This window comes from Lynx canadensis, chromosome A3, assembly GCF_007474595.2.
Source record: "Lynx canadensis isolate LIC74 chromosome A3, mLynCan4.pri.v2, whole genome shotgun sequence".
Taxonomy (NCBI): Eukaryota; Metazoa; Chordata; class Mammalia; order Carnivora; family Felidae; genus Lynx; species Lynx canadensis.
The window spans coordinates 27,277,067-27,385,482 of NC_044305.1; the positions used below are offsets into that span (position 1 = coordinate 27,277,067).

The 108,416-nt window shown below is 44.5% G+C and overlaps 2 protein-coding genes across 2 annotated transcripts; both read right to left on the bottom strand.

The window, feature by feature from the left end:
- Positions 1 to 2,392: 2,392 nt before the first annotated feature.
- On the bottom strand, positions 2,393 to 20,759 carry TBC1D20 (TBC1 domain family member 20). The gene is made up of 8 exons (XM_030309876.1): positions 20,596 to 20,759; positions 12,771 to 12,956; positions 11,026 to 11,106; positions 7,355 to 7,541; positions 7,063 to 7,164; positions 5,996 to 6,137; positions 4,997 to 5,184; positions 2,393 to 4,725 (listed from the first exon to the last, which is right to left on the bottom strand). The coding sequence occupies exons 1-8, from the start codon at positions 20,663 to 20,665 to the stop codon at positions 4,470 to 4,472; spliced, it is 1,212 nt and encodes a 403-aa protein (XP_030165736.1). The 5' UTR covers positions 20,666 to 20,759; the 3' UTR covers positions 2,393 to 4,469.
- Positions 20,760 to 31,928: 11,169 nt separating this feature from the next.
- Positions 31,929 to 86,829, bottom strand: CSNK2A1 (casein kinase 2 alpha 1). The gene is given in 14 exon segments (XM_030309878.1): positions 31,929 to 33,321; positions 35,788 to 35,874; positions 36,956 to 37,104; positions 37,873 to 37,973; positions 39,601 to 39,702; positions 40,618 to 40,728; positions 45,458 to 45,541; positions 47,026 to 47,085; positions 48,437 to 48,487; positions 49,001 to 49,102; positions 55,346 to 55,457; positions 57,458 to 57,522; positions 57,525 to 57,669; positions 86,741 to 86,829. Coding segments are annotated over 13 exon segments (1,176 nt in total). The 5' UTR covers positions 57,561 to 57,669; positions 86,741 to 86,829; the 3' UTR covers positions 31,929 to 33,205.
- Between the last annotated feature and the right edge of the window lie 21,587 nt (positions 86,830 to 108,416).

Genomic DNA, 108,416 nt, shown 5'->3' on the forward strand with positions numbered 1-108,416 from the left:
TCTCTCCCAGAGCAGGGGAAGACAAGAGGAAGCCCGCTGCTAAGAGCAGCTGCTGCTGGTATGGGCAGGAAGCGGAGGATGGGCTTCACAGCCCCTGCCGGAGGCGACACATCTTCCTTGAGGGTCTGGGGCGGGCATCAAAGCCACTCGCTTAAAAGGCAGGAAGCTGGAGGCAAGCCCACAGGCCTGCTGGCTCACAAAGGCTGCTGGGCAGATCCCAGCACATGGAAGTGTGGAGAAAAGACTCCGAGCAACTGGAGGGCCTTTGTAAGGACAGGAATGAAGGCTGCAGGAGAAGGCGGGGCAGGGAAAGAAGATAAAGCCAGGCTGAGCCTCAGGCCCCATGGTCTCTTGGTCGGATTTGGCAAAAGCCTCCGGCCTGTTCTTCCCTGCAGGCACCGCCCGCTCCCTGGGTGAACTTGGGGGTCCTAGCTCCGGGCTGGCTAAAGGCGTTTATGGATCAATAAACGTTCACCCCCACCGAATTAAAACACTCCCAGCGCCTCACAGTTTGTACATTTCCACAAAGCTCGTCTCATTAAACCGCCCATGTGGGATGGGACTATCCCTATTTTACTGTTCTTGACATTGAGTCTCAGGGACGGTGCAACTCAGAGCAGCTCACACTGCCAGGAAGTGACACACCAGCCATCATGCCACCATTAGCTCTCTCACACCCAGTCCCAGCTCCCTTCTCTAGGGCTCAGAGCTGTCCCTGGCCTGAACCCCAAGTCCCCTTCCACTGGCATGACCTACTTCATCTCTATAAAACCACCACACTTTTTCCCAGTAAGCTCTACACCCGATGTGGGGCTCCAACTCACGACCCCTGAGATCAAGGACGCACGTCCTCCAGCGGAGTCAGCCAGGCACCCCCCACCCACACTTTAGTCGGCTGTTGTTTTTACACTATTTCCCCCTCTACTCGCCTATCACGTGGCATTTTCTGACACCGCTTCTCCAGTTCCCCAACACCAACTGGCCCAACGATACAACTCAATTCTGACACTACCTGGAGACCTCACAGGTTAACTCGGTCCCACTTCAGATGCAGCCGCAAATGGGGTGCCCAGGCTGCCCACACTTCTCTCCGGTCAACCACAAATTCAAGGGTTTCTACAACACCCCCTCGGGTTCAATACTTTGCTAGAAGGGCTCACAGAACACTTTACTTACATTTACCGACTATAAAGGATACAACTCCCCAAACTAAAATGGAAGAGACGCAGGGGGCAAGGCTTAGGGGAGGGAGGTGCATCGCCTCCTGGCACTGTGAGGTGTTCATCCAGAAGTTTTCCGAATCTCTGAATCCGGAGCTGGTATAGCCATGGCTCCCCAGCTACCGCCCCCTCCTTCCCCCCCCCCCCCCCCGCCAGTCCCTTCGCCTCCTTGGAAGTCAGTGGGAAGGGTAAAAGTCCCACCCTCCACACCTGTCCATTCTGGAAACTCCAGTGATCCCACCTCATCTCCTCATTAGCAGAAACTCGCAGGGAATCAAATGGAATCACTGTGAACAAAAGACGCTCCTATCGGGAAATTCTAAGGCTTTTAGGGAACAAAACGCAGTTATTTCTTCTTATGCCACACATACGCTTCCTTCAATGTTGGAAGGACCAAAATTCTCCTCTTTATATTTAACCATCAACTCTGATGAAACGGACGCCAAATCTGCCTCTCAAAACAAGCTGCTTGTTCAATGTAGCGGTCTGGTGCATGAGCTCCCGTGGGCGGGGCGGTTCCCAGCCAGCCCCGTGCTCCACATCGCGTCCGGTCAAGGTCCAAGAGCTGAGCGGTGCCTGCTCGTCTCGGGTGCCCCTCCCCTCTGGGCCAGGGAAACGCTAACGAGCATCCCAGACAACTCAGATGCTTCCTCCAGGATGGCCCCATCCTCAAGGTGGAGGCCACAGGCACCTGGCACTGCCCTGGGCCCCCACTACCCAACGGCTGGGAGTGTTGAGGATGTTGGAGGAGCTTGGCAAGAATAGCTCTCGATGGCTCCTCTGTGGCTGGAAATCACATGTGGAAATAAAGTTACATTCACATCAGACTCCAATGAAGGTCCCAAACCAAATGTCAGCCTTGCCTTTAGAGCCAAAGGCATCTCCAGAAATATGTGGAGAATAGGCAAGACGACCCCAGACTAATACCCCACGTGGCCTGCGCTGCTCAGTGGTGACCAGTGCCCCCAGGCAGCACCTGGTGTGCGGCTGAAAGAGAACCGGCGGCAGGTAATCCCCAAGCTCCCCAGGCAAGTCAAGGCCAACCAAGAGTCTGCAGACTACAGCGCAGTCCCAGGCCCGAGGTGGAAGAAGGGGGCGCCCCAAGGCCAGGTGCGTAAGGCCAGAGTCTACTCCCCACAAGTGGTATGCAGGACACCATGTCAGGAGACTGATTAGTAACCACGTATGGCTATTTATTTTATACAGGGCTCTGTACAAAATATTTACATGTATTCTTTACAGAACAGTAAACCACCTGAAGGTAAAGGATAATGCTTTCCTCTCATTGGCAGGGGGAACCCTGATGTCAGCAAAGCCACAAAACAAACGAACCCCCTCCTTAGGCCACGGCGGGAGCATATGACATTTGCTTCCTGGCATCTGAAGGCCGTGGCCCTGGGACCCTGATCACATGCCCTCCTTCCCTCTTCCCCATCAATTCCTTCCAGGCCCCAGTGCCGGGGCAGGAGGCGCCCGTGCTGCCATCTGTCCGTAAAGATGACAGGGGACAAACTTGCTGGGGGGAGAAGACTGGGACTATCTGTCACATCACCACCTCAGGGTCCTGGAAGAATTTCCTTGGTCTTCACGAATCCCCCACTGTCTAGATTAACCCACCCACATTACACTCACCCCAAGTGGGGCTCCTGCTACAGAGAATGACCCATCACTTTGACCTTCTGTTTTAAAGTGCTTAGTGTCACTTCACGTGACTTGGCGTAGACACCACTCCCCACTGCTCTGGGCCCGCTGGCTGCCTGGCACACTAAATGCCCTCCACTCTGTGGTCTGGGTACGCCAAGGGAGAGGACTTCTGGCATGTTCACGTTAAGAAAACACCTGCCAAGAGAACAGTGCCCCAGAGACCAGGGAAATGAAAGGACATTGCTGCTTCATACCATACGCCTCAACTCTTCAGAGCAGCAGAAGGCACTTTTGTTTTCAAGCCAGAGTTAATCTCAAAGAAACTTGGCTTCGCTTACGGGAAAAGCCGTCCAGGAAGGACCGAACGATCCATCTTGTCCCTTAAGTCCTGGAGGGTCCCCAAGAAGCTCAGGGCGGGAGCTGGCTGCTCTCGGCTTCCCCCAACCTCTGCAGACTGCAGTGTGTCCCTTTCTGGTTGCTGACGAGTTTCCAGTGACATCTCCAACCAGGAAGGAGAGACCAGCAGTCGAGGGCATAAACTGAACCCCCCCAAATGAAGCCAGCGTGGTGAGCGGGTGCCTACATGGGAGCAGGAAAGTGGTCTGAGGGAAACAGGAAGGAAGGAAAGCTGGGCACGTGGGCACTCCGGAGGAGCGGGGCTGTTAGCACACAGCAACTCGAGCTCAAGTGAGGTGTTAAATAACTGGGGAGAAAGGAAGTTCAGGGTCCTAGAAGCTCATCCTTGTGATGAGAACTATTTTTCCCATGAAGGAACTATCATTTTTAAAGTGAGGGCACTTTACACGTTGGGTATGTGTAATTCTAAAAACAGTAATAAAAATGTCCTTTAAAAGCAACATCATGTGGTGTGTGCAAGAGAACAGACAGGAAAAAAAGAAACAAGGCAGGCAAAACCAGTTTGTATCTGGGCCCTACAACTTGATGTCCCTTCCTGTTCGACTGGAGATGCCCAAGTGCCTTCTAGGTTGAAAACAGGCAGGATTTACCTAGGAACCTAGTTCACGCCTGTCTGATCTCTGACCAGCTCCGCCAGCTAGCAGAGCTGCTCTTGAGAGGGGCCGGTCTTGGTCCCGGCCGGCAGCCTCTGTCCTCGCCTTTGCTCCAAGGTCCGACTTCCTCAGCAGCGGCTCCCTCCGTGTCTGACCGGCCGCCGCAGACAGAACCGGAGGAGCCGCGAGGCGGGCGCTCGGTGGCCCAGCTTACTTACCACTGGGCAGCCGAGAGGGTCCCCAGGCACCAGGCCCAGTGAGTTCCCACAGCCGTGGGCAGCTCAAGAAACCCAGTTCCTCCAACACGAGAGGTGGCAGCGGGGGGGTGGGGGGGGGTGGGGGCGGACGCTGAGTAACCCCCCCCGGAAGGAGAGGAGTCCGCAGCCAGGCCTCCAAGTGCCGGCGCCAGATGCCAGGCGGGCTCCCCTCTCGGCCTCTGAAGCAAAGGCAAACCACAGGCAGGGAGGGAGGGCCGGCAGGAATAGAAAACCCTTGACAGAAACCCTTTTAATAAAGGAAATTCCACCCCCTCCCAATCCTTCCATGGAAGGGTGAGACCTTAATGTCACGGAAGAGGAAGCGTCCTCTCTGGCGTCTAGGGGAAGAGCTGCAGTTGAAACTTCGGGGCCCACTCCAGGGCGCTCTTCACCACGGCCAGGGCGGCCGCTCCGAGCGCCACCGTCAGCCCCATCACCGCCAGTTTCACAAAGTGGTTGGTCCTTGGTTTGGTCAGGACGTCTTTCGTTCGCTCCTCAGGCCGCAGAAGGCCCCGAAACCGCTGCCGCAGCACCGTGTCAGGCCTCTGCTGGGCCGACGCCAGCTCGAAGTCTTTGAAGGTAGAGGCTGCCGTCCTGCAGAGGGAAGGAGACGGAAAGAACGAGATGGCTCGAAAGAAGACAAGGAAAGAAAAACTGGATTATGAAAGAGGCTGAGGGCAGAGCCACCCACTGCTTCGAAGGCTCTTCTTGATAAAGACTCATGAAGACCAAAGTGGGGGTCCTGCTGGCGTAAGCTTAGATCTCTAGAAACACGGCCCAGCCCTGTCCCCAGCAGACACGGTCTTCACCGCTCCTGCTCATGTACGAACACCCCCGGTTCAACCGGAGCCTTGGCCTCACTCACTTCTCGGCCTGCTGCTGGGCAGCTGCATCCAGAGCCAGCTTGGACGGGGGAAACTGAACGAACAGGTCTCCGGCTCTACTGATCAGTGTCTCGTAGGGCAGGTCCTGAGGGATCTGGGACAACAGGTGGTGGACCGAGGCCATGTCGCAGTCGCAATCCAGGACCTCCTGCTCTCGATGTAACACGATCTGTGGGGAGCAAGGCCTTGCGTCAGAGACCAGAACATACGGGGCCTTCGCCACTGGCACGTCATTCTCCTTAGCGATGAATTTAAATTGGTGACAGACTGGGCTGGCCCTGCACCTTCAACAAAGTCTCGTGTCCATCTAGGAAGCAATAACGCACGTATCTGAGTGCTTTTCCCGGTGAGCTCGTCCTTCCTACAACCGGCAAACTCCCACCCCAAGATGTGGAACGCTGACCAATAAAATGAGCGAGGTTCTTTCGGGGGGAAGAAGAGGAAAGGGGTATCGGGGAGATCCCTGGAGCTGCAACACGGAAGAAATGGATCAAAGCAGTAGAAAGAACAGGCTTGCTCCCCTCCCCAAAACAGCGAAGGGTTCCCGTGTGCTCCCACTTCCACTCTGACCTCCACGATCCAGGCCCTCCTAACTGGAGCCCCCACCAAGCCACGTCAGTGTCCTCTCGTCATACCGCACCTCGCCTCTTCCCGAGTCTGGAGCTGCGGTCTATACCACTTCCGGAAGACGTCAACAGGAACACTGACCATCCCTAACGCACGCGAGCGTTTTAAAGGTTCAGAGGAGACATGCGGTCAACAGACTGGTTTCACTTGGTCCAACCAAGCATTTATCAAGCCTATTTTACACAGAACCTTCGTTTCCCATGACAGTCCCATTAACAATGCACGGAACGGTGTCCAGGGACGTCAGTCTGGGAAATGCTGTTTTTCCCATCTTTCCCTCGTCACCAGGTCTCCCTTGAGGGAAAATGATCATGGACGGTGAACCTAGTTGCCGGCTCACGGCCTGTACTTACCACGGCTGCAAAGTAAATGGGCATCAGCGGGTGGCAGGCGAGGAAGAAGTCGTATAACCGCACAACGTGCCTGAAGTCAGACAGGACATGCCCAAACCAGGTGATGAGCCAGCTGAGGGCAAAGATGGTTCCCACCTCGGCACTAGGGGTAAGGAAATCCAGATGTCAGGTTCCCTGCTGGGCTGTCCCCTCCCACTGTCGGGGGTGTCTTTGTCCTCCGCGCTTATGAGAAGAATTTGAGAAAGACACTCTCTGGAAAATTCAGCCACCGAGGAATTCAGCGTCTTCTCACAAAATACAAAGTCCTTAAAACATACCCACCATCATGACACTAATACTATGATAGGGTCCTGGTTGCCTTATCTCACTGGCTGTTTTCTTAATGGCCAAAAAATGTCATATACAGGAAGAAGTAGCTGTTTTCACAATGTACCATCATTTTCCTTCTGAGAAAATCATATATCCGTCTGGGGGCACAGGCAATATACATATTCTCAGGCTTAAAGACATAATTGTATTAACTGTTCCGTTAAGAGATCACTGAAACACCTTAAGACACAGATACTATTTAAAAAAAAAAAAAAAAAAGGTGAGGTGCCGGTCAAAGACACATTGCAAATTACACAGAAGAGAAAAAAGTCCCGTGAGATTTGCAAAGAAATATTTCTTCTCCTTGGTATCTGGTGAGTAAAACAACCCACAGCTGACTTTGTCTTTCACGCCTGGGCATCCCACAGTAGTTATGTACTTCTCTGGTGGCAGTAACCTCAGAGTCTACCTCGGCACGCGGACCTCACCGACCTCTCCTCACCAGATGTAAAGTCCTCAAGGGCCTGTGCTGTGACATCTCTTGTATCCCCACAGGAGCACGGTACCCCCCAAATGCTCCCAGAATGTACAGAACTGGATTATCCAGGTCGCTGGCAGACAGAAAGGACGACCTGGAAGAACTTAACGCTCATCAACATACGATGATGGGGACACCGAGCCAGACTCGTGGGGAAGACACACGGGCCAGGAGAAAGCCGAAGGGGTGCGTCTGTGCGTGCACGGAGGGGCGTATATACCTCTGCATGAAGTCGTGGAGCTCTGGATTCACCTGGTCGATGATGGGCATCAGACAGTTTAATATGTGCTTGGTGTTGTCCATTGTGGGGTCCATGAAATCCCTAGAGGGAGACAATGCACTGAGCTCGGTCCAACCGGACACCGGATCCGGGCTGAGGGGGCAGAACGGGGCTCCCACGCTGAAAACAATGAGCGGACACTGGGCCCAGGAGTTCTCCCGGGGGCGGGGCAGGGGTGGGGGTGGGGCTCGAGCAGAGATCGCCTTCCTCCTCTGTTCCTCTGCACCGGTACCTGAGGTGGTGGGTGGACAATTTTTCTACCAGAGATGTCGCCAGCCCCTCGCCGACCACCAGCAGAAACGTGACCACGATGTCATGGTAGCCCTGATAGTAGTGCAGCTGGGGGTTGCGCTCCAAGATGAGCAGGATGATGTCGATCAGCTCCTCCTGCAGCCCCTCCCTCTGTTCCTCTGGCATGCCTGCGGAGGGGGGAGGGGAGATGCACTTGAACACAGCAAGCAGCCTGGTAACCAGGAGGTTAGGACGGGCAGCAAAGGAGTTCCAAAGCGTTTAATTAAAAACAAAAACAAAAACAAAAAACCGAATTAGGAACAACTGGGCAACACGCTGGAATCCACACACCATCGATACCACCTGGCACACGGGAAAGAGCCAGAGAGCAGCCACCTCACGGCGGGCGAGCCCGCAGACGCCTTCCTAACCAGGTCCCCGCAGCGGACACTGCCAGGGGTGTGGCTATGTGACGGCACGAGCCTCCTGATGTGCGCGCCGAGAACACAGGATCGCTTCCGTGGAATTCCCATCGAGAGCGCATAAACCTGGGGTGCCCGGGGGCTCAGTCGGCTGAGCGTCTGACCGGCTCGGGCCAGGATCTCAGGGCACGGGAGTTGGAGCCCCGCGTCGGGCTCTGCGCCGACAGTTCGGAGCCTGGAGCCGGCTTCGGATTCTGTGTCTCCCTCTCTGTCCACCCCTCCCTCGCTTGTGCTCTCTCTCAAAAATAAATAAACAACAACAAAAAAAGCACAAAAACGTGAATCTAATCATAAGGAAATACTAGACAAGCCCAAACCAAGGGAAATTTTACAAAAATAACTGAGTCATAAAACACAAAGGAACTATTCCAGGTTAAAGAAGGCTAAAGAGAAACAATGACTAAATGGGAAATGAATGCATCTGTATCTCCTTTTCCTGTGAAGGACATTATTGCAGTAAACGGTGAGACCTGAATAAAATATACACGAGAAGCAGTATTTTTCAGTGTGTTACTGATTTTAATAAGCGCACTGTGATTATGTAAGGGCCTTGTTTTAGGAACCACACCTTGAAATATTTAGGGGTAAAGGGGCAGCAGGTCTGTAATTTATTCCTAAATAATTCAGAAAAAAAAAGTGTGTGTGTGTGTGTGTGTGTGTGTAAGAAAGACACAAAGCAATATGAAAACAGATAGTAAAATGCTAACATATAAGGAAATCTGGGTAAAAGTTATCTGAGGAATCATTTGTCTTATTTTTGCAACTTTTCTATAGATATGAAACTACATAAAAATAAAAAATTTAAGAATTGTGTGTTCCCCTTTAAGCCAACCTAAGCATCACAGGAATCTAACCTTTTTTCTTTTTTAATTTTTTTTTAATGTTTATTTATTTTTGAGACAGAGACAGAGCATGAATGGGGGAGGGGCAGAGAGAGAGAGGGAGACACAGAATCCGAAGCAGGCTCCAGGCTCCCAGCTGTCAGCACAGAGCCTGACACGGGGCTTGAACTCACAGACCGTGAAATCATGACCTGAGCCAAAGTCAGATGCTCAACCGACTGAACCACCCAGGCGCCCCCCCCCTTTTTTTTTTAAGTTTATTTTTGAGAGAGAGAGAGAAAGAGAGAGAGAGAGCGCGCGAACACATGCACGTGAGGCAGGGAGAGTTAGAGAGAGAGAGGGAGAAAATCCCAAGCAGGCTCTGCACTGTCAGCCAGAGCCCGACACAGGGCTCGAACTCCTGAACCGTGAGATCATGACCTGAGCTGAAATCAAGAATCACAACACCTGACCAACTTAGCCACTCAGGCACTCCCCCAGGACTATATCTTGATCTAAGATATTCCAGAAACGGGGGCACCTGCCTCAGGAGATAGTGCAGATAACGCAGCTGGTTCTGGCAGTGGTCAGTATGGCTCCTCTGCTCATGTGACTTTTATTTTTTTATTTTTTGGAAGTTTATTTATTTTGAGAGAGAGAGAGAGCTTGCATGAGTTGGGGAGGGGCAGAGAAGGAGGGGGGAGGAGAGAGAATCCCCAAGCAGGCTCCCTGCTGTTAGCTCAGAGTCTGAGTCGGGGCTCAAGAACCATGAGATTGTGACCACAGCCGAAACCAAGAGTCAGACCTTTAACCAATTGAGCCACCCAGGCGCCTCTCATGTGGCTTTTAGTATGAAAATGCCAAAAAAAGCGTCTGGGTAGCAGGGTCGGTTAAGCCTCCAATTTCAGCTCAGGTCATGATCTCTCGGTTCGTGATTTCGAGCCCTGCGTGGGGCTCTGTGCTAACAGCTCAGAGCCTGGAGCCTGCTTCTGGGTCTCCCTCTCTCTCTGCCCCTCCCCTGCTTGCTCTCTCTCTCTTGCTCTCTCTCTCAAAAATAAACATTTAAAAAAATAAAAAAAAATAAAAAAAAAGGAAAGAAAGAGAGAGAGAGAGAAAGGAAGAAAGAAGGAAACTGCCAAAACGTGGCCTTGTGAGCTGCTTTGGAGGAGTGGCCCCAGCACTGCTCTCCCACACCATTAGCCCTTCCAGTTATGACAGACATTGAGAGAAAACAGTTCATGGAAGCGCCCAAACGACCCTGACAAAGGGTTTAAGGTAAAAGCAAATTCATCTGTTGCTCGTGTTTACACTACCTCTTCTCAAAAAGGCATACTGTAAAAGATAAGCCAAAAAGAAAATGGAGCAGACCGGCTACGATGGTTAGGGAAAGTAATCAAGGCGGAGAGACTAACCTAAACTCTGAAGTTTCAGAGTAAGAGAGGTCGGCTAAACTCAGAACAACACGGATGCGAGAAGAATATGAAAGCACGTGGAAAGGTCAGCCAATACAAAGAGCCTCACGCACCATCGGTCCACAAACGGAAGAAGCAGAAAGGGTTCCAAGGAAAAGATTAGCTGGGGGGAAATGGGGCCTTGGCCCGTGCGGTCTGATGTGGACTTGTAGCCCAGGGAAAGGGGACTGGGCCACGGGCACACATTCTTAAAAGCTACCGGCCACACAGGGATGGCGAGTGTCACCGCCTTGGAGCAAGGCTGCAAGCGGCGAAGAAGGTACTTTAGCGGGGAAAATCTGAGCCAGAGCACGGTTTTGGAAGAGGGGGGCAATGGGTTTAGAGGCTCTCGTCCCCTGCAGCAATTCTCCTTCCTCCCCGGACCTACGCAAAGGCGAGGCTGCCAGAGGGAGAGGACGGGATCAGAAGCACGAGGTCTGTCGCCCAGCTTCCTCTGTTGCGAAGACAGAGACCAGAGCTGGCCACTGTTCTCCTTCTCCCCAGTGTGGGAAGCAGTTTCTCAAACAGCCTCTTTAACCACGCAGGGAATGGCCTCCCTTCCAGTCCAGGGACCCAACAGAGGCATGTGGGAGAAATCCCTACTTAGAAATCCAATCGGATGAAGGTATGCCTGGCTCTTGTTAGCGCCCACTGGTCAGCCAAGCTGCTCTTTAAAGCCAGACAATGGCTACAGCGGTCCCTACGGAGTCTCTCCCGTGGCTCTGAAGGGGGAAAAACCCCTAGGGTTTTCACCCACCACCTCTAGGCCAAGAGAAAGGACTTCTGGCTCAGACTTTGGCAGTGCGGGGTCTGAAGGTGACCCAGTCGTGAGTACAAGGTCCCCGACCGGGTCCCACTGGGTGCAGTTGGGGCGGGAGCTCCTGGGGCGGCAAGACCGAGGGAGCACTTGCTTCTCACCGGGCGGGAAGCGCCGTAAGGACCGGCGGACGTCCAGCAGCACTTGCTGGTAGTCCTTGCTCACCTGCCGCAGGTCCTTCCCTGTGGGAGGAAAAGGAACGCGTTACCGCAGCAAAGTCTGAGAAGCCGGAGCAGGGACAAGAACATTCTGCTATGGCACCAAAGGCCGGGAGGGCACACTCAAGCTTTTTCCTCAAGAGGACATATGACACAAGAGACAACATGGGGAGAGGAACCCCCAGGTTAGCTCCAAACCCGCCGTTTCATTCAAGCTGAAGTGCCTGTAAGCGGAGGGACACGGACTGTCCAGGAGGCAACCCTGAGACAGAAGGAGCAGTGCACAAGGAGTCAGGAGGCCAGGGGCCTATTGGAGGCTGCTACCGTGTGTCACCGGGGGACGGCCCTGAACTTCAAGGTCCACGTCTGTAAAATGGGGATATTTCCTTCCATATGCACCTCTCAGGTCACTGCAAGGATCAGTTGAGATCGTGGATGGGGAAACCACAGACTGCTGGAGACACTCAAACATCTGTACAGCCTAGGGAGCACTGAGCTGCTCAGAAAGGAGTATTAAGATAAACGCACACAAAGAAGTACCTCACGTCTCTTGACCCTGAAATTCTAGGACTGAGTGCAAACAGGAGCGGGTACTTGTGTTCAGCTGCCAATCCAACACTGAAAATACTGCAGCAGCCTTTAGCTGCTGTATATACGCAGCAAGCGCACACTTTCCTCAACAGAACCGAGTGTTCTGTAACAAGTGCGCATTTCCATCACAACTACAACCGAAAGCACCGAGGAGCACGTGTAACACATCCCCACATACAGACTTCATCTTATAAAGATCTGGGAAGTTTGCGATCTGAGAGAAGGACATCATCTCAGGAGTTAAGAGTGTGAATATGGTGATGTCTCTTCCTTCCAACCCATAGCTGACTGCTCCGAGGCAGCCGGTTTCAAAGAGACTAACAAGAGGCGACTTAACACCCACTCGGCTGCAGTGTGCACCGTGACACTGCGAGCTTTTGATCGGCAGAGGCTGTTTTAATCATCTCTAGTACCTGGCGCACAACAGGAGCACAAGGACCACCTGCCAAATGAGTGGAAGAATCTCCAGCACTGGACTTCTGCTATACACGGCAGGAAAGCCACCAGTGTTGAGTGAATGAATGACAAAGTGGATTCTTTATTTCACAGTACTTTCTTCGTATGTTGTGCTATATTCCAAGAAACTCCTTCGACTGCATGGGCCTTGCAAACTAGTTAAGGAACAGCTTTTCATACAGTTACAGAATTTGAGCTTTCAAAAGAATCTTAGTATTTCCCAACAAAAAAGTTTCGTTTGGCCTTGTTTTTCTTAAGGACCGGAGAAATATTCTCTCTCCCCGTGGCCTAAAGTTTCTCAAAATGGAGTTCATTTGCACCAGAACCAGCTGGGGTGCTTGTTAAAATACAGATTCCTACAACCCACCTCTAAGTGAACACAGACCAGAATATAAACTCCCCCACTTAGCTGATAAAAGCTACCTATCAACCTCGTAAAAGCTCACTCCATTTTTGAAGAAAAGTCTTATCAGTTTGGCCTTATTTTCAGAGTGGGCCCAATTTTTAGAGTGGGCCCTAAAATGGTTCAGATTTACTCATCTACAACTGGTTTAAAATGAGCATTAAGAATGAAAGATCCTGAAATTCTTTTGTCCTCGCATCTTAGACAAGTTCCCCTCACAAACATTCCCCACCATTACCTGATATAGGAGGTGGGTCATTGGTATTGACATTGAGGAGCTTGGGCCACACTTTCTGCCTGATCTCATCAGTCAGGAGCCCTCCTTCACTGATAGCCATGCGTCTAAGGGCAGCCACATCAGTGGGATCACTGTTCAGAGCCTGGTAAATCTCTGCCACTTTCTTTTTCCTTTTGGCGGTGAAGTCTGCAAAACAAAGGGGAAAAAGGCATTAGGCACGTATTCAGCATGTGTACATTTTCTGCGCAGGGCTCAATCTCCTTATTTGATTTGGGGTACAGGTAGATATTCTTAAAGTCCACCTACAAACATGTAATTAGCACATAATGTACAAAACACTAAGGAGATATACCATGTAAGTAACAAGCAAGGAATTACAATTACAGTAAGTGCTCATTAAACTCAGGCACATCTAACATTTACTGCTAATGTTTTAGGATAAGATAGAATAGGATAGTATAGTATAAGATAGGATAGGATAGGACAGAATAGAATACAATGCTTGTTCTTTCTTAATCCCAAACTTCACAGAACATATATATCTCTTTATATAATAATTTTTCCTGTTTATATGCATATCGCCAAAATTCAATACTGCATTTTAAAATAAAACCACAAGACAAAAATTTTCCAGTTACATGCTAATACAACTGGTAACATTTCAGAATTACACAGAGACATTTTCTTTCTTTCTTTTTTTTCCCTAAGTTTATTTAAGAGACAGAGAGAGCGAGTAGGGAATGGGCAGAGACAGGGGAAAGAGAGTGCCCCCAAGCACGTTCCACACTGTCAGCGCAGAGCCCGATGTAGGGCTCGAACTCATGAACCATGAGATCATGACCTGAGCTGAAACCAAGAGTCCAATGCTCAACCAATGGAGCCATGCAGGCGCCCCTTTCTTTTTTTTTTAAGCTCCACACTCAATATGGGGCTTGAACTCATGACCCCGAGATCAAGAGTTGCACAGTTTATTAACTGAGCCAGACAGGAGACCCTACATATTTTCAAAAACAGATCAAAGGGTATACTTGGGTCTTCAGCGTGGCTGGTGATAAGACAGGCATGATAGTTGCACACAAAGCAACTGTTTCCTGATGACCATATTAAGTAAGGGTGATGTTCTAAGCATCTTACATCCCTATGTGATAGTTTATTTATACACTGGCATTTTACTGTGTTTAAATTCCTTTTTAGGAAATTGGCTGAGATTTGTGGTTGATGTGTATCATATTATAATTTTTCTATTGAAAATTATGTGGAGGGACACCTGGGTGGCTTAGTGGAAGCATCTGACTTGGGCTCAGGTCATGATCTCATGGTTCATGAGTTCAAGCCCCATGCTGGGCTCTCTGCTGTCAGCACAGAACCCACTTCATATCCTCTGTCTTTCTCTGCTCCTCCCCTGCTGGTATGTTCTATCTCAAAAATAAATACATCAACTTAAAAATAAATAAATAAATAAATAAATAAATAAGCCATCTCCTTAAAAGAAAAAAAAAAAAAAAAGGAAAAGAAAATAACGCAGAAAACACGCTTTCACAATTTAATGTGGAATGCCTAACTTTCGGAACTGCGAACTGCAAACGCAAGTTAAACAAGTCAATACCAAAGAGATGTTACAAAGCAGTGTACCATAATTGCCCCAAAAAAGGGATGTGCGGACACCAAGAGCTCAAAGAGACCGTTGTAGGTCAGGCTAACTTGAGAAGGCATTACCGGAGAGTGCAATTTCAAAAGGAAGGGGAGGATTTCAAGAGGCAGGGGGCAGGGTAGAGAGAAGAAAGGCCGAGAGATAAGAAACACAAGTCCCTTCCATCTAACAGTAAATCGACTCCTTAAAAAAATGTTTACGTAGCAAATACAAGGTGCAAGACACTACACTTAATGTAAATGGAAGGTAACACTGGAAGGAAGTTTGGGCTTTAGAGAAGATGAACGCTGGAAGTCAGTTAGGCTTTAGAAGGGCCACAAAGCCGCTCTCTCTCAACTATAAACATTAAAATAAAAAAAAAAGGGGGGGGGATGCCTGGGTGGCTTAGTCGGTTAGGCATCCAACTTCGGCTCAGGTCATGATCTCATAGCTCATGAGTTCGAGCCCTGTGTCAGGCTCTGTGCTGACCGCAGGAGCCTGGAGTCTGCTTTGGATTCTGTCTCCCTCTCTCTCTAGCCCTCCTGGCTTGCGGCTTGCGTGCTCTCTCTAATATAAACATTTAAATAAAATAAAAATTAAAAACAAAAAAAGGAGAGCCACAAAGCAACTTTCCTGAGTAGTAGTTTATTCTGAGACAACAGTCCACAAACTGTTTCCAGGACAAAGACGCACATTATTAACACCAATGAACGGTGGTCCTGGTTACCTACCTACCACAGTTGTGACACACTAACCACATAAACAGGTATCACTGCACTGCGGTCACGTGCAACCGGAGGTGCAGCTACAAATGCAACACAGGTGACTCTTCACCCGGGGAAACCTGTCCTCCTGGCTAGACTGTTATTTTCACCTAGTAGGATGACCGTCTGCTCCTGTTTGTCTGAGACATTCCTGGTTTGCGCCTAGAGTCCCAGTATAATCATCCACATAAATCCTTCCTGCCAGCTGCACTCTCAGAAACGTCCCAGTTTGGATGCTCAGTTAAATGGTTACTCTACCTAGAAATCATGAAAAAACAAGTCCCAATGCCCTCTGTTAGCAGAGCACCTAGCTAGTCAGACGTTTGTTTATAAGGTGCTTCAAGTTCTTGGCTTGAGTGTGTGTCTGTCCGTCCGTCCTTCCCTCCTTCCTTCCTCCCTTCCGTCTCCCCAGCCACTCATTAGTCTATCCATCCATTTATCAGTCCATCACCTAATGAGCATCTACTGGTAGTTAAGCACCACACTGGGATAAAAAGATGAATATGACCCCTTAGCCTTTGAGAGGCTCACGTTGGGGAGGAACACAATTATTATAGAACAGAATCATGACGAATTATGAAAATCCAGAGGAAGGAATGCCTACTCCTGGGGCAATCAGGAAAGGCTTCAATGAAAATATATTCTGCCACCTTCTTAAAGCAAATTTTGCACATGGAAGACTGTGCTGGAGAGCATTCCAGGCAGAGGAAAGAGTATGTGCAAAGACCTTATCACATGAGAGAAACACCATGTCCAGAAAACACAGAGAGAGTCTGTGAGGCTCAAGTGTTAGGTAAAGAGAGAAAACAGAACCTGGGAGGACTGCAGGAAATGTGGGTCGTAAATTAGTCTGGGTTTTATCCTGCACTCAAGAGGAAGACAAGGAAGGAATTTTAAACTACGGGTCAAAGGGCCATCCTTTGGAGGAGAAGACATGTAGACACGTGGAAGAAAAGAAGACTTTTTTTTTTTTTTAAGTTTATGTGTTTATTTTGAGAGAGAGAGGCTGAGCACACAAGCAGGGGAGGGGCAGAGAGAGGGGGAAGAGAGAGAATCCCAAGCAGGCTCTGCACCACCAGCACAGAGTCCAATTGGGGCTCAGACCCATGAACTGTGAGATCATGACCTGAGCCGAAGTCAAGAGCCAGACGCTTAACTGAGCCACCCAGGAGCCCCAGGACTTTTTTTTTTAATGTTTATTTATTAAAAACATTGTTTTTAAATATTTATTTATTTATTTTTAATTTTTTTAACATTTATTTTTGAGACAGAGAGCATGAACAGGGGAGGGTCAGAGAAAGAGGGAGACACAGAATCTGAAACAGGCTCCAGGCTCTGAGCTGCCAGCACAGAGCCCGACACGGGGCTCGAATCCACGGACTGTGAGATTATGACCTGAGCTGAAGTCAGCGCTTAACCGACTGAGCCACCCAGGCACCCCTAAATATTTGTTTTTGAGAGAGAGACAGAGACAGAGTGTGAGCAGGAGAGGGGTAGAGGGAGAGAGAGACACACACACAGAAATCTGAAGCAGGCTTCAGGTTCCCAGATATCAGCACAGAGCCCGACATGGGGTTCGAACTCACGAACTGTGATCACGACCTGAGCCGAAACCAGATGCTTAACCGACTGAGACACCCAGGTGCCCCAAAAAGAAGACTTTTTATATAACAACATAGGCTGGAACGAAATATGGCAGGGATTGGATTAAGTTCTGGCAAAGAAAGAAAAAGCAGCAGATATTTTATATATATATATATATATATATATATATATATATATATATATATTCCCCCCCCCCAATTTAGAGTGCCCTTGTACTTTCTACACATCACAAACTAAGAACACTTAGAATGATAACACTGAATACTGCTTGAGGTAAGCTGACATTTAGAAATCTTGTTAACCTACTTGTTAAGAGTGTGGAAAGATTTCCTCAATTTGTTTAGATATCTATCCATATCACCCCTCTTCCCAAGTAAGCTGCTTGGCAATCTGAGGGAAAGGAAAACTGTTGCTAGTAACTTGGGGGAAATAACACTGTCTGCAATCAGCCAGATTCCCATTATGCTTTGGCAAATAATCTGCCAGAACTTTAACTAATTCGGAACCACAGCTCCAACACTTATCTCTCCTAACACTCTACTCTGATTTTGTTTTTAATCCTGCATTTCAAAATGCACTCCTGTCTTCTTGGTTTTTGGCACTCTGTGGGAACCCAACAGATATGTGCAGAATAAAATAAATAATTTAGCTCAGCCACTGCTCCTCTGGAAAAACTGGCCTACAGCGAATGACATTCTTTTTCCCCATGCTCCTGTTAAGAACGGGCTCACTGCACAACTCTACATAGGTTTCTAGGCTCTTTGGCCTTTTTCTAAAGTTACTGGTACTTCCCAGAGTAGGACACTGCTCCAATGTGGACTTTAGCTGCTGTCTGTTCAGGGTCCAATATCAAAGGCACGCCTGTGTGTGCCACTCCCCTCCTTCAACAAATATTTACTGCACCTAATATATAGGCTCTCCTTGTGATGTAACAAAGGGGAAAAGAGAAAACTCAAGTGAATCGCAGATGGAGAAAGCACAGAGTGATAAGGTCAACTGCTAAGCTACACAACAAGGAAGAAAAGGTTAGTGGTGTCAGCTAAACAGCTAATTTCACCTCAGAGAGAAAAATCATAGTCCTATTCTGGGGATGTGCAGGAAAACACCGAGGTTTAACATCTACGATCTACTTCAAGAGAAATTTTATGTATGGATTTTGGGGTGAGGCACACATTGCTACACTTGAGACATCTGCATATAGGTCAGAGTCCCTTGAATCCTTTCTTCTCCAGTTTCCTTTTGCCCCCACTTAAGAGAGACATGTATTATATATATATTCCGAAGCTGATACTTCCCAAATTCCTTTACAGTAGAGGTCTTGGCTATCATAACCATGACAGAATGAAGTAACTATCCTACAACTGGCTGCAAAATGTAAGACACTGCTATAAAAAAAAAAAAAAAAAAAAAAAAAAAAAAAAAAAGCCTGATATCTGAAAAGTAATTCCCTCAACAAAGGGGGAACAATGACATAAGTACTATTTGACCCGTTCTCCGTGAAAATTACTTTAATAAAGAATTGAAACAGTGGTTCTTAACCGTTCAGAGAAGGATGGCTGAACCCATTACTTTCTCATGCCTCTCTCAACTCTGGCTGCAGAACCCAGGTAAAGATCCTCTAAGCAATAAGTATCTCCCAAAACCATCTGATATATACAGATGGTATATTAAGATATATCTTAATATACAGGGAAAGGACAATGAGAAAAGATAAACAAACACTAGCTATGCTTCCTCTAAAAGTTTCTCCATATCAGCACAATACATATTAGTGACTTAGATGAGGTAAATGATGCTAGACACTTAATAACGAAATCTGTGTGAGAGTACAAAATTCCATACCGATTATTCGGTTTAAGTTTGCATATCAAGACTGCTTTAGTCTTTTTTTTTTTTTTCCTAAGTAAACTCTACCTCCTCAAACTCACGACTTTGAGATCAAGAGTCTCATGCTCTACCGACTGAGCTAGCCAGGCACCCTGAGAAAGCTTGACAGTTTTTAAACAGAAGTCAAACTCAAATCAAGCAACGCTAGCCTTAATCAAAACAATGGAAGGCCCGGCCAGAGGGGATAGAGAGTCCCCCTAAACAGACACGCCCCTGCCCCATCCCTTGAACTCCTAATGTTGACACTGGAAAATAACTTAAAGTTTTATGTTTGAACTTCATTATCTGTACCAGATAAAGACAGTGGGAGAGGAACGCTTTACCTTACTTGGAGTAAGGTTCCTATTAAAAACAAAAGAAAACAAAGTAGCCTCTGTTTCTGGAAGTCCTAATTAGTTTCAACAAACAGTATCCAAATTAGCAGAGATCCATTAACTACCTGAAACATGAAGACAAGTATGTATTAAGAAAGACTGCTTTACCCTAACAATAAAGAAAAAATATTCTAGAGAGTAAACCACTCTGATCGTAAAGTCTACAAAGGGGGGCTTCCAGTATTAGTAACTTTGCCACCAAGTCTCCAATAGGATTAAAAACAGAACAAAAACATTTACCAAAAACAAAAACTCTCATCTCTAAATTCCTCCCATTCATCCAGAGAAGCAAAACATCAAGGAAACTAGGTCTCACAACCTAGGCACAGCCACACGATATAACAGGTCACAAAACCCATACGACTTGGGGCACTACTACGCCATGAGGACAGATGCCAGTCATACTAAAACACCAGCAAAGGGTTTACAAAGGCCAAAGAGCCCAAAGAAATAATACGAGTGAGCTCCACTTCCATCCAGGATTAGAACAGGAGAAAAAGAAAATAACAGAAAATGAGCCCAGAGAAACAAAGTGTGGACACCAGGTGCTTCACCAAAAATGTGGGTTAAATACGTGGTTGGTTCTATTCTGGGCAGCGCCCCATCAGAGGACGGAAAGGTGGGAAAGTTACCTTAGTCTTAGGGGACAAAGAGATTATTTTACTCGGTACAGAGTAAACGTGAATAATTTTAAGTGCCGTACTTTAACTGTCCGTAAAACATATTCAAAACCAGTGCACAATGAAACCATGGTTTCACAGAAATTACTGCTTGGTATGAAACTATGAAAATTTGGGAGAATCGCTTTCTCCTACAAAATTAAGTAACATTCAAATAGGTGGCACAGGATTGAGGCAGAAAGTAGATTAGTGGTTGCCAGGAGCTGTGGAGACTGGGGAATGGGGAGTGATGGATTTCTTTTGGGAATTAGAAACGTCCTGGAATCAGACAGCGGCTATGATTGCACAACACTGTAAATGTGCTAAGAACCAGTGAACTGGACATTTTAAAAGGCTGGATTTTTATGGCAATTAAAACAAATAGGTGGTACACGTACACCGCGTAAATCAAGCGGGTGAGCGATGAATGAAGTTTGGGAAACTTGCCTTACAACTAGGGAGGAGGCACCAGGAGCGTGCGGACGTGGCCGGACAGCCTCGGGCCGGGGGTGGAGGCTTGGCCTCAGTTCTCCGGGAGACCCAATTCTCTCCAGACGTGACGAAGCCGGACCAGATTCCCCCGCCCTTCCTTCGCACAGGGGACGCGAGTCTGCCAGCAGGGTTCCTGTGGTCTCAGCATCCGCTGACTCCCCAGTTCCAGGATCGCTTCCCTTTCAGACGTGACCGGGCCCATCACCCTTTTCTTCTCCCGCCGTCCCGACCCCGGCCCGCGGCGCTGGGCGCACCCCGCGCGGTCCCTCGGGCCCCTCCTGGACGCCGCCTGCGCCCGGGGCCGCTCCTCCGACAGCTGTTCCTTGCCTCCCCCCTTCTCCACCCGCAGGGCCGCCCCTGCCCCTCGCGCCGTCCCCGAAGGCCGCTCCTCGGCACCCCCGCCGGCTTCCGTACCTGTCTTCTCGGCGCCGCCGTCCCAGCGGCTGGAGGTGGGGCCGTCGCCTTGCGCACTCCGGAGGGCCATGTCCCGGGGGCCCGGGCCCGGGCCCGAGCCCCGGCTGGTGGCAGAGCCGAGAGAAGACGCGGCTATGGCCGCGGGACCCAGCGCCGGCTCGGCCGGACAGGGTAGGGATCGGTCAGCCCGCGGCGCGCAAGCGCGCAGGCGCGCAGGCGTCCGAGCGGGCCCCGCCCCCGCGCCTGCACGTGACCAGCCGCTACGCTAGGCAGACGGCGGTCGGGGCACACGCGCGCGGGCGCCCTAAGCGGCGAGGGGAAGCGCGCGCCCCGGAGTTCTAGCCGAGCTATAGCGCGCGGCACGCTTGAGTAGGTGTGTACGGGACCAGGTTTTGTCATTTCTTTTGCTTTTCCTATCTGTAAAATGATAATGATGATAAAAGTACTGTCTTAACCAGGTCTTTGAATATAGAAAATCCCAGAAACCGAGACTCGTGATTGAGTGTAGAGCACAGGGACACAGCTCAATTCTTGCCTGCGGGAGTGATGGGACCGAGACAGGCTCTCCTCCCCGTCACAGCTCTAGGGCTAAAGTGTGTGGTCCTAGCAAGGCTTGGGCCAACTTTGATGCTCTGTAAAACAGGGGAGTGGCTGGCTCTCGGGGAAAAGGGAAAGGGAAAAGCTACTCTCAAATGCTCAGCAACTGGAACAAGGTGTCCCAGAGGAGGTAACCAGTTCTTGTCTCAGGCTGGTTCCTCATCTCTGGGCAGCACGTTGTCTAACTACAGTTCATCACCGTGAAGCTCTAAGTGAGAGCAGGACCAGGAATGCCAGCCTCATAATTCCCCATGCCTACTCTTTTTGAAAGGAGCACTAGGTGGTGAACGAGAATGTTTAAAAAGCCTTTCCGGGCCAGTAGAAACCAGCCTGTCGTTTGAACATTGTGATGGCCAATGCCCATTGCCCTGTGGCCTGGGCTTGGAACCTGTAGGTAAGCCAGGGCCTGCTAGGCTGGCCTGCCACGGGGCCCAGGACACCGAGAAGTATGGGTATCTTGAAAGACCCTAAATCACAAAATAGAGATGGAACGCATTTCTTTGTCCAACAACTATTCGTGGTCCTTACCCAGACCAGGCCAGTGTTGGGACCCCAAATAACGAAGCTTTGTTCTCTGCTCTCCAGGACAGCTCAAGTTGGTAGGGGAGGTGGACTCAACTTACAAGAGATAACAAGTTCTAGGAAGGGGGGAAAGAAGCTTAGAGGGTTATAGAAGCCCAGGGAGGGGCATCAGCCACACACAGAGGCAGGAGAGGGTGATGAAGAAAAATTTCCTGGGGTGGTGATTTCTGTTTATTTAGATGATGAACAGCAGGATTAAGTCAGTTGACGTAGGGAAGAGCGTTCTAGGCTAAGGAAACAACTAAGCAAACCATAGCCTAGAAATGAAGTGGTTTAATGTTCTTTCTTACAGCATAGTATGATAGGGAAGTGGACTTTGACCGTGGTGAGGGCAGAGAAGTGTGCATGGGGCAAGTCGGTAGGACCTCTTAAACCATACTTGAGTTTGGACTGGATGCAGTCAGCAGGGTGGGATTAAAGAATTTTCACAATCAATGTGGTCCTTAAAGCCATCTAGATTAATCCTCATCCCCAGTGTAAGAATCACCTCCACTTATCCATACAACAAATGTTTATGGAGCCAGGTTGTGAGCTGGGATGTAGAATGACGAATATTCATTCGGTCTTTTAGCTTCTGATGGGGAAGAGAGACAAATAACCAGGTAATTGTAAAGCCAAGTGAAAAGAAGTCAGACAGGAAACAACCTTGAAGTCTAGTAGAACATGGAAAATTCCAGAAACTGATTCATGACTGAGTGTAAGGCACAAGGGCATCAGGTGTCTGTGGTATGCAGAATTCTAAAGTGGTCCCCAAGATTCCCACTCCATGGTGTACGTGGCTGAATAATCCCTTCCCTTTGAGTGTGGGCAGGACTTGTGGATATGATGGGTTTTTCTCTCATGAATACATAATGTTACACGGCAAAGGTAAAGGGGTTATGCAGACATAATGAAGGTTCCAAATCAGTTGACTCTGAAGTAGTCACAAGGGAAATTGGCCTGGGTGGACTTCATCAGAGAAGTCCTTCAAAAGAAGGTGCAGGCCTTCCTGCAGGAGAAAGTCAAAGCAGCAGAGACATTCTCTTGTTCACCTTGAAGACATAAACTTCCATGCTGCGGAGAGGGACACATGGCAGGGAGGCGAGCAGCCTCTAGGTAGGGAGGGGCTCCGTTCTACACCACAAGGAACTGAATTTGGCCAACAGTAAGCTTGAAGAGGACCCTGAGCCTCATTGGAGATCAGAGACTTGGTGGACAGCTTGATTTTAGACTGGTGAGACCCAGGGCAAAGGACCCAGCTAACCCACACTCGGATGCCGGAGCCGGAGCCGTGGGAAAGAGAATACATTTGTGCTACTTTGTTAACACAGCAAGTGACTGAAAATCGCAGCCCAAACAAACTCAGGCCAGAAGCCTTATTGGCTCACAGAACTGAAAGGTTCTTGCCCTTCTGTGTCCTCTCTCCATCTCTCAGCTGCTCGCCCCTTCCTGTTGACTGCACTCACCTACAGGTCTTGGGTCACAACAGGGCTCTGGCAGTGCCTCTGGAAGGGTCTCACATACTTCTACGTCTGACTCTGTGAAATAACAGTGGATTTGTCTTTGTCCCAGAATTCCCGAGAACAGCCAGAACATGTGTCATTGGTGCTGCCACCTGCCTGGGCCTGGACCAGTCACTGTGGCCTCTACGTGCTGATTGGTTCGGCCTGAGTCTCCTGCTCCACCACTAAGCCAGGGTGGAACCCTGTACCAAACTCTGGGGCTGAGAGTGGGAAAGAGATGGAGAGACCAATTTTAGTGACTGACCTCGGATTTACAACACACCTCTTTAACCAGTTTGCCTTCAAAGGATATCCTGCTTCGTGTACAGTATAAGGCCTTAAAAAAGTGGATTCCCATTTCTTCCCTTCTGTTCTTCATGCTGTGGTCATATACTTTATTCTTTATTACTAAAAAAATTTTTTTTAATGTTTATTTTTGAGAGAGAGAGAGAGAGAGAGCGTGCGACTGAGCACGAGTGGGGGAGGGGCAGAGAGAGAGAGGGAGACACAGAATCCGAAGCGGGCTCCAGGCTCTGACCTGTCAGCACAGAGCCAGACGTGGGGCCCAAACCCCACGTGGGGCCATGAGATCATGACCTGAGCTGAAGTCGGCCGCTTAACCGACTGAGCCACCAGGCGCCCCTATTCCTTAAAAAAAAAAAAAAAAAAAAATGTTTATTTATTTTCGAAAGACAGAGACGGAGTGCAAGGAGGGGAGGGGCAGAGAGAGAGGGGGACACAGAATCTGAAGCAGGCTCCAGGTTCCCAGCAGTTAGCACAGAGCCCGACGCGGGGCTCGAACTCACAGACCTCGAGATCATGACCAGAGCTGAAGTCGGACGCACCACCGACTGAGCCACCCAGGTGCTCCTATTCTTTACTACTTTAAATCCCTTCCTTCTCTTCCCGTTCTCCCACCCCTGGCCCCCACCCTGCACTTGCAGAGAACTACTTAACTACATTCTGTCGCTAGAGATTAGTTTGCATTTTCTAGAATTTTACATGGATGAACTCAAACAGTACCTACTTTTGCCGGGCTTTCACTCAGAGTTATTTCAAAACCAATCCATGTTATTGGATAAGGTCATTCCTTTTATTGCTCAGTATTTCATTGTACAGATATACCACCATTCATGTATACACATTTTTTATTTTTACATATGCTATAAATACACATTCTAAAGGGTGGCCCATGAGCCAAGAATGGCTTTAAAACAATTTTTTTAAAAAATTTTTTTTTTCAACGTTTATTTATTTTTGGGACAGAGAGAGACAGAGCATGAACGGGGGAGGGGCAGAGAGAGAGGGAGACACAGAATCGGAAACAGGCTCCAGGCTCTGAGCCATCAGCCCAGAGCCTGACTCGGGGCTCAAACTCACGGACCGCGAGATCGTGACCTGGCTGAAGTCGGACGCTTAACCGACTGCGCCACCCAGGCGCCCCTTTAAAACAATTTTAAATGATTTGGGGGAAAAAGTCAAAAGCATTAACTTGTAGCACATAAATATTACATGAAACTCAAATCTCAGAGCCCACAGTTTTATTGAAACACAGCCATGCACATCTACCTATTGTCTAAGACTCATTTCATGCCACAGCGTTAGAGTGCTTACAAGAGGACACGCAAAACCTAAAATATTTACCTGCTCCTTTACAGGCTTGCTGACCTCTTTAGACTTAAGGCAATTCAAAATTTTGAAATTTTGCTTTCATTTATTCCATTTCCGGCACTCTGCATTTCATGCTAGGCTCGCTCACATTTCTGTCTGGTTTCATATTCCTTCTGCCTGAAGAACTTCAATATTTCTTGTAGAAACAGATCTTCTGGCAATGTATTCCTCCAGTTCTTTTTTAGTTAGAAAAGGCTTTATTTGTCCTTTATTTTCAAGGATATTTTCACTGGGTGTGGGGCTCTGGGCTGATAGGTTTTCTTCCTTCAGCACTGGTCACTCCATTGTCTTCTGTCTTGCATCATTTGGTAATTTTTGGCTTCCCCGGTATATCGTAAGTTATTTTCCCTCTGGGCTGGCCTCTAAGATTCTTTGTTTTAGCATTTTTGAAATGCTTAGTGTGTGTATAGATTTGTTTGGTGTTCTCTGAACTTCTTGGATCTGTGGCTTAGCGTCTGTCCTTAATACTGGAAAATTCCCAACCTTTATTTCTTCAAGTATTTCCTTGCTTGTATGCATTCATTTGGCCTCTTGTGCTGCAACAACCCACCGTGAGAAGAGCATACCCTGGGTAGCTTCGGCATGGGTCCCAAAAGGAACCACATGGAGCAAACCAGAGTCCAAAAACACAGGAGCCCAGCCCAGCCTTAACCTGAAGCAGAGCTGTTTGGCTGAATCCAGGTTAGATCAGCTGAACTATAGTTATAGTTGACCTAGAGATCTGTGTGAAGAGTTAGTGTTTTTGGTGAAAGGAACAGAGAGCAAAAGAGAGAAAGAAAAAGTTTATAATGACTGGCTAGAAACCTGGACAGAGATTCTTGGCAGTGCAGCTATGGAAAGGCAGTCCAGGAAGAACTGGGCCGGGAGACATGGGGTCTGATCCCAGGTGCAGGCCGTGGTAGCTCAAACTTGCTCAGGCTGAGCCGCTTTCCTAACCAGCTCCAGCAGCCCTACCTCTGGGAAGGCTTCCTTGACTGTTCTCTCTGCCCCAAGTGCTCAGGATTCCTTTCTGCAGATTGAGTTTTTGTGACATTTATCTTAACCTCACCTCCCAGAGGCGACTACAGCTAGTATTTTATTTTCTTCCAATCTTTTTCTTAGGGGCAGTCTGTTTCAGTTACTACCTTGAAAGGCCCTGAGTCTGTCTCCTGTCTCCCTGGGGGCATTCAAACCCTACCCCCTAGCCTCTGTGGCCCATCTGTCTCCATGCCTGGGGTCTTGGGGGTCACTGTGACTTCCAATATCCACTTACCTTCAGAATGAATGGTCTTCCCTTCTGCCACCTGGGAATTTCCATTTCTTTCTTTGAAACTGGCTATGTACTTGAAAGTAAAGTGTTATTTTAGTCAGCATCTTCATGTATTTAGAACAAGAGGCAGTTAGCTGGGTCTACTATGTTGATTGGCAATGTGATTTTTCCTGGAAACATTTTCTTTTGAGTACAGGTGCCCCATTTGCACAGTTTTGTTTCCCACTTTTCTGTTTGACAAGAACACATTTCCCCTTGGGTTTATGTCTCATCTCTTTCAATCTCCACTGTTTAGCACAGGGCCAGGTTCATGAACACCAACTAATGTTTGCTGAAGGGCCTCTCATATAAACACATGACGTCTGGAAAGACCAGTCAATCAGGTGAATGTATAAAGGACACTGGGCTGAGGGGGACGGAGCTGAGTGGGTGAGCAGGGAACGGAAGAAAGTATTTATCAGAGTGTGGAGAGCTGTGGGTATGTAAGCTTCTTCGTAGGAAATTCACCGTGGGGTTCCCAGAACTGTTCATACAGAGAGAAGCAAGGTCCTCTCTGGGGACGACTACAAATCTGTAGCTGAGACTGACTCACAGGGTGAGACCAGGAAATCATTTACCAGCTGCTGCTGCTTTTCCTTTTTCTCATTAGAGAAGGCAAGAAAACTCCGTCAAAGTGGGTGATGCAAGAATGAAGTTGACTCAGAAATACCCAATCCCCTCAGGAACTTCTCCAAGAAATGGATTGGCCATTTTATAAACTCCCATCTGGAGACATTATAGCGAGACCACGAAGAATCCCTGGTGATTATCATGGCCACAGGGAGGCAAATCCACACTGAAATTTGCTATACTGCAAGATTATTTAGCTTTCAGAAGATTAATTAAAAATTCAAAGACGACAGAATGATAGTCTTAGAGGGAAATGAGTGAGATGGGGTGGGCGCAGACAAGGTAATGCTGGCCTACATGCTAATTAGAAACGACTTACATTGTTAAAAATCTGTCACATTTAATGCATGGATTTTTTTTTAAATGTTTATTTTATTTTGAGAGAGCGAGCGAGTGAGCATGAACAGGGGAGGGGTAGAGAGAGAGGGAGACACAGAATTCGAAGCAGGCTCCAGGCTCTGAGCTGTCAGCACAGAGCCCGACGTGGGGCCCGAACCCACAAGCCATGAGATCACGACCTGAGCTGAAGTCTGACACTTAACCGACTGAGCCACCCAGGCGCCCTGGATTTTTTTTTTTTTCCTTAAAGAAGACACTTTACAATCATCTACTGTGAAACTGTAGGGATGAACGCACAAATCTATGGCCTCCCTATACATGTGACATTGTCTTTCTGCATACGAATCTGCACAACTGTACAATTCAGAGTGGAAAGGAGCATTGAGTCCGCCTGCAGCGTGTGCCAGGCACTTTCCAAGCACTGACTGTTGAGTCTGAACCACCACCCTATGAAGCAGGTATTTAGACCTCAATTTTACAGATGCAGAAAACGTTAGGACTTCTGGGGCAGAGGGGAAGAGAGGAGGATACGATCAGGAAATAAAGGGCAACGGGGGCTTCATCTGTATTGGTAATGCAGACCTAACCTGAACGGTAGGCTCACGGGTGTGTTATAGCTTCTTTGTAACTGGCACAGGTCCAAAGTGTTATATGGTAATTTAAATCACTTGTGAAGATTCAGAGAGATTAACTAACTGACCCCAAACCATACACCCAGACAGAACTCTTTAGAACCAGGACACTTAAGTTCTACTAGGTTATGTCTCTGGCATTTAGCACGGCATCCTAGTAAGGTATAAAATCTAGAAAGTACTTGAATACGTGAAGATTGATTCCAGAACCAGACTATCTTGTGACACCCACTATACATCTATTTTACCCAGAGAACAGCCTGAATTTCCTATTACTATACACAATGGTGGAAAGTGGGACTCTCTTAGCACCCAAGTCTACTAAATTGGTAAGGATCACTGCTTAGTCTTCAGCCACTTAGGATTTCACCAAGGCCTCATTAAATAAACATTTTCTTGTCATGTTAGTTCAGTCTGGCCTGTGGCTTATAATTACAGCTGCAAACTTAAGAGCCAGATACTTCTGACCTGAGATGCCCTTTACGCAGTAGTACTTTCATTACTTACTGTGTGTGCGCGTGCACACACGTGTGGTGGAATGTATGGGTGTGTGTGGGAAGGTGGAAGTGGGAGCCGAGGATGGAATTACCATTTACTGAGCATCTATTATGAGCCTGGTATGGTGCTAAGCATTTTCCGTGTGCTACTCTATTCAATCCTCTTCCATCCTCAGGGATATTGGCATACTTTCTGAAAAGTTTTTATGAGGATGCACAGATTAGTAAGACCTACAAGGTCAGCAGGAGTTTACGTGTAGGCCGAGAGAGACAACAATACAATCAACGTTCAGGTGTAACCAGGCAGAAGGGCAAGGGGATAGTTATGGCAGTGGGGGAAGCAGGCTGAGGGCACTTGAGATAGGGTGGAACATCTGCTCAGATCAAGGTTTTTAGACACGTGTTTTTTGAGGAGGGAACCGGGGACTTCTTTACTTCAAAGTCTTCTGGTTACTAACTTTTTCCTTAAGCAGGAAAAGGCCCCGGGGAGACAGTCTCTCTAACAAGCATGTCACCGGGGACCATCAGCCACAGTCCCTATCGTTTCGGCACAAGGTAGGAGGGGATTACCAGCAGGGGGGGTAGGCAAGGACTGGTGACTGCACAATCACCCAACCCAACCCTAATCCTGGGAGAGAATCTGCTGGTGGGAATCTGCAGGCAGTGGTGAACAGCCAGATTTTTCCAAGAGATGTCCAACGGTCAGTTCTAATTATAACCACACTTGACAACAGGTGAGGCAAGATGAAATTTAAAGACTGAGAGGAAATTAAAATCCCCCAGTCTGTCAACCAATCTCCAGTTTTCTCAACTATTTTAGGACTATGGTAATTAGCCATACTCTGAAGACAATTTTAAAAACTAGATTGCTCTGTCTCTAACGGGCCCACTCCAGCAATTTAGTCTTCCTGTCTCCTGTATAAAATGGAAATAAATTCATGAAATGAAGTTCAGGGAAATAAAATAAAGTTCATGAAAGTTAGACATTTCAGATACAAGGTATTACACAATAGTTCCTTTCACCTAAACCACACGTTTCAACGCCCAATATTAATGACATGTGGATGTCATAAAATAGTATGCAGTACGCTTAACCGACTGCGCCACCCAGGCGCCCCAGTATGCAGTGAACATTTAAAGGAAACTAGAAGTTTGGGATAACAGCACTTCCTCTGATTTCAATTTTTTAAAGTTGTGGTTAAACGAGAAAGATCGAATGGCAATTCAAATATATAATCTTACAGAATTTACTCATTGGGCAGTGGTAAGCAAGTCAACTAAATTTCACCTCTTTTACCAGCCCTTTGAGTAGTTTCTGCTTAAGCTGCCAAATATGTTCCTGTAAGCTCACCAGAACATCTTCATTCCAGGCCCCAAGACTGCAAGTTGCCTCCAGGGCTAAGGTATCTCCAAGGCTGACCTTCCACAGGGCTTACTGCCATTCACTCAACACCGATCTTTTCTGCTAATGAACAAGCTGTCTCCATGGACCTTTTTATTTAAAACATCACTCAAACCTTCTAAAATCAGTGTTAGAGCTGAAAAGGAACTCTGAAGACACCTCACCCAACCTCACCCTGACTGAACACACAGAGGTCCAGGGAGGTCCCAAGGATGGACAGTACTGTGAATCACTTGCAAAGTCAGGACCAAGGCCCAATCCTCCATACCAGGGGGCCAGGGAAACTAGGTTTATCAAGGGCGTAACAGGTGCCAGATACTTGACATTTACTCTCATTCAATCCCAAGGCAGCAGTGGCCCCATTTCATAGATGATGAAACAGATTCAGAAGTTAAGTAACTTGCCAAGTGGCCAAGTATGTGACAAGGGCAAGAATGAAACCAGTCCTGTTTAGCAACAACATCACGCCCTCTTTACTGAATCTTGATGTCAAAAACTTCCAGACTTCAGTGCTCCTCAACCAATCTTAATCCATCCCATTTCACATCTCCATCAACCCAGTATTAAATTCAAAACACACGAGACCTAAGCCATCTAACACAGACGGTGTCGGTTTTTGAGAAGCATATTGCTCAGGCTGCAGGGACATTTCATGTTTAAATGTTTTTATTTAAAAAAAAAATTAAAGACCTTCATGGCACAACTTCTTCCCAGCACAGTTATGTTTTAGTTATACCAATTACAATACAATTACAACCAATAAATCAAGGGGACGAGGGGGAGCTTCTGACTTCAAACTTAAAAAAAAAAAAAAAAAAAAGAGGGGGGCACTTCAAACAAAGTTAAAAATTACTTAAAAAACCTTTCAGAGTAATTGCCAACACAACTGTCTTATACTGGCATTGCGTTTCCTGCCATCTAGTCACTGCAGACACAGGCAGCGCTGAGAAATAAAGTGTCCCAGTACAAGGTATACAGATGAGGTAATTTACAACAACACAGAAGTTGTTACTCTGTAAACCCTTGCCCCCCCACCCACCCGCCCAACTGGGTCTTCTTTTTTTTTTCATGCTTCTGCAGTGACTCCTTAAGTAGCATTTTAAAAACTTCTATTTATTTTAAAAGGCTCTTGGGTGGCATTTCAGAGTCCTCTGCATTCACCTTCCGTCTCTTGCAAGGCCTGATGCGTGTTAGGAGGTCCAGCTGTCTGCAGCTCCCCACATCAGCCTCAGCCACAACTAGATTCTCTGAGCTACAAGGGTGGGATGTGAAGTCTCGATTTACAACCCTCCTCCCCACCTCAAAAGAAAGAATTCATTAGTCGTAAGTGTCCTGTTCAAATCACAATCCAGTGCAAACGTAATCACAAATTGCATCTCTGGCACATCCGGTGCTTTTAGCTTCTGCACAAATTCCACATGGTAACCCCCACAGCATTCTAGGGCATAAAAGGGTCAAGAACAATAAATATCCACTGTAAGTGGCCACAAGAAAGAAAATCACCCTGCCACACTGTCAGAATGTTTTCCCTATGGTCGAGAAGCATTATAAAAGGAGGCTTTAGCTTCCTCTAAAGTTTACCATTATATTCACGAAAGCCACCACCTTGATAAAGTTACTAGAGCCAAGATGGGTTATAAAGTTAGATAAGTTCATTAAATTCAACTCCTGAAACAATTATGTTTGTCTATGGCGCCCAGGCGAGAAAGGCTTATGATCTATAAAGGTAGGAGAAAGGGGAACTAAGACTTTAGGCCTTAAAATATGTTGGAAGAATTTTTCCTAGTTCCCACAAGCAGCTACTGTAATGAAAGAATAGGAGAAAATACAGAGCTGATGGTTTTGCTATTGTGCTTAAAAAACTAGGCTTCCTCAGTGAAGCACCTGATAAACTTAGGTGGTTGGATTACAGTGGAAAATCCACTTTACACACACACAAACACACAAAAACTGGCGACTTTTCCATCCCCAATCCCTGCACTGCTGAGACACAAAATGAGTTTTATGGCAAAGGATCCTTAATCCCCAGAGACGCTTTGGCTTGTGGTGCTTTTTTAAGGCCTCTCTGCCCTGCCCGGTACCATGGGTCCAATGAGGGGTGTATAAAAATGGGGGCCTTGGGAAGCCTCCACGGTACAGGGCTGCAGGCCCCTCAGATGTGAACGTGAGACACCCACCCAGCGAGACCTTTACACAGGGAACTTAAATCTAACCTTGATAAATAAAACCAAACGTTTATTTACACCAAAGAATTCCAACACTGGATCTTTCACATGTGAAGGACAAAGTATTATATATATACACACAGCAAGGGGTGGCAGGGCTGTAACAAGAGAGTTTATAGTTTTCCCACAATTACAGGTCTACCATTTCAGTTTCACTGGAGACAGTGGCTCTGCTCCTACCTCTCAGATACATTTACAAGACTGAGGGGCAGGTCTTCTCACTGGATGGCATGTGAAGGAAGGGGAAGAAAGGAAGAAAAGAAGGCAGGAAGCTTAAAATGAAACTCCGTGTGGCCACATCTTCCATTAGCTCTGAAAGAGTTGCTAGCATGAAACCTATATAGACAATGTTTGTTTCTTTTGCAAAAAGCAATAAGTTAAGCCCAGTAACTAACTGAATTCAAAATGGCCAAGTCAAAGAAAACTGGAAAAGATTTTGCCTCCCCCTCCCACCAGCTACAGAGCATGTGGGGAGATGAAGGCGGAGAGGACCAAGGTAAGGAGACTGGGAGGGAAGGTATTAACATTTTAAACTAAACTGGAACTAGAAGTCTAAGTGAGTTGGATTTAGGGCTCGGTTAATAAGACATGATTCAGATTGAAGTTTTCAGGACCTGTCTGCACTTTGGGTAGGTGATATTCAGCATCTCAATGAAACTAAGACATATTTCCACTAGATTCACCATGACAACCCCACTGAAGCACTTGGAGTAAAGTGATAAAAGTGACCAGCAGCACAACGCTCTTGTAGGTTGGGTCCTCCCTTCCTTCTTCCTTCCCACCTCCCTTGAAGAAGCTACATTTTTATAATCTCTGGAGAAGAGCATGAGATATAAATCCCCCAAAGTGTGGGATGGTGGGGGAGCAATGATGGACATGGGAAGAGATCTCCACCCAAATGCAGCAGCCGGGATTGAGGCTGGTTCATCTTTGTTCTTTAGTGATGAGAAATTAAATTTAAAAGGGGGGAAAAATTTTGTCCGTGAAATATTCCACCTGCAGGTAATTTTTCAGGGAATCCCCTGAGTTATGAAAAGTTCGAGTTAAAAAAAAAAAGAAAAGGAAAAAAAAAAAAAGGAAAAAAAAAAGAAAATCAGCCTATTATAATTTTTTTTTTTTTATGACTGAACTACTATAAATCCACAAGCAACGGTTCAGACACGGTGCTTCTGAAGTATTTCACCCCTCCCCGCCAGGCGCAAGCTGCATCAAGGAGAGCGTCGACTCCCCCACCTCTGCTTAGGCATCAGGAGACAGAAGGGGCCGTTACTGCTGAGCGCCAGCGGCAGCTGGAACAGGCATCCCAAGGGGGTTGGCAGCAGCAATCACTGGTGAGCCTGCCAGAGGTCCAAGGGGTGAAGGGGTTGGCACTGAAGAAATCCCTAAAAGAAAACAGCTAACAATGAGCCAGACACCAACCATGGAAATCTTAGTCACCGGTTTTTCACAGTACCTGTTTCAAGAGTGACAACAGTTATTCTCTTTTTCCCTTTTTTAAGTAATCTCTACACCCAACATGAGGCTTGAACTTATGACCCGGAGATCAAGAGTCACCTGTTCTTCCGACCGAGCCAGCCAAGCGCCCCAGTAATTCTTTTTTTTTCTGAAGGCCTCTACACAGCCAGATTTTTACAAATTAAATCTAATTTCAAGTTACAATTAATTTCTAAGTCAATTGAAGAGACAGGTAAAGAAATCTAAGCTGGGGGAGTTTAAGCAGTTTGTACAAAGTACACAGCTGGTAAGTAGCAACTATCCTTGAATTGAAAACTGAGGCCTGTCTCCAGGGCAGCACTTTCCAACCAAACTTTCTGCTCTGTAATCTCTGTGAATATGGTAGTCACTAGCCACAAGTGGCTAATGAGAACTTGCAATCTGGCTAGTGCAACTAAGGAGCTGTGTTTTTTTTTTAATTTTTTTTTTCAACGTTTATTTATTTTTGGGACAGAGAGAGACAGAGCATGAACGGGGGAGGGGCAGAGAGAGAGGGAGACACAGAATCGGAAACAGGCTCCAGGCTCTGAGCCGTCAGCCCAGAGCCTGACGCGGGGCTCGAACCCACAGACCGCGAGATCGTGACCTGGCTGAAGTCGGACGCTTAACCGACTGCGCCACCCAGGCGCCCCTAAGGAGCTGTGTTTTAAACTGTATTCAATTTTAACTAATCTAAATAGCCACATGTGGCTAGTCTCGGCTCTACTGAACAGCGCGAGGCTAGAGCCAAAGCTCACGTGTTCTTACATCATGACGCCTAGTTAGCTGGCAGCTTTCCAAATTACCAAAAGTCATTTTCGGTGGGGAAATGCTAAAATGGTGTTTTAGAATTTATTTGGTTTCTTCTACTCATCTAATGACCAGAATTACCAGTTAGATTGCCTTCCTCAACCATCCAGTTAATTTTCAAATTGTTACAGATACACTTCTAGAACGGGTAATAAATTCTCATGGTTCAAAATACCAAAAGTGCAGAAGAGTATGCAGTCAAAAATTTCTCTTACCCTTTTGCTTGGCCAACTTATGGTACCATTTTTGGGGTGTATCCTTCCAGAAATATTTTATGCATATATATGAATATAATTATGTAAGAATGTGCATATAAAAATCACATATAAAAATGTGATTATGTATTCTTGCCACTCCTGGCCTTGGACATGGTGCTGAATCTTGTTTTTATTCCACATGACTATTTTGGAATTAGAGGTAAAAAAGAACATGAAACATTTATTCTTTTCTCTGGCCATATAGCTTTCCACTGAATGGATACCCCATAATTCATTTTATTAGTTCCCTACTGAAAGCTGGAATGTTTTGCTCTTACAAATAAGGCTACAATCAGCAGCCTTGGATTTGGATATATATCATTTTGCCCATAGGCAAGATACCTTGAGGATACCTCAAGATACCTTGAGTTCTAAAAGGTAGCTAGTTCTTTAAAAAAAGAATTGTGGGGCGCCTGGGTGGCGCAGTCGGTTGGGCGTCCGACTTCAGCCAGGTCACGATCTCGCGGTCCGTGAGTTCGAGCCCCGCGTCGGGCTCTGGGCTGATGGCTCGGAGCCTGGAGCCTGTTTCCGATTCTGTGTCTCCCTCTCTCTCTGTCCCTCCCCCGTTCATGCTCTGTCTCTCTCTGTCCCAAAAATAAATAAACGTTGAAAAAAAAAAATTAAAAAAAAAAAAATAAATAAAAAAAGAATTGTGACAACAGTTCTTTGAGGGTGTCTGACTAAATGTCCTGACTACAAGTACACCCATATGGATGTTACCTACATGTCGAATTCTCAGGGGATAAGTCTATTGTTTCTTTTACAAAAGTGTGTATTCTACACACAAACTTGCTTTCAATCAAGAAGACTCAACAATAATGAAAAATCATTTCATACAAACCTTTACAATTTGCTAGGCACATGACAGATGCTCTGGGAGAAAACTGGAGAAGCATCCTTGTACACATGCAGATCTATACACCTTTACCCCCACCCTCAATTTCTTAATCTTGTTTCTGGGAACCATGCAACTACTGTCACTCTAAACTGTGAGACAAAGATCTCCTTTTGCTTTTCATAGTTTACTGGGACTTTCAAGCCTCTCCGTGAGAAATTTTTGGGACTCTGGCCTAGAAGCGACTGTTGATACCCTACTCAAGGCAGTGTCACTAACATAACCAGGGGTCAAAAAAGCATTTGGAAGCCTGGTGAGGAGACCACACAGGTCAGTACTGTCAAGAAGAAGATAAACATTATAGAAAAGAGAAGGGCCATAAGAAATCAGGCCACAAAGAGGGAGCAAAACTAAAAATAACTGATTTCTACTCCCACCCCCCCCCCCCCCCGGAAAGTTAGCAGAGAACTGACCTGACATCATATTGGCGCTGCTGACAGGCGTACTGCCCCCCGGCATGCTAGATGAGCCCATTCGAGCCTGGTCCTTCACAACAGTATCTAGAGAAAACAAAAAGGGTTAAGTTCTGTTACACTTGAAGGTAATGGTCTGGGGCCTTAAAGCAGCCATCCTCATTCTCTGTATGTATTTTATTTATAGTCCATGTTATTCCCAGAAGAACATAAAGTGGCAAGAACCTTCACCATGAATTAAACGACTAACATGAAATAGGATTATCTTTCCTATCAAACTGTGGTAAAGGCCAACTCTTAAACCAAATGGAAGGAAGATGTGGTCATTATCCATAGAAAAGCTAATTTAAAACAAAATGATCCTGTTAGTTTTTTTTTGTTTTTTTTGGATCTTGTTAGGTTTTAATGAGACAATACAATCTAACCTGGCCAAGACAGTAATATTTTATCAGAGTAAATTGCTTTTATTTCAGTCCGCAGCTCAGCTGGTCAAGCATGGTGCCAAATGGGCAAAAGCTACAGGTTTGTGCAGGTTGATGGTATTACCACAGACCTCACTCTCCACCTCAATCAGCCTGTCCATTTGCGTCAGGCACAGAAGAGTGGGCAAGATTATAATCAGTTCACTATAAAACCATCCCACCAATCCCCAAGGAGTGATCCAACGTTAAGGCTAATGTCACAGTGAGGATGGGGTGGGACTAAGTGGCATTTACATTCAGAACAGCACAGTTAGCTATGCTCACAAACCCAGGTCAAGATGTTCATACAATAAGATACTCAAACCTCCTTGACTCTCTCCAGTGAATGAGTGCCAGACAAGGCCAGATAAAAGGTTGCTGTTCTAATCCAACTACTCCAGACTAGCCATTGAGAAATATCTCCCACACAGGAAGTAAAGCAGTTTGTTTAGGAGTGATCACGGGTCAAGTAGCCTGTGAAACAACCACGGTCTTCCCAACAATTCTGCAAGACTGTTGCCATTACTGTCCCCCATCTGAAGAAACCGAGGTTCACCGTGAGTCAAGTAACTTGAAGGCAAGCTACAGGCAGTTGGGATTTCAATTGTTGGGCCCAGAGCTTTCTTCACAACATATATTCTCCCCTGCCTTGTACAGTCTCCTGGGTGGGCCTGCACAGGCTCTGTGGACTGGACAGTTAGACTCACAGAAATAGGGGTGCTCCATGGCCTCTCTTGCGGTAAGCCGTGACTGGTGGTCATATCGCAGCAGCTTGTCCAAGAAATCCAAGGCCTCGGGGCTGACAAGGTGCTGGTTTTCACTGTGGACAAAGCGTTCCCATCGCTTACGGGAGTGTCTGTAGAGCCAAAGTGGGAATGAGAAATAGACCGAGGGGCACAGAAGCCAAACATTTCACTCCTACATTTTCTTTAGTGGCTAGGAGCCCAGCCAATAGCAAAGAGAGATCAGAACTCAAGAGAGTAGGTCATGTACCCTCTGCCACTAGGGAGACAACAAAGCTAATTGGAGAGACTGGAAATAGCAGTGTTGCAGAAAAGAGAAATCTGGGTCCTCACGATTCTACAAAACATAATTCAGGTTACTTGATAGGATTAAGGGCTCCTGTCCTGTGTAGCAAAGAGGTCAGGTGGCTGGGTCACCAGGCCTCTTTCCCACCCCCACAGCAATTCCTGGCATCTCTGCCACTTGGCCAGCAGAAGCCTTTTTTTCATCAGGCAAGTCCACCTCCTCCAGTTAAGTGGCTAATCGATTCGTATTGTGTCTAATTCCTATTGTCAGCGTTCATGGTTTGCAAATCAGTCTTGAAGTATGCATTTCCTTTTCCTATTTCTCCCTTAAAGAGGGTTTTTGTCATTTGGAGAAACAAGCTAAATCAAGAGATTTTGGTTTTTGACTCTAAACATTTCATTCACTTGACAGGAATCTGTAACCATAATCTCCACACTCAAACTCCTGGTAAGTGAATCTGGGAAATAGGCCATTTGGTGCAATCCTTTTACAACAGACCCGTTCATGCAGCACCCTGCATGGCCAGACCACCGACATACTTGCAGAGAAAAGTGTGTTGGCAAAGAAAATGTAACTATTTTGTTTTAGGACTTACCTGCCCAAGATATCATTGAAACGTGGATCTAATTCAATGTTGTATTTGTCAATATAGTCATATAAATCTTCTGTCCCCAGAACCTTGGCTATCCTCACCAACTAGGATTGAAGAGACACAAAAACCCACACCACAAACACATTACATAATTAAATCAACCGGCTTTAACTGAATTAACAGAAAGGGGTCACCATGACTACAGGTATGAATGCTAACTTCTAACAATATATTTCAAATTTCTTTGCATGGCAGGAATGGATTTCCATACAAAATTCCCTAAATTATCACTCAATGTGAAGGTGTCAGGAAAAAAGCAAGAAAAAAAATTTTTTTTTAACATTTATTCATTTTTGAGGGATAGAGACACACAGAGCGTGAACGGGGTAGGAGCAGAGACAGAGGGAGACACAGAATCCAAAGCAGACTCCAGACTCTGAGCTGTTAGCACAGAGCCCGATGTGGGGCTTGAACTCATAAACCATGAGACCACGGCCCGAGCTGAAGTCGGACACTTAACGACTCAGCCACCCAGGCACCCGAACAAATGGTCTTATAACCTGCTTCCTTCCCCTTGAAATGTCTCCTTGATCAAGCACTGTCCTGCCTCACAGCCCAACTGAAGATGTCCCTTCTTCTGGGAAGCTGCTCTTGTACATTCAGACCACTCTCCCACCACAACTGCCTTTTGTACCTGGTCTATGATTCTACTCTGACATTTATGACTGTAACTTATTTCCTTATATGTTCAGTTCCCTTACTGGATAGACTATGAACTATTTGAGAGAAATGACTATTCTTTTTTTCTGTATTGCTTGGACTGCGTGGTCCTGAGAATAGGGTTACTGATTTTTAACTGAATTCAGGTGGTATTCTTTGACTCATTAAAAATGGTCATTGTGTTCAAATAAGGCAACAGTACCTTCCACAATGTCCTAGAATCATTCCAGGTTCTTCTGAAAGAAAAGGCCCCTTGTTCTTTATGGGGAAGTGAAGCTAGTATAAAAAACATCATCTACAAACATCAACTTAATCCGTATAAAGAGACAAAAGGATCGCAGAAACACTACATATAAACCCAACACGTTGGAGGAAACATTCCCAACATGTTGGAGGAAACAACTCTTTAATGAAAGGTTACACTAGGAGATTCTCAGGTAATGTTCTATTTCTTAAACCAGTATTCTTTTAGTTGTATATGTTTTATAAAATAATTTTCAGGGGCACCTGGGTGGCTCATTCGGTTAAGCATCTGACTCTTGGTTTCGGCTTAGGTCACAATCTCATGGTTTATGAGTTCAAGTCCTGTGTCGGGCTCTGTGCTGATAGCCTGGAGGCCGCTTGGGATTTTCTCTCTCTCTCTCTCTCTCTGCCCCTCCCCTGCTCACACTCTCTCTCAAAATAAGTAAACTTATAAAAATAAAAAAATAAAAAATTTACACGTATGTCTTGCAATAAAGCAAGCACTGCAAATTAAGACGACTAAGAGAAAAACTCTGATTTCAAAAGGCTCCCAAAACACCAGTCTGAAAATCAATGTCAGTTTGGCTGAATAAGCAATGAATTGAAAATATTGTAGGGCCCCCCCCAGAGATTCTGAATTAACAAGTCTCAAGTGGGGGCTGGTCATCTGTATTTTAGCAAGATCCATAGTAGTTTCTAAATGGGTAGGCAGATCTAGCCATCATTAAGTTAGACCAGTAAGTTCCCTAATAGGAACAAAATTATCACCTGATCATAATTGTCATGTCCATGGAAAAATGGCTCCTTCCGGAAGATCATACTTGCCAGCATACAACCCAAGCTCCACATATCCAAACTATAATCATACATCTGCATTAAAGTAAAAAAAAAAATTAGTTATCATACATGAAATATCTTGTAATTCAAAAGAAAATACTGCTCTTTACTATTAAAAATATATGTCACTCCACTGACCCAAAAGTCCAAAAACCAGTTAACACCTTTATGTATTTCTTTTCAGTCTTTTTTCTATATACCCGCCCCACCCCCATTTCAAAACAATCTGTATACTATTTGGAATTTACTCTTTTCACTTACCTAAGAAGGTCCCAAACTGTTACAGGCCATGGAAACCTTTTAATGTGTAGCATTATTTTAGTGCATAAATGTTTCAGAATTTAATCTTTAATTTCTCCTATAATTAGATAGTGTTTTGTTTTTCATCACCATTATAAACAATGTTGTGAAGAATATTTTTATGCATAAAATGTGTTTTGGGCTCTGCATTATAGCTTCAAGATCCCAGAAAAGCCATTTCTAGGACAGAGTTTGAACTTCTCAATGTGTCTGATAAAAACACCTGCGAGGAGCGGGCATGAAAGGTACTCCCAAGGATTTTGTTCCTGTGAGGAGAAAGAGGGCTTTTGTTCTTTTTTGGTCAAGGGGAAGGTCTTTAAAATACAATTTAGGAAAATCACAAGAGAACATTTTTGAGTTTATTTTAAGGTTGGTTAAACCTTACAATTCTCAATTTGACTCCAAAAAGTATCTCTGGTGTACCTTCTCTTCAGTTAGGATCAAATGCAGATCTATTCATATTCTCCTGATGTTATGAAAATAAGAACAAGTTATGATGGATGAACTGAAGTGATTCATGTTTTACATTCATATAAAAGGGACAGCCATGTATGTGCATAAATGGCCTACTCAAATGCACAAAACGACATTTTTACAAATTATGTGCAAAACACAGGACCGAAATTTTATCTGCCCTTCTCTTCTCACCTGATAGTCTACAAGTAGCTCAGGACCTTTGAAGTATCGGGAAGCAACTCTGACATTGTATTCTTGGCCAGGATGGTAAAACTCAGCCAAACCCCAGTCTATTAGTCGTAGCTGAAATTAAAAAAAAAGGGGAAGAATAAATTATGAGCAATTTTATCTTTCATGCTACCCCACACACTGCCATCAGAATACTCTTAAAAGGGGCGCCTGCGTGGCTCAGTCGGTTAAGCGTCCGACTTGGCTCAGGTCATAATCTCGCAGTTGGTGGGTTTGAGCCCCATGTTGGGCTCTGTGCTGACAGCTCAGAGCCTGGAGCCAGCTTCAGATTCTATGTCTCCTCCTCTCTCTGGCCCTCCCATGCTCATGCTCTGTCTCTCTCTGTCTCTCAATAATAAATAAACGTTAATAATAATAATAAATAAATTGGGGGAAAAAAGAATACTCTTAAAAATACCAGCCATGTCACTACTGAAACCTTTCCAGTGACTACCTATTTACAGCATTTAGAATGAAAATCAAACTTCTTAGCTTGGCATACAGGGTTCTCCATGATCTAGTTCCTGTGCTCCAGTGAGACTTCTAGTTTCTGAAAAACACCATCTATTCTGCATTTCTGCACAATTTCTCAAACTGCTCTTCTGACTAGAATGTCTTCTGCTATCCAACCTAGACTCCTACTGAACATATCCCTATTTTTTGAGATATTTAAGTTAGCCCTTCAATGAAGTCTTTTCTAATTATCCAAGTAGAACTAACCCATGCCTTTAGTCCCCTGAACCCCAAATATATTTCTTTAATAGAACCTACAACTCTTTACTGTATATTCATTTTCTATCTTTCTTTTTCAATATGCACTGTAATCTCCTTAAGGGAAGAGACTGTGTAATTCATTTCTGCAATTTCTAGAATGCAACATAATGCCCAGTACACAAAAGAAAAATAAAAAATATTTGCTGAGTGAACGAAGTAAGGGAAAAGCCACACAAACAATTCTGACCAAACTGTATCCTCAAAATGGAAAAAGCAGTAGGCAAGCCCAAGAGGCAACCTTATTTGCTCACTGTGCAAAGCATGACCATGATCTCAAGTATAAGCAGTAGGGCCTGAGTAATGCCCGATCACTCTGGCCCTGTCCACGTAAGTTCACTGTTAACTAGGTACAGCGTTTACCTTGTATCAGCAATGAGTGGAAACGTAATAAAAAGTACAAAAGAAAGCATAACCTTTTTACGCTTTTTCTTTTTAACCCCTTAACATTAGTGCCTCAGAGCTCTCCTTGACCTTTTTTTTTTTTTTTAAATCAACAAGTACTTGCAAATGACCATTTCTGGTCTATGGCTTCACACACAGCACCTCAGCCTTTCCCCCCTAGACTCCCCAGCCTGTGCCTCCTGCCAACTGACTCTTTTAGCCACCAGTAGACATATCAAACAAAACCTCTTGAACACTCCCTGCAAAACCCGCTTCACCCACAGCCTCTCCCCTCTCAGTTAACAGTAATTCTACTCATCCTGTCGTTCAGGCCAAAAATTTTCACCCTGGGTTCTTGTTTCCCTCACACCTCACAGCAAATCTGACAAATGGCTCTACCATATTCTGACCGTGATCATCACATCCACTGCCACGACCATCTCTTGTTTGACTTCCTGGAACAGTCTCTTTTCCTAACTGGTCTCCTTGCTTTCACTCTTGCCCTGCGCCTCTGTTCTCTGCTTTTGAAAGAGCAAAAGCTTTTCATTTAAAAATGATTATGATTCAGGAAGATCTCATTTTTCAGTTTGATATGCATGCATTTGTGTGTAGTTCTTGCAATTTTATCACACGTAGGTTCATGTAACTTTCAGAAGACATTGACCTGTTTAATCACCACATACATCCCTTGTGCTATCCCTTCCCCTCACTTCCTAACCCCTGGTGCAACCCCTGTTTTCAAGCTCCAATTTTGTCATTTTGAAAATGGACCCATTAATGTAACTTTTTGTGACTGCTTTTTTTCACTCAGGATGAGATTCACCAAGTTGGTGCATTACCAGTAGTTCTTTCCTTTTTTTAAAAAAGATTTTATTTTTAAATAATCTCTACAACTAACACAGGGCTTGAACTTACAACCCCGAGCCCAAGAGTCACATGCTCCACCAACTAAGCCAGCCCCAGGAGCGCCTAGTTCTTTCCTTTTTAATGCTGAAGAATACTATTTAGTAATACTACCACATAATGTCACAGTTCAATTACCCGTTCACCCACTGAAGGACATTTGGGTTTTTCTCCATTTTGAGCTATTACAAATAAAGCTATGTTCATATATAGGTTTTTGGGTGGACCTAAGTTTTTTGTTGCTTTGGGATAAATGCCATACTCCCGGACTGTTTGGTAAGCATACATTTAGCTTTTTTTTTTTTTTTTTTTTTTTTTTAATTTTTTTTTTCAACGTTTTTTATTTATTTTTGGGACAGACAGAGACAGAGCATGAACGGGGGAGGGGCAGAGAGAGAGGGAGACACAGAATCGGAAACAGGCTCCAGGCTCCGAGCCATCAGCCCAGAGCCTGACGCGGGGCTCGAACTCACGGACCGTGAGATCGTGACCTGGCTGAAGTCGGACGCTCAACCGACTGCGCCACCCAGGCGCCCCTACATTTAGCTTTTTAAGAAACCAACAAAGTAGGGGCATCTGGCTGGCTCAGTTGGTTGAGTGGCCGACTTCGGCTCAGGTCATGATCTCGCAGTTTGTGAGTTCAAGACCCACATCAGGCTTGTTGCTGTCAGTGCAGAGCCTGCTTCAGATCCTCTGTCCCCCTCTCTCTGCCCCGCCCCCCGCCCCCGCTTGCACTCTTTCAAAAATAAATAAACGTTAAAAAGAAAAAAAAAAAAAACAAACTAAGAAACAATAGTCTGATATTTTCCAAAATGGCTGGGCCACTCCATGTTCCTGCTGGCAGTGCATTAGAGATGGAGTTTCTCTGCATCCTTGCCAGCATGTGGTATTGTCACTATTTTTAATTGTTCTAAAAGATGTGTAATGAATTTTTAAAAATTTAAGTGACAGCATGTCAACCCTCTGCTCAAACCCTGCAAAAAAAGCTCTGCATCTTCAGAGAAAAGGCCTGACAACGATCTTTAAGGTTTTACATGATGTGGTTCTCTATCTCTTTGATCTCATTTTGTTTCGCTCCCCCCTGTTCATTCTATCTAGCTCTATCTATCCAACATGCCAGGCACATTCTTGCCTCAGGGCCTTTGCACCTGCCATTTCCTCTATCTGGGACACATTTGTTTTTGAGATTACATGGCTGGTTCCCTCCAAATGTCATTCAAGTCACCTTCCCAATGAAACCTTCTCTTTTACAACCTTATTTAAAACCCTAACACCCTTTACGATTCCCTATTTATGATTTCTCTTCCACATCACCACAGAGACCATCAGCAGGGGAGGGGCAGAGAGAGGATCAGAGGAAACAGAGGATCCGAAGCGGTTTCTACGCTGACAAGTAGTGAGCCTGATGCAGGGCTCAAACTCATGAACTAAACTGTGAGATTATGACCTGAGCCAAAGTCAGCACCAGCTGGGCCACCCAGGTGCCCCTCTTCCAGGAACATCACTATTAACTTTCTATCCCCCCAGCCTCCTGCAAATGCAAGCTCCCTACGGACAAGAATTTTTTTGTCTATTTGTCTCACACATATATCCCCAGCCTCTAGAACAATACTTATTAAACAGTGTGAGTCTAAATGGATATTAGTTGAATGAATAAATCAACTATGTCCCCAAAGTACACAACAGATAGCTATTACTGCCTATAAAAGGTGAGCTTGGTCACCTTAAGAAACTGATTATAGGGGCGCCTGGGTGGCGCAGTCGGTTGGGCGTCCGACTTCAGCCAGGTCACGATCTCGCGGTCCGTGAGTTCGAGCCCCGCGTCGGGCTCTGGGCTGATGGCTCGGAGCCTGGAGCCTGTTTCTGATTCTGTGTCTCCCTCTCTCTCTCTGCCCATACCCCGTTCATGCTCTGTCTCTCTCTGTCCCAAAATAAATAAATAAACGTTGAAAAAAATTAAAAAAAAAAAAAAAAAAAAAAGAAACTGATTATAAAGTCATGTGGTCAGTGCAGCTCTCATTAAAAGCATTTGTAAAGTTCGGGGGCCTCATGACACTTGCTAATAAGCAGCAGCATTTTCTGAATATTTTATCTATGTCACAGCCGTGTATACTTAACTCTCATAATAGCCTAGTGGCATGCAGAGCAATTATTATTATACCCATTATAAAAGAAAAAGGAGGTAAATGAGTTTCCCAAGAGATTAATTATTTAATAAATGAAACTAGAAGCCAGCTTCCCTGCCCAAAGTTAATGTTTTGCCCACTAATCTGTTGTTGTTGTTTTTCTAATGTTTATTTCTTTTTGAGACATAGAAAGACAGAGTGCAAGCTGGGGAGGGTCAGAGAGAGGGAGAGACACAGAATCCAAAGCAGGCTCCAGGCTCTGAGCCTGGGCACACAGCCCCAGGAGAGGACCAAAACCATGAACCATGAGATTACGACCTGAGCCAAAGTCGGACGCTTAACCGACTGAGCCACCCAGGCGTCCCCCTCCTTTCTTAAAAGTAATCTCTACACCCAACATGGGGTTTGAACTCACGACCCTGAGATCAAGAACTGCATGCTCCACCTACTGACTCAGCGAAGGCGCCCCAAATCTATTTTCTTCTTGATAGTATTCTTAGGAATATGATAGTGGTTTCAACATTATGATTTGTTAATGAGTTCATTCATCTACCAAACATTTATCAAGTGCCTAAACTCTATCATATTGATAAATAAGACTTGTTGGTCTATCGCTTTACCTTTCTGTGCTCATGATCAATCATGACATTATGGGGCTTCACATCTCTGTGCATAATTCCCATGCTGTGACAATAATCCAGGGCCTGTAGGAGGAACAGATAAGAAAGAAAGAGTTAGCCTGCTTAAGAGTGACTTTCTTAAAGTCTTCTACTTTTTTCACCAGAGGTTTTCTTGTAGCCTCACAAAACCCCTGTGAGTCAAGAACAGGACAATCACTCCCACAGCTCTTCTTCAGAGACTTCCCCAAGATCCCATAGTCAAGAAAACTCATAGCCTCTGAACTTCAAGTTCTGTCCCTACACTGTTGGTTCAACATCCTTTCTGCTGAAAAACACCGAAAGTATATACCAATTGCAACACTTCCAGTATCTCCCCCTTACCCAAAGGCTGGATCATTTTCAGAAACACAGGCCCCTCAAAACAAGAAAACCGGTCTGTTCTACAAACTTCTCATTCAAAGAACAATAATCTTCTAGCAGCTAAGAGCACACAACAGAGGTTGGCAAATCACAGCCCATGGACCAAATACGGCCTGCTGCCTCTTTTCGTGAATGTTTTATTGGAACACAGCCACACCAATTTGTTTACGTATCATCTCTAGCTGCTTTTGTGTTACCACAGGGATAGTGTGAGAAAGAACCTATGGCCCACAAAGCCAAAAATTTTATTGTTTGTCCTGTACCTGATTTATTACATCAAATCCGATTTGAAAACCATGTCCAATCTCAAACTAAGGTGAACTGAGTAGCATAACCTTTGGGGTTTGCTAATCCCAGCCTTTAAGCCAGCTGATGTCATTGGCTAAGTTCTTGTCCTTCCTGAAGGGCAACTTCGGTTCCTATGGTTTCCAGGGCTAGACAAGTATATCCTTTAACTTTGTGAAGTCACGCTTGTCACAATACTGCAGGAGCCAATGGAGAGATCAAATATCTCTGTTGGGATAGCCTCTTTAGGGTGCTACTAAAATTCAAATGCAGGCTTTATAGCAACCCTCATTTAGTAAGAATCTTTAGCCACCTCTTCACAATTTTCTCATCTATAGAGATGATCTTAATGCTTACTAGGAGCAAGACAATTGGTGATCTCATGTTAGAAATCAAAGTCCACTCTAAATCAGCAATCTTTGAGCAGAGATTTACATAACCCTTAGGACGATGACCCTTTGAGGGCTGAGTTGGAGTTTACTGTTTTACTTGTAGAATTTTAAGTAAAATAAAGTATACCACAAGCCAGCGTATCAGAAGTTATTTTTGTTGAGTTTTGACAATCTAATTGTAACTTTCATAGGAGTACGATGGAGATTACAAGTATTTTTTAAAGGGGCCCCAGCTCACTTCCAAATACCATTTCCAAAGCATTCTAAATTAAATTCCTACTAGACTCTATTCCGTAATGCTTACATTAGCACAGGGTTCTGATGCTATTAACTAACTAAACACTTACATGAAGAGGCCCCTTCTTTCAACATACTTTCCAAAGTTAATTCACTGGCTTCTCCACAGTTAACTGGACCATTTAACAAAAGGAAGAGCAAACTAAAGATATTTAGTATCCCAGGTTCCCTTACCTTCAGAATCTCATACATGTAAAATCGAATATCATAGTCTGTTAACGTCTGGTACAATTGCTGTTAAAGACAAATGCAACATATAAGCCGTGAAATAATGCTGATAGGAAGGCAATTTCTCATCTTTGTTTGTAGTAATTCAAACCAAGACTTGGCTCGTTTGCTACAGTTCCGGGATGTGTCTGTTCATCAGTCTCTACTTCTCCAACAGAAACTTACTTTTTAAAAGAGATACTTTGGGTATTTAACTCTATATGCAAAAGCGAAGACTTAGTTAAACTTGTATTGCTTAAGCTATAACCCACTGTTGGGAACGTACCAATTTACATATGCAACATGCACTGATATCATACATTTGAAGTTTAGTCTGCTTTGCATTTACCTCCAGACCTTCCAATATAAGGCATTTTGGCAAATACACACCTTCCTTAGTAGGGAACTAACCCACCTTTGATGTATAGAGTTATATAGGCACTATGGGTCACCAGCTGGTATGCAAGATGGCTTCCCGCCAAATCTGTCAATTTGACAGAACTATTCCTATCCCAAGTTGAAAGTAAACTCTGAACTGTTGTGTATCCTTTCCAGGTTCCAAGAAGCTGATTTTTTTTTTTTAAATCTATGTATCATTCAGCTGTTAGTGATATCCTGACAGTTTTCCTTGAAGTTATCATTCTGCTTCTAAAATACTTACTTTCCTTTTTTTCATCCTCCCAGCAAAGGGTTCACAGGCTTCACCCATTTACTGATACATAACATTCTTACTACAGGACTGTGAAAAGGCAAGTCAAGTACCTTTACAGCTTGTAACCCAAGAGAGTGCCCACATTCCTCTGCTGTACTCGAATTGAGAACTGTTTGAAATAAGGAGGATACCAGATGGGCTGGAAGTCAGAGATCTGTTGTAGAGGTCTGTATTATACCAGAGTTTGTACCATGCTTCTCTACCCACCCCCTTTTTAAGATCTATAGCCCAGAATTTCTGAGGGATCCCAAGGTATAAGCAGTCCTTGCTTGTACACACACAATGTATTCCTTCTTGAATACAGTTGTTTTAACATGAAATGCCCTACAGCCAGATCCTGACTGAACACGTGCTGTGGCTTTTATTAGGTCTGACATCTGTAGAAACTGTCAAATGAATGGTAAAGGTGGTGAGAAGTAAATGTATTGGTAATTAAAAAGAGCACAAAACAAACAAAAGAGTGAAATACCAAGATGTGGAAAGCAGACATTGCTTCTATGTGAGTTTCTCTATCTTAAAATAAGGATAAATTCTCTATCTTAAGTAAGGATGAAAAGCTCTTTTTAAGCATGTTAGAAGGAAGCTCTTCTAATAGTAACATTGCTAAAAGGCTTTCTATGTGGTCTAAAAACCCAACACCTTGAAATGGTTGGTTATATATTATACCTTGAAGTCTGTGTTGTTTACGTGTTCAAAAACCAAGGCAGGGGTTCGTGACTAGGGGAAAGAAAAAGAAAACACACATTAGCAATAGCCCTGGCAGCTTTAGCAGGCACAATGTTCGCAGATACTACGTGGTGAATTTGGTAGTCCTTGCCTCAGTAGTAGGAAACCCTCTATTGCTACGAGCCCTCCCCACTCTGATCACCACCACACTTAGGTCATTTTTGGGATGGATTTCAAACAGAAGACATGGAGCTGAAGTCTCACCAGGCTCTAGGCAGCCCGACAATGCGCCCATCGCCCATCGGCATCGGACCTGAGTTTGCAAAATGGATTAACACATTTCAGTTTCCAGTGCTATCAGTCTCTTAGCCTAGAAGAATAAGAAATAGTCTGTGGGTGGAGGTCTCTTTGAAAGAAAGACCCAAGCTAGTTAAATGGTATAACTGATTAAGCACTTTTAAAGCAGGACTTAACGGTAGAGGGGGAAAATAAAGAGGCCAGTTGTGCTCCAGGTCAAACACCACCTCAGCCCTGGTGGGCCTTGCCAGCGCCTACCATACTCACCACAGGGTCTTTTACAATGTCTGCCAGTGTGATGATATTGGGACCGCCTCGTAAATTCTCCAAAATCTTTATTTCACGCTTGATTTTCTTCTTCTTTACTGGCTGAAAGGGTAAAAGTACATCAGTGAAATTATTTCAGAGTATTTCAACATGTAAATAAATGTAATACATAAATGGCTATTTATGAGCTCTTTAAAGGAAAGGATATGTGTCCATCTCCTCTCTGAATCCCCTTCTCCTAGCCCTGTGCCAGGGATTCTGCAGGGACTCAGCAAATGTTGAGTTGAAAGAAAAAAGAGTTCATCCAGAGAGCAAACCTCTGCAGAACTAGCATTTAATTCATCATCAATCATAGCATGTTAACTTTTTATTTTTTTTAATTTTTTTTTTAATTTCTTTTTTAATGTTTTTATTTTATTTTGAGAGAGAGACAGTGTGAGCGGGGAAGGGGCAGAGAGAGGGGGAGACACAGAATCTGAAGCAGGTTTCAGGCTCTGTCAGCACAGAGCCTGACGCGGGGCTCAAACTCACAAACTGTGAAACCATGACCTGAGCCGAAGTCGGTCGCTCAACCAACTGAACCACCCAGGCGCCCCGCATGTTAACTTTTTAAAACTATACAAACTAGGACTGTAAGTTGTTAGTAATACTAAGACATAGCTTGTAAAAGTCTCTGACAATTAGGATGAAACATGGGCTCTTTCCATTCCTTCCTTTAAGTCTATCGACTTCCCCCACCCTACAGAGGGGAAGTCAGGACCAACAGCAAGGATGACCAAATCACCTTTGTGCAGCATAACTTTGTGGTTAAATGTGGGACTTGGAATCAAACTACGTAACGTGAATCTTACATTCATTGCTGGCTGTGTGACTAGGGGCAAATTACCTAAGTTCTGTAAGCCTTTCATTATGGGTAAAAATGATCAACAAGAGCACATATCTCAGAATATGGCTGGGACACAACCCATAATATCTGCCTAGCTTTATCACCCATATTCCTATAAATGAGCTGCTGCGTCCATTTAAAAAAGACCACTCTGCAGAGTCCCTTGAGTATATCTCCCATGTGCCTTTGTCCTCACCCATCATTTCTACATCGGTTCCCGTACAGAAATCCTTTTCATTTTTCTGGGGAGGGCTTTGGTCCAACTGCACTTCCTCCACAAAGCCTTCCTTCTAAATAGTCTAAAACAGTGATAGTCCAAAAGGAATACAATACAAGCCACATGTGTATTTTAAATGTTCTAGTACCCACATTAAAAAAGTAAAAAGAAACAGACCACGTTAATTTTAATATATTAACAAAATATATCCAAAATCTTCTCATTTCAACCTGTAATCAACATAAAAATTCCAATAAATAATTTATATTTTTCTTGTGCTAAGCCTCTGGAATCAATTATATTTTATCCTCACAGCATATCTCCATTTGTACTAGCCACATTTCAAATGCTCAAAAGCCACACGTGGCCCGTATCTGCTACACTGGACCACGAGGTTTTTCGCAGGGCATCAGTCACCTCCGGACTATTGATATTCTGCATAGAATTCTTAGAAATTGTTTGAAGTATGTTTTGTTCTTCATCAACAAGATCAGTGGTTACCAACTTCATGATCAACAGTCACCTGGATTTTTTTTAAGTTTGAGAGAAAGAGAGCAAGAAGAGGAGGGATGGAAAGAGAGGGAGAAAGAATCCCAAGGAGACCCCGCACTGCCAGCACAGAGCCCATTACGGGCCTCGAACTCACAAATTGGGGAGATTGTGACTGAGACGAAATCAAGAGTCAGACTTTTTTTTTTAACGTTTATTTATTTTTGAGACAGAGAGAGACAGAGCATGAACAGGGGAGGGGCAGAGAGAGAGGGAGACACAGAATCTGAAACAGGCTCCAGGCTCTGAGCTGTCAGCACACAGCCTGACGCGGGGCTCGAACCCACAGACCATGAGATCATGACCTGAGCCGACGTCGGACGCTTAACCGACCAAGCCACCTAGGCGCCCCAAGAGTCAGACGTTTAACTGACTGAGCCACCCAGGTGTCCCTAATAGTTACCTGTGTTCTTAAATATACAGATTCCCAGGTCCCACTTAGATCTGCTGAATCAGAATCTTGAGAATGGAGTTAGAGAGCTATTCTTAGATACTTCCTAGGTTGATAATCCAGGTCTAGGAACTACCAAACCATACTGTAAATTAACCTTGTCTTAAGTTCCAAGCAGGAGCTACAGAAACAAGCAAGTCTTGGAACAGACCATCCTCAAAATCCAGCTTTGTAGTTATGCAGCTTTGGGACAAGCACTTAAATGTATCTGAAATTTTTTTTTTTTTTTAATGTTTATTTACTTCTTGAGAGAGAGAGACAGAGTGCAAGCAGGGGAGGGGCAGACAGACACACACACACACACACACACACACAACACACCACACACACACACAGATCTGAAGCTGGTTCTAGGCTCCGAGCTGTCAGCACAGAGCCCCACATGGGGCTCGAACCCACGAACCTAGAGATCACGACCTAAGCCAAAGTAGGATGCTTAACCAACTGAGCCACCCAGGCACCCCAAACGTATCTGAATTTATAACTTGCCTTGTAGAACTGTTGTAATGTAAATATCACAGACAGAATAGGGCCCAATGCAAAGTAGACAATATATGGAAACTGTTACTAATAGAGACTCCCATGGTCTACATTTAATTCAATCCACAGCTTTTAGCCTTGCTTCTGTTAGAACTCAGTACACTGACTGGGAAGCAAGCTGATCCGAAGTTTCCTCTTTTTGCTTCAACTACCAGATCTTTGTGATCTGCTAGAGTATCTGGGAGATCTACTTTCCAGGGACTAACCCATCAATCTATCACCTGTTTTCCACTAAATCACTATTTCCCAACTGCCAGCTATAGCTAAGGCTTATAGCTAAACTTATAGCTAAGGCTACTGGTTAATGAAATTTTTTTCCTACAGAATCCTTAAAATCTGTGAACTTACAAAGCTGGTCTGTGATAGACCAGGCAGGTGACTTAAACTCTAATTTAATGTGATCAATGCAACTATTTTTGTCTTAATAAATAGGTAGATCAAAATTTTAAATAGAGTTTATGAACGAACTTCATCTATATTTACAACCATCTTTCTATATAATTACAGTGAAATATACAGTACAGTTAGGAAAGACTGGAGTACAAAAAAAAAATCTTTCCAAACCCCCCTTCACTCAAAATCATCAATGACTCCCAACAACTAGAAGAGAGAAAAATCACGTTACCTTTTTCTTTTTTCTTTTTTTTTAAAGAAAGAACGAGAGCATGCACAGGAGCAGAGGAGGAGGCAGAAGGAGAGGCAAAGGGAGAGAGAGAATCCCAAGCAGGCTCCACAGAGCCTGAGGCAGGGCTCAATCCCGAGACCGTGAGATCATGGCCTTAGCGGAAATTAAGAGTCTGAAGCCCAACCTACTGAGCTACCTTTTAAGACTTGAAGGAAATGCAGAGATTATCTTTTCCAGCTGACCACCAATTTAACTTTCCTTTCCAAGTTCACCTTCCATGCATGGTCACTCAACATCTTCCACAGGAAACATTTCTCTCACTTATTTCTTCCTCTTTTCTTATCTTGTGGATTCTTCCCTTCTCTACTCCCACCCATACCTATCCAAATCCTCCCCCCATTCAGAGCCTGAAAACAGCTCCTGGGAGCTTTCCCGAACCACCAGCTTCTTCTGAACTGTGAGACCAACTATTTGTGCCTTTTATGACACTAGATAACACCTCACTTTATTTTACCATATCCCTTTCCACATACGTATCATCCTACAATTTACACAGAATTTCAACCTCTAAAGTATATGTCTATATACAAATTTTTTTTTAAGTTTACTTATTTATTTTTGAGACGGGGGGAGGGGCAGAGAGACAGGGGAAGAGAGAATCCCAAGCAGACTCCGCACTGTCAGCAGAGCTCAATGCGGGGCTCAAACGCACAAACCATGAGATCATGACCTGAGCCAAAACCAAGAGTTGGACACTTAACCTACTGAGCCACCCAAGTACCCTCTATATAATTTTTATTTGATCCCCATAACAACTGAGAAGACAGAGAAAGCAAGATTATCTCATTTGCACAGATGAACAAAACATCTTAGGTTAAAAGGATTACCAAGGTTAATTACTTTTAGAGTTTGGGTTAGAATCCACATGTTCTAATTTCGGGCTTAGTTCTGTTCCTACATGTGACATAAGACAGATAAACTTTCCAGTTCCCAAAAGGTATGCCAAGGCATCCCCCACAAATTCATAGGGGTTCTGTGAGATTTTTAAGTTTTTTTTTTTTTTTTTTTAATTTTTTTTTTCAACATTTATTTATTTTTGGGACAGAGAGAGACAGAGCATGAACGGGGGAGGGGCAGAGAGAGAGGGAGACACAGAATCGGAAACAGGCTCCAGGCTCTGAGCCATCAGCCCAGAGCCCGACGCGGGGCTCGAACTCACAGACCGCGAGATCGTGACCTGGCTGAAGTTGGACGCTTAACCGACTGCGCCACCCAGGCGCCCCGAGATTTTTAAGTTTTGAGGGAAATATCAATTAATATCCAAATCCGCCAGGGAAGGAGTATACTACCAACCTGAGGTTGTTCTTAGTTTCAACATTAGATTGCACTACATTCCTTTTGATGGTGTATTTTTGCAAAGCTGGGTTTTCAACCCTTCCTGTGACAAAAAGTAAGTACTACACAAAACCACTGTTGAAAAGGAAATGAGTCTATTAGTGTCCAAATGATTCCAACATTCGAGAAGCTGTGCAGTGATCAACAGATGTATATATCCCAAAGCTCATCAATTATGGTCATATAAGCATAAAATAAGCTATATTTTCTTTCAATTTCTGTGTATAACAGTTTAGTTTTTAAAATTTTTATAAAGTTATTTATTTACTTACAGAGAGAGTGAGCGAGCGAGCCAGGGTGTGCATATGTGCTCGAGTGAGAGAGAGGGAGAGAATCCCAAGCAGGCTCTGTGCTGTCAGTGCAGAGCCTAACTTGGGGCTGATCTCATGAACTGTGAAACCATAACCTGAGCCGAAATCAAGAGGTGGACACTTAAATGACTGAACCATCCAGGTGCCCCAGTGTATAACATTTGAAATGGCACCCCAAGTTAAACATTTTTTTGTTTTTTGGACTTAACTACTTAAAGTTACTGACACAATATGGGTGGCTATAAATTGATGAAGTCTGGGAACCTTTGCTTCTCAGTATCAAATATGGGAAAGTTCCTATAGCAAGGAAACTATATGCTAAGTTCCTGGCATATGACAGTGCACAGTACAGTCATAAGTAACTTCCAAGTTGCATGTTGGTAGCCCACTGGCCAAACCTGGCCTACACAGTGTGTGTATATATGTATTTGTTTATATATTTATTTTAGAATGGAAAAGAGCAAGTGGGGGAGGGGCAGAGAGAGGGAGAGAGAGAATAACGAGCAGGCTCAGTTGCTGTCAGCTCGACCTCACGGACCAAGAGATCATGACCTGAGCCAATATCAAGAGTCAGATGCTTAACCGACTGAGCCACCCAGGCACTCCTGTAGTGTTTTTAAAAACTCTTGAGCCAACATTTAAAAATCAGGGGAATTCATATATAAATACAAATTTTTACTTTCTTTTTGGAGAAAGCGTATCAAGCAACCTGGACCTGCACTACTGCGAAGTAATTACCAGCCGGAGCTGGAGCACACACAGCAGTACCCGTCGCAGGCACTTACATCACACTAGCTGCACAGACGGCAACTGCCTGCCATTTAAAGGCCTGCGTTTGGACTCCTTTTCCTCACACAGAAAAGGTAACAACTTATTGAAAACAAAAGGATGGAATATAACTGAAAATATAGGAAATCAGTATTAGGCAAGACGTAGGAGAGAGAAGATTGAACCTTTACTCCCTTCCTCTGCCACAAACTCACTGAGCTGTATGACTTGAGCCAAATTGCTTCTTTTGCTTCAATTTCCTGACCTGTCAAATAAAGACAACCTCTTCTGGGCACCTGGGTGGCTCAGTTGGTTAAGCACCTGACTTCAGGTCAGGTCATGATCTCACAGTTAGTGAGTTCGAATCCCGCTTCGGGAGAGCCCCACTTCTTTCTCTCCCTCTCTGCCTCTTGCTCACTTGAGCCCTCTTTCACAACAACAACAGATAACCTCATCTATCAACTTCAGAGAATACAGTACAAAAGTGTTAAAGCATTACAAAAAACTTTTCAAATGCTACTTTAAAAAAAAGGTATCATTATTACTTAAAAATCTAAATCCCAAGTACTTCTGAAATTATAATCTCTTTCTTCTTATACTCACCTTGAGAATTTTAACAACAACTTTTTCATTATTTGTGATGTTGATGGCTTCAAATACTTCACTGTATTTACCCCGGCCTAATTTTCGAACGAGTTGGTAGTCATCTTGATTACTGTGAACAAAAAAAGTCAAAGTCACAATGATTTTAAAAGTTCAAACTATAAGGCACTAATTAACTTTAAAAACTCTACTACCAGTAGGAGTAAAGAAATAAAAGGCATTTCAAATAATTCCCAAATTGGTTTCTCTGTATTTTAAAAATCGGGCCATTAATTAAAAATGTGTGTTCTAAATCCTAGAATTAGAAAAGTTTAAGCCTTTCAATTATTCTTTCAAATCACACACTGTTTACATTTCTACTGGCATGCCACACATAGCCACCTTATATTAGGGTTTGTTATGTGTTTATATCCAACAACAGACAGCTTCCCTTGGAGGATAATTTTTATATATCTCTGTCCTCTCGTGCCTGGCCCGGTGTTGGCACCTAGCAGGAAGTCAATTCATGTTGTAAGAATATTTCAATTCAGCCACACATTAGAAGCAGATTTTTCATGGACCTTTTTGCAGGTAAGTGGCTTTCAAACATATAGGCTTGACTTCCCATTTGCCCTCCAAGGCAAACTCTGAGGACAGTCCATGTAAAAAGTTTGCAAATCACACTACAGATCATGAATCATAGTTAGGGGCCCCTTCCTCTATTTTTACCCATATTCCATGACCATTAGCAACATCAGAGGTAAAAAAAATAAGGGAAATGCCAACATTTTATCCCTGCCTCTGATTACAATTTAGATGACTTTGCTTTAAAGAGTAAGTCAAAATTCTATTACTCCTGCTGGGGGCACTGCAAATCCAACATGTAACAAATTAGCCATCCATTGTCCTCAAGCAGCCAAAAAGAAAGTGAAATGAACAGACAAGGCAGATGGTACTAAGGACAACGGACACTGTATTAAGGCAGGTCTGGGGGAGGAGGCTCTTAATTCTGGTAGAGTTCTCCCGTGGCAGACACAGAAAACAAATGCATGTGAGCCAAGAGTGCCATGCCAAACCTCGGAAGGGCTGTTTAGTGCTATTTAAGCAGAACTAAGTGCAAAGCACTCAATTCAAAGACAGTGGTTCAAATTTTGTTAGCAAAACACAAGTATTCCTAGAATTTGAAGCCTGTGACAAGTGAGGAATTGTTAGGTTATCAATAACAACATTTATTGATATTGTACCACTGGTTCTTGATGGTATCTATGAAGCACACTGTAACTCCTTGTGCACAGGCAATGCATTTACTGTTAGAATCATGGCCCAATCAGGATTACATACCCCCTTTATGTCAATATTGGGAGACTATCTTTAACCACTTACAGGTTATATACATCACATGTGAATAGATATAAAATGTAGCATGTGGGGAGCTACTGCTTTATGCATTTCCAAATTGCTTTCTTTGCACTGGATGTCAAAATGCTTTTATCACAGTTAGTATGACCTGATCAATTAAATACCTACATGTTGGGACAAGAGATACAAACATCCAAATGAGACTGCAGAGAGAATAGGGGCAAACACAACTACAGAGGTAGACTGCAACTGTTCAAAATGGAATGGGGGCTTAAATCCACGTTACTCATGGCTTGCTTCACGGTAAGAGTAAACGCCGATAAGGGTTTAATTTTGTTTCTATCAGAAAGAGGACATCTTTCTGGAGAACTGTTTCATCCTTCAGTATCATCATGGGACAACATTCTCTGACCTCAAAAATACTTTACATAAGAGTATGGTTTTAAAATCTCTCAAGTATTAATTCTCACCTAACTACAAGCCCTTAGGTGAGACAAGCTGACATGTAACTCTTTGTTACCAGCCTTTTATCCAGAATATGTAAGTCCAAGGAAAGAATAAGAGACAGAAGTAATTTTTTAAATGTAAGCCCAACAAAACTGTTAATTTGCCAAAGCAATACGTTGCTTCTTCACTGCAGAAGAAAACACAAATCAGGTTTTAATCTTGAGGTTTATAAATGCAGTCAGGAAGGATTCCTAACACAAATTACTCAACAAGTACACAAGAATCAACCCTATGAGTGAGGACAGTGAAGTAAGAGGAAATAATTACCCCCACTCCACCACATGTGACTCATAATCCCAGTACTCTCGGGGTCTGTGCGTATTAACAATCTGTGGTAAACTCTGGCCCTGCTTGGCACGGGTCCCGACATGTCAGACAGGTTGGCGAATGAAGGTGGACTTGATGTTTGGAGATCTGGCAGTCAATGTGTTCAGAAGCAGCTGGGGGTATGACCTTGTTTCAGACCTGTTTTCTTCAAACTGCAAACACAAAATGCATAAAGTCCAAGGAATTATTTTTAAAAAGCATGTGTGAAGAAAAAAAAAAAACATCTTATAATAATGGCCTCAAATATACCTCTGACTCTGGGAAAGCAAGCTGGTGCAGCCACTCTGGCAAACAGTATGGGCGGTTCCTCCAAAACACTAAAAATAGAACTACCCTACGACCCAGCAATCGCACTACTAGGCATTTATCCACAGGATACCAGGTGTGCTGTTTTGAAGGGACACGTGCACCCCATGTTTATAGTAGCACTATCAACAATAGCCAAAGTATGGAAAGAGCCCAAATGTCCATCGATGGATGAACGGATAAAGATAGATGTGGTATATATGTGTATGTGTGTGTACACACACACACACACACACACACACACCACACACACACAAATAATATAGAAAAAGAGAGGGGGACAAAACAGAAGAGACTCATAAATCTGGAGAACAAACTGAGGGTTACGGGAGGGGTTGTGGGAGGGGGGATGGGCTAAATGGTTAAGGGGCACTAAGGGAAACTACGCCTGAAATCATTGTGGCACTATATGCTAATTTGGATGTAAATTAAAAGAAAAATAAAAATACAACAAGCTAAAATAAAAAAAATATATACCTCTGACTCTTCTACCTATTAACAATGACTAGATCCCAACTGTGTCAACCACAGTGTTTCTATTACCCAGAAAGTAAAAGAAAAAGAAAAAAAGAGAAAGAAAACAAAAACAAGAAACAAGAAACATACTTAAAACCATGCTGGCCCTAATTCTATTCTGCATCATCTAAAGTTTGGATGCTCTTTATAAGACAGCCTGGAGGGGTGCCTGGGTGGCGCAGTCGGTTAAGCGGCCGACTTCAGCCAGGTCATGATCTCACGGTCCGTGAGTTTGAGCCCCGCGTCAGCTCTGGGCTGATGGCTCGGAGCCTGGAGGCCTGTTTTCCGACTCTGTGTCTCCCTCTCTCTCTGCCCCTCCCCCGTTCATGCTCTGTCTCTGTCTGTCCCAAAAATAAATAAAAAACGTTGAAAAAAAAAATTTAAAAAAAAAAAAAAAAAAAAAAAAAAGACAGCCTGGAAGGGAAAAAATGGCATTGAGACAGACCTATCAACATTACTACCATTTATACATTCCACAGAAATCATTGGCAAGAGTAGCTTTCCATAGCTCAAGTAGGAGTGCTAAAAGACTAGACGAACAGTGGCAAGCCGGAGTACCACTGTTAGCCCTGACTCTAATGGTTATGAAACCAGGAAGGGAATAAAGACATACATCAAAGTTCAATGTCTTTTTGTAACAATCCAAATCATTCAGGAAATCTTGCATAATAATCAGTAGATCCTTAATATAGATCCTTATCCTTCAAATTGTGCCATTTGAAAGTCATACTTGATTTCATAAATTAAAAAAACAATAATTTCCTCCTGATTTATTTAATACAGGAGGAAACTTAATAGAAACTGGTAGAGACAGTAATATATGTACCTGAACTAATGCAAAATTTGACATAAAGGGAAAAGTGGTAACTTTTAGAAACACCGCTTCTACCAAATCAGTAAACTAAGTCTACATAATAGGTAAACTGTGATGTCTTCCCCTGACCATTCCAATCTATCTTTTCAGAGATCCTACAGCATTTGCTGATCCCCTTTACTCTGCTTTAATTAAAAATGTATTGAGTCTCCAGATTTTATAACCTGAGAACGTATCACTTATGTAAGTTTCTGGCTAAGGTTGTATACCTCAACTTAACTACAAGGAAACATTGGACAAACCGAAAATGAGGAAGCTTCTATTAAAAAGGGGCAGTGAGGGAATGGGGCACCTGGATGGCTCAGTTGGTAAAGGGTCAGACTCTTGATTTCAGGGTCATGCGTTCAAGCCCCATGCTGGACGTGAGGCCTACTTTACAAAGGTGGGGGGAGGGACACTTGGGTAGCTCAGTGGGTTAAGCCACCTTACTTCGGCTCAGCTCAGGTCATGATCTCACAGTTCATGAGATGGGTTCTTGAGTTTGAGCCCCATGTCAGGCTCTGTACTGACAGCTCAGAACCTGGAGCCTGCTTCGGATTCTGTGTCTCCCTCTCTCTCTGCCCCACCCCTGCTTGCACTCTGTCTCTTTCTCAAAATAAATATTTAAAAAATTTAAAAAAAAGGGGGGATACACTATATCCTCAAAAATGTCATACTATAAAAGAAAAAAAAAGAAGGCTAAAGAGACATGACTATATACAATGTCCTACCCCTAGACTGTATCCTGTATGGAGGCGGGGAGAATGGTGTAAAAAAAACAATACTATGAAATCAAATGATAAAAACATTTAGATGGTAGATTACGTGTGCACAAGAGTACAGTCACATAATAAAGCAAATGGGGTAAAAAAAATATTACAGTAGGTAAATCTGAGTAAAGGGGATACAGATGTTCTTTGTATCACTTTTGTTTTTTGTTGAAATAACGTGATTTATAAAAACTGGTAAAATACACATAACATAAAATTTACCAATTTAACCATGTTTTCTTTAAAAAATAAAATACAAGAATTGCAGGAGCTATAGTTAACTCCCAGCCTCAGAGGGCCAATCATGGGTGGACATGACATTACAAAACGAGACCTCATTTTTTTCTCTGGGAAATCACCTGAGTCACGTGGAAAACATTCCCCAGTTCCCATTTACCAGTCCATGTATCTATCAGTCTTATCACCCAGTCTTCCTCTGCTTTCTTAAGGCCTTGGCAATTCTCTGTGAAGAGGAGAGCAAGACTACTCACTAATGAAACTCTGAGATTCTCAAGTACTTGTTTGAGACCCTTGCAGCTTTGTGCCTCATCCGTTGGGACCTAATTAATGAAACTGCGGACTTGATCTCCAGTGGGAGGACTGCTTGCAGTTTTGCAACACCGGGAAGAGGTGCTTCACTTTACTATCATGCATACCAAATAATCTGTTTATAGTAAGACAGTCATTCACAGAATTTCAAATGGTTGGCTTCATGAACTAATAGGGAGAAGAAAAGAGAGAGTCCTTGAACTGTACCTCAGCAACCTCAGATAATAAAATGGCACAAAGAGGGACAGAAGATCATTGACAGGCTGGGGGATAAAGAGGGGAAGTGAAAAGATAGGAAGGAGAGCTCATTAAAGATAACATTTTAATTAGAAATAGTATTTCACTTGCAACCTCTGTAATATGTATGTATGTTCATATACAGCCTAACAAGAAAGAAATAAAGGGACAGCCTAATTTTCTCAATTAACTGATTGGTTCTTGCATACATTCCTTCCTTTGTCCATCCCTTAAGTATATGAGCTCAACTATGAAAAACATCCCTGCTATTCCTTGGAAATAGAATACCAAGCAAGGAAGAACAAGGGTGAGACAAAAATGCCTTTAAGATTTTATCTGCAAACTAAGGATAATGGAAACTCATTGAGGAGTGTTTTTTAAGTAGGTTACATTCATGCCCAATGCAGGGCCTGAACTCAGGACCCCAAGATCAAGACCAAGCTGAGATCAAGAGACAGACATTTAACTGACCAAGCCACCGACACACCCTCACTGTTGAGTTTTAAGCAGAAAAGTGACCCATGTGTACATTTTGAAGAGTTCACTCTGGCTGGATGTGGGACAAGCAGAGGAACAGATTTAGGGAGAAAGAAGACTGTCAACAGTGACTTATGCAGGAGCAATGACGAAAGCTTGCCCAATTGTGGTAGCAATGGAGATAAGTGCACAAATTTGAGGAACAAAATTCGTGATGTAAAATCAATAGTTCAGGGTCGTCTAGATAATGGGGTAAAAAGTGGGAGGTGACTTTTAGATTTCTGTTGATACCATTTATGGAGACAGAAAACATTCTGGAAGAGAGCTCATTCATCAGGTTTTGGACTTAAGGTTAAAATGGAGGAGACATTAAAAAGGATACTGAACAAGCAATTAGATATTCCAAGTCTGGAGCTAAAAGAGCTTCTCAGCTTTAAATATCTAACCTCCCAGCAATTCTATGAGGCAGGCATTCTCTCCCTAATCTACAGATAGGAAAACAGCCTAAGTTTAGTAGCTTGGCCATAAATATCCAGGAGAGAGTTGGGATTCAAAGCGAAGGTGGCCGACTTACAAGGTTCAAGTGTTTTCATTCCCATAGAACTGGTCACTTTGTATCTCCTATACAATAGTCTTCAAACCTTAACTTCCTTGGGGCACCTGGGTGGCTCAGTCGTTTAAGCATCTGATTTTGGCTCAGGTCATGATCTCAGAGTTTGTGGGTTTGAGCCCCACGTTGGGCTCTGTGCTGACAGCTCAGAGACTGAAGCCTGCTTCAGATTCTGTGTCTCCCTCGTTCTCTGCTCCTACCTCACTTGAGCTCTCTCTCTCTCAAAAATGAACAAACATTACAAACAAACAAAAAAACCTTAACTTCCTTATTAGACACTTAGCTCTCTGAAGTCAAGATGCATGTCTGATTTATCTTTTGACTTTACAGTAGCCAGTTCAAGGCTCTGCATTTTGTAGGGTGTTCATGAAATATTATTTGTTGACCAAATCAAGGCTGTTTCTTTTCAAAAAATGAAATGTAATGAAAATGAAATTTGCCTCCAAAAGGTAGGGTAGCCCTATTCTGGCTATCTGGTACAAAGCTAGGAGAATTGGGAGACCAACTCAAGGGTCCTGAGTTGCTTCCCTTTGGCATGCAAGTTCTCTCCAGTATTATAGTTTCCTCTGTTCATAACAGGGCCACAGTTAAAATTAAGAGAATATTGGAGAAACTTGATGTTAGCAATTTTTACAACAGCTTGTTTAGAAGTTGGTGAAAGTACCTGAGTCCTAGATATCCTGATGATCAATCATCCTACCTAGTGTTCATAACACAAGCATATCCTAAGAAAATCTGACTTGAAGAAAAAGTATTAACTTTCTTAATAATTCCATTTTCAATGACCTAACTTCATCCTTACTGTCTCATATGATTGCAAAAGGAGGTGTAATTTTAGCTGATAACAATTTCATAGGACTAAAAAGCCTTCAGAATGACTCTGAATACATGGCTATGTTTTGTTTGTTCATGCTTAGCCTAACAGAAGCCAATTAATCAACTGAAAAATTATCTTGCTGGTAAAATTTTCTCTATTAAAGTCAGACCACACCTACAACCAAAGCCAGTTATATGGCTCTGTTTGACCTATTCTTTAATAAAATTCAAGTCAATGAAAACTCCATCAAACTATGAGGCTAAAACATGTACTGCCAAAATCATAGGTTTATCAACATAAATGGAATATAGAACTAATTAACTTCTATTAAAAACTCCTCTCGCCTTCCTCAATCTCTCCCTCTAATCTCTTCTACTCCATGTGATTTCTGTTTTTCAATCTGGCAACTGAAAAGAAAACTGGAGGCTTAGTAAATGATCCCAAACCAGAAAACTGCATGTGATTAATCATCGTACCAATGTATTTTTATAAATAAATTTCCCAGCAGAACTGGAAAAGATTATTCTGGAACCTTAAATTTAAAAAGTTAAGTCCATTTTCAAACTTCAATACAGTTTTACACTAATGTTTATGAGGGTCTCCATCTTAAAAACAAAACAAAATAAACCCTCCCAACCCTAGATAAGCCATAGTGAATGAGTAATATCTCATAATCATCTAGACGGCAAAGATTTCTATGGTAAAAAATGAGGAATGTGCTTATATTGCACTGACTGCATGATTTAAGAATGCTTGTTCAGAAGAAAAGCAGTTGTATAAGGAAAACAACACCTTTTCAGCACTGCTGCAGAGAATCAACTCTTCTTCCTAGCAATCAGGCAGCATACACTGCAAAGAGATGATTTGTGGAACAAACTCAGGAAGAATACAACTAGATACTTGTGACTTGGAGAAGCAAAGACAAACAGTCATAGAAACTTGCCTTTTCCCCTTTCAAAGTGGCTATGAAATGAACACAAACAAGCAGGAGTTAATACAATCGGAATTACTTGTTTCGTATGTCCATAGTTCCCCTTAATTTCCCATCTCTCTTCCTTTCAAATCAAGAGCAGAATGTCCACTCAGCAAGCATTTATTAAACAATTATTATGTATCAGGAAATGTGTGCCTATTGCTGGGAAGGGATTATTTCTCTAGGCCTTGGAGAATAAAGAGAAACTATCTCTACCCTTGACAAAGAAAACAGACCATCATACTCTCAAGCGATTAGTGCTTGAAAGAATGAAGTCTAAGATGCTCTGCAGGAATTGAAGGGAATTTAAGTCACCCACCAACCCAGTGTCATTCATTCAAATATTTATGGAGTACCTCAAAGTCTGGGGAAAGCTGCCAGGGAAAAAATAACATCTAAGCTTAGTTTTGAAGGATGCACAGAAATTACTCAGATGAAAAACAGTAAAACAAGAAATTGAAAAGCACAAGACTTTAAACAAGTTAAGAATTTTAACGACCTGTAACGTGATACCCTAAAATTACCAAAGGCTGGCATACCTTGTCATTCCCTATAAGAAGCACACCAGATCAGCATTCCTTTTTTTTTTTAATTTATTCTGGGGGTGGGTGGGGGGGGGGGGGGGGAGGGCGAGCGGGGGAAGGGCAGAGAGAGAGAGAGAGAGAGAGAGAGAGAGAGAGAGAGAAATGAATCTTAAACAAGCTCCACACTCAGCACAGAGCCCAACACAGCCCATCGCAGGGCTGGATTCCATGACCCTGGGATAGTGATCTGAGCCAAAATCAAGAGTTGGATGCTCAACTGAGTGAGCCACCCAGGCACCCCTCAGCAATCCTTTTATATCTGGTTTGAAGAACACTAGAGAACACTCTACTCAACTATTACTATGTGTGCCTTAACAAAAAATTATTAACTCATAACCACTGCAGTTCAGATCTCATTCTCTTCCTTTCTCCACTCATACAAATAAGTTCTACTACAGAGGTCACAAAGCAAAATGCCTAGAAAGGACAAATAAAGAGCTAGCGGGTGTAGATCCACGAAAGTGTAATTGGAGCTTCTCAAAGTAAAACCCAGATTTTTGCAGGTAATTTCCCCGTCTTCAGTAATGGTGGGCTAGGTTATTTGGGTCAATCTTTCTCCACTGAGAACAGCTAAAGAGAACGGATTAAACACACACAAAACACTCTCTCTCTCTCACACACACACACACATATACACATTCTTGTTTTCTCTCTCTTAAATAAAACAGATAAACAATTATAGCCTACAGTGAAGAGAAAATGAGAACCCAGAGAAGCAAGCAAGCCCAAAGGGTCTTTGTTGATCCCTGAAAGTTAGAATTTTGTTCTGACAGGAACCAGAGCACAGGGCCCTCAAAGGGTGGAAGTCTAATAGGAGGCCTTCATAATAAGCTGACTTCAGAGGATTAAAACTTTAGGGTGAGAGTGAATGAGAAGTGGAAGATCTAGGAAAGAAATACAATTCTATGGAGGGAATATCAGATTAAAAAAATTGTTTTCAGGTGGTTCCTGGACCTGTAATGTCCAGATAGACATGAACAAGCTCTCTGTGGGGGGAAAAAAAGCACCTTGCTATTATAGGCCTCGAATGATTCCTACAAATAGTTTTTCAAATAGAATACACAGCCTGTACTCAAAGATAACTAGGTATTGACGGAAAAGACTACAAGGGTAAGACCTGGCAGAAAAAAACCGAGAAAAGACATACAGAGACTTCTGATCTTATCAAACTCAAACCAACCACGTTGATGATCTCACGGTTTGATGATGAGTTTGAGCCCCACATCAGGCTTTGCACTGAACACACAAAGCTTGCTTCAGATTCTCTGCCTCCATCTTGCTTGCGTGTTCTCTCTCTCAAAAATAAACATTAAAAAAGTTTTTTAAAAATTAAAAAAACATGTTGATTATGCTTATAGAAATATGAGATAAGCTTCAGAATACTAGCAGGGAACAGGATACTCTAGAAAGTAACAGATTTCAAAAAGTGAAAAGAACAAAATAGAATGTTTAGGAAGAATAAAAAATAACAAGTGAATTGATTTAAGAGTAAATTCAACAAAGTTGAAGACAAAACTAAGAAATTGGAAAACAGGCCAGTAATTATCCAAAATATAGCAGAAAAGTCAAAACTATGGAAAAGCAAGAAAGGAATAATACTGTGAAATGGTTTAATATACTTTTGATCAGTACCAGAAGAAATTGAGAAAATGGTAGACAGCAAGGGCAATCAATATATATTTGAAAGAGGTGTAACAGCTGAAAATTTCCCAGAAGCAATCAGACACAAACATTCCAGAAGCCAACAAATTCCAGACATAAATAAAAAGAACTCCACAACTAAACATACAATAATAAAACAGCAAAGACAAAGACAAATCTGAAAAGCAAACAGAAGTTAGATTACATTCAAAGAAGCAACAGCAGAACAGCTGATTTTCCAAAAGCGACAATGAAGCCTAAGACAGTTTAATACCTTCAGCGTGCTAAGGGAAAATATCTGCCAAGTTAAAATTCTACATCCAGCAAAGATCTCTAAAGAAAGAAGATAAAAAATAATCCCGGGAAGTCCGCGTGGCTCAGTTGGTTGAGCATCCAACTTCGGCTCAGGTCATGATCTCACAGTTCATGAGTTTGTGCCCTGCGTCAGGCACTGTGTTTACAGCTTGGAGCCTGGAGCCTGCTTTGGATTCTGTGTCTCCCTCTCTCTCTGCCCCTCCCGACTCATGCTCTCTCTCTCTCTCAAAATTAAACATTAAAAAAAAAAAATGGGTATATATAAGTACACACACACACACACACACACACACACACACACATATACATCCATCCCATTTGGAAGGTCTGTGTTGAAGGAGAAAGAGCAAAAAAAGAGAAAAACTATGGAAAAGTTCAAACAACCTTTGACTATTAATATTAGACTTTGGTTAATTATGGCTCCAAGTTTAATACCTACAATGGTATCTACTTATATAACAAAAATACCATGTATTTCAAAACTAGAAAGGTGGGAAATAGAATGATAAAAGAACCAAAAAAAAAAAAAAAAAAAAAAAAAGGAAGAAAAAGAAGAAAAACCCCAGAACATAAACAGAGAAAAGTTAAACTGGAATATGACTAATTATATTCAATATAAACAAAATAAATTATCCAGAAAAAATAAAGACTGTCAGACTAATAAAAAAAAAATACATCCAAATGAACTAGAATAACGAAAACAGTTCTGAGAAAGAAAAATAAAGCTGGAGGAATCACACTATTTAAGTTATTTACTACAAAGCTACAGTTATTAAAAGTGTGGTAATGACAAAAGGATAAAACAATGGAGCAGAATGAAAGTGCAGAAATAAATCCCTACAAATATGGCCAATTGATTTTTGACAATGGTACAAAAGCAAGTCAATGGGAAAAGGGTAATCTTTTCTCTAAAAGGTTTTAGAACATTTTAACATCCATATGCAAAATCATGAACTTGACTCTAAACCTCACACACCTTATACAAAAAACAATTCATAATAGAGGCACCTGAGTGGCTCAGTCGGTTGAGCATCCGACTTGGGCTCAGGTGAGCTCCAGGTAGGGCTTCGTGATGATAACGCAGAGCCTGCTTCAGATCCTCTGTCTCCCTCCCTCTCTGCCCCTCCCCTGTTTGTGGGCACTTGCTCGCTCTCTCAAAAATAAACATTAAAAATAATTCATAATAGATGGTGGATCTAAATACAAAATGAAACATTTTCAAAACTTTAGAAGAAAATATTGTGATCCAGTGGCCAGGAATTAGGATTAGGCAGAGGTCTTAAAACGTAACAGCAAAACACAACCCATAAAAATAAAAATTGATAAACTGGACTTTATTAACATTAAAGTACTTCTCCTCTGTGAGAAGCACTGTTAATGGAAAAATAAGCCAGATGGGGAAAATACATTTGCAAATCACATATATGATAAAGGACTTATATGCATATATAAAGAATTCAACAATAAGAGAACAACCCAATTAACAAACAGGCAAAAGATCTGAACAGACATTTTGCAAAAGAAGATCTACGGATAAGCATATGAAAACATACACAATATTGTTAGTCATTAGGGAAAGTCAAATTAAAAAAATTTTTTTTTTCAACGTTTATTTATTTTTGGGACAGAGAGAGACAGAGCATGAACGGGGGAGGGGCAGAGAGAGAGGGAGACACAGAATCGGAAACCAGGCTCCAGGCTCTGAGCCATCAGCCCAGAGCCCGACGCGGGGCTCGAACTCACGGACCGCGAGATCGTGACCTGGCTGAAGTCGGACGCTTAACCGACTGAGCCACCCAGGCGCCCCAGGGAAAGTCAAATTAAAGTAAAAATTAAATACACTACAGACCTACTAAAATGGTTCAAATAAAAAACTGAGAATACCAAAAGCTGGTGAGGATGCAGAGTAACAGAAACTAATTCATTCCTGATGGGAACACAACACACTATGCAGCCATTTGGGAAAACAGTTTGGTTGTTTCTTACAAAATTAAACACTTACCATACATTCTCTTAGGTATTCCCACTCTTAGGTATTTTATTCAAGTGAAAACCAATGTTCACACAAAACCTACAGGTGAAAAGCTGATAGCAGCTTTATTCATAATTGCGAAAAAATTGAAACAACCAAGATGTCTAACAGGTGAATGGATAAACGAATGGTGGTACAAGCACACAGTGGAAAACAAACTACAATTTAAGCAACATGGATGAATTTTAAATATGTTTCTAAGTGAAGAAGCCATATCCAAAAAGCTACATAATATATATTTCCATTTGTAGGGCATTCTAGAAAAGGCAAGCCATAAAGACAGAGAACAGAGGAGTGATTGCCCCAAGCAACAAAATTATTCTTTGTAATACTGTAGAGGTGGATTTATTGCTCTAAGCATTGTCAAAACCCACTGAACTGCGCACCACAGAAGAGTGAATATTACTGAATGCAAATTCCTAGCTCTGTCCACTGACAGCACCTAGAAGCAGTGTCAACAAGTAGCAATGACAATGACTATGCCCAATCTTGGGTTTCTCAATAATTTTCTCCAATAAAAGAAATGACAGCTCCTTGGAGAAATGGCTGATTCAAGAATGGGGCAGGAAAAATAGCCTGGCAAAAAGATAGCCTGGCAAATCTTGTGGTCGAAGGGACATGAAAACCAATGTGAAAGAGCATCATTGCCAAAGCTTGAAAGATAGAACGATGGAATTCGATCATAACCCTAAAGAGTAAAATAAATATCCATGAGTCCGCCCTATATAAATAATTAAATAAATTTTGAAAATCTTCCCTACATAAGAATTCCAATTTATATATACATTCAGGAAGAAATAGAAAATCACCATTAGGACCAGCAACAGTAAATTACTGCGGCCAAGATCCACTGACAGATGCTTAACTTGGGGAGCAAAACTTTTAGGAGAAACAGGATTATCTGCATAGCCTCTAAGTATCTCCTCATTAATCTCTCTGGTGGTTTTAACACAGTCCACAAATATTCCCTCAAAGAACTGGAACTTAATGTTTTCCCCTGGAAGTTGGGTTGGACTTAGAAAAGACCTTCTAATGAAGAAGTATGTAGAAGGAGAAATAATAACTCTAGAGTAGAGAAACATGGCAGACGCGACATAAACATCACTAAAGATAAGTTACGTTGGCATCATATAACCTTGATGCAATGTGATAAGAAAGACACGCCGTCTCTGTGGTATTCTTAAAATTCATAACCATAATCTAATCATGAGAAAACATTAGTCAAACCTAGACTGAAGGACATTCTACAATTTTACCAGTCTTTTCCAAAAGTGTCAGTCTTGAAAATCAAGGAAAGACTGAAAAACTGTCACAGACTGGAGAAGACTAAGGAGACATGACAACTAAATGTAATGTGGTATTCTGGATTGGATCCTGGACCGAAAAAGCACATAGCAGGTAAAATCCAAATAAAGTCGTTTAGTTAGTAGTATTGTACTGTAGTTAATTTTTTTAAGTTTATTTATTTATTTTGAGCGTGCATACACCAGCAAGGGAGGGGCACAGGGAGAGGCAGAGAGAGAATCCCAAAGCACCATGGAAGCCTGACACAGGGCTCGATCTCACGAATCATGAGATCATGACCTTAGCCAAAAATCAAGAGTTGGACACTTGCTCAACTGAACCACCCAGGTGCCCCTTGTTAACGTCTTAGTTTTAATAAAGTGTCACAGTTGTGTGAAATGTTAACACTAGGGGGAACTGGCAACTCTTCTGTAAATCTAAAATTATTTCAAAATCAAAAAAGTTAAATACTGGGGTGTCTGGGTGGCTCAGTCGGTTGGGCGTCTGACTTCAGCTCAGGTCACGATCTCACCTTTTGTGAGTTCGAGCCTCGCATCGGGCTCTGTGCTAACAGCTCAGAGCCTGGAGCCCCCTTCGGCTTCTGTGTCTCCCTCTCTCTCTGTCCCTCCCCTGCTCATACTCTGTGTGTGTGTGTGTCTCTCTCTCTCAAAAATAAACATTAAAAAAAATTTTTTTTTTAAGTTAAATACTGACAATACTTGATGTTAGAAAGGATGTGAAACAACACCTCTCAGAAATGCTGATGGGAATGCAAAATGGTATAGTTGTTCTGGAAAACTATTTGGCAGTTTCTTATCAAGTTAAAATTACATTTTTCAGATGACTCACCAATCCCAATCATAGATATTTACCCTAGATAAATAAAAACTTATGGTCATAATAGCCCATACATGTACATTTACAGCAGCTCTATAATCAGCAAAAAATGTTAACTAAATGGATAAACTGTGGTCCATCCATACCATGGAATACTACTACTCAGCAACGGAAAGGAACCATTGATCCAACTTCAATGAAACTCAAAAGCAACAATGTTGTGTAAAAAACAAACAAAAAAATCCAGTTTCAAAATATTATACACTGTTTGATTCCATTTATGTAACATTCCTTTTCTAAATTTTTAAAATAATTTTTACAAATGTTTGTTTATTTTTAAGAGAGAGACAGAGCATGAGTGGGGAGGGATAGAGGGAGAAGGAGACACAGAATCTGAAGTAGGCTCCAGGCTCTGAGCAGTTAATACAGAGCCCAACATGGGCTTGAACTCATGAACCATGAGATCATGACCTGAGCCAAAGTCGGACGCTTAGCCACTGAGCCACACAGATACATTCATATAACATTCCTGAGAAGGTAAAACTATAGTGACTGAGAACAGAATAGTGGCTGCCAGAGAATACAGGGGGGTGGCTGGGAGTGACTACTGAGGGTACATGACGGAAGTAATAGAACTGCTCTATGTCTTGGTTGTGATGGTGGTTACCTGAATCTCTGTGTGTGTTAAAATCCATTGAAACTGTATGCACAAAAAGGAATCAATTTTACTTATACTGATATTAAAAATAAAAATTTTTAATGGGTAAAATATCATATGCTGTATACTAAACAAATTTAACAAAGCATTAGTATGAACAACTTTATGCCAGTAAATTTGAAATTCTAGAGGAAAAAGAGTTACTAAAACTAATACAAGAAGAAACGAAAACCCCAAGTAGTTCCATAACCAGTTTAATCAGTTACTGTAACTGTAACTGGTATCAGTTTACAACCTCTGTTCTAACGTCTTTTTTACTATTGTTTAACATTTCTAACACTTTTAAAACGTTAAAAAAACTTGAGCGCCGACTTCAGCTCAGGTCATGATCTCACGGTTTGTGAGTTCGAGCCCCGCGTCAGGCTCTGTGCTGACCGCTCAGAGCCTGGAGCCTGCTTCAGATTCTGTGTCTCCCTCTCCCTCTGCCCCTCCCCTGCTCACACTCTGACTCTGTCTTTCAATAATAAATAAACGTTAAAAAAATTTTTTTTTAAGTTAAAAACTTTTAAAATGTTAAGCAAATGCGTACTGAATATGCTTTTTCCTCCTTCTCTGTGCCTGTAATTTTATGACCTCCAATAATGCTGGCTAGGAGAAACTCTACTCACCCTTCAACAATCAGCCAAGTTTTATATCCACGATGAAGCCTTTCCATGCCTCTCCCAAACAAGCCAAACGTTCCTCTATTAGACCAAAGCACCCCCATATACTCATTACATTATCACGTGTTTTGTTTATGCAATTCCCTCTCCTCAACAAATTATAAAACCGAGAACCTAGACCATAATTTATTTCTCTTGGTATATGCCTTATATTTATCAAAATGCCTAGCATGGTAATGTATTCCATACATGTTTGGCAGACTGAATATTAGGACAGTAACAAACAATATTTTGTCAAAAATCAACTTTGTTTGCGTATGGACCTGTTCATGCTCCAAATCGAGGAAAGAAGTTTGGCTCATCAAATATGATGAGTATTTGATCTACAGCTAATTTTATTTTTTAAATGTTTGCTTATTTATTTTGAGGAGAGGAAGAGAGAGCATGTGAGGGGGAGGGGCAGACAAAGAGAGAAAGAGAGAGAGAGAGAGAGAGAGAGAGAATATATATCCCAAGCAGGTCCAAAGCTGTCGGCACACAGCCTGCCATGGGGCTTGATCCCATGAACATCATGACTTGAGCCGAAGAAAAGAGCCGCATACTTAACCGACTGAGCAACCCAGGCACCGCTACAGCTAATTTTAAAGACGCTCTTTAGTCTTACAGAAATCACATCCATCACCAACACCAAAGGTAAAATAGTAATACTATTATTTCCCAATGAGATATGAAACCAGTCAACGTGTGTGAGAGATGTTTCTTTGGAACCACAAGCTTTTATGAGGCTGTGTGTTACCCATGTGATGAGCACAGTGCCTGACAATCTGTGATAGATGGAAATAGTTATTACTGAAAGACCCGAACTTTGGATTTACAAGGCACCATGAGGTTACAGAAAGAGCAAGAACACTGGAACCTCTAAGACTAAATATGACCTTGGATCTATCATTTAACTTACCTAATTTCAGGAAGGAAGGTGCAGAATGTAAGGAAGAACACTGGCTGGCTTCCAACTCTCAAGATATGTGAATGCTGTTTCTTAGAATTTATATTTGTCACTTTTAAACCTAACAAGTCCAAGACCTAGGTAATATCTTCCCCATTTTACAGAAGGCAAGTCAGAATAATCTCTATAAAGTCACAAAGAGATGGGGATTTATTGTCTAGATTCACAGCCTACTCATTCTGTTCTATAGCAAACGATGTCCCATTTGGTTCACACAGTATTTTTTCCCCCAATTTTAAAAACTGATATAAAATCCACATGACAAAGGTCACCATTTTAAAGTGCACAATTCAGTGGTTTTTAGTAAATTCACGATGTGCAACTATCACTACTATCTGATTGCAGAACATTTCTATCACATCAAAAAGAAACCCAATACCCCATAGCAGTCATTCCTGATGCCCACCTCCCAACTAATCTGTTTTCTATCTCTATGGATTTGCCTATCCTGGACATTTCATATAAATGGAATCAATCCTATAATGGGATCTTATGTGTCTGGCTTCTTTCATTTAGTATGTTTCCAAGCTCATCCATGTTGTAGTTTCTGTCATAGTAATTTATTACTTTTTATGGCTAAATCCACCGTATGGAAGCACTACATTTTGTTTATCCATTTATCAGCTAATAGACATTTGGGTTGTTTCCTCTTTTTGGCCACTATGAACAATGCTGCTATGAACATTCATGTACAAGTTTTTCACACAGTGTTTTAAAAAAGCAATTAGCTATCGAGTTTAATTATGTGTTAAAATTTTTCATTATAAATACTTAAGTGTGACTTGGCTGCCAACACACACACACACACACACACACACACACACACACACACACAAATTAACCTTCAATTTCTCAAAAGAAGGAAGATGAAAAGGTAGGTAGATCTGTCTGATAACAATAATCCTGTATTCTCGAGCTGATAAAATCACTTGGCTAGGTACACTTGGGTGGCTCAGACGGTTAAGTGGCTGACTTCGGCTTAGGTCGTGATCTCACGGTTAGTGGGTTCAAGTCCCGCGTCAGGCTCTGTGCTGACAACTCAGAGCCTGGAGCCTGCTTCAGTTTCTGTCTCTCTCTCAAAAAAAAAAAAATAATAAAAAATAAATAAATAAAATTAAAATTTTTTTTAATTTTAAAAATTAAAAAAAAAATCACTTGCCTCAGCTACATTATCCAACAATGGGATCTAAACCCAACCATTGGAGATGCCACAGGTAAACCTGGACAACTCTATTCATTTATCTTACTGGTCTGATTCCTGTAGGTATTTGAGTTAGCAATCCCTGCTCTATACTAAATACATATATAAGATTAGAAAATTAATCAATACTACGTATTTTACAAAGGTAACTGGGGGGGGGGGATACAGACAAAGAAAATGTTCAGCATTATTACATGCAATGGCAAGCACATTTACGTTCTCAATTTCAGACCATTTAGAATTCCAATTCACGAGACGCTTTTTGCCAATTAAGAAATGCAGAACCAGGGCGCCTGGGTGGCTCAGTTGGTTAAGCACCCATCTTCTGTTCAGGTCATGATCTAACCCCATGTTGGGCTCTGTGCTGGCAGCTCAGAGCCTGGAGCCTGCTTCTAATTCTGCATCTCCCTCCTCTCTGCCCCCCACCTCAAAAATAAACATTAAAAAAAAGAAAAAAAGAAATGCAGAACCAAACATGGATTTACAGAAAATTCTAATGGTCGACGCCCTTCCTCTGCACTTCAACAGCACTCTTTGCTTACCCCTTCCATCTAGCATGGTCATCGTACACATCTTTTTAGCTAAACAAAACTCCAAGGGCAGAGAATAGTGCTTCTGTATCCTCAGGAATCTAACGCTAAAGCTGACATATGGTCTAGAAATATTTGTTGAAAGACTAATAGTGTGACAAATGATAAATCAGGTAAATTGGTTACAGTACTAAAAATAATGAATGAAAAGGCGAAACTTATTTGGGCTACATAAATTATGGCATTGAAAATGGAGTCCATCAATGAGATCAGAAGTAAATGAAACTCCTAAAAGTATATACAAAATAGCATGTGCAGGTATATTTTTGTGAAGAAAAGGTCTGTAGTTTCTATTACAGGCCCAGAGGAATCTGTAAACCCCAGTGAATAATAATTTCTGGGGCGCCTGGGTGGCGCAGTCGGTTAAGCGTCCGACTTCAGCCAGGTCACGATCTCGCGGTCCGTGAGTTCGAGCCCCGCGTCAGGCTCTGGGCTGATGGCTCGGAGCCTGGAGCCTGTTTCCGATTCTGTGTCCCTCTCTCTCTGCCCCTCCCCCCGTTCATGCTCTGTCTCTCTCTGTCCCAAAAATAAATAAACGTTGAAAAAAAAAAATTTTAATAATTTCTGAGTTAGGGGCCTGGGTGGCTCAGTGGGTTGAGCATCCTGACTCCTGATTTCGGCTCAGGTCATGGTCTCACGGTTCATGACATCAAGCTCCAGTGGGGCTCTGTGCTATCAGCTTGGGATCCTCGCTCCCTCTGTGCCCTCCCCTACTCACACACTGTCTTTCAAATAAATAAATAAAACTTAAAAAAAAATCAGAGACAAAAGGTAATGTCCCCTTTAAACACTGTAAAATATACATTTAAAAAGGTTAACTTGATAATTTTCGTAAGTATTAAACCATTAAATTTCTCAAACTAAGTACAATATTTATCCCACTCTTTCCTGAAGGGAGAGAGGAAGACAATGTATCCTAGGCTCCAATTTATGTTCTAGCAGGAGACATATGCTTAATGAATGATTAACAAACTGTCAGTTTCAGAAAAGATAAGGTGGTATTCAGAGTCAGGTGAGGACAACAGTTCTAAGCAAGGACACTTTAGTTTTGCTTCACTGCATAAAAAAGTAAGAACCTGAATTTTTTTTTTTAATTCTTAATGTTTATTTATTTTTGAGAGAGTGCAATCAGGGGAGGGGCAGAGAAGGAGACACAGAATTCCAAGTATGCTCCAGGGTCTGAGCTGTAAGCACAGAGTCCAATGTGGGGCTTGAATCCACGAATCGTGAGATCATGACCTGAGCTGCAGTCAGTCGGAAACTTAACCCAGGTGCCCCAGAACCTGAATTTCTTTCAAATGTCTAAATTTGAGTCGTTTATGGTTGTTCATTTTTCATTCATTCAGAGAAAGAGAGAGAAGTATGCCAGCAGGAGAGGGAGAGAATCCCAAGCAGGCTATCAGTGCAGGCCCAAGGTGGGGCCAGAACGCATGGGACACACGTACCATGAGCTCATGACCTGAGCCAAAACCAGTAGTCAAATGCTTAACAGACGGAGCCACCCAGGGACCCCTAACTTTTAAAAGTGTATCTCTTCAATTGTATGTGGAAAGAGAATTACTTTAGATCTGAGAGATACTTTAAAATAGTCTTTTCTAAATTTAAAGCCGAGATTATCTTAAGATTGGCGGCCTTTGCGTCTTAAAACTGTTAAAAAACTCAATTACCAAACTTCTAAATCAGTGCTTATTGCCTTTTTAAAATTCAAAACACCAAGAGAAAGTAGTATTTGTATGGCACACTGGGATGAGTGATCAAGACTTTTGGACCTAAAGACATTGGCTTGGATGCCCTGTATGTAGCCTGCACAAATGGCCAGAGGGCTGAGGGGACCAGTACCTCAGCGCATCTGTTAACTCACGCTAATACAGGCTAATATAGCACATTGGCTGAAAAATCCAAGTTTAAATAACATACAGAGATCACAAGCTGAAACTGTCAGAATCCATGCAGTAAGTTGAAAAAACTATTACATTAACTCCCCTTGTTTCAAGGGATATACATATTATCATCTTTTCCAACCTCTTAATCCAGATATAACCATTAATGAACAATGACTTCTTCTGAGAGACCACCTACTTGTATGTAGGTCATTGGCACAAAAACCAAAAACACACACAAACTAAACCTCCTAATCTGAGTCACCTGGCTGGATCAGTCAGAAGAGCGTGCAACTCTTGAACTCAGAAACGTGAGTTTGAGCCCCATTCTGGGTGCAGAGATTAATAAAATAAAATAAAATAAAATAACATAAGCTTCATAACCTAACTTGGAAGAATTAGCCAAATAAACAAACAGGTTAATGGTAAACATGAATGTAAGATTAAATGAAGTTACCTTTCCAGCTCCACTTTATAATGATTCTACTTTCTTATCTCAAGGTCATGGACAATATTCTCTCATCTATCAAGCTAATGCCATGTAAGTAGTGGTGTTTTGTTTCTTAAATTGGGGGAAATATAGACAAGGTTAACAATTAGCTCCTTGACAGTTCCCTTAACCCACTCTGACCTTCAAATCCTAAGACTCCAAGTACACACCGAATAAGCAAGAACTACCCATTCAAAGTCAACAGCCTAAGTTTCTTCTGGCCCTGTTAAGGATCCAAATTTGAAATATAAATATTCACAATAATACTCGATAACTCACATAGTTATTGCTTACATAAACCTGCAGGATATTTAAGACATTACAATCCTAACACAGTATGGGGCCTCCTGTCTTTATTCCCATCTACAAAATTTACAACATTTCTGTTTTAAAAGGCAACACACTCAAGCTTTCCCATAAAGCAAACCAGCAAGTATGAAATAACAAAAAACATTAGCATTTGGGCTCTGTGTGAATTTCATTTCTCTACCTTTAAGCCAGAAAAAATCAAAGTGTCAATGTTACATAAATAACATAGCAACAGTGGGAGGTCTTCCAATGAAGGGAAGTATCATAAGAAAACCCAAGCAGTTTGACTTACTTGAATTAAGGCAGCTCTACCTCAAACATCTGACATAAATTTGAAGTCCAGTACTGTCTCCAATAATACAGAATAAATGATGGACAAAGAAGTCTTCATCTGTATATCATTTTACTAGGCAACACAATCAAAATAAAGTCACAATCTGAAACTTTGTTCCACTGGCCACAACCCTCTGGAACCCAAAGACAGAAAACTTCATTTGAGATCTAAAGTATAATCCAGCTTTGTGTATGTAATAATAACTACTGCTTTCCATTTGAATGCCTCTTATAAACCAAGCATGGGAGGAAATGTTAACTCCCATTTTAGAAATAAACCGGTTCAGGGGCGCCTGGGTGGCTCAGTCGGTTAAACATCTGACTTCGGCTCAGGTCACCAACTCACAGTTCATGAGTTTGAGCCCACATCGGGCTCTCTGCTGTCAGCACGGAGCCTGCTTCATATCCTCTGCCCCCCCCCCTGCCCCTCCCTGCTTGTGCTCTCTCAAAAATAATTAAACATTAAAAAAAGAAGAACAAGAAGAAAGAAAAAAGAAACAGGTTCAGAGGTTATACGACCTGCCAAAGATCAAAGGATTACTAGATGAAGGAGGCCAGATTTTAATCCCACTCTGTTTAGGATTCAAAGCGTAAAATAGGTTATTTTCACTAATTAAACACTTCCCTAATTCTGCACACTGATTTAATAACAGCCTACGATACATACTACAACGAAATGGGTTGCTTTAAATTTGGAGGCAAGGTGAAGGGTGGAGGATGTGAGTTTTAACAATCAGGAGCCTTCATTAGTCTCTTATCTGAATGGGATGGTCACCAGGAGACAATGGTATAAAAATCGGGTTTTAAAAGATGGAAGAGGCAGCTGGGTGGCTCGGTCAGGTGTCCAATTCTTGATTTTGGCTCAGGTCGTGAGATGGAACCTCGGGTCAGGCTCTCCACTGGGTGTGGAGCCCGCTTAAGATCTTAAGGTTCTTTCTCTCCCTCTCTCCGGCTCGAAGATATAAGACCAACTCCAAAGCCGATGGCTATATATATATTCAGTCTATATAGTCATAAATATGTAGAATGACTTATGTACTTTAAAGTACTGATAAAGATAGGTTCCTGCTTTGCGTACCGAGTGTCTGATTGCAAAATTCAGAGCAAACAAGAAAGTTAAGATCATACCTGAGAGAATAGGACATAGAGAAAATGTTAACACAGGAAAAAGTTCTCCTCCAAACATATTCCTAACACATAATACGCAAGTACAAGTAAACTGTGATCAAACCACTGGGGAAAAAGACCTCTGATCCAGGTCCACAAGGCTACAGGTGAGCAAACCTTGAACTTTCCCTGAGTATGAGCTAGGCAGATTCACTTCTCTACCTAGAAGAGAACCCTAGATTCACCAAGACCAGATAACCACTCTGGCAATGTATGCTGTACCCGAGCAACCGAGGCAATCTACACTGGGTGTAACTTACATACCCGACCCACCCCTAAATAGCAATTCAGTACCTCACTCACCCAGCAGGACACACCAGAAACAGGAAGTACGGGTCAAAAGGCCTCATTAAAAAATAAGAACTCCTGGCAGCAGAAAATGAAAATAAAAGCAGTAGCACTGCAATGAACACATGGTCTTCACTGACAGCAAAGAGAAAGAACTCACATTAGTCAGGGATCCAGTATTTTATAAAATAACTCTTCATCCTCACAGTAACTCAGAGAAAACATTAGCTGGTACTTTAGTTCTTAATCCTCACAAGAACATCTGAGGTAAGTACTACTAACCCCCATTTAAAGATGAAAAAACTGAAGGTTAATAAATGGCTCAAGGTAGCTGCTACCCTAATTGGATAGCAAAATCCAGGTTTGAGAGGTTAAGTAACCTCCAAATATGGTCATCTCACTCCAAAGATGGAGTTCTTTCCAGCTATCCTGTTGCGCCCCCCCCCCCCTCCCGCAGTCTCAGTTAAAGAATTCCATTAAGAATGAGAAATTCTCAATCTCTCCCCCACCCAGATTTTGTCTATACCTAAGATACAAAGCCAGTAGGAGTTTTCACAAGGAAACATTTCAGAAAGGTACTACATTGTGGAATGATATAGGATTACAAAATGTCATTCAACTGTAAGCTTCGGAACAGGGACAATCTAGAAATTCTTAGGGGCACGTGGGTGGCTCAGTCGGTTAAGCATCTGACTTTGGCTCAGGTCATGATCTCACTGTTTGTGGATTCAAACCCTACATGGGGCTCTGTGCTGACAGCTTGAAGCCTGGAGCCTACTTGGGATTGTCTCCCTCTCTCTCTGCCCCTCCCATGCTCACACTCTGTCTCTCTCAAAAATAAATAAAATACTCAATTTTTTTTTTTAATTTTAGAAATCCTTATGATAGCACCTACCAGACATGTAGCAGGCATTCAGGATCTGCTGAACAAGTAACACCTTTTCACTGGTTATAAATTCAATAGCCTAAAATGGCTATTTTGTATTTTCTGATATGACATGATTCAATTTTTTAGGAAAATAATTTACCCACTCATTTTTCACAGGGTTGCTTTCTTAAAATTTATAGCACATTAATGAGATAGCTAAATTGAGAAATGCCCATTAGTGCATTAGTCATAACTTCAGAAAAATTCCAAGTGTTCACTTTTCCAAGCAGATTAAAATGTTTCAGCTAGTAAAAACCTGTCAGAATAATCCACAAGATCAGAAAGTACAAAAGGAAAAGAAAAAAGCAGCCAATACAAGGGCATTTAAGATGTGACACATATAAATTAAAAATTATTCTAAATGTATCTTGGTATTTAATGCTAAAACCCTCACTTCAGATAACCCGGTATCTTCTATGCAAGAAAACACTATTACCACTAATGTAAAAAAAAAGCTTGCCCACCATAGCAACTGTTGCTAAGTAGGCTTCTCATGTCTAAGGCTGAATGACACAGAATTTGTAGAAACCAATGAAATACCACTCCTAGCAGGGTTCTGTGAATGCTTTCACCTTAAACTTTTAAAAAGACTCAATCCTTGATTTCTATGTGGGAAAAGAAAGGTATCTGGTCAACAACTAGGTCTGTTGAAATCTATCCCAGAGCATATCAAATATTTAAGAAAAACTACCAATTGTCTATAACCCAATACTATACCAAATGTCTATAACCCTATACCCTTTGTTACAATGACAGCAATTCCTTTTCCTTAATCCTGAAGGAATTTCTTTGTTTGAAAAGCTAGCTGGCCCAGATTTCTATTAAAAAATAGCTAAATGATATACCACTTTGAAATTATCCATCTTAGGAGTTCAAAAAAATTTAGGTGTACAAACACACTAATACTCTTGGGAAACAAACTTGGCCCAGGTCACTCAATGAATTTAACAGACCAAGGATCAAATCCAGTTTCTCATTTCTTTTTTTAAGATTTTATTTATAGTATGCTACACCCAATGTGGAGCTCCAACTCACAACCCTGAGATGAAGCGTTGCATGCTCTACCGGCTGAGCCAGCCAGGCACCCCAACCAGTTTCTCATTTTAAATCAAGTATCACAACATTATCATTCCCTTAAAGTGCTAAGACCTTATACCTAATCCAGTGCTACACTTCACCAGTTCTGTTTCTAAATTTATACAAACTAACGGGATTATGCAGAAGTTGTCACATAGTTGCCAAACAACTATCATAAATGTTACAACAGTTAACATCCTTGGGGCACTTCATATGGTAGGTACTGTTAAATGTGTTACACTATCTCAATTCTCACAATGACTCCACGAGGAAGGTGAGGCAGAGAGAATCTGTCCAAGGTAAACCTAGAAAAAGGGCAAGGCAGGGAGTGCACAAGGAATACAGTTCAAAAGCCATGTATCTCCACTGCCTGGACCAGGATTCTAGGCCAGCTCCAGGGCTGATACCAGGTTGAGCTACTTAACCTTCATGTGGCCCAATTTCCTTTACTCTAAACCCAAAAGTCAAACATAATCTTAAAAAGGCCTTCATACCCTGAAATGTTCTAATTTTGTAATCATCTTTCTATTCAGGTAACTAAATTGAAAAGAAGTGGTCTCCTTTCCTCCATCCTCTGAAGTCCCCACTAAAGTTGAGAGTCTACATTTTATGAATCAAATCAGCAGGATACTGCGGCAGGACAGCCTTTCTTAAAAGTTAGAACTCCATACTGCAATTATAATTCCCAAATGTGACTCTTAACCTCAAATGACAAAGACAGGGAGAAAAGACGTTACAACAACTTCGGGTTGGGGTGGGAAGGGTAAAAAGAACAGACTACTGTATATAGGTGGTTATCAATTCACAAAAAAAGATCACCCATTTCCATCTCCTCTAAAATTAGAAATAAGTCTTTAAAAGGCTGTCATATAAACTTACTGCTTTATTCAGCCAATAAAATTAATGAAGAAATTATGTCATTTATTCAAGACATTTATTATAGGCAAGGAAAAGTCATCAATTTATAGAAATCCTACCAAAATGGCCTAGAGCTCTAGAATCCACATTTTTCAATGCTAGTCATCTAGCCAATTCCAATTGTATTTAAGGGCAGTAACAGGATATTTAAACACTAAGGAAAAGGCATAGGTTCTACTCAACACAATTACTCTGTGAAGTCTTCTAGAACTGAATCACTTTGCAGAATAATCTTTGCTACTTCTGTTCTTTAGAAAATCCCCCTAGGGGCGCCTGGGTGGCGCAGTCGGTTAAGCGTCCGACTTCAGCCAGGTCACGATCTCGCGGTCCGGGAGTTCGAGCCCCGCGTCAGGCTCTGGGCTGATGGCTCAGAGCCTGGAGCCTGTTTCCAATTCTGTGTCTCCCTCTCTCTCTGCCCCTCCCCCGTTCATGCTCTGTCTCTCTCTGTCCCAAAAATAAATAAACGTTGAAAAAAATTTATTATAGAAAATCCCCCTGAAATTTTCTTCTTTTGTTTATTTTTTTAATGTTTATTTATTTGTGAGAGAGAAACAGAGCATGAGTGGAGAGGGGCAGAAAGAAAGGGAGACACAGAATTGGAAGCAGGCTCCAGGCTCTGAGATGTCAGCACAGAGCCCAAAGTGGGGCTCGAACTCACAACTGTGAGATCGTGACCTGCGTGGAAGTCAGACCCTCAACCAACTGAGCCACCCAGGCACCCCTATCCCCCCGAAAGTTTTAAATAAAATCAGCAAAAGACCTCTATTCGTTTTCTACTGTGGCTGTACAAATTACCACAAACATAAAACAACACAAATTTATTATCTCACAGTTTCTATAGGCCAGAAATCAGGTGCACTTGGCTGGATCTTCTGCTTAGGGTCTCCCAAGACCAAAAAAAAAAAAAAAAACAAAAAAAAAAACCTCAAGATGTCCACCTTGCTCTGTTCCTTGCTGACACTTGGGGCAGGGACAGGAATCTGCTTCCAAGCTCATTTAGACTGCTGGCTGAGTTCAGTTTCTTGTGGTTGTTATGATGGATGCCCCCATTTCCTTGCTAGCGTCAGCAAGGGGCTGTCCACATGCTTTCCATGACGCCCCCTCCAGTAATGGCGGGTTGAGTTCCCCTCATGTTTCAAATCTCTAACTTCTGACCCATCTCTCTGACTCCAGCTGGAGAAAGTTCTTTGCCTTCATGTTAGATTGGCCCCACTCAGAAAATCCAGGATAATCTTCCTATCTTAAGATACTAAACCATAATTGCATTTGCAAAGTCCCTTTTGCCATATAATGTTAACATACTCAGATTCCAGGATTAGGGTACAGACATCTTTGGGGGGAGAGGGAAGGCAGGGTGTCATTTCATCTACCACAGCCCACCCTCTGACCTCCATTGATTCATATCTTTCCCAAATGCAAAATACATCCATCCCATCCTAAGGTCTCATTCCATTATAGCATCAACTCAAAATCCCAAAATCTCACCTAAAGGTCATCAATTAAAAAGTCCCAAATCTCATCATCTAAATCAGGTGTGGATGAGGCTTTGTGTATAATACAATAAGAACTCCTGGGGCACAATTTCTGAAAACAAAACCAAGCTACCTGCTTCCAATACACAAGGGTGGGACAGGTATAGGGCAACAGTTATAGAATTCCCAGTCCAAAAAAGGAAAATGGAAGAGAAAACAGATCCATTGGTCCAAAGCAGTTTCAAAATCTGGGCAAACTCCATTCCATTTCAAAGGCAGGGAAAAATCCTCTGTAGCTTTCAGCTCCACCTCTCTGGGCTCTTGGTTCCAGCTTCTGAGTCACCCACATTTTAACAAAAAGCAGCACACTCACACCTGAGTTTACCGGCCCGTTTCCTGCCTAGACTTTGGGGGGTTTTAACAGACCTCTTTAACTTTCATACTATGTCTTTCAATCCAAGCTGGCATCGTTTTTGTTAGTATAAATCCTCGAGGACCTCATGGACTTTACGTAAATTTCATAGGGGTTCACTGTTGTTAGTCCGACTCACAGGCACAAATACATCAGGCTCCACCTTCCACGCTTTGCTTGGAAATCTCCACTGGATAGCCAGGTTTATGACTTACTAGTTCTCTTTTCCACATAACCACAGGATACAATTCTAAACTTACTTGCCACTAAGTAACAAGGATTCTCTTTCCTCCAGTTTCTAATACCTGCCTCATTTCCCCTGAGCCCTCCCTAGGAGTCAACATCCATATTTCTACCATCTGTTGTAGGTCTTTTCTACCATGCTCCTCAAAAATTTTCTGGCCTTCATCCACTTCCACATTTTAGGTAACAACCCCACTCCAGGTACCAAAAATCGATACAATGTTCTACTGCTGCCGTAACAAACTGCCACAAACAGGAGTGGCTTCAAACAACAGAAATTTATTATCTCAGGTCACAGAAGTTTCTGTAGGTCAGAAGTTACGCGGGCTCTGGCTAAGTCTTCTGCTTAGGGCACGAGGCCAGAATCAAGGTATATTCCTTGCTGGAAACTCTGGGGGAAGAATCCACTTCCTAGCTCATTCTGGCTGTTGGTCACAATCAGTTTCTGGTGGTTGTAGGACTGAGGTCTCCATTTCCTAGTGCTGGCTGTCAGCTGGGGCTGGTCTCTGCCACTGGAGCCGACCATATTCCTTCTCATGCTTTCCCTGTGGCCCCCTCTAGCAACAGCAAACGGAGTCCTCACGGTCGCAATCTCTGTGTTCACCCTTCTGCCCTCCCTTGACTCCCAGGTGGGGTCAAGTTCTCTGCTTTCAAGGTCTCGTGTCAGTAGATTGGGTCCATCCATGAAATGCAGAATCATCTTCCTATTTTCAGATTCTTGACTCTAAGGAGATCTGCAAAGTCCCTTTTACCATGTAACACATTCACAGATTCTGGGAATTAGAGTATGGACATCTTTGTTGGGGAGGGTATCATTCTGTCTACCCCACACCCAAACCCTAAGGGAAGGCTTTCAACTCAGTTCCTGGAGAAAATTTCCCCTTTCTCCAAAGGAGTATGTGAAGTAAAGGTATCTGTTCAGAGACAGAGACAACAGTAAAATCAAGACTCAGCCTGTAGCAGTGGCTAGGCAACAGGAGAACTAAAAATACACTGTGGAAAAGAAGCTGCCACTTGTTTCATCCCCAAACAGCAAGGCAAGAAACCCATTACACAGAAACTAACCTAACGTTCCCCTTCAACGTGTGCTTCTCTTCGCTACTGTATTCCATACAGGAGGACATAACCGGGCATGTCGGGGTTTAAAAAAAAAAAAAGAAAAAAAGTTGCCCCAGGGTGACCTAACTTTGTAATCAGTGGATAAATCAACCCAAGCAAACTTCAAATCTTTTCTTTCTTCAAGTTGTACACCCTCCCCCAATAGCAAATGAAAGTCAAGTATTTCAAAGTCACAGAAGGATGAGGGTGCCCAGGTCAAACAGCAACTGACGTTTTTTGGTTTTTGGTTTTTTAAATGACACGAGGGAGACCTGCTATTGGCCCTGGTCTTTCAAGGGCCCTCCAAGCCAGTTACGCCAAATCGACTTACAACGAAACAAAACACTGCAGCAATTTCCACAAGGGTAATATTCTGAAGTCTCGCCCACCGTTTGGTTCCTGACCACACATTTTACGTAGAACAGAGGACCCCTAAATATAGCAGCTGGTCCCTTTAACCTATCAAGCGCTTACTACCTGCCAGGTACTGCGGTAAGCACTCGACACAAAGTATCCTTTTTACAGCTCACCGTAAACGTACGACCTAGGAATACTACGGCCCCCACTTTACAGATAGGAAAACCAAGGCTTACAGAGATCAGGGCGCACAGCTAAGTAGCAAAGGCACTGACATTTGAGAACCCAGGCCCTCTGGTTCCTTAGCCCTGGCCGACACCGCCACTCCTTAGGTGTAATGCAGCCTAACTCCTGCTGAAATCGTCCCCTTCCCGTTTTCTTTGCACGTCTTCTCCCCGTGCCCCCTTCCCACAACCTCAGCAGCTTCAAGGCAACCGAGTCCTTCCCAAGTCAATGCACCACCTTCGTTTCGGAACTCTTCCCTCCCCACAATAGCCAAGAGTCAAGAAGCGACTTCTTCCCACCCTGACTTCGCTTTCCAAAAAAACTACCGAAGCTCCACCCATCACCTGCTTAGACTAGAAACGTTCCGACGCTGCAAAACAAAACAACACACAACAGCACAGCAAAAAAAAACAAAATAGAAGTCCTACTCTTTCGAAAGGTCACAAACTAGGCTGGATACTGCTGGCCAACCTTCCATTCTACATACTTCTCTACCACCCAGGCTCCCAACTAACGCTGAACTCCCAACTCCACCCATTCTGCCCCACTTCGCGGTCCCTTCCCCCCTTTCTTCCCAGCGACCTCGCGCGGGTTCCCTCTCTTTGCACCCCAGTCTGCAGGTGGAAGCCCGGCCCGGCCCACAGGGACCCTTGGAAGGCCCCCACTCCAGCTGCTCCGCTCCCCGGGAGGGTTCACCCCACCCTACCCATCAAGCACCACTCCCCTAGGCACCCTCCCCCAGCATCCCCCTGTGGCCCCACCCCTCAAGCTCCCTTCCCCCTCGGGCGACCCCCCTCCTCCAAGTTGCCCCCTAGTCCCCGCCCCAGTCCAGCCCTCTCCCCCGCCACAAGCGGGACTCCAGAAAGCCAGTTCCCACCCTCACATCAGCCTCTGCCCCGCAAGCCTCGCTCGCGATCCTGAAGGGTGGCCCCAGGCCTCCCCGATGGGCTGCAGGGGCCTCGGCTGGTGTGTGTAAGGGGGGGGGGCAGGGGAAGGCGATGGGCCGTTTGGGAGTCCGCTGGGAGCGCGAGGGCCGACCGCGACCCGTTGTCCTATCCCGGGCCCACCTCCACACACCAACGACCTCGCCTGGCGGCTCCCACAGTACCTGTGGTGGAAGCGGCAGCGGCGGCGGCCGCTCTCCCCTCTCCTCACACAGACAATATGGCGGCGGCGGAGGAGGAGACACACGGCTCGGCCGCCAGCCGCAGGACCAGAGCGAGGCTGCAGCCGCCGCTGCCGGAAGCGGAAACCCCCTTCCTACCAGGAGGCGGGGCGGGACCGCTTCCGACTCCGCCCCACGCAGAATCCGGCAGAGTGCGGCCATGCTGGGATGTGCTAAGGAGTCCCTGCAGGTGCCGTTCCGGACTGGGGGCGCAAAATGGGAGAAACTGTCGCCAGAAAGCATACTAGTGAGATTTGCAGCGATTAAGCGCGTTTTGTCTCAGCACCTGTTAGGAACTGACGACAGAAAGAAGACGAAACTCCCGTACGTGTACAGTTGTTTGCCCCAAGCTAAGATGGCGGTCCCTATGTTTCCCGCACTTCACCCAGCTGACGAGTCGCCCCAGTGGACGAGCCAGCCGGCGTTTCCTGAAGCATGCGCGACCTGCAGAGCTGTAAAGCAAAGCATTTTGGGAGTTGAAGTCGGCCGCTCGGACCCCTCGTCTAGGGTTAGGGTTCCAGCAGTACATTTTGTCTACTCAAACTTTGAGTTCGCGACAAACGAACGGAAGTTGGACCCTCGGGTGGTGTGATGCAGGAGTGGAGCGAGTGACGATCCAAGCCCTGTAGAGACTGAGACCTTATTCCTGCCTCCTGCAGGAGACCTATTTAGACCTACCTATCTAGAATGAGTGTATTCTCTCCCTTCAGTCCGCCACCCGTCATCCTCCCCGCCCGCCTGGGCAACTTCCCCCAAAGCAGCTACAGGGCACTTTCTATCTTGCAAGCCTGATCACGGCGTCCTCGTGGATTAAAATCTTCCAGGTCTCTCCTTTGGTGCACCAAAGATAGCCCAAGTTCTCTTGACATCCGAATTCCCGCATAAATTGGACAGCCCCAATTCCCCACCTTTTTTGACACTGCTCCCATTTCTAGCTTCCTATTCTGTGCCTCCACTCTCAGATTTCTGATGCTTCTACCCACGAAAGCTTGCAAACTATTCCTGCAGCTCATCTGTGTTGCCTCTCTCCCTTTGCACTGGCGGTTACTTCTGTTACTGTCACCTCCTGAACTGGCTAATCAAATTAATTCAGGGGTCCTTTTTTCTGGGGATCATCCCTCCCTTGAACGTCCCCAGACGTAGTGCGGTCACTCTGCAGCCTGACAGGTCCCTAGCCTGCCTCCTCCATCAGACTGTGAGCCCCCAGTGGACAGGGCTGGGTCTGATGATCACTGTCCTCTGCGCAGGCCCTGCTAAAACCTCGTGTGTTACTGAGAGGAATTCAAGTGTTAGCCTCACCTCTAGCAGGGCAGAGGTGTGAGGGCTGGAACAAGGGTGAGGAGACTGGGTTATTTTCGTAGCAGCTATTATCCCTGAGCTGCCTCAGAACAGCTGCCTGGCCCAGGAATGGGCCTTCCCACCCTCTCCAGCCCTCCTTTCACAGTTTGTCAGCTTACTGGCACCTCTGTTCCCAAAGAGATGATCTCCTCCCCTATAGGATGGGGGTGGCCACGGCTTCAGATGTACAGCGATGGCCTCAAGGAGGTGGCTGTGACCTTCTCTGGGCCTCATTTGCCAGACAGGTCTGCAGCATTTGACCCCAGTGGGCTGGGCATCTATGGTAATGGCTTTCTGGGTGCTCTCAAGTGGGCCGATCTGTTATCTGGGCCTGTTTCCCCACCTGTGGACTGAGAAGGTTGGAGAAGCTGATCCCAAGATTTTCATGAAGACCTTTTTTAGGAAATGACTGGCTTTCCACTTAGCTCTTGGACCATGGTTTTTGTTTTTTGTTTGTTTGTTGGCTCTCATGGCTCCTTTGTTCACATTTATTCAGTTCACAGCTAGCTATTCATCACTTGTTCTGAGCCAGACAGTGCTGGGGGTGGGGTACGAGCAAGACAGATACCAATTCCTTGTGGAGCCCACTTTCTAGAGTGAAAAACAATACGCATGTAAGCAAATGAACAAATGTAGTTTCACGCAACAATAATTGCTATGAAGGAAAAAGATAAGTAGCTGTGAAAACGAATAAAAGTGGGAGAGCCATAGCATGAGTGGTTCAGAAATTCCCTCGGAGAAGAGAGCAGTGAGTACAAAGATCCGCGAGCAGGAAAGAGTTGGATAAGTTTGAGGAAGGAGGCCAGGATGGCTGAAGTGCAGCGAGTGAGGGGGAGAAGGGAGGGCATATGGCGGGAGAGATGGGCGGGGCCTATGCCGTTCAGGGGGGAGTCTGAGATTTCACGTTGAGAAGAATGGGGATATTTCCCAAGGCTTAGCCCTCACACCCTTCCTATGGTCTCAGGCCCTCCTACAGTGTCAGTTCTTGGTTCTTGCACCAGTTCCAGCCTCCACCCATGACCTCACACAGAGGGCTCACCCAGGCACACACATACATCCTTGGCACTAAGCAGGGCAGAGATGAGCGCCAACCGCTGCCATCTTCCTGGCCAGCCTGATATAGATCTCTTGTCCCAAGTCCCATTCTCCCGTTCATCTAGTTATGGAGCCTCCAAAGACCAGCTCAGTTATCTTCGTCACTTATTCTTCCTGGCACCCCCATTATAACCATTCAGTGTAGACTCCCTGCAAACAACAAAAGCAATAATCACAGTTAAGAGTTGAAGTACTGGGGCGCCTGGGTGGCGCAGTCGGTTAAGCGTCCGACTTCAGCCAGGTCACGATCTCGCGGTCCGTGAGTTCGAGCCCCGCGTCAGGCTCTGGGCTGATGGCTCGGAGCCTGGAGCCTGTTTCCGATTCTGTGTCTCCCTCTCTCTCTGCCCCCCCCCCGTTCATGCTCTGTCTCTCTCTGTCCCAAAATAAATAAACGTTGAAAAAAAAAATTAAAAAAAAAAAAAAAGAGTGGAAGTACTTAAAAAAAAAAAAAAGAGTTGAAGTACTTGCCCTGAGCCTCACAGTGAATGTTCATCATCTCATTGAATCCTCACATCAGCCTGATGAGTAGGAACTAAAGTATTCCATTCTCAGATGAGGAAACTGAAGTGAAGAGAGGTTATAAGACGCGACAAAAGTCACTTGCATCCCAACATGGGTCGTCCTCTCTGCACTAGACCTAACTGTATCAGCTTTCTGTTGCTGCTTAACAAAGCACCCCAAAACAGAATGGGTTAGACTAATAATTATTTATTTGCTTGTTTATTATAAGAGCAGAGAGAGGGGAGACACAATATCCGAAACAGGCTCCAGGCTCCGAGCTGTCAGCACAGAGCCTGACGCGGGGCTTGAACTCACAAACTGTGAGATCATGACCTGAGCCGAAGTCAGACGCTCAACCGACTGAGCCACCCAAGTGCCCCTTTACTGAGTGTATTGGCAAGCCGGCTGGCCCAATACAGGCTCATATACATGTCTGACAGTTGACTGGGCCTGTTGGCTTAAGGGCCTTGGTTCTTCTTCATGTGGCTTCTTCAGCAGCTAGCTCAGGCTTCCTCACATGACAGCCTCCAAAAGGGAAAAGAACAAAAAGCAGCAAGGCCCCTTGAGGCCTAGGCTCAGAAGTGCTGGACTGTCACTTTTGCTGCATTTTATTGAGCAAAGCCCATCACGTGGCCAGCTCAGAATCAAGGAGAGTAGAAACAGACTCCATCTCTAGATGACAAATGCACCGAAGTCATATTGCAAAGAGTCATGCGTACCAGGATGGGAGGAATTGTTGTGGCTGTCTCTGCAAACATACCACACTAAGTGACCGTGTGGGTGGAACTGGTTAAATAAATTATCATGCTAAACATGGAGTTATTAACAACAAGGGTTACTGTTTTTTTGAGTGCTTAGTATGTGTCCGGCACTATGCAAGATGCCTTGTATGTATGAATGCATTTAATTCTCATAGTCACCCTGTGGGACCACTACATTTTATTTTATTTATTTTATTTTATTTATTTTTATTTTATTTTATTTTAATTTACTTTATTTTACTTTACTTTATTTTATTTTATTTACTTTATTTTATTTTACTTTATTTTATTTTATTTTACTTTATTTTATTTTTTTTACTTTATTTTATTTTACTTTACTTTATTTTATTTTATTTTATTTTACTTTATTTTACTTTATTTTATTTTACTTTACTTTACTTTACTTTATTTTATTTTATTTTATTTTATTTCATTTTAGTGCCACTACATTTAGCCCCCAGTTAGAGATTAAGCACACCAATTCAGAGAGGTTAAACAACCTGTGCAGGGTCACACAGCTAGTCTGTGACAAAACTGTTAAAAAGAATGACAATGTAATGTCCTGATGTGGAAAACTGGCTCTGTCATACTGTTATGGGATGAAAACAAGAGTGAAACGAAGATTTAGGGAGAACACATTTTATTTTTTTTTTAACTTAAAAATTTTTTTAATGTTTATTTATTTTTGAGAGACAGGGAGAGCATGAGCAGGGGAGGGGCAGAGAGAGGGAGACAGAGGATCCAAAGCAGACTTGTGCTGACAGCAAGAGCCCCATGTGGCTTGAACTCACAAACCATGAGATCATGACCTGAGCTGAAGCCGGACTCTTAACCGACTGAGCACCCAGTTGCCCCTAGGCAGAACACATTTTAAAAGCACCTTTAAAAATGGATAGATGTAAGAGTGCCTGGGAGACCCCGTCGGTTGAGTATCTCGCTCTTGATTTCAGCCCAGGTCAGATCTCATGGTTATGAGATCGAGCCCCTCCTTGGGCTCTGGGCTGAGGGCAGAGCCTGCTTAAGATTTCTCTCTCCCCCCCGCCCCCCCCCCCGCTCTCTCTGCCCTTCCCCCACTCACGCGCTCTCCCTCTCTCTGTCTCTCTCGAAAATTAAAAATAAAATAAAGTCAAATAAAAAATAAAAATGAGTATGTTTGTGTGTTGTATAGTTGCAGACAAAGTTCAGGACGATTTACCACAAACTATTAATGGCTTATCTCAGAAGAGAGGAACAGGAGGGAACTTTTACTTTGAACGCTTCCGTCTGCACTGCACGAATTTTTTTGCTTGAATTTTTTTTTTGGTAACAAACACAAATGTTATTTCGACACTCCGTAAAGAAAGAGTGTTTTTAAAATGTCCTTCAACTTGTCTCTCACCTCTGTCTCCTTCTATTTGGTTTTGACGTTTACTGTTCCCCGCCCCCCCCCCTTTTTTGACACTGCTCCAGCCCAGTCCCTTTCAGTTCTGGCCTGAATTTTGTAACTACCTCCAGGAGCCCCTCCTCTCTCCCTCTCCCACACATCCTGCACACGCACTGCCACTGGAGGAAAGTTTATTAACCACTATGTTCCTTTCTTGCTCAAGGGTTTTCAGTGGTATTTCATTGCCTTCAGAGTAAGTCCAAACCGCTTGGCCTGGCAGCCATGACATTGATAAATTTGACTCCAACTTGGTTGGGTTCCAGCTCTGTCACTTACTAGCAGTGTAACCTCGGACAAGTTATTTGATCTCTCTGAGCCTCAGTTTCCTCATCTGTAAAACGGGGGGAAGATACCTACCTTCTGGGGTGGCTGTTGAGAGTGAACAGAAGTGTGGCTGGGCCCTGTTTTTATCCTGCCTGGGCATCGGTTCTAAGTATCTGCAGAGCCAGAGGAAAGAGGGCATAACACACCCCTTCATCCTCACTCCTACCTTCAGTGGCTGCCGAGGGCTTCCCGTTTTCCCCAAACAGAGGGGCTTCGGGGCTGGAAACGCCCACCTGCGAGTTCTTACGTGCCTGTAGGTCTAGCGTGAGACCTGGCGGGTGCCTCCTTCTCTCTGAGATGGTCGTGGGCTCACGCTGTGAATCGCGTGGCCGGGTTGGGACTTGAACCCGTATCTCCAGCCTCTGAAGGCTATGTTTTTTCCGCTTTAAGGGGCTGCCTCCATGCTGATGATTCCAAGGACTTCCTGGCTGGGATAACCCTGCCTTTCAGTCCACAAACACATGATTCATCCAGAAGGAAGATGCTGGGCAGTGGGTGTTGAGGCCTGAGCTGGGGGCTGGGTAGTTCCCCTTGACCCTGAGTGGGTGGACAGCTGCCCTCAGATGCACCCAGGGCCACTGAGCTGGGACTGCAAAGGAATATACCGGCGTCTGTCTACCGGGCTCTCTCTCTTTCTTTCTTCTTTTGTTCTTTTGTTCTTTCTTTCTTTCTTTTTTTTTTAACCAGGAGATATTTCGAACATTCAAAAACTGTGTTTCCACTGGAGCCACAGACGTCTTTCCAGAATCCCAACTCTTTCTGAATGTACGTGTAGATGAAAAAAAAAAATCGGTATTCAAGGTGTTGAGTGACAGGTCTCCCTCCGACGCTATTACCTGTTGGGGGCCCCTTGTAGGTATTTTATGGGCATCAAGCAAATGTAGTTGCCCAGCCTGGTTCTCACACAGACACTGGTATATCCTGCTTTCATACTGCACTTAGCACTGTGTTTTGACACTTTTCCAAGTCAGTATCCAGAGGACTTCCCCATTTAAAAATAAAAATGGCTTCATATAAGGCAGGGATTTTTTGCTTTATGTACCACGGACCGCTTTGGGATCTGGTGATGCAATGGGCCCATTTTCATAATCATGTGTTGTTGTTTTTTTTAAGTGCAGAAAATAAAGTGCAGAGGATCACAAAGGAAACCAGTTATATTGAGATGATTATTACTGCCAGAGTGACCAGGCTTTGTGATATAGTGATACATGCATTTCTTTATTAGCACATTAAATTGAAGATGTGGATACAGGTCTCAGGTCATGATGAGTGCTGACAATTTTTTCTTTTAATTTATTTTTGAGAGAGACAGCATGAGTGGGGGAGGGGCAGGGAGCGGGAGACAGAGCATCAGGGCAAAGTGGGCTTTGCCCTCACAGCAGCAAGCCCGACAGGGGGTTCAAACCCACAGACGGTGAGATCACGATCCGGGCCGAAGCCGGTCACTCAACCGACTGAGCCACCCAGGTGCCCCGAGCCTAAACAGTTCGTGAGGCTGTCTGCAACCACCGTTTTGTGGGACCCGCGCGTCTTCGGCTCCTAGTGTGACAAGGTCACTGCCAACCCTGCCAGAGCTTGCGGTCCACATCCATACTTGAAGGAAATGTTGCGTTTCAGGCGGACGTTAGTGGGTGTGAAGTTAGTTTTTCCCCCAACGTCACAGAATCCTTGAGTCCTGGACCCCAAATTAAGAACTAAATACTGGGACAGTCCCTCACTCCATGCAACCAGCCTCTTATTGAAAAGTCGCCACAGGGGCGCCTGGGTGGCTCAGTTGGTTAAGCGTCCGACTTCGGCTCAGGTCACGATCTCGCGGTCCGCGAGTTCGAGCCCCACGTCGGGCTTTGTGCTGATGGCTCAGAGCCTGGAGCCTGTTTCCGATTCTGTGTCTCCCTCTCTCTCTGCCCCTCCCCCGTTCATGCTCTGTCTCTCTCTGTCTCAAAAATAAATAAGCGTTAAAAAAAAAAAAGAAAAGTCGCATAACCCAGCATTTCTTGAGATCTTGACATTACACAGTTGAGGAAACTGAGGCCCCGGCTGGAGAATGGGCCAAGGTGTCAGAGCCCCGTGTCCTGACTCCTGGCCCAGGCTCTTGCCCAGCTCCTCCCCAGACAGGCTGGTGGCGGGGAGCCCATCCGCCCGCCAGGAACAGGTTGGCAGCTGATGTCCTGTCCCGAGAGTGACCTGGCCCCGCCTGCACCCTGCCCTGGCCAGCACAGCTGTGGATGTGACAGGAGGCTTGGCTCCAATTCACCCAGGCACATTCCTGGCCCAGCCACTATTTTTTTTTTTTTGGTGACTCTTTCTCCCACACCCCGCACCCTCACCCCCCTTTTCCTCAAAAATGCTCCATCTCTCCCCAGAGGGTCCCTTTGGGCGGTGGCTCCTGGAGGGAAATGTGGCCTGGATTTCCTGGAACACTCGGAGCTGGAGTCCCAGCACTGGGAGGAGGGAAGCTGCCGGCTTCAGAACAAACCAGCCCCGCCCCTACCTCCCCCCCACCCCCCCCCCCAGCAGGGGCGGGTTGGGTTCTCCCGAGCAGGGGCGTGAGCTGCAGCCCCAGTAATCCCATCCCACTGGGCCCACTGAGCAGTCCTGGGGCAGTGATGGGCTGTTACGTGCGGGGAGGGGGGACGCCCCCTCAGGAATCACAGCCCTGTGACCCTTGCAGTTCTGTGACTTCCCTGAGCTCTGATTTCCTTGCCCCTTAGAGTGGGGTCTGTGGTGAGGACCTGCGAAGGCTGGTGGACAGACCAGTGAGGGGGATGGCTGGCTGTGGGCCCTCCCAAGCCTGACATCCCGGCACCAGCAACTGAGGTGTTTGGGGGACGCAGTGGAGGGGGGCGGCGGGGGGGGGGGACTGGAGATCTTGCCTCCTTCCTTCATTCGTCATGTGACCAGTATTTGTTGAACCCTTACCGTTGTGCCCAGCACTGGTGCTCAGTGGTGAACAGAAGGGACCAAGTGCAAGCTGCCCTCCCCGGGCTCACAGACAAACAGACAAATAAATGTCCCCTGTGTGCTCAGGTGGGGATGACGACTATGGGGAAAAGGAAAGCAGGTGTAGGTTTCCGGGGGGAGGGGGGCTCTGCTGGGCCACAGGTAAGCAGAGGCAGGAGTGAAGCAGGAGATCATGCCTCGTGGGTGCCCAAGCCTCCGACGTAGGAGCCGTGAGAGAGAAGGACTAGGCTTCCAGTCGCGGAAAGGCACCGGGGCTCTGAGCGCACAGTGATACGGTCTGTGAAATGACCCGCCTGGGGGTCCTACAGGAGATGCATACCTGGAGCGCGGGCTTTGAGGCCTACCAGCTCAGAATCTGGCCGCAACCCCCTCCTGGCCCTGCAGCAACGGGCAGGAATCTCCTCCTCAAGCCTCAGTTTCCTCCTCAGTAAAGAGGAGCTCTTAGCATCTGAATGATGAAGAGGAAGGAGCACGAAGGTCTACGACGACGGGTGCTGCTTTCTCTGTGGGTCTCCAAGGAGTGAAGCTATTAGCTTGGAGGCAGGTGCCGTGGCAGAGGCAGAAGGCTGGCTTTGAACCTGGGTGTGGGTGTGGCTTTAGAGGAGGCTGCCTGGCTCTAAGGGACACGTGGGGTATGACCTGGGATGGGGATATCTCGGAGTCATCTGTGGCTCTCTTTGTCTTCTGGGTACAGAGCTGGATTTAGGGGAGCCTCTGGGGTGAGAGGAGAGGGCGAGGAGCCACCCTGAGAGGCATGGCGGGGGTGGGGGTGGAGAGGAGGCCAGGTGTCCTTCTGGGTTTCTCTGCAGTCTCAGATGTCCTTCCAGCTACCACCCCTCTTTACAAGGGACGAGGACCCATCTAGTGTGCTGGGTGTCCTTTCCTCTCTCCCCTGCCCCGAACCTCCATTTCCTCATCTGTGAGATGGGCACAGCAAGTCCTACCTTTGCCGGTGAGGAGGTTTGGGAAAGCAGTGCTTTGTCACGCAGGAGGTGCTTGGACAGGACCCTGCCCTCGAGAAGGAGGGAAGCCACCTGCCGGGCCCAGTGCTAAGCAAGCCCACGGGATCATGTCACTCCGCGGACACCTGCAGTGGCTTCCCTCTGCTCTCCAGGTAAAGAACAAACTCCCGTTCCAGGCGCACAGGCCTCCTGGCTCTTTTTAATGCCAGCTTGTTTTGGCATCCGGGCCTTTGCATTGTTCCCTGCACACCTTCCCCCTGGCCTAGTAAACTTCCTCTCCCTCCCCGTTCAGCTCAGTTTAACTGCCTCTTCCTAGAGGAAGCCCACCCTGACCTGCAGAACCAGGTTGGGCCCAGGGTTGCAGGTCTTAATGGTGCTGCCTCCCCTCCTGGTAACTAACACCCACCACTATTACAATTTCATGTCCTGGCGCAATCCCCTGATCATTGACTCTCTCCACGTCAAGACGCTGTGTTCCGTGTGGGCAGGAACACGGTACAACTGGACCCCCGGCATCCAACACAGTGCCCGTGTGGAGCAGATGACCAGTAAATGCCTGATGGATGAATGGAGGGATGGCATCCTCTTGACGACCAGGGGGAGATGGTGGCATTATTCCCCTTTTGCAGATAAAGAATCAAAGGCACAGAGAGGTTAAGTAACATGCCCCGAGGTCACACAGCCAGAACACAGCCAGAATCGGACAGTGTCTGTCTGGGGGGATGTCTTCCTGCCAGCAGGGCCCAGAAGGTGGGCAGATGAGATTACGCAGACAGGAGCCGGGACCACCCAGACGGAGAAGGGGGTGTTTGGGGGAGGAACCCCACCCATCCGTGTTTTCTCCTCGAGGATGGTGGTTTGTGGCTGTTTTCCTCAAGAACGACTCAGGTGACCTTCAGGTTGGGGCCTGCAGCAGTCCCAGGGGCCAGCTGGGTGGAGGGCCCAGTCTGGCCGGGTTGCTTTTCTCGCCCCTTTGCCCGCCCTCTGGCTTCACGCACAGATTACAACTTCCCCTTCTGCGGCTGTCTTACGCAGGCCACCTCCGGCTGGCCATTGTCTCATTGTTTGCCGAGGGAAGCTCCAGGAGGAAATTAACCTGCTGCTCACCCCAAGCAGGGAGTTGTTGCACCCCCCCGTCCCCACTGGGAATGCCTGGGGCCTGGCAGGAGGGGGTGGGGGAAGCTCGGAGACAATACAACAAGCAGCCTTGAAAGGGGTGAGCTCCCAGGCAGAGAAAAATGCAAGCAGAGGCTACATTTACCGGCCAAGTTGATTAGGCCCGGTCATGGGCCAGGCTGCGTGTCAGGGACCTCGAGATGCAGATGTGAAACAAAGACCTTAAGGATCCCGTAGCTGATGCAGGGGACTCAAAGTCAAATGCCTCTGGGAACCAGGCAGGTGACGGAAATTTGAAGGCTTGTGAGCAACGGGGAGAGGTGGGGCGTGTGGCAAAATGAAGCCGGCGTGAGTCTCCGAGATGCCTTTAGATTCCAGCTTCATTTTAACAAAGTGCTGATGAAACAAAATAAGTCCCCCAGACTCAAGCAGCTTGTAGACTCCCAGTCGAGACCTTTGGAAGGGAATTCTCGTCCTGGGGTCCTGTTGGATCATTAATTGTTATTGGTGTCCCACACCTCGTCCTCTTAGCTTACCAGCAGCGGGGCCTTCCCAGCACACTGACAGCATCCCTTTTCAAGTGCCTGTCATCGGGTTTCTCTGAAGCCTTGGAACCTGCCTCAACCAGGATCTGGGAAGCGTTCGGTGCTCCCCATGGCAATCATCAAGCACTGGGGTTGGGAGTTGGTGGATGAATGTCGCAGCCTCATATCCATTGGAGATGGTTCTTCTTGGTTTCTCAGAAGGTCTGCAGTGAGATTGGGTACTTATTGCCCGTATTGGAAACTGGCTCAATAGCTCACCTTCTATTGCCTTTCCTCTCTTCTCTGTCTCACTCTCTCAGAATCTCTCTGGCTTCCTGGACTAGCGGCACCCAAATCCTTGTCTCAGGCTCTGCTTTCAGAGGAATCCAAACTAAGACAATCTCTAATGGTTTTTCTGAATACAGTTTATGATTCTAATCTCATGTGATTCTTTTCTTTTGGGAGGGGTGGGAGAGTGCAAGTGGGGGAGGGGCAGAGGGAGGGAGACAGGATCTGAAGCAGCCTCTGCACGGATAGACTGAGAGCAGTGAACCTGATGGGGGGTTGAAACTCATGAACCGCGAGATCATGACCTGAGCTGAAGTTGGACGCTCAACTGACTGAGCCACCCAGGCGCCCCATAATCTTATGTGATTCTACGATTGACTAACTCTGTGATGTAAGTTTTCATACATTAACCCATCTGTGATTCCAGAATGACATCATTCTAATGTGACTAAAACACATCTATCAGCCAGGTACTCAGTTACGCAAGGAATGTAACACCCCTTTTTCTAAGTATGTATGTATGTGTGTATGTGTGTATTTAACTTACTTATTAAGTAATCTTTACACCCAACAGGGGGCTCCAATTCATGACCCTGAGATCAAGAGCGGGATGCTTAACTGACTGAGCCAGCCAGGTGCCCAAACACCCCATTTTCTGTAACTGACTTTTGCTTCACCCGAGTGCCTATCTTTCCTGATGCCAGAAAATGCAGATGTCAGTCAAGTCTAGACAAAAACGAGTCATTTCAGATTTGAACACAATTGAGTCAAGCTTCTGCCCTTTTCTCCTGGGTTGATTTAAGTCCTGGATGGGTGGGGGCAACTGGACACAGGTTGGGAGTCGAGGTGGGGGGTGCTTCTCAAGATGTAATAGCCCATCTAGCCCCTCCAGCACGCCTCCCCCGTTGGTACATGCTGGGACAAGCCCCACCTACATCGGTAACTTGACCCCTAGGCTCAAAGAACCACAGTTCCTCCTAGGCCACTGACCGTAAGTAGAGCCACATCCACTCTATTTTTAGCCACCTGGGAAAAAGATATGAAAATTTTCTGCACCCCGTGGGACGCTGGTATGCAATGTCATCATTCAATCAGGTGAATTTGCCGAACATCTAGCATGTGTTGGGCATTGTGCTGGGCACCGGGGATGCCAAGATGGAAGGACAGAGGTGGTCCCTTCCTCTATGTCGTTCGTAAGCATATAGATGTATAGCTTACATATTGTGAGGTGCGTTATAAAGGAAACAAACAGGGTGGGCCAAACATGCTTCTTGGAAGAGTTGTCATTTGAGCCGCGACTAAGAGTCTAGGATCGGGGAAAGTCACCAAAATACTGAGCAGGAAAGAGAGATGCCTGAGTTGTATCCATAACTGTAAAACATTCTGTAACACTGACAGCATCTCTTGCATTTCTTTGCACGCGACCTTTTCCCTATTTGCTAACGGCCTCCATCACCTTAGAGAAGAGAGAATGAGGCAGAAATGGAAGACATTTTTTTCTGAGTCTCCAGAGGCCAAAGCCTTTGGTTTGCAAGTCGTGGAAATTTCTTCAAGACCCTGAGCAATTTGAGGGTATACAGTTTCTTCACAACTAAAAGAATGAGGAAAGGTGAGTCAAGTTGCTTTTCTTGTTCAGAAAATGAGGTAAAGATGGGAGAAGGAAGTGTAGCAGGGATAGTTAGTTGTCATGCAATGATCAGACTTTTTCCCCTAGAGAGGCAGATGGCCACACAGCTGAAGACTACATTTCCCAGTCTCCCTTGCAGGTAGGGGCGGCCACACGACCCGGTTCCGACAGGGTCTGTGAACCCAGTGGTGTGTGCAACTTCTGAGTCACGTATTTAAAGAAAAAAGGGACTTTCTCTCACCACTCCTCCTCTCCCATTCCTGCCAGCTGGAATTTGACCCTGTGGTGGGAGCTGGAGCAGCCATCTTAGATCACAAGATGGAAGCCGCATGTGAAGGAGGCCAGAGCAACAAAATGGAAGGAGACAGGCTCCCTGACACCATGGGACTCCACATCAGCCTGGGCTGCTTCCCCTTTACTCGTTAATGGTGGAGAAACCAACTTCAGTCTTTGTTCGGACCCAGTTAGTTTGGCCTGTGTTACAACAGCTAAATTGGCATCCCAAGTAATACAGAGGGTCAGATTTAGGGAGCTATGATGAGTGGAGAAGCTGGTGAGTGACCCTGAAAAGAGAACACAGAAACTTCAGGTAATCTTGAGGGATTGGAGAGAAAGACCCAGGACCTCACTCCTGAGTCGACCTAAAGAAATTGCAAACCTAGATGTCTGAGTAGATGTGTAGGCCCCCTGGGCCAGGTCCCTTCCTGCACGCACAAGAAGTGGGACAATAGGTGAACTCAGGGGAGGAAAAAGTGAAAGAAGTCACCCAGAACTGACCAAGATTAAGTTTCTACCACCCAGTAGAATGAAGGTTATGGACTGACTTATATCCGTTTCCATTATTATTATTATTATTATTCCTAGAAACCAGCCCAGCAGTTCCAGAAGGCTGAGTTCTGAGTTTCACCAGTAAATGCTTGCTGAGGACCGAGGCCCAGGTCAGGTCCCAGACCAGCCACCAACTTGCTGGGTGGCCTTGAGCATGCCGCGTCTCTCCTCTGAGCCTGAGTGAGCTCACTGGGAACATAAAGGAGTCGAACTCCCCCATGTCCAAGATGGCTCTTCCTGCCATGATGGTCTGTGGTTCTTCTCTGTGTCTGACACCGAAAGAGTTCCAGATAATGTGTGATGAAGTGTCTCTGTTCCAGTCCGTGGAGAGACAAGGCACAAACACACGGGCTTACACATACATACCCAAAAACAGACACGGATAATGGAACGTGACGGTAGCCAAGAGGAAATATAGCATTAAAGTTTAAGACGCAGACTTTGGAATCGAACTGACCAGAGTTACACCTTTAAATAACGGTGTACCTCACTAGCTGGCGATCTTGGGCAAATCACTGTACTTCTCTGAGTCTTGGCTTTCTCACATTTAAAATGAGATTAACAGTACCTACCTTCAGGGCCCTCACAGAAATAACATGAGGTAGTACATGTGAAGGTCCAAGATCAATGCCAAGCATGTGGTGGGTGATCAGTAAATGGTTGCATTGATGAAGACTGGGAATCATGGTCGGAATCAAACGAAAGGTAGAGAAGGGCAGAGGCAGGAGGTCTAGAGTGTGCAAAAGAGGGATTCTCGAGGGCCAGGATATGGGGAGGCTGCTGGAAGAGGCAAGCCATGAACAGTGCAGGGCTGTGTGAAATGGTTAGCAGAGGGGATGCGGTACCACTGGAAGGAGAAGGAGAAAACAGAACACGGAAGCAAGGCTTCCACCCCTGAGCCTTATTTTCCTTATTAGTAAAGCAAGCCAGGTAATAACAATACCTGCCTTGTAAAATTGTCACAATGATTACTTGAGATGACATAAGTCAAGCACCCATGAAGACACTTGGCTCATGGAAGCTTAATCAAGTATCAGTTTCATTTCTTTCCTGAGTGAGGACTCATGAAATATCAGGGCTCGATGAATGTCTGTGGTAATGCACACACCTATTCACGAACCGTTCACACATCATCCATCAATCTATCCCACTACCATTTATCGATTTTTCATACATCCATTCAAATGCCAACAATTCATTCATCACGCACTGGCCACCCATCTAGCCAAATATCCATTCACCTTTCACTCACCATCTATTTCTTATCCATCATCATGAATCCACCACAAACCCACTGTCTATCTACCTATCCTCCATTCTATACCCATCCCTCATCAGTCTATTTATCATCCATGCATCCATTCAGCCGGCCACCCAGCCAGCCATCGTTATTCCATCTGTCTGTCCACCTACCATGTATCCATCATTCACCTGCCCACCGTTCACCAGCCACTAACAGCCATCACCGTCTCTCATGCATTCATCAGTTCCTCATCCATCCATTATTTATGCATCTAGTCATCTCTTTATTCCTCATCCGTCCATCCATTATACCCTTCATCATTTATCCACCCACCGTTTCTCATGCATCAAGTATCCACCGGATATCGCTCATCCATTTCTTTGTATCTATCTATCATTCACAAGCCAATCACGAACTCACCAATTTATTCTTCATCCATCCCTCTTTCATCCACCATCCATCCTCCATTCACTCTTTCATTAAGTATCTACAATTCATTAGCCACATCTACCATCATCTATGCACCTGACGTCAATATAACCACATATAATTTAGCTAATCACTTCATCATCCCTCTGTATCCACATATCCAATCCTCATCCATCCATTTATGTTTCATTTTGTCTATCACCTGCCAGGTAATCTGCATTAGGGATAGAGACCGTATAAGCTATACTCTGTCCTCAAGGGGCTCAATGTCTAGTAGAGACAGACAGGCTCATCCTGGAAGGAGGGAACAGGAAGTCGTTGTACATAGCCCGATGGCTGCTATAATAGAGGAATGATCATACCATGGGACAGACACAGAGGAGAGAACCACAAACTCTGACTGAGGGGTTGGGGGGAGGGGGGGCTCACAGAGGGGTGTGGCAGTTGAACTGGGTCTTGAGCGATGAGTAGAAGTTTGGTAAGTTTTTGAGGGAGGGGGGGCGGGGAATGGAGTCCTAAAGTGGGGAAGTGACTAGGCACAACCATACTGAGAGTTCACGATGGGTGGAGACTTACAGCCGGGCCCAGCTTTCTAGACTCGTCACTTCCCACTCCCACAATGCGGGAGGACAAGTAGTGAGGAAAGCCCACCTCAGAACGGTGAGCGAAAGCTGCAGTCTCGGGATCTGGCTGTAGACTGGGTGGAGAAGAGAATTTCCTTAGACCTCAGCTCCCCATTATTGAGTGCTATAAGCTGTCCATTCCTTAGCTCATTTTGTCTCCCACCCCCAGAAACCATCCAATCATCATCCACCCATTCAATCATAGTTGTTACTTTTTAAAAATATTTTTCTTTAATCTTTATTTTTTTTTTTTTTGAGACAGAGAGAGACAGAGTGTGAGCAGGGGTGGGGCAGAGAGAGAGAGGGAGACCCAGAATCTGAAGCAGGCTCCAGGCTCTGAGTTGTCAGCACAGAGCCCGACGTGGGGCTCGAACCCACAGACGGTGAGATCATGATCTGAGCCAAAGTCGGATGCTTAACGGACTGAACCACCCAGGCGCCCCTTGTTTTTTTAATTAATTAATTAATTTAAAAATATTTATTTATTTTGAGAGAGAGAGAGAGCGCGCGCACGCGCGAGAGCAGAGGAGGGGCAGAGAGAGGGAGGGAGAGAGCGAAAATCCCAAGCACCCTCTGTGCTGTCAGTGCAGAGCCCCAGTGTGGGGCTCAGTTCCACAAACTGTGAGATCACGACCTGAGCTGAAATGAAGAGTCGGACGCTTAACCAACTGAGCCACGCAGGCGCCCCTGTATACCCAGACTTTTAAACAGAGCCTGGCACATACTAGGCATTTAACCCATATTTGTTCTTGCTTGAATTCTATGGCAAAGAAAATGGATGCACAATTAGAATATAGAGTATATAGGTTCAACTGTTCTACCACAAACTCAAAGTAGTAATAGCATAAAGAGGATAGACGTTTATTTCTCTCAGGCTTGGGTATAAATAACCCAGGACTAGCTCAGTGGAGATGGGGTCCTAGGCTTCTTCTCTCTTGTGGCTCAGCCATCCTTAGGATATTGCCCTGATCCCGGTCTCGGATGGCTCCCCCATATCTACACCACAGCCATAGGGCACGGGGGGGGGGGGGGGGGGGGGGGGGGGAGGCAAGGGGCAGCCATGACTTAGAAGAGGCACACATCACTTTTTGTTTGTATATCATTGGTCGGGGTTTAGTCACGTGACTACCACAGCTGCAAGGGGAAGGCTGGGAAATGTAGTCTTTATTCTGTGTGGCTACAGGTCTAGCCAAAAGTCAGAAGAGGTCTTATTTCTACAGGAGAAAGGGAGAATGGACACGAGAGGTGACGGGTGGTCCCTGCCACAGGTGAGAAGAGGATGTGTGGGCACCGGCATCCTCCATTGTGTGAGGACTCCATAGGGACAGACATCATCTCTCCCACTGGCCCCTGAGGAGGGCTATTTTAATCACTCTGATGTTTCTGGCAGCTTCTAGCACACACTTAAGGAAGATGACCTCTCAGGTCCTGGACAGAGCTTCGATGATTCAATGGCATCAGAACAAGTGGGTTAGAAGGCGTTGGCCTGGTGATGATCAAGGTGGAGAGGGCTAAAGTTCAGGCCGGGCTCTGAGAGACAGCCAACAATGGTGGAGTGACACAGGAAGGTAACTTGCAAAAGGCCTGAATTGGGCAAAGGGGCAGAGAAGAGGCTGGAAAGGAGGAGGCAGTGGGAGGGGGGAGGAAGGGCTGGCTTAGTTATCACGACTCTTCCTCAGTAGAATGCTCAGCTGTCCACCCAGCATGTTGGCCTCTGGATGGTGCCCGAAGCTGGGGGTGGGTGTGGCTTCAAGGCCACTGGCACATTCCATCAGAGAGATCACCGGTTTCCTTCTTCTTTTCCTTCCTCCCTTCCTCCCTCCCTCCCTCCCTCCCTCCCCCTTTCTTTCTTTCCTCCTTTGTTTATTAAATTCATCCCAGAAATTTGAATCCTTCTTCCAGAAGGGATTCCATTGTATACTGGGAGCTTCCAAGAGGTGTCCAAGTCTGCTCTAAACCGAACAGCACGTAACCCGTACTGTGTGTGTGTATGCACATAAACATACATGCACATACACATGGGTATATATGCACACACATGCATACACATACACGTATATATAACCACCTGCTATGCGTGAGGAGGTACCATGATAGTGCCAGTAGCAAGCAGATCCGACAAGGTCCTTGCCCTCATGGAGCTTATGGTGGGTCAGATAATACGCAAATGAATGCACAGATAATTATGAAATTATTAAATTAGTGCTATGAAAGCACATTCACTAATAATTTCAGCATTCGTTGTACAAATATCTAACCAGAGAGATTACGTATGTTAGAAGGCAGGGTTTACAAAACAATAAAACCATGCCTCTCATTCAAATATAAAAATATCATGTTTTAATTTTTTTTTTCAACGTTTATTTATTTTTGGGACAGAGAGAGACAGAGCATGAACGGGGGAGGGTCAGAGAGAGGGAGACACAGAATCGGAAACAGGCTCCAGGCTCCGAGCCATCAGCCCAGAGCCTGACGCGGGGCTCGAACTCACGGACCGCGAGATCGTGACCTGGCTGAAGTCGGACGCTTAACCAACTGCGCCACCCAGGCGTCCCTAAAAATATGTTTTAAAGCTTTTATTTAAATCATTAATTTATGAGGCAACCAAGTCCCTCGCTTTTTTTTAACGAGTGTTAAAAAGCTAGTTCAAATGAGAACCCAAAGAGATAGATAGATAGATAGATAGATGTGCAAATGAGGGATGTTGAAGTTAATACGCTAAAGATGTGAAACTCTTTTCTTCCAGGAGCGCTGGGAGGGACACAGGTCAGTTGCGCCTCGAGCAGATAAAATCTATCTGTACTTCTTTGCACAAGAATTCTTCGTATTGCTGTCAGTCTTGTCACAACTTACGGAGATGCACAATAGCTCAAAGACAGTGACAGGCATGGATCACCGTAAAATCCGTTAACCGGAAATGAGGTGAAGATAATGCATAACGTGTCATAGGATATCCAATAATATGCATATACATATACCTCTATATTTTTTAATTGTAATTTTAATTTTTTGCCATCTCAGAGCCTTTTAGAATTTTCCCTGATGTGAGTCAGACCTGGGCTGGGTACTGGTAACACAGAGGTAAACCATACATACCCAGTATCTCCCTCGGGGGAAGGTTATGCTATTTCCCTTCTGTTCTAATAGTCGGCTGGAGGGCTGGGGTACAGACAGCGGCTGGAAGCCAAACTAGGTCTTTCCCATTTTTGTCTAACAGTCAGACTATAGAAGCACTTTGTAGGCTGAGAACAAACAGGGCCCCTCTGTCTAGTTCTAAATCCCCAAATAACTGAAGCCTGAGCCTTTCCTGTAAGTTACTGACTCCTTAACAAAACAACGCTATTTCTTACTTCTGCAAAACGACGTCTGAAAATATGTGATTAGCTTTGCAGATATAATTATCAGAAGAGAAAATTGCTCCTTTGTCTACTTTGGACAGACTAATCCTTGGTAATTTGTTTTCCCTCAAAATATCTGTTGTATTTTTTTAATGTTTATTTATTTATGACAGAGAGAGACAGAGCATGAGCGGGGGGGGGGGTGGGGGGCAGAGAGAGAGGGAGACACAGAATCCGAAGCAGGCTCCAGGCTCTAAGCTGTCAGCACAGAGCCCGACACGGGGCACGAACTCACGGACTGTGAGATCATGACCTGAGCTGAAGGAGATCGCTCAACCGACTGAACCACTCAGGCACCCCTGTTGTACTTTTTTTTAAGTTTATTTATTTATTTTGAGAGAGAGAGAGAGAGAGTGAGCCAGCACATGCGCACAAGGGAGGGGCAGAGAGAGGAGCAGTGAGAGACAGGGGAGAGAGAATCCCAAGCAGCCTCAAGCCCAATGCGGGCTCAAACTCATGAACTGTGAGATAAAGACCTGAGCCAAAACCAAGAGTTGGACGCTCAACTGACTGAGCCATCCAGACGCCCCGAAAATCTGTTGTATTTTTTATTTGGTGATTTTTGGTTCTAAAGCCTGGAACTTCTTGTAAAACTTATTTTTGGGTAAACTTTTATTTGAGTTCTAAATGTTGTTGTCTCCGAATTTTCTTGAGCGAAAACGACTAAGCACAGGGGCGCCTGGGTGGCTCAGTCAGTTGAGGGTTCAACTTCAGCTCAGGTCATGATCTTACGGTTCGGTTCATGAGATCGAGCCCCATGCTGGGCTCTGTGCTGACAGCTCAGAGCCTGGAGTCTGCTTTGGATTCTTCTCCCCCCCCCCCCCGCCCCTTTCTGCCCTCCCCCTGCTTGTGCTCTGTCTCTCTCACGCTCAAAAAGAAACATTAAAAAAATTTTTAAAAACCCAAACAAACAACTAAGCACACCCACAGCAGGTGAGGTAATTGCAGATTGGTGCCAGCGGTGTGAAGTAAGTGGTGCAATACAACAGAGACGGACTTGGGAAGAGGGTAGGATTGCTTTAGGTCAGGGGTGAGCAAACTTTTTCCGTAAGGGACCAGATCGTAAATACTTTAGCCTTTGAGGGGCGTCCAGTCTGTTACAGCTCTCGACTCTGCCACTGTAGTGAGAAAGCAGTCATAGACCACGTGTATGTGGATGCATACGGTTATGTTCCAATAAAACTTTATTTACAGCAGCAAGTGGTGGGCCAGATTTGGAATGCGGGCCGTTGTTTGACGATCCCGGAGTTAAATGACGAGGTTGCGCAAGGCTTTCCTGGGAAGATGATGTTTAAGATGAAACCTGAAGCATAAGAGGCTGGCATTCTAAGTAGAGAGGACAGGATACACAAAGGCCCTGAGGTAGAAAAGACTTGGGTATACCTGAGGAACAGTAAAGGGGCGGGTGGCCAGAGGTGGAGTGACTGAGGGAGAGTGTGGTAAAAGAGGAGGCCAGTGATGTTGGCGGAGGCCAGGTCGCACGACACTCTGTGGGCCACGGCAAGGAGTTTTGATTTAGCCTGATGGCATCTTCCATTCTATCCAATGGAAGCTATTGGAAGGTTTGAAGCTGTAACTCTGGCTGCTGTGAATTGGAGGGGATGAGATAGAGGGGGGAGACTAGCAAGGAAGCTAGAGTAGCCATTTGGGCAAGACAGGAAGGCAGAAGGCAAAGACAGCACTGGAAATAGAATGGATCCAGGCATTTCGTAGGGATTCATCGCAGCCAAAGTCACAGTGCTTAGCACAGGGCTCGCCATCTGTGGTTTGTGCTAACGCTCATTGAGTTTTGATGAGGTCACAAGAGTGAGTGAGTGAACGAATGAATGAACGAATGAACTCACAAGGCCTCGCATCAAGTCAGCTCACAGAACAGGTGCTAATAAATCTCCGTTCGTATTATTCAACATTTGAGGAAGTCACGGATGAATGTGGTTCAAAAAGCAGAAAGGGGGATGTTGTGAAGAGCCTCATTCCCACTGAATTTCCCATCTGTTTGGTTCAGACCACCTTTACGCATCTCTGATCTTTCCAGAGTTTTCTTCAGGCAAATTTATGCCAATGAAAAAAATACATTGTATTCCGCTCCAAGGGACGGGACAGCCAGGTCGACCACTTCCGGAAGAGTGGGTTGGGGGTGTGACAGGTCCCCCCTGAGCTGCTGCTAGCGGCAGTCCC

Excerpts from the sequence above, each read along its gene's own strand:
- TBC1D20 (XM_030309876.1), bottom strand. The coding sequence starts at position 20,665 with ATGGCCCTCCGGAGTGCGCAAGGCGACGGCCCCACCTCCAGCCGCTGG. Across the intron at positions 12,957-20,595 it reads CGGCGGCGCCGAGAAGACAG|ACTTCACCGCCAAAAGGAAA; the intron begins GTACGGAAGCCG and ends TTTGTTTTGCAG. Across the intron at positions 6,138-7,062 it reads CTCCACGACTTCATGCAGAG|TGCCGAGGTGGGAACCATCT; the intron begins GTATATACGCCC and ends CCTTACCCCTAG.